The sequence below is a fragment of the Rhinichthys klamathensis genome, unplaced genomic scaffold (genome assembly GCF_029890125.1).
Source record: "Rhinichthys klamathensis goyatoka isolate OS25496 unplaced genomic scaffold, OSU_Roscu_1.1 h1tg000036l_1, whole genome shotgun sequence".
Taxonomy (NCBI): domain Eukaryota; kingdom Metazoa; phylum Chordata; class Actinopteri; order Cypriniformes; family Leuciscidae; genus Rhinichthys; species Rhinichthys klamathensis.
The window spans coordinates 6973202-7111572 of NW_026606584.1; the positions used below are offsets into that span (position 1 = coordinate 6973202).

At 37.8% G+C, this 138371-nt stretch overlaps 2 protein-coding genes across 3 annotated transcripts; one reads left to right on the forward strand and one right to left on the reverse strand.

Annotated features, from left to right (window-relative positions):
• Positions 1 to 475: 475 nt before the first annotated feature.
• On the reverse strand, positions 476 to 73320 carry ntn1a (netrin 1a). Of its 2 annotated transcripts, XM_056246218.1 has the most exons (6): positions 71767 to 73317; positions 26074 to 26262; positions 14428 to 14577; positions 12631 to 12684; positions 6125 to 6199; positions 476 to 1645 (listed from the first exon to the last, which is right to left on the reverse strand). In XM_056246218.1, the coding sequence occupies exons 1-6, from the start codon at positions 72782 to 72784 to the stop codon at positions 1317 to 1319; spliced, it is 1815 nt and encodes a 604-aa protein (XP_056102193.1). In that variant the 5' UTR covers positions 72785 to 73317; the 3' UTR covers positions 476 to 1316. The 2 variants fall into 2 exon arrangements, with proteins under 2 accessions (XP_056102193.1, XP_056102194.1); XM_056246219.1 differs by lacking the exon at positions 14428 to 14577 and having other exon boundaries at positions 71767 to 73320.
• An 18060-nt stretch (positions 73321 to 91380) lies between these two features.
• Positions 91381 to 125091, forward strand: pik3r5 (phosphoinositide-3-kinase, regulatory subunit 5). The gene is made up of 18 exons (XM_056246215.1): positions 91381 to 91615; positions 101748 to 101858; positions 107956 to 108056; positions 109709 to 109777; positions 111361 to 111499; positions 111822 to 111891; positions 112912 to 113086; positions 113522 to 113690; positions 115094 to 115162; positions 115373 to 116232; positions 118321 to 118446; positions 118734 to 118865; positions 119218 to 119311; positions 120749 to 120825; positions 120939 to 121032; positions 121521 to 121603; positions 122152 to 122267; positions 124358 to 125091. The coding sequence occupies exons 2-18, from the start codon at positions 101759 to 101761 to the stop codon at positions 124503 to 124505; spliced, it is 2622 nt and encodes an 873-aa protein (XP_056102190.1). The 5' UTR covers positions 91381 to 91615; positions 101748 to 101758; the 3' UTR covers positions 124506 to 125091.
• The last annotated feature ends 13280 nt before the right edge of the window (positions 125092 to 138371 follow it).

A 138371-nucleotide genomic window follows, 5' to 3' on the forward strand; every position in this document is an offset into this window, starting at 1 on the left:
AAAATAATTGTAAATGCATGCTAATTATTTTAGGGTTTGTACAAGCATGCCATTACATTTTTATAGATCAGTTTTCAACAATTATGAGTACAGATTTTTGTTCTTCTTGTAAATAAGTGAGGCAAGTTCTAGATTTACACATGGCTTAAACGGGCATTGTTTTTTTGTTTTTTTTTAAGAATTTTTTGCGGATAATTCTACCAAATGTAGTCTATATTAGTGGGGACTGTTGAAGAAAATAGGCGCTACTTCTTTTCAGCAATTGTTAGATGATTCTTTAACCGTAAAGTAGTGAACTACGGGCCACCTACGATGAAAAGGCAATCAGAAACATACTTTGAACAGAAACCGTTGATTTGCTTTTGTCGTGCATTTGCTGGGACAGTTTCAGAGTCTGTAGAGTTTGGGAAAACCCAGCAGCACCAGTCTTAAAAAAATGAGTAGTGTTATATGAAATATACATGTTATACTGTACAAAAGTGTTTTTTCTTTTTTTTGATCTGAATTCAATGATAATGTTAAGCCATGCAACTTCATGAAAATTGCAACAACTAATAATGCTGAATGAACTAATTATAAAAAATAATATGCACCAGTATATGCATAATGCAAATGTTTTTCATGCAGTTGTTACAAAGTGAAACTAAAATACTTTTCAGACTTTGAAAAAATAACTTTTTTAAATTGGCTTAAGAAGAGCAAAAGTTGTTTTGATGTCTGTCATATTAAAAATTCCCACCGAAAACAGAATTTTGACATTTCTGAAATGTTGGCATCTCCGCCATTATGCATTATGCATAAGTTAGAGCATATGAATTTTTAAATGCTAAAGCTCATTCGTGAAAATGTTTTATTTATTTGTTTATTTGTGTATTGAAGAGGCTTACTTAAGAACTATTCATTTAAATATTGTTTACTTTTTTTTTTTTTTTTACCTTGAAAATTTTGTTTTAGAATATGAAATACAGCTTAATCTGATTCTCAAAACCGGCCAAAATGGATCTGAAATATGAAGCCATTTAACAAATAATCCAATACCTTTCTTTATAATGGACACAGGTGCAAAATTGGCAAACAGCAAACAAATCTTGAAGGAAACAAATAAGAAATGAAAACTGCATCGTGAACTCCTTCACACATGTTCCTATTTTAAAAACAAAATGTTAATATTGTCTTCATGCCTTTATTCAAAGCAGCGATGTTCAGTTCCTCTTTTTTTCTCTCTCTCTTCCTTTCCCTTATTATCTTTTCATCCACCACTCGTCTGTTGTTTCTCTGTCCAGCTCTGGATGGCCACCTCTTTCCTTTTCCCCTCACTATGCTTTCTTGCATTTTCCTTTCTTCTCGCGCTGCTGAAACTTCCGGAGTCTTCGAGCCCAAGTGTCCCTCCATTGAATGACCAGACTGCCCTTGTCTGCCACCACTCCGCTTTGTCCTGGGGAATCCTCGTCATTGCCCAGAAGTAGGTACTTCTTGCCGGGCTTGATCTTCGGGCACTTGCAGGCCACGTCCTTTGCTCTGACCCACAAAAACTGGTCTCCCCTGCGGATTCGGCTTTCACCCTGTTTGTAGACAGAGATGATGTTGACGGTGAACTTCCACCACTCACCGGCTTTTTCTGCTTTTAAGATGTGGACCTGAACAGCTGTAGAATAACAGAAAAGAAGAAAAAAAAAGAATTATTTTTCCCACTATTAACACAGATGGGTGACATTATTTTGTACGCACTTTCAGCAGTCCCCTGTGGTGTTTTGAAATACTTCGTGATGAAAACATGTCATTTAAAATCATTTCAAACAGTATTAAGAAACTACATGGAATAGTTTTGTACTGTTTAAATTCATGTGTCATTAACAAAATGAAACAGTGAATGTTAACTTGAATGTTAAAGTTGAAGTTTGCCCATTTAAATAACGGACTAGACCACTAGTGAAAAAGTTTCTATTTTCCAATTTAATACAAATATGATGATAGTTCTGCCGCAGATTCAGTCTGGCTCTGATTCTGATTAAGTCGTTTGTATCGTCTCAGTTGCTGAAGCAATGCAGGTCAACCTTCGCTTTAAAGTGCTTTCAAATAAAGCATGTAACTCAAACCCTGCCGCAGTTTGACAATCCTTGCAAGTGTGAATCCCCAAAATCTGCGTAAACTGCCTGTAGACTCATGCTGTTCCCCTTACATTATTAATAGCCTTCAAGGTGCTTTGTAAGGTGACTTCGACAAAAAGGAGCAGCAAAACAGGCAGATTTAATTTCTTCTGCGTAATGCTTTGCAGATTGAGGCAGTATCACACAGGCTTATGGTTGGTGATCTAAGTATCTGTCCAGTTACAGGTTTTTAAGGCTAGAGCCATGCAGAGCGTGCATGTTTTTCCCCCTCTGATATAGAACGTCCAATCCCATTACAAACATTCCGCTTATAAGAATTCACATTTTTCACGAGTTTCATTTAATGCCAAAACAAGTATCCATTTTCACATTTACAGGAATCAATATCTTGCGCCACATTCTCATTCTCGACTTTTGTATCGGGTGCCGGGATGCACAGAGGTCTTTAACTCTTTCCTCACCCGTTGCCAGCCGGTCAGTTTTTCACAAACTTTTCATGGCCCCCGAGATTATTTCGTTTTATGAATATCTGAACATGCAATATATCAAAGAAAGAAAGAACAGAGCCTCTGCTTTAAAAAAAAAAAAAGTTTTATCTTCATGCATTCTTTTTTTTATCAACACTTCAATGTGGGTAAGTTTCATAAAAAAAGCAACATTTTAAACAAAAAACTGAGAAAATCGTGTTTTTGCTAATTTTTGATATGTAATATCATTGCTTGTTTAATGACATTCGGTTTAAATTATGAATACATTGAAATCAATTATAGTTCTAATATTTTGCTCAAAAATAAACATTCTGTTATTATTTACTCATCTTCATGTTGTTCCAAACCTGTATGACTTTGTTTCTTCCGTGGAACAAAGAAAGTGAATTTTTGAAGAATATCCTGGATGTTCTTTAACTTATAATCAAAGTGAATGAAAGTGGTTCATATGACACAAATGAACAATTATTATGTTAACAATATTCCAAATCTTCTGATGCCATTTGATAGCTTTGTGAGAGTTACACAAAAAAATTAAGTTGTTCACAAAAAATCTTGATAGACCAGCTCTCCTTAGCTTGTTCATGAGAGACATAGCAATGCACTATTCATAAACGATTCATTCTTTTGTGTGAAATTCTTAATGCAGTTCACATAACCGGTCTAAAAGTTTTGTTCTGGAATTGCACTGATCTGACTCTCAACTCCCTGCCTCAATGATTCAGGGAATAATGACTAATTTTGGTCTGTTTCCTATACAAAACTCTTGTATGACTTTATAAAATATATGTATTTTTTTAATTTTTGAGTTTAACTGCCTTGGTTCGTATCAAGATATTCTTCAAAAATGTACGTTTTGTGTTCCGCAGAAGAAGAAAAAAATCATCCAGTTTTGGAACAACATAACGGTGAAATGTTTTCATTATACTTTAAGTACACTAGTAGAAAGTGAGAATATCATCACAGATGAAATCCAAAAACCTTTAACTTTATGAAAAAACTGTCACTGTCACCATTTGGAAAGGTGGAAGTCATGTATCCAATGATAACAACGTGTCTGTGGCCCAGCTGTGGTCAGGATTCCTGTGGTGTTTTATGGGTAATGTGCCACTGAGGCATGAGGCTGTAAATATCATGCCACAAAATACCTGATTCCCCTCATAAGTCTTTAGATGACTCCATCTTCAAGTTCAATTCCAATTTTCTAGCCATTTCTCCCCGTGCTGCTGTATAAAGCCCCCCTGATGCTCAAGAAGGCAGAAGGAAAGTGGATTAGGTTTAATGCTCAGAATGTGGGAGTTTATCCTAGATTGTTCACTTTTGAGTAAAGGGGGAGCTGGCGAACTCTCCATAACTGAGGACAACTGTAAATTGAAGTCAGCGGGGGACCATATTATCTGGATAAATTCTTAAACGAGTCTTAAATGAGTAATTGCAGTGTAGAAAGGAGAACATGCAAAGCCGGTCTGCAGGAGGTGATGGCATTGAGTATTCATCATGTAAGATGCTACGACCATTGTGTGCCAGACCTCCTCTGTACGCTGCAGGGATTCCCTGGTTTTTTGTGTGCTTTTTTCTCACCCTGAATAGACCCTGAATCATACATGGGTCTATTGGGCATAAACACTTATCCATCAGATCATGTCTTTGGCTGGAACGCATAAGCTTTTTCAATCATTATTACATTTATCACATGCCATCTTTACAAGTACACAGCAATCGATATTAATAAATTACCTAAACTCTACGCCGTCGGTGTATGAATGAGTGAGTGAATGGGTGAATGTGAGGCAAATTGTAAAGCGCTTTGGTGGCCATTGGGTCTGTGAAAGCGCTATATAAATGCAGTCCATTTACCATTTATAAGTACTTTGTGTAGCTTAATTGTAATGGTATCCAGCTCAATTAAAGTATAAATTTCATTATGGGTCAATTTTAGTCTTAGGTTTTTTTAGAGCATACAAAAAATCATTACAAATTAAATTCACACATACAGTGAATAGAATAAATATATGATAAGCATTTTCTGAATTAAAATGCATTTTGATATTTTGGGGGGCATAAAGTAAAATGCATCAGGCTGATGCAACTTTCCTGATATCCTAATTCATTTATTAATAGAATGGATTTTTAAAAAATAAAACCTTAAGAAGACTGACATACATTTTTATTATTATTTGAAAAAATAAAATAAATCTACTAAAGTGCTTAGTGGTGTATTTTAATGGTTTAAAAAAAATCAATTAAGTCTCTTAAAATATCTGATTTTATAAGAGTAAAGCAAGGTTAGTTTAGTTAGCTTCGTATTTATAATTTAATAATTCACAAAAAATAAGACACTTCTTACATTGAAAAAGATATATAAAAATGTTTAATGATTAATATATTTTCACAGTGCGTGAGGAAAATATGTAAATACTTTTTCTTGATGGTTACACGAGTCATTTAATTTGAACTTTTCTTGAAAATTATTGAAATGTTTTTCAAAACCATATGAAACCAACATTTCTTGTTACAATTAAATATTTATAAATAGGTGTGGATATTGTGGACACTCTAATTTGTCATCAACCCATATAATAATATGGTATTCCACATAGCAATTTTCTAAAATTTTACAATTATACCTATACTTATACCCAAATAATATTTTATTGTGTTTTATTCGACATTAATAAATTGCCTAAACTCTTCAACACTCGCTGTTGTAAATAAAAGATGAAAGTGGGTTACACTTTATTTTAAGGTGTCATTGTTGCAGTGTAATTATATATTTAAGTTCTGAGTAATATTAAGCAACTATACATGTATACTTACTATAAGGTTAGGGTAGGATTAGGATTTGGTTGCGGGTTAGTTGCTTGTAATTATGCATAATTTACTGTAATTACTAGTGTAAGTACATGTAACATAGGCTATGTAACAAGGACACTAAAATAAAGTGTTACCGAAAATTGTTTCAAATGAAATCCTACACTAATTTATTTTCAGCGTATGATGACTGAAATGAATCGAAAGAGCTGTTAAAATGCTCTGTATGTTATTAAACCTGCTAAGCTCTTCAAGTTCCATGGGGTCTCGCTTGACTGACGAAACAGCCCCACCTCTGTAGGGCTGCACATCTGCTCCTTTTCATGGACAAGAGAGGGCCTGCTGCCCCCAGGAATGCAGGACAGGGACATGCGCTTCCCTTAATGAGGATATCTGTGAGCACTCCGGTCCCTTCTGCCCGTCACACTGCCATGGTTTGATCCGCTTTGGGCTTGAAATACCTGCTGGGCTGTCCGTCAACGCAGCCTCCCCTAAACCCCTCACTGATGGCCTTTCCTCCTGTTTGATCCTTTGACTTTCTTCTTGAAAGCCCCAAGTAAGCCATCACTACAATATACCAACACTGAGGGGGCTCGAGGGAATTCGGCTTTGGATAAAGAATAAAGATGTTGTAGTGGGCAAGGATTTGAGCCACCTGCATAAATGTGGGAGTGTGCTGCTTTCGGTATGGTGTTGTGTGCACTTTTTCTCACTCACCGTAGTCTTTCTTGCAGTACTTCTTCATATTGATCTTCAGCTTGCCTTTGGATGCCTTGCAGTAGGATTCACAGTCTAAGTTTTGGAGGTAAAAATAAGAAAGGTGGGGTTGAGACGGGGGAAAAAACAACAACAACAACACACTATTAAAGAATGTAAGAGTCATTGTCAAAAAGAGAGACACTTCTGCAAACTACACATCTATCCTAAAGCCCTGGCCTGTTGTGACACCCATCTGCCCAGTTTAATTGTGAGGCTGTAATAGGGCTTGTGAGGCATTCAGCAAAGTGTCCTTTGCTCCTTAGAAAAGGAAGGAGACAAAAGGTCCCTCTCGTTCTGCTCTCTGGATGTCTGGACCCTCCCCTGCTCTGATGGGAGCCCTCTGAGGCCAAGCGTATTGTGCCACCCAGTGATTTTTTTTTTCTTCAGTTCCATGCTAATTTCTCACCCTTGTCTCCACTGTCAGTGCCATGATGGGCCTGATTAGGGCTTTTTGAATCACGACACCTCCCTCCCGGTGCTGTCAACTCTGTACCCTGTACGTCTATCCTAATGCCTCCTCCCCCACCGCAACCCCTAAAGACCATTTCAACCTTTGGCATTTATTGGTTCGGCACTCAGGGAGGTTGCGGTGAAGGGGGGAGCAAGGGTTGTCCAAGCACAAAGGGAGGTCAGAGGGAAAATTAGCAGCACATAAAGTGTTTAAAAAAGTTTGTTGTATGTAAAAATAAAGAAGAAACCTGGTGTTTTGGGGGGAAAAACCCAAGGGATTCGATTCTGATTGGGCCTCTTCTACAGTTCTTCCCAGATAAAACGAGTTGCGCCTTCAACTCGGAGGACACAGACACGATTAATTCATTAAAAACACCTCTTTCGAGCATGCAGATGTTTAAATGGAGAAGTTTGCTTTCGCCATTCCCCTTACAATTGTCATGGCCTTCTTTTAGTGGATGGATGGAATGGGGAGACGGAGGAGGGAGGGGGGGGGGGGGGGGAGAAAAACCTTTCAGCTCGCCTGCATATTAACAAACTTCATTGTTTCGGCCGACCCTCGCTCCATGCCTGCCTTTTACTTTCTTTTGGACTCTCTATTCTCTCTGTGTGAATGAGGTTGCCCTGGGCAACCCAGGAAACAGAAAAAAATGCCCGTGAAAGTAGTCGCGCCGAAGTGGTTGCGCGAGGGAGTCCGAGGTGGGGTTGGGCGAGTCAAACCGTGCACACTGTAGATTGGAAATGGCAGAGAAACTGTAACCGAAATGAAATTGAGAGTCCATACTGTGGCAGCTTCATTTCCATTTAAATGAAGACTGTAGAGCAACTGCTTTTTTTCCCCTATAACCCTATTTAATGCCATCACGATACTTCCCTTTGATAGTCATCATTTCTCATTAGCTCTCCTTTAAAGAGGTGATGAGCACCCTGAGATTCCTATTCGAACATCTAGTCCCCCGCAGCAAAGACAAATGTACTCATTGTGCCCCCTCTTGAGTTAGGGGAAGTAGGGTTAGCTTGCCGTCCCGTCACGATGCTCCCACAGAGGCCGGTGTCACCTTAATGGATGTTTTTCCTGCCGTCTTTTCAAGCGAAAGCTGTGTGCGAGAGATTTTGGCACCGCGTTCAGTGGCGCTGCTAGCGGTGCCAGTGAGTAAAAGGAAAGCTGCGTGTAAGTTTGAATGTGAGGCTTGTTTGACACTGAAGAATGAGTGGAGGGCACCGGTTACATGCTGACTGTGGGGGACCCCTGTGGGGAAACATTTGTGGACGAATTCTCTCCGTCGCTAGACATTGAGGGAAGTTGTTGGTCTGGAGATTCGGCGGAGAACAGCTAATGAGTCTGCGCTATTCAGCCTCACTCAGCACTTTTTGAAAAAGCCTTGACATCTAACACTGACAATCTAACCTGCTGGGTCTTTTAAAGCTTGAAGACGGCAGACACTGTACTCTGTTGTTAGCAAAAAAGAGCCTGAGGCTGACCTGAGGTCTGTTTCCAGTTGGACCTCTAATGGAACGGACAATGCTATTCATGCGCACATCGCAGATCTGGGAGCTGTAACAATGAGGTGTGAATGAGTGCACAGGGGGAAGGCTTTCTCTGTGCGGAATGAGACTGATTGAGAAACAAATTGCTGCAAATAAAGCATGTAATTAGATTATAGCCAGAGCCCCACTGGGGCAGGGACTCAATGGGCAAGCTGGGTCTATTCCAAAGGGAACTGCTTTTTTTTTTCTCCTTCTCCTCTCAACCTCTCAAAACACCCTTCTCGTTTTCTGCTGTTCTTTCATTACATTCAAGAGTTTGAGAAGAAAATAGCTATCTCTTGAATTCGGACATTGCTTTAAAGAAACAGACCAGAAAGCGTGTGCAGTTGTGATGTTTTGGTCACGCTGGCATCATTCTAATGGGCTGAGAATGGGTAGAAATCAACTTCATTACTGTAAATAAAGCCCAGAGATTTGTGGGGAACATCGCCAACCCTCGAAATCTGACAATGTGATATGGGAGAGAGGTGAAGCCAGCTTTAAAATTAGACGAGAGCTTTGCATTCATGATGAGACACTAATTCAACACCATTCACTCTCTTTCTTTCTGTCTCTCTCTCTCTCTAATTCTCACTTCCCCTCCCTCTATCTCTCACTCCCCCTTATTCGTTCCTTTTATAATCACTAGTACACTGTAAAAAAATTGCTGTAGTTATGCAGCTGTTTGCCAGTAACTTACTGTAGATTTAAATTGATGTATATTTACTGGCAACAGTTTGTTCAAAGTTAAATGAACATTAAACATTAACAAGTCTTTGTCTTTACAGAATAAAATTATAAAATAACAATCTAATGCAAAGCATTCTGGGAACCAGTAATCTTCATCAACCTTTTTCTGTTTTTTTTTTCCTTCAGATTTTGGTTCCCAGAATGCTTTGCATGAGGCTGTTATTTTAGTTTTATTCTGTAAAGATAAAGACTTGTTCATGTTTAATGTTCATTTAACTTTGAAAAAACTGTTGCCAGTAAATAACATCAATTTAAAACTACAGTAAGTTACTGGCAAGCAGCTGCCAGTAATACTGTAATTTCTACAGATTTTTTTACAGTGTAGCCTTGCAGATTTCTATGGGACCATTTGGTCTTACAAGGGTGACAGTGGTAAAGGTATACTTCAACCAAAAATGAAAATTCTGTCATTATTTACTCATCATCATGTAGTCACAAACCTGTATGACTTAATTTCTTTCTTGTCAGAAAAAATCGAGTACAACAACTGTCTCATAGTTACACTTTAAGGTATACCCTTTAGAGGTATATAAGGTACAAAAGCAAGAAGTACCTAAAGGTAGTGACAAGCTGTTGTAAAGGTAAAAAAATATATATATATGTTGTTACATATTTTACTTTTTCTGACCATGTTCTATGGAATACAAAAAGGGCATTTTTTAAGAATTTATTCCATGTCTCAGTAGTTGCATAAGGAACATATGGGAATTAAAGTCATAATTCACTGAAATTTTTCTTTACTAATTTTCAGTCTCACGCAAAACTATTTAATAACAAACATATCACACATAGACATATGGATGACTTTTGATAGCTTTATGTTAGTTTATAGTGCTTTTTGTTGTTTTGGAGCTTGACAGATCCAGTCCATATTCACTTTTCATAGTATGGAAAAGAGCAACCACAATATACTTCAAAAATGTACCTTTTGTGTTTCACTGAAAAATGAATACAGGTTTAAATTGAAACAACATTAGGGTGAGTAAATGCTGACCTATCCTTTGGATCATGTAAAATATTCCTATTATTTAAGAAAATTATTTGGGCAGTCCCCTCCACACGTACAGCCTGCGTAAAACAACACATCATCTACGAAATCCATGCCAATAATGATATTGAATTGATGACTGTAAAGACAACATGCGCTGATCTCCTAATGCAGGTTTGTAGAGACATCTCTGTCAGTCATAGATGAGTGTGCGTCTGAGGGATTATACAGGGGTCTTGGGAGTGGTGACTCACACCATGCATGACCTCGCCACACAATATGTGTTTTGTCTGAGCCGAGCAATTGGAAGTATTCGCGATGCACTCCATGTGGCATTACTGAAGACATATTAACATCCTCCTTCTTCTCTCCTCCCTCGACTTTCCCTCTGTCCTCCTGCCGTTCCCCTATTTCATTCTCATAGACACCTGCTTCACAGCTGTCCGCCCCACCCTTCTACAAGAACGTACAGGTTCTCTCTCTCAATCTGAGTGGGCAACTGCTAAAGAGCAGGGTGGAGGTGCCCTGATAAGAACATCTGTTTGCAATCATCTATTGGATGAGGTCATATTTTTCTGCCGTATTGCACTATCCTGAGGTGAGCTTTGGGCTCGGAGTGAAGGCATAATGTATGCAGTCCCATAGCAGGGTGTGTGGGTGGTCTGGAGCGTCCATTTTGATGGGGGCACTCAAATATGTCTGTCCTGTGCTCCACCTCTCCATCAGCTTGATTTGGAATGCTGCAGTTTCCATGGAGGGCTGCTCCCAAAACCAGATGGGTCAAACATTTTAAGGACTCAAAATCAGCGGTGCCCCCATTGCCTGGATTAAAGGTCATGTCATCTTTGCAAATAAAGTACGATTTTAAAAATGCATTGATTTTGAAATAAAGCTTGCCAAAATCAGAATCCATTAAGTGATTAGAAAGGTAGTATTTCATACATGTTCTGACCTTAGAATTTAATTAATTTTAAAATAATCTTTTTTTCTCCAGAAATTAATTCTAATTTTGTATTTTTTGCATTGTGCCTGTCTTATATTTCTGTAAAAAAATAATAATAAAAAAAAGACAATAAATAAATATATCATTAGGTTACACTTTATTTTAATGTGTCATTGTTGCAGTGTAATTATATATTTACGTACTGAGTAACATTACATGTACTTTCTATAGGGTTAGGGTAGGATTAGGGTTGAGGGTTAGTTGCATGTAATTATGCATAATTTACTGTTACTACTATGGTAAGGACATGTAACATACTGTATGTAACAAGGACACTGTAAAATAGTGTTACCCATTATTTTTATATTACTGTAATATATAAACAAATTATATAGAGAGAAATGCATTTATTTATTTCATTTCTACTAAGACTGACTGGCACAATGCAGTTATCTTACATTTTAGCAATAAATTAAAAAAAGAATCATAATAGCGGCATTGTACCTGTCTTTATTTCTGTAGAAAAGAAACCGCTGAAACATTGGTGACATAAACAAACAAATACATATAATTAATAAATATCAAATTATGTATAGAAAAAAATATTATTTTATATTTGTTCAGCATTGTTTAAACTGTTTCTGTTCTACAAAAAAAATACTAAGACAAGCACGATACAGCAATCCTGCATTTCTTAGGGGTTTTTTCACATGTGCTGCCATATGCTTAAAGGGTCAGGCCATGACAAATGGAAACACATTGTGGTGAATGGGTTAACCTTTTCCCTCTGCTTTGCCTATTTGTTTATTTTGCATGGGTCATAACACCCTCTATCTCAAATCATTGATAGTCCATTAAGGAAAGACAGTTTTCACAATGCAGTTCTGACATTTGGCAATAGCTAAACTACCAGTCATGAAACAGAGAATTGGTTTCAGATGGGATAGAGAGAGTGAGTGGGTATTTTAGGACAAAGGAGGAAGAAATGCAGAGAGAATAAAAGACCGTAGAAGAAAAATGTGGGGGCAGAGAAAATATCCCAGAGAAGAATGAAATGAGGTCCATGAGAGAGAGAGAATACCAGCAGCTCTGCTGTCAATCTTATCTGTCAGTAAAGCATTAGAGGTCTGCGACGATCAACCAACAGCTGCAAAGATTTTTTGCACGCTAGAATTCCTCTGTCCGTGAGAATGACGAATATTTCTTCAACAAATACTTTTTCCATACGGGCAAACTAAAGCATGTTCACTCACTATGTTGAAAATACCAACAAAAAAAAAGGGAAAAAAGTGAGAGAGAAGCTGATAGCTCTGGCAAGACACCTTGGGAAATTAAACATCTGATCAGGAGACACTTAGTCTATAATTGCACAAAATGTTAGGGAAGCGTTTGTATATTTGCAGACAGTGTTTTACTGTCTGATGTTGAATGAAATCATTTGGCAGACACTGCAGTTAAGTCTGACGTTCTGCTTACTTTTAGACATATTTATAAAACATCTGCGGCGAGAGCGAACGTGTCAAGGGACGCAACTGTAAAACTAGATCCCCCTAATAATTTCAGCAGTTCCTCTTCCATAATGGGTTTGGGTAAATCAGATTCCACTTTACGCTCGAAAGCGAAGAAAACCTTCTATCAGCAATTCAATAAGAATGAGCGCCGCATCAGCTCCTCATTCCTTAGTACGGGACACTTACAAGTGGCCTAGCTTTTTAATAGTGATGGATATAGTCTTCGGTAATGACACTTAAACTCACTAAAACAATTCTTCACAATTCTCATTTAAGATTAGTTAGCAGAACTAACCTGAAGGTTCCTCTGTGCTGCTTGCAGTTGTGGTTGGTGGAGCAATGGGAATTTCTGTTCCGAAAAAGAGATGACAGTTAGCAATAATAAATAAATACATACATAATTAAATAAATATTCTCAAAATCAATGTAAACATTGGTTTGAATAAAGAAATAATGAAATAATAATTATAATTTAAGATCAAATATTAGCTTCTGTTCAGACAGTTTCTTGCTGCTTATTTGAACCATGTTAACTCCATAAGAAAATGTTACAGGTTTCACATTATGAACCCAACCTGCTCCATCCGTATCCCTCTTTTGTTGTTATGAAAAACAGCAAGATGCTTGTCCAAGACTTGATTCTTTCATTCCTCCTTCCATTGCCCTTTCATAAACGGAGGGATGTTTACACTCAGTAAAGCCATGCGTGAGGAAAAGACCTTTTCATCGAAGTGATTGAATTCATAAAAGTGGTAAAAAAAGAACAGTATTTCGCTTAATCGGAACATAAATATACAAGAAGAAAAGGCAATTACTGCCATGAGGACAAAACAAGAGGATGACGAACAGCTCAAGAAGTTGATAAGAGAGTGCCCGTGTGCTCTGTGGAGCTGGTGCGCAAGCATGCAACAAAGAGGGGTTTTTTTTAAGGAAGAAAGAATCAAGTCTTCTGGTTAAAAAACAATCTTCGTCGTTTGCTGGGGTCCAAAAAATGTGTATGCTTATGCTGAAATATGTTTCTGTTGCATATATGCATTATGGTGCTTTTGGCCAGTAAACAAGGCTTGATAATAATATTGATTTGTAATGTTACTTATTCAGGATGACATTGCACATTTTAAAGTCATCCAAAAGTATAAGTTTAGTTTAATAAAGAACTCCCAGTAAAAAGGAAAGTAAATTTTGCTGTTGGCATTTTGGCAAGACTATACGGGCACTCTACAACGATATACATTTTCTGTGGTGGTCTTCCTATATCAGCTCTAAACATCGTGGGGAACATGGGAACAAGTTTAATGCCAGATTAAATTACAGTACAAGCCTGTTACAAATATTTAAATAATATTGATTTATGGTCTTCAGAATAAAAGGACATAATGGTATGTGTAGCCAAGACTTCCTTGTGTTAAACTGAGCTTGGCATGGATTGAGAAACTGCTTAAATTTATATGTGCTATTAAAATAAAAACATTATTTCACTATTATGAGAGAAACTAAATATTTTCAGTTCAATTACCGGAGTGTCTATCTTTCACACATTCATGCTTGTGACTTTCCCAAGAAAATCAAAGATATATGATTCCAAAAAGTAATATGTTGAATTCATTCCGCTAAGCTCCCTGCCAACTATTTCTCCTGAGCGTTTTATTTCCAATCGCTTTGTTTAATATCCAAGCGTTGTTTCGTCGACAAAAGCACCAATTAAACAGTTTGATTTCAAATGCAAACACCACTGATGGATAACATGTTTTCTTTATTCCTTTCCATGCAGTGAGGACTCTATTATACTTTTGTAATCTTTAAACAACGATTTTAAGAATCTAAAAAATGTCAATCTCACTGATTTGGGCCATGAAGTAAAGAAAACAGAATTTAAAGAACGGCAGGTGTTAATCCTGTGGAATGACCTTAACAAGACATGGTTCCAAATTCTTTCCACTGTGAAATGCAGATTTTCTTGTTCCGCCATAAGAAATGGATCCTACAGTCCTTTAGAAGAGTTTCATCTCTTTCAATGCATTCCATGGACAAAAACATTTGTGCATTATCGCTCATCGGGGATTGAAATCTTGACATTGAGTGATCCACATACTTATGCAGGGGGCAATGGGTGATCGGCTCTGCTGGTAGCCTTTAGCACAACGGTTGCATGTGATACCCGTCACACCGTCTTTACAGGGGCATTGGCCTGTGGTTTGGTTACAGGTTTTGCCAGCGGCCCCCACAGGATGGCAATCACAGGCTGCGAGGAACAGAAGAAAAGAGATAAAAGAACACACGTGTGGGGAAACGCACATACAACAGTACATACATACAAAAAAGCACAGATAAACAATTAAAGTAGCTTTAAGGGCCCAAGTTTGGGGAAAGGGTGAAGATTGGTGAAGCAGTTGAAAAAGACACTATGTGTGTGTGTGTTTGTGAAAGTGGTGACCAGTCTTTGGTGACAGGAACATGCGCACACACACAAATTCAACACAAAACTTGGGTATGATAGTCAATCATTTTACATAAGGAGTGGCTTGAGAATGTCTTTTTTTCTCAGTATGCATTAAACTTGATCATATCTATGTACTAGAAAATGTAGCATTTTGAATCGCCTGTACACGTGATTCATCAAGACCCTCCGCTGAAACAGGATGACCTAAGAACTGCAGGCTGGTTTGTCGGAAGTGACACTTTGACCGTTGTAAAACTGCTTGAAGTGATTTGTCATCCATAGATATATCACGTCCATGGATGATAGTGATAGTTTGGTCATTTTTAACCCCTGACAAGCCAGTCAGGATGATGGTCGTCATCTTCTGAAATACCCCAGGCACTGAAGCCAATCCGTAAGGAACACAACAAAAACAGTCTGTAGTGAATAATAAAAAATGTGAGGTCACGACTGTCCTCATGCAGCGGCACTTGGTAGTAAATATTAGGTCGATGGTAGAGAAAACAGTGTAACCTTTTAGAGCAGAGAGTAGTTCATTCGTGTATGGCAATGGAAAAGAGTCCACGATCACTGCTTTATTTGGCTCTCTGAGGTCAATGCACATCCTAATTTTACCTGACTTTTTGGTCAGTTGGTGACACCCATGCAGAGGCGTTGATGCGTTCATAACCCTTAGCTGATTGCAAGCAATTTAATTCCTTTTACAGAGCACTGAGAACAGAGTGTGGCAGACGGCAAAAATTGTCATCCAGCTTAATGTGGTGTATAAAGTTTTTAGCATATTGAAACTCAGTTGACTCAGCAACAGTGCACTGAAAGACTGGCACAGGAAGGCCATTAGGAGGCAGAACTTGATTGTTTTCAATCCTCAATCCAGACATTAGGTCCCTCCCCATGAGTGGTGTCCCTTTGTCTACAATGAAGAATTTGACAGGGACTGAATGGTCATGTAGGGAAACGTTCGCGGACAGATATCCAACCACTGGAATTTGGGCTTTTGAATATGTCACAAGCCTGGTTGTAGGTTGCGACAGCACAGCATTACTGAAATGGCATGCATAAGTACTGTACGGCAGGACAGATACAGAAGACCAGGTGTCAACCACCAAATCCACCATATAAGTCTGTGAGTCCAAAGTAGATATAGTCACTGTGTTTGTAATGCTGGGAGTACGAGCTGAATATTCCGTGTACAGTACAGTAATTTCTTGTAATTCAATTTTACGGACCTCGCACGTATTTGATTGCGCTGATCTGTGAAGGTTTACCATTGTTCTGCGTTTTACTGCTTGCTGCTGTAACTTGCCGGGAATTTGAAATGGATTTAGCCTGATCGGCAGCAGATTCAATCTGGCTTGCTGTCATAACAGCTCTGTCGAGTGTAAGATCAGTTTCTAGTAAAAGTCTTTCACGTATTCGTGGGCTGAGCACATTCTCTTCTAACTGATCGAGAATCATTTCATCAGTACTGGCAACGAACACACATGAAACAGCAAGCTCTTGCAAAGCGTCTCGTGATGCGCCTGACAGAGTTTACGGAAGACACGGCGTTCAGATACTATGTTAGCTTTTGGCATGAAGTAGGCTTTCAATGCATCCTCTGCATCCTTATATGTGTTTGGCAATGAGTAGAAAATCCATTGTCCCTGTGTATCGAGGTAGTACAGCAGGACAGCTCTCTGTCTTTCGTCACCTGTAGCATCAATAACTCATAAAAATGTTCAAAGATCCACAGCCATTTGCTGAACGCGATAGCAGCCTCACTAGGGAAAGACAGGGAAAAACTTGGGAAAGGCATGTTAGCAGCCATCTTGATGACCAACGATAACACACAAAAAAAGCTTAATCCTCGTTGCCAATTTGTGGTGTTTGTCAGGGGTTATTAAGAAAAGAATCACACAAGGCAGGAGTAGCAAACTTTATCCATCCTGTTTACTCTTCACAAACATTACGCCATTACACAATAGTTAAGACTTCATATCCAAAATAGTAATCCAGAAGATTTTCATCAAGTTCAAATAGGTATCGCAAAACTTCTTGATTTTGGGCACAATATCTACTTTTTATCATGCGAGGGCCAACAAACTTGTTTTTGTGAACTATTTTGTTTGAAAGGTCTATATTTCTTTACAATAAATGGCACTTTGTTATAGCATATAATGCAACCATTTATATACATTTTTAAATGTACATTTTTTAAATGTCCAAACACAATTTTTGGCCAACTGTGTAACAATAAAAATTCAAATTGGCAAAATATCTTATAATAAAAGTATTTTCTTCAAATATGTTTCTACAACATGTGCTTTCTTTTTTCATCAGAACATGAAAAATGAAACACGTGCCTATGCCAATAATGTCTGTCACATTCCCTTCCTCTTGGGAGGTCTCTCTCTAACATATGGCTCAGCGTCTCTCTACACTTCTTAAACCATGTGAACTGATTGTATTGCCTTTGTGTCAAAACTTCTTTCAAGTACATTTTCTTAAATTCCCACTATGGGTAGTTACATTAAAGTGTTGGGGTTTTTTTTAATCCCAATGCCGTTTACTCAATATTTCCCCCACCAGCACTGTAGAAGTGATACTCTGTCAAATGTTTTGCACATTAAATGAGTAAATTGGCTCATATCTTTTATGAGTAATGCAGCACAGAGAGTTGCGCTTAAACTTTATTTCTTTTAAGCCTATGCTAAGAGCAGTGAAGTAAAGTTCCAGTCCCAAGGCTGGAACTGGACACAGAGACAGCCACTCCCTGCATGTCTGTCTCTTGTCACTTGTCACTTGTCTCGTCATCAAAGCCAAGTTTATGTCTTGTCCTTTGGAGTTGTCATTATGTAGAAAGTAGCCACACTTTGTTACTCGTGACAAATGTGCAGCCTTAAAGACTCAATAAACAGCTCAGCTGACTAATCCATACTAAATGAAACAGCTTCACAGCCTCAAATGTGACGCAGGTCATTTTCAAAATAATATTTCTTTCTTTGTAGAACTGGATGACTTTAAATGGGAGCTCTTAATTATCAGTTCAAGAGTAGAGTAAATACTAAATGGTGAGGTTTCTGCTGCAATATATATTTGAGCCGTTGTGATAATTTATTTAGGGGCCATTACTCATGTGTGTGATCGTGTTCAGTAAAAATGAAGTTTAATCAAAAGCGGGGTTTTTTCTTGGGGTAATATTGATTACCACAAAAATTTGCCACCTATGCCACATATTTCTTTTTTTTTAAAAGAAGAAAAAAAATTGCAACTGTGAAGCACTTACAGTATAATGGAAATGAATGGGGCCAATATGTAAACATTAAATTACTGTTACAGTAGTGTAAGCACAACATATAATAAATGCATGCTAACATGATTATAATGTGACAAAAATGCTTATTAACCCTTTTTGACGGCATGATAATGCAATGCCTTAAACCCTAAAACCCTAAAATGACTGTAAAAAAGATTTAAACCGCTTTACAGCTCAAATAATATACACATATTAACAAAAGTAATGTAAGTATTTTTATAAAGTTATAAGCTTCAATTATAAATTTCAATTATAAATTATAAATGTATGATTTAAATCCTTTAAAAATTGGCCCCATTCACTTCCATCGCAAGTGTCTCACCATACCTTTTTTTTTTTTTTTTTTTTACTTTGTTTTAAATAAAATGAGGGATGACCCAGAATTATTTTATGTGGTAATCAACATCATACAATGTGATAATCAACATTATACAAATGTGTCGAGTGAGCTTAAGTAGTATCAGTCAATAATGACCTGCATGAAGATTCTTCAAAATATATATCCTTTTTTTTTTTTTTTTTGCTCCACGAAACAAAGAAGGTCATACAGGTTTGGATTTGCGTAAGGGTGAGTAAATGTCTGAGCTTGTGAATTTATATACATCTTTGTCAGTTTAGAACAATGGTACTTCAGAAAGAAGGATTCAGGGAGAAGGAGAAAATGCCCAACGACTGTCTAAATCGGATAGTCTGAGCCAACCTGTAAATCAACGTAAAACACATGGGGTGCAGGTGTATGTCTCTCAAACATTTAGCTTCTGCTGCCTGATAACAACCTGTCTGGAGAGTGTTTAAGTGGTTGTCCACTTAGAGTGAAGTGGTGGTACTACACCAGATTCCTGGAGTAGATATGGATCTACTTTTCCCTCTCCTCATCCACTCACTCTCACTTCTGCCATGTCCCATGGTCCGGAAGTACCAAACTGATATACAAGCCTGAATGGGATTATTATTTTTATTTAATTTTTTCTGATTTCCTTGTAGGAACCACCCTCACATCATTCCAAACCTGTATGACTTGCTTTCTTCTGTGAATTTTTAAAGAAAATTGGTCACTACTTTCACTTTTCCACTTTTCCAAACCTATTACATGGCTTCAGAAGACAAAATATATCATGAGTAAATTGAATGTTTTGGGGCGTTTTTTGGAGCATTATATGCATTTACATTTATACTTTCTATATTCCACTGAAGAAAACAACTAAAGAGTAAAAATGGAGTGCTTGATCAGAGCATTTAATCCATTTGAAAGAGATCTGCACACGGCAGCTTTATTAGAGCAGACTGCCCAATGTGAGAAGTTTAGATCCCTGCCAATAGTTTACCATAAAGCTGCTGTTTGAAGTCTGAGCTCCTCTCCTCCATTAAAAGCATCATGTTGAGAGTCGGTGGGGTAATTCGTGTGTTGTTGGAGGTGGGCCAGCTCAGCCCAGGCTCAGTATTGTAGTGATTATAGTTTCTGCATGCTGGCCCACAAAAAAATGTCTGAAGCTAAGAAAAGGAAGAGAAAATGAGAGCAGCTTCATTAAGCACCATTGAGGTTTTTTTTCCCCCTGATATCTTTTGAGTGTCTGTTGTTGCTTAAGTTCATGTTTTATGAGTGTTTTTTTCCTGAGACTTTTTTTTAGGATAATAATTTGATGAAATTATGGATGTTACTCCCAGCACAACAACTGCTTTTTGCCAAACTTGTCATTTTTATGAACATTCTCATCTAATTGAAGCCAGCCACAAAAGAAGTTGTTTTTTATTTTTATCTAATGCGAAAAGTGAGGTAATGTAAAACAATATTTTCAAATTCCCAACAGAAGAGGTTATTTGTGGTTAAAAATAGCACTGGTTTGTGACAATGCAAGACACATGTCGAAATCGAAGGTGTAATAGTGTGACCACAAATACCTCAAAGCTCTCACTGCAAACATAATATCTTCTAGCGTAGTCAATGCTAACTTTTTTTTTAGCTTTTCCCAGAACCCTAATGAGGATGGGGAGAAAATGAGCCTTTTATTTTATGTCTATTTGTATATAAACCCATGGCAACCACACATTAAAGGCACAATTAGATTGACTGGCTAACGTCTTTTCATCCTGGGATCCCATCAGAGGCTGATGTCATTCTCTGTAGCTTGCTCTAAGAGTTAGCAAGCCATATAAACGCAAACATTTCATATAATACTGAACCAAGATTCCAAGCTAACCAAAAATGGATGAACTATTAACAGCCCACCCAATGGGGTGACAATAGTCCAGCGTGGTTGACAGTTTGCAGAGCACCACACACTTATGTGATCTAAGTGTGGTTTACTGTATTAAAACAAAATGGCTCATTTAACAAATCAAATCTAGTTCAAAGGAGTCACTCACTCCAGTGGGCAGGATAAATGATGAAGCAAAAGTTTCCTATGCAGAGTAAAGGAAAATTATGGAGCAAACAACTCAAAGAGAAGAACAAGATGCACCTTGCAAAGCAAAGCTGCCTTCACTTTGTGTGTTTACAGTGTGCTTTATGAAGGATGAAGCCACAAATCAGAGGGCTGAAGTCTCATTAGAAGCTCTAACCTAATACAGATTTTCCTCATCGTTCTTTATAAATATTAAGGGGTATGTTCCAGTTGCCCGTAACAAGTGTATTTCGATATATCAACATCACTTCACAGAAAGTATAAAAATAAATGTAAAGTTTTCATTCAGTTTTCCTAGGGTGATTCGACGCAGTTGTTTCTGGTTTTAAAACACACAATGCGACTGTAACCATGTTGTTATTATTATCATGATCATAGGTTATGCTTAAATAGAAGATGTCTGCATTAAGAAATGTCTCTTTTTTTATTACTATGGAAGTCAATGGTCACTAGGGTTAGGCATCGTTTGAATTTTAATGTTTCTGATTCCGCTTATCGATTCCGATTCTTATCGATTCTGAATTTCGATTCCAATGAGGAAAGAAAAAAAAATGTAGATATCATTCACATTTATTATAAGTCTTATTGCAAAACATTTCATTATGGCTGAATACCATGAACAAAAAACAGCCGGCTGGAGAACACTTACGGAAGGAACTTTTGCCTGGTTTAAAAATACCATTGCAAAAACAACTAGCCTATAACTAATATATATTTCAGGCATTATTAAAGACAAGTAAACACTCAGTAAAAAGAACAAGTAAAAATTAGCAATCACATAAAATAAATACAACTGAACAAAGACACAATTGAAATAAACAGTGTTATAATAAAATCAAGTATTCAGGTACAGAAAAATGTAATTTAGGTAATCAATTGTAAAATAACACTGCACTTTATGAAAAATAAAATACATTACAAATAAAAACGTTATTCAGTCAAGAACAGCGCCTGAATTTTCTCTTTGTCTTTTGCTGTTTGATTAAAGTTTTTATAGAGACGGCAGCAGGAATATTATGCTGCTGTCACTTTAAGAGCTGCATGGACCCAATAAACTGTTACACATGTGTGCGCAGCACAGAAAACAGCATGTCTTATTGCGCCTTGAATGGCTTAAAATCACATTCAAATAACTTTTTCTGTTGGCGCGCTTTGGATGTGCATGCAGCACTGAAAACAGCGCGCGAGTGTTTTGCTCTTTAATGGTTTAAAATCCCATTAAAATGCGGAATCAAAAGGCGATTTCTTATCGAATCACCGGGTTCTTGGACATTTGGAACCTGTTCTAAAATGGAACCGGTTCTCCATATATCATTATATATTTCAAATAAATACCTATTGTTGTATTATAATACTATTATTTTATTATACTGTGGACCTAATTTTGATATGTATTTATAGAATATCCAAAATCTGTGACTCAAACGTCTGTATTTGAAAATGCTTCAAGGTGTTCCAAAATTACAAATGTAGTCAAGTCTACAGAAATGAGTTGTGTAGAAGGCATTGAACACTATAAGCCAAGAGCCCGAATTGAATTAAAGCTCAGTAAAAGAGCAGCACACTGTAAGTGTTTTTCCTGAAGTAAATTGTTAGTATATCGTTGCCACTATTTCACTGCTCTGATTAAGAATGTGTTGACTTGTCAAAAGAAAAGAGAAAATATGTGGTGAACACATTAAATTAATGAGTGTGAGGGGAGTGAGGTGCTTTATATTACAACATACTTACACCTATTTTCATTAACTTGCAATACATCGCTTATTTAGCTTGTGAAAATGTTTTCTTTGGCGGGAATGAAATATCATGCTTCATATCATTTGTCACCTTTCTGTAATTACCACGCATGCTTTTTTTTTTGTACATCTGTTTTGATGTAACTTAATACAGCTGTATAACTTGGACAGTGTTTGATTGTAATTACATTAGGGGCTCTAACTCTGGCAAATTTCAGGATTAAAACGAACAAAATGCCTTAAGTTAAAGATTTTGTAAATCATGATGAAATGTGTTTTCAGAACTATTTAAAATGAAGCAACATTCGATTTGAGGTAGTCAGCTCAGATTAACAGGAGGTCTCCTTCTCATTTGAAAAGTGCCAGTGTGTTCCCGTGTTCAAGACCTCAAGAGTGCGTAATGTAGGAGACCCAGAAGGGAACTGACATAAGTATCCAAACACGTAAAAAATTGAAATACACAATGTGAGAAATGACAAAGAAAAGTATTGAGCGTGTGCCTATAGAGTGGTGCAAGGATGACGTCAAAACCCGGAAGACTAATTCGCCGCTAATTCCTTTGAGATTTTCCTATGGGGTTTTCCAATTTATGAGTGAAATAAGGTCTGTGATAAACACAACGTGACGATTCTTGAGGATTCTACAGTGTAAATGAATGTACAATGTAAATGTAAACTGCACACACACCCCAAACGTCCCTATATAGTTACTTATTAGGAACAAACGTTTTTTAAAACTAAAATACATTTTCGATATGGATGTGTGTGATTTACGTTGCAGACCAAAACGTTCAATTATTGCCACGGTGCGTTTACCTTATTGTACTCATAAATAAATAAAAAAACGTATTATAAAACCCCATAGGAAAATCTCAAGAGAACCAGTGGCGAATTAGTCTTCTGGGTTTTGACGTCATCCCTATGTAAAGATGGTAATAGTGCTGATAAATATTCCTAGCAAAAAATAGCACAAAAGTCTGATGAGGCAGTTGGACCTGAAGATTAATGACCTAAAACAGAACAAATGTGGAGGATTGTTGCGAAAGAACGAAAGCAATGAGAAATGTATAGAGAGAGGCGAGAAATTGCAAACAGACAGCAAACATTCAAGTGAACAAAGCACTGGGAAGTTTCTCTTTACGGTAAAATCGAAAAGTGAAGAAGAATTGCCATCTTCAGCAAATCTCCCTTAATGAAGTATCTGCTTTAGGAAAAGTTCTCAACGGCTGTGGGTCACAATGATGCATTTTTAATCCAGAATTGATTTTCCCATCCAGAAATACATCTTTCATAGTAGTACATGAATATTTTGAATCTATCATTAATAATTCTGTAACAATCTACAGACTATTGCAGCTATTTTTAGTGTGTTATTTAAAAAAAAAAAAAGAGTTTTCCTTGAACCATTAGTGAATTCCACTTGGTTTGTTGACCCTAATTCCAAGTGCCTGGGAAATCCTCCATGGCCTCTGTCTCAAATCTCAGGGAAACAGAAGAGTTCATTAACTTTCCAAGCAAAGCAGATCATTTTAATAAAACTTTGGAGAAAAAAAGGACCAGGGTCATCAGAGACCTGCAGGATTATTCACCCTTGATTTTAATTATGGGAGCCTTGCAAAAGTGGAAGAAATGAAACGGAACGATCAAATGCCAGCTTGACTGAATCCCTTCCAGTGAATCTGTGATGGAGTTTCTATCACAAAACTTTAAAACAACATACTAAGACTTTGGCCTTTTTTAGACTCATCTTTGCCATTTGCACACTATTAGGGAAGTGTGTACAAAATTCTGCAATTAAATGCATCATTTGACAAAGCCAACATATCCCAACAGAGCAAACCTCACCAATGAGAGTAATGGGATGCTGAAAGAATCAAGTCTTGTCCACAGGAGAAAGGAAGTGAAAACAAAAAGAAGTTCTCTTCCCTCAATAAGACACATAGCATGGGGGTTAGCGAAACATGCAGTCGGATGATGAATGTCTGTTTGCATTCCAGGTCGACAGGAGAATCAAACGAGAGCCCAGAGAGGGGTAAATGTCAGTCTGGAGTATGGTAGAATGGATATGTTGGTTAGGTTATGCATTTTTGTAATGCCTTTCCATGCAGAGAATATTATTATATGCTCATTAATCTTTTTCATATTCATCAGGTGTAATGTGAGTCTGAGAACTAAAAACAACACGCTTTTAAATTAATGATTTTTTTTTTTATGAAAACTGTGCCTACTGTAAATCAGATGAATTTATTTATGTGAAAATTCGAAAGTATTATTTTATAATCGGAATATTTAAAAATATGCTGTTTTAAAAAAATACTAGTATATAAAATACACCACAAAAACAGTTCAATTGGTCAAATTTACAAAATGCTTAAATTTCAAAATATAATATGAAAAAATGGTAACACTTTACAATAAGGTTCATTAGTTAACATTAGTTAACATGAACTAAGAATGAACAATACTTCTGCAGCATTTGTTTATCTTAGTTAATATTAATTTCAACATTTACTAATACGTTGTTATTAAAATCAAAGATTGTGTTTGTTAACATTAGTTAATGCACAGTGAGCTAACATGAACAAACAATGAACAGCTGGATTTTTATTGACTAATATTAAAAAAAGATGAATAAATACTGTAACAAATGTATTGCTCATTGTTATTTCATGTTAGTTAATACATTAACCTTATTGAAAACCTTAAGTTACCAAAAAATGTCTTAATATAATATGCCATAAAAATGTATTTACATCCTCAACCTGCAAATAACAGATACACCATAAAAAGTTGAATTTAGTTATATTTATAAAATTCAAAATTCAAAATTTAAATGTAAAAAAAATGAAATAAAATAAAAATTCAAATCTTTTTCTAGCTCTATCAGTTTAAAGCTACATAAAACAACCGCAATTGCCTCTATATGACAGCAGGAATCAGGCTAATTGCGTTGTTGTGTGGATGTTGTAAATGAGGACTCATGATGGTATTGCGGGAAAACAAACACCTTCTGTTCAGCTTTCAAGTATAACATTCTCTCATGATGCAAAAACATTCCCCACAGTCTTGACTGTCAGATTGATGGACGCTTATATTTATTTACCTATTTATCTGTTTGGGGGAAACGGAGTCTTTAACTTCCAGCTAGTTTTACCCACGAGCTAAAGCGGGAAGTAAATGATCCTAAGCCGTCACGGACAGCAGCAGAACGGACCTTGTTATGAGGAGACGCTAAGGTGTGACGGGGGGCTTGTTTGCACAAAGCTTTAGCTCCTTTTGCCCCACGGCAACGTTAGGCAAAAACACCCTGCCTTTTTGTCTCTTTCCTTCTGGACAGCTCCCAGGTAAAGCGTGCTGTCGCCAGCCAGTTGCACACCTGTGGAAAGTTGCTCTTCTCTTCTTGTCCGTCCTCCCCCTAACCTCACTCATCTGACCTGTAACAAGGATCAGTTCACACCTCTGCTCTGTTTGTTTGGCTTGTCCTGTCAAACCATCCCCCCAAATGAATCCCAATAACTCTATGTCAGAAAGATGTAACCCCTCCCCCACCCACATCCCTGTCCTTGGGCTGCATGCTGACAGAGTCTCATGGGGGTGGAGGAGCACAGGAATGTGAGAATTATTCCTTTGGACCTGCTGACTCCCTCATTTGAGGGGTAACACATTAAGAATAGTCACCGGATCATCTAATTGGTTCCTTTGTGGTACTATGTGAATTCCTTTGTGTAGGAAACAGCCAGCTAATCACTTAGCGTTAGCTTTTTCTGCTTTCCTTAGTGATAAGTTGCAGACTTTGGGCCCTTAAGACCAAACCTATAGTCGCCCTTTGCGCCCATGGGGTGTAGATTCAGTACCCTTCATACCTTTGCAGGCCTTTCTGTGAGAGATGGGCTTCGACATGTCTCTGTAGTAGCCCTCTTTGCAGTAGTGGCAGTGGCGACCTGCCGTGTTGTGCCGGCAGTTCAGGCAGACTCCTCCGCTTTTCCTCCCGGAGAGTTTGTAAAGCTCCATGTTGAAACGACAGCGCCTTGCATGGAGGTTACAATTGCAGGCTGCGGAAAAGAAAGAAGTTTAAAGTTTAAACAGCATATCCTTTATCACAGCCAAGTACAATCAAATCAGAAAATCCAAATACAGACTAGTCACAAAAATATGTTCCCTTCTTTTTTTCTATTCGAGTTTGAGTGCAAATTTAAGGACTGTAAGCAACATGCCATAATGCTTAAACAACGGAAATAAGGTGCTGCATGATCAGCATCAGTCCCTTGACTGGCTCTTTTGGAAAGATTTCTGAAAAGCCAATGTAACAGAATAATACAACTTTTAGAAAGGTTACAATGCAGGTGTGTACACTACTGTTAAAAAAGTTTTTTTTTTTTGGAAATGCTCAGCATGGCTGCTTTTATTTGATCAAAAATATAGTACAAACAGTAATATTGCGAAATTATTACAATTTAAAATAACTATTCTAATAACTATTCTATTTGAATATTGCTTAAAATGTCATTTATTCCTGTGATGGTAAAGCTGAATTTTCAGCATCATTACTCTAGTTTTCAGTGTCACATGATCCTTCAGAAATCATTTTTAATATGCTGATTTGGCGCTTAAGTAACATTTCTTATTATTATCAATGTTAAAAACAGTTGTGCTGCTTAATATTTTTGTAAAAACCGTGATTCTTTGATGAATAAAAAAATCAAAAGAACAGAGTTTATTTGGAATTGAAATCTTTTGTAACATTCTTAATGTATTTATTGTTTAATGTACTTTTGATCATTTTAATGCACACATTTAATTTAGATTTACTAGATTTAATTTTACAGCATCACTTGAAGCACATCTTCAGGTTGACATTATGTTCAATGTAAGCTATATAGCCTACTAAAGATTTCGACACCCAAAGCTATATTAAACTTTTTTATAACTATTTTTTTCAGAGTTCGGTTGAGTACCAACTATAGGCACTCCACATGCTTAAAAGTCATTCGATCAGGAATGAACTGAAGTTTTCTAATCATTATACAGGCCTCAGTTTGACAGCTATGTCTTTACCAACTGCAGCAAATGAAGTGCCAGGGAATTAACTTCTGGTAATGAGGTCAGTTTCTGAGCTTTTTCCCTGACCAGGCCTGCTCTTTTCCAATGATGCCAAACAATATCAGACAGGCTCTCCAATTACCATTCCATTCCCAATCCTCACCATGCACAGGAAGCTGTGCTCCTGCTTGTACTAATGAAGAAAGTCGCTGCCACCAAGTTTAATTACTGTCTGATGTTTATTCATGACTGATTTGTGTGCAGACATGTTCTCTTTCATTAGGCCTGGGTGAGACATTGGTGTGGCTCCTCCTCATGTATTATTCAACAATAAATCCCAACCCTCCTACAAAAATGCTTTGGGCTGTTCAAGCACAGACAACTGTTGGCAAGGCATAGCTGATGCACATTCTCCGATCAACATCAACTGTGTTTATTTGCTCTGATGCTAGGAGACTTCAAGACAAAATAAGCATTTTGATGAGAGGGCATACCAACTTACAAAAGTGAACGCAGTAACTACACCAACACTGGAATGGAAAGAAAATGGCTTTAAAGTTGTTGGGTTTTTTTTTTTTGTGATTCAATAGCCTATCATTTTTCACACTTAATTTTCTATGATTGTAGTTGAATAGTTTTTGAAGGACCCCCAAATATGATGATCCCCTTGCAAGGTACCCCCTTCCTAAAATAAAGGCAGCTTTATATTTTTCATGTATAAAAGCCAACCTTATTAAATATTATCTGGAAAATATTTCATTTATATTGATAGTGAAAACTTTCTACCCACTGTTAGAATACAGTTAGATGTACTGTATATTAGAGGAGCATTGGTAGCACTTTATTTTTTTTTTCATCTATATACTATGTGCTTACTATAATAAGGTATTAACCCTAAGGCTAACCGGTAACACTTTATTTTACAGTATCATTGTTATAAATGTTACATGTAGTTACTATAGTAATAATAACTATAAATTATGAATAGTTACATGCATCTAACCCTAAACCAAACCAAACCCTATAATAATTACTCAGCACTTAAATGTGTAATTACAGTGTAATAAAGTCACCTTAAAATAAAGTGACTATTCAAACTATTAACAGAATAAAATAATCACAATTAGGACCAGATTTACTAAACAGAGCAAATTAGCATGAGAGCGCAATTCCATAAAAGCACAGATGGGAGTGGATGACGCAAATACCAGTAAATTGATGAGCGCAAACCTTAGTAAATCGCCTTGCTTGATTCATTTAAATACTTTCCTCCCATAAATTTTGCGTCTGAAAGGGAAACCCCTACATATGCAATAATGTCAGCCTCAAAAATAACTGTGTCCACGTCTTTTCAGCGCTAATTTCTTAATGTCTTCAGTAAATCCTGACAGTAGGGGTTTTTTTACACCAAAAGAGAGTTTGCGCTGGCTCTAGCTGTAAATCTGGCCCTAAATCTCATAATTTCAGTCTTTAGACAAAGTGAAAACAGTTATATTGTAAAATATTAAGTTGGGTCATAACTTGATTTTGACAATATGTGTAGTTACTGCATTTTGCCTGGCAGGGGATTATATTTCAATTCTTGAAATCAAGTTAAAGGAGCAATCCGGTTTTCATTCTTATTTTGACACTTAGTCCGTTTCCTGTTCACTTGAGTACAATGTTGTCAATTTAGTAAAGAGTGATTTTTTTGGGAAAAACTAAAAATACTCTTGGCTCATCTCCACAGATTTTCCACTTGCTGCCAAAAAAAAATGAATACTTGAAATAGGTTTTTCGAGATGCCTGCAGGACATAAAGAACGATAATTCGGCCCGTCCTAGAAGTGTCTCCTCTTCAAACTTACTCCATGCACGGCTTGTTTGCTTTCAAACAGGCATACTGTTGGTATTAATTCTGTGGAAACTGATCCTTCCTACCCTCCAGCTATGGATTATTCACTTTTGCTAACAAGGCAAATGCGGTCCACTATGCAGCCTCCGGCTTCTTTAAATTTCTACAGACTTGCTGAACTTATTGATAAACAGAAAATCCGAGTTGTTTTCTCTGAAAATCAAAATGGCACCACATTTTATTACTTTTCGAAGGCACACAAATACCTTATATTGCTATTGGAGAGGCATAAAACTGAGAAAACTAATCACAACAGCATGTTTTACCAAAGTAATGAGAAAAATCTGTTATTACAATGACATCACCCTAAAACCTTTCAGTTGTATTCTTTCTTCCTTCATAACATGATTTAAAACAATCTGCGGTAAAAGAAGTGATGTTTTATACAGATTGGGCGGCATGCGATTGTAATTTGTTGCAGTTGCTACAGTCAAAAAGTAAATTAAATTAAGGATCATTTTGATTTCATTTATTATTTACTAATAGATTAGGCGTTATCAATTTAATTTGGTTATTATTGTATTATATTATAAATTATTTCTTTTCAATTTCTATGAGGATAACAGCTGTAAAACACTGTTGTAGCATCACCATGCACCTAAAAGAGCTGAAAGGAAATTGCACTGTCAACATGTGAGGCTATTGGTAGTCTTTGGCACACGCCGTTTCCTCTTGCCCTCAGTGATGAAAAAACAACCTCAACACACACAGGGCAGCTGGGGTAAGCCGTTTCAGTGCTCTACCTCATGGTTTCCTCATTCTAGAGATTGCGATTGTTGTGATACGACCCTGTCCGTATGAAAACACGAAGCATACGCTCGGCTCGCACCTGCTCTTTTACAGGCATGCAGGATTCAGGGTGGCTGCCTCTCAATGGGAGCGGATACAAAGCGGCTGTACATTAGGTCGTCCCCCCACGATCAACTCACTGTCAGACTCATTTTGTTTCCCTTTTTCTGCTTCAGGTTTGCTCATTTCGCCCTTCTTTCATTCATTCTGCCCTCTGACACCCACTCTCACACCTTGTTCCCGTACCTTTGAAGTGCTTTCAGACTCACTAATCTAGTCATGTCATCTGCCTTGAAAGCATGATCATAATTTAAACGTTGCCCTGTATGACGGAAAGAAGATTACAGACGCTTTTGGAAGTGGGAGGAAAAGCTCATCCCTATGGTGGTACTTCCTAACCACAGAGTGGAACAGCATCTGTCTTAACAGAATGAAAGAGTAGCTAGAAGTCCAACCTGGCTGGGGAAGCAGAACACTCGCAGTGGATGAAAACCCTCATCAGTGAAGCCGACAAAACAACTTCTCACTTGTAGCTACACATCCACTTAGCCGATAAACCCCGGGCAGAGATAAGCGCGTGAGATGACTCGTCTGATTGACTGGGTTGGGGAGAAAGCCAAACCAGATGCGTTTTGTCTCTTTCCCCTCTTTAGTTTGGCTTAGCTTTCAGAGAGGTTGATAAACACGTACAGCCGTGAGGAAAGAGTGTAAGGTGATAGCTTTCCAGAGAAGCTAATTGGTTTTGTTACCGCGTTAAGAATGTTCTAAGAAGAGAGAATTAGAATCTTGGTTTTGCTTTGCTTGATGTTATTTGTTAGAATCTTTTTTTTTTTTTTTTCACTTTTTATCTGTAGCCGATTTGTATTTTGTTTGATATTTGAACAAAGATCAAAAACAAAATGATAATGAAGATTAATTCACCAACATAAATTTCGGGTTACACTTTACAAGGTTTCATTAGTTAACATTAGTTAACTACTTTCGTGAACATGAACTAAGAATGATCAATACTTCTACAGCATTTATTGATCTTTGTTAATAATAATTTCAACATTTACTAATGCATTTTTCAAATCAAATGTATTTGTTAACATTAGTAAATGCACTATGAACTAACATGAAAAAACAATGAACTGCTGGATATTTATAAACTAATATTAACAAATATTAATACACTGTAACAAATGTATAGCTCATTGTTACTGTAGTTCGTGTTAGTTAATACATTAACTAATCTCAACAAATGACACCTTGTTGTAAAGTGTTACCAAAATTGTGTGTAATAAAACAAATTAATGAATGCCTGTACACACACACACACACACACACACACATATATATATATATATATATATATATATACTATATAAAAATTGTTCATACAAATTTTATGTTGTTGAATGAATTCGAAATAAATTATTAAAAGAAACACTTTTCTCTTTTATTTAAAAAATATATATTTTTCTATAATAGCCTATAATTCTGCATGTTTTTCCTCATTTTTTATTTTTATAGTTGTCTTCTATTTTGCTAGTTCCATGTCTCTTATAGCATTTTGTGGTCTTTTCTTCTTACATAATCACATTATTTCAACTCCAATCGATACGTAATGCCCATTTATTTATTTGTTTGGAATGTAGGACTCTTTGTCGGCGTTTATTTGTCAACAATAACTTCCTCACATTACAATTGAAAGAGCCAGCAGACTCCTCTCTGCTAGTGACCGCTCATTTCCTTCCTCTGCAAACATGAGGATTTCCTCAAACACTCTGTTAGTGTTTGAATTAGTTGACGTAGATTAATGTTTTTTTCCACGCCAATGCATTTGGTTGAAGTTATCAGCATATCACCCCGTTTATTAGGTATGAGTGTATTTAGGATGAGATTTTTGTTAACCACACTTCATCAGAATTAGTTTGGGCAATCTTCTCTTCTCTTCCTGAAAAGACGAAACATACCAATAAGTAAGCGGGGATTAATGCTCGCTCTCTTACACTCTTTGTAAAAGTGTGCTGTATAAACAGTGTCAAACTAGAGGCAATTGGTAATTCTCCTCCGTTATCAGGGATATTAGTCCAGCACTCAACACTATTGGCCTTTTTTTCTCTGAGCCTGTCAGACAGAGGGAAGATAAAAAGACGTCACCTCTTACACATAATTCGGAGATTACAGCTGTTGATTCAGCCATTTGAGTGAGGGGTGTTGAAAGCATCAGATTTTGATGTTTTTCACCTCATATTTTAATACATTTGATGTTAAAGCTGAACATAGGCGTAAAAAAAAAGAAGCAGAAAAGTAGGTGATTACACCTTTGTACACTTTTTTTAATCAATGAAACATTACGCTTGGTGAAGCGTTACCAAAATGGTGGTGCACTGCATCAAATGGGGGTAAAAACAAACCCGCATTCCGTGACTTAGAGCTAAAATCCACTCCCAGCTCATACATCCTTCAGAAGAGAAACATCTCAGGCATGTGATGTCTGTCTGCTCCGACACCATCTCAGGTGTGAGGCTTGACCTTCAGTGTCAAAAAGCACCAGTCATATGTCGTGAACTCTAGGGCGTGAGATCTTTCCTGTACCGGGGGTCGGTACCACCAGCCCGAACTAGACTCAATACCAACACCTAACACCGTCCCATCAGAGAAGGAGTTACGCCGAGGGGTGGAAGAGGACCCATCCATAGCTAGTTTAGTTTTAATCTGTGTGTGCCCTTTTAAGTAATGCGATTAGCCCCTGAGCCATGTAAGACTTAATGAGAAAATATTGGATATCACCACATCAGCCTTGTTTTGGTTTGGTCGTCTTTCAGCGAAGTTAAACATGGGGAGTGTGCTTGGGTGGTTGTATGACATGGAGTGTGTGTGTGTGTGTAAGTGGAATGTAAGAGTTTATGTGTGCCTGCACATGCGTTTTTCGGATGTTGCGTCATTTCAAGGTTTTTTTGCTCTGGGCCTTAAATCAATACTGGCAAAAAAACTTTCCCCACAGTACATATGCATTTTCTTCATCACTGAGACAACGATGAACGTTAGCATGGTGGTTCTGTGGTCAGCCAAAGATATTCAGTGGTTTGGTCGCAGAGACTAAGAGTAATAAATTCAATAAAATAGAAGCTTGTAAACTTCATGCCATATATTTCCTCGGGCAGTGTCAGTCGAACTTTCTTTTTTTTTAATCGTTCATTATTTGCTCACCCAAAATGAAATAAAAATAAAAAGGAATAAAAAGGGGAAATATTTGAAGACTCTACTGATCACTTCTTTTCATGCCATTAAAATGAACTACAGTGCAAAAGGAACTCTAAAAAAAAATACTTTTTCATTAGTTTTTTACTTGTTTTCAATTGATTTTACATTTTTTTCAAAGTAACTTTTTTTGTTTTTTAGAGTTTTAGATATTTTAATTGTAAAATAATGCTAAAATAGTAAGATTAGGATTTTTCAGCTTTTCATAAAAATGCAAAAGCACTGTAAAAAAAAGTTGTATATTTACCTTGTGGGCTATATTTAATTTATACAAATTATAATATAGTTGGTTTGCTTGAGAAACAGTGATATTTAATTAATCCTTCACTGAAAATCTTGATGATAGTCAGTTTCTCACCACGAGCTATCATATGATTTCATTTGATATTGTATGATGAGACTTGCAATAGTTGTTATAGGCCTACAAATTTTTTCTCCTTTTGTGTTTTATCAAATACAGAAAATCATATGCGGTAACAACATGACACTGTGTAAATGGTGACAGAATTTTAATTTTTGTTAAAACTATATTCCTTGAAGGGTACATGGAACTTGCAGTCACTTTATTATAGTCGCACAGGCTAAAATAAAGTGCCTCGGTGACTTTTGATGCCTTTGCAATATGATTGCATCTTTAATTGTTCAATAAACAGAACAGACCATTGCTGTACGCATTACTATTAATACATACAGTAGAACATGAATCAATAAAGTTTCAGATGTCTCTCCTTTTCTGTCTACTATATTTTCCTGTCTTTGGAGGCTCTCTGGCTGACTGCCATATGAATGTGATGTTGACACTACTTGGTGATGGTTAAGCGCTTTGTTTGTGTCGGTTTGATTTGCTGCTCTCGTATTGGAAATATAAAGACCACACTGGAGCCAGTTATCCGATTCACACTTCTTGTTTATAGGGAAATCATCACTTCACTCACATCGTGGTTTTTCTCAAACCAATGAATGTTTTACTTTTAATCTAATAATAATGGAAAACATTGTTTTCATTATTATTGGAGAACACAACAATGAAAGATACACTGTGCTCTCTGTGCTCATATGGAATCTCCTGTCAAATTTGACTTGCTTTTCCAGATTTCATACCACTGATTGTAACAGCATGCTACTCTTGCTGTTTGCTTCAGTTAAAGAGGCTGTTGGAGATCTGGGTTACAATTTATTTTAAGGTGTCCGTGTTACAGTGTAATTATGCATTTAAGTACTGTGTAATAATAATTAACTTGGCCTATGTACTTACTGTAGGGATAGGGTTAGGATTGGGGTTTGGTTTAGGGTTAGTTGCATGTAATTATGCATAACTAGCCTAGTTATTACCACAATAACTACATGTAACATATGTAACAAGAACACTGTAAAATAAAGTGCAGAGCTCTGCTTATCTGTTGATAAAGAAAGTGCTTTCATACATAAAACACTGTTTCAATATGCTTCAAATATATACACAGAAAATGAGTGTATGTATCTATGATCTAATATCTAAATTAATTATTTTGGCAGAAATATTGAGTTATAAATTATAATGTAAAATTATAAAATCATATTACACAATACTTAACATGTGCAAAAAGATATATGTTTTGAAAATACATCAAGTTGAATTAAAAGCAATACTGGAGTTTTCCCAATGCCCTGACATTTTGTCAGTCACGCTGTCATTTTGTCGACAAGAAACATACCTGTCTGAGATTATTTATGCTTTATGTAGACAGCTGTCTGCACCTTTGTGAAGGAAAATGTAAACATTAAAAATTCCTCTTAAAAATATAAACAGCTATTAGCCAAATCATGACTCAAATCTGGAATGCTTTTAATGAGTCCCGGAAAAAAATGAAAAACCTTTACAAATCACATGTTTAGAGAGTGAGGTACCACCTCTCCTCCAATCCCGGAGTGAACCAGTGTTAGATTTCCAAACTATCACCTTGGCATGAAATAAACAAATAAAAGATTAGAGGAGTTGAGGCAGCCAGGAAAAGAACATATTACCATTGGAGTCTTTGATCAGACGAACTGGTGTGGACACACTGGAGAATAACAGCGGGGGGGATCACGTCCCACACGTCAACAGTATATTTCTAACAGGACACACATTTCAGGCAGTGCCTCTCTTCTCCACCCAGCATGCTGAGAGAGCTGAAGAGCGTTGAAGCTTTTGTTTCCACCTGTATGTGAACCCCAGAGTCAAACGGACCTCACTCAAGCCCTTTGAGTCCTAATTCAACACAAATGCGAGTGCTGTCAAACAGAGAATCACTCCACACGGCAAAAACTCTCACATGCGCATGCACCCAAACACGCACAACAACCTGTCTTCGCTTTGTAAGAGCAGCCTTCATCCCCCCCTCCCCCCAAGAAAAAAACAAACATATTTATATGTATGCTGCATGAACTTTAAAAATTGCTCTAATTGGGTTCAGCCTACATGTTTATCAACATAAACTCCCAGATCAGCACACTGACATTTAAATGAATAACTGCAAATGTGTACATTTTTATTGACAACCAAACAGCATAACCTTTTAATGTCATTCCAACTCCTGGGATGATATCTGCTGCATTATTCATCACTGGCTGCAGAATGCTGGGATTATGACTTATGTACCTCCGGTTCTTCATAATTATAAATTCATCCACATGGGAGCCCGAGAGCACTGCTGTGCCTGACTGCTGTTGGTTAGTAATAAAACATGCTCAGTTTTGGCAATGAATTCAAGAATATGTGAATATTGGAGGTTTTGGAGGGACTCCCTCTTTCGAATAGACTTTAATACACTTTCCTGCTTTAATACACTTCCAGCCGCTGGCTTAACATATCATATCAACACACACATTTCATCCTAAAATATTTCCTTCTCAAAACCTTCCAACCTCCGAAAGATGATTGGTGGGTGAGCTGAAATGAGGAAACGTCCCCTCTCTAGGTTTGTATATACAATCATGTTCCGTTTTATCTTATACTTATCAACAAGAAATCAATAGTAAAATTTTGGATTATAGATTATATTATTTTGTTAAGAAAAAGTCACATAAATGTACATATTTGATGTATATTTTGTGTAACTTATTTTTTAATTAGCTTATTGTTTGCCTATTATTTTAGACTATTGTATAGTGAATAATGTTAACCTAAAAATGTATAATGTTTAAATGTTCTCAGGGTATTCAAGTCACAAATATTATTCGAAGCTCACTGTGTCACAGCAACCCGATCTCACGGCAATTCGTACGAATTTTACGAGGTGGTTAATTCGTACGAATGACCTACCCCTGACCCCGCCCCTAAACCTACCCATCACGTGGGTGTAGACAAATCGTACGAGTGAGGTCGTACGAATTAGCCACCTTTTAATCACTCGTACGAATTCAAACGAATTGGTCGTGAGATAGCGTTGGTCACAGGATGGTTAACAAATGCAAGGAGACGAGGATCTATAGTTGCAGCAGTAGAACTTTAAAAAAGAAGCAAAATACTCAGGATAACAGGAAAACACTGGAGAAACAGAAAACAACCATTAACGCAACCAGAACAGACAAAACAGAACTGAAACTGAGGACTATACAGACACAAGGCTAAATGAGGAACCAAACAAGACACATGCGAACGTAATCAATTAACAAATCAGAAACCATAGAAACAAACTAGCAAAGGAAATCAAATTAATAACTATGACAACAAAGGAACTGAAAATACTCAAGCACTGAATCAAGGGGGCTGTTTACACCTGGTACCTTCATGCGTTCTTTCTGATCGGATAGCTAACTGATTTGCTAAAAAAATGGTTCAATTTACACTTGGCCACATAAATATGTCTCCGCAAAACGAATATAAATCCGATCTTCAATTCCAGCGCTATGTGCAAAGTTCAGACCAATGAAATCAATATATGAGCTGCATTTTATTTATCACTAATTTCAAGAAAGAGCGGCATCTGCACTGGTAAGATCATTAAGAATCACTACTTTTAATGAAAGATAATTGTGTGTTGAGCGTCTGCAATTTACTTTTAGTTTCATTTGCGTTAGTTTGCACATTGACTTGCTGAAGAGATAGTTGCATTAGCGCTGTCATATCTGGCTATAACCTGTCATATAGCCTATAACACAATCTCACGTGTTTGTTTTTTAACATTTTGGGAGGAGTAAAATACATATGTAGTTTCAACAACTAGATGCATTTACGCTTGACCAGTTTCATGTGGAATGCGTATTTGAGTGATCGGATTTAAATCCCTCTCAAAAGCGTTTCAGGGTGCATTTACACCTGTTTTTTTTTCACGATCGAATAGCTATCCGATTAGAGAAAACGCATTAAGTGACCCAGTGTAAACAGGCCAAAGGTTGACACTTTATACATTATATGGTTGCAGGCATGAGGTGCACTTTTAATTCATGTTTTAATTCTATTTCAGTTTATTTCAGTTTGTACATTACCAAAAGTGGTTATATCCGAGTGGGTGAGTTATTTACTTTGTAATCAGTCTATACAATTCTATCAGTGTGACACATTCAAGTTGATTTGTGGCACAGTTGTGACAGGATAATCAGCCAATTACAGTGATGCCAAGTGGCACTCCTTCTCTCATGTGAGCTTTTGCATGTTTGGTGCAATTTTCTCACATTCATGCAGGTTTAGACTTAAACGAGTACACCAAGGAAGGAAAAAAAGACACAGCTTTCCTCTGAAATTCGCTGATGTCAGTGTTGGGTCCCACTTTATGTTAGGTAGGCCTATTTTTAACTACTATGTACTAACATTTAAATCAATCATTTGATACAATGCACTTTCATCTTTTTTTTGTACATTATACATGTATTATTATAATTACCTGTATGCATTTACATCTGTAATTAATTTATGTAATTACTGCTCTAATTACACTGTTGACCCTTCCCTTCCCTTTTAACCCACTCTTAAACCTACCCATACCACTAAACCTGTCCGTAACTTTACCCAATTCCCACCTCAATAGCAGCAAAAGCATTTTTCAATACAACATCAACACAATAAGTACATTGTACTAATATTTTTTTATTTAAGTATAGTAGTTTAAGACACCAAATATAAAGTGTGACCCAGTGGTTTGCAGATGTTTTCATATTTTGTTTTTATGTGTTTTGTCTAGTATTTTCTCACACAGTTTTAGATACTTCGTCATGTCCAAGTTGGCGATGCTCAGAATAATTAGTAATTTCATTTTCAGCTGCTCCAGCATGACAGAATTATTTTTTTCCATTTCTGCTGTAAGGACTCTAAGTTTCGGGGGCTCTTTGTTATTTATACATAATGTTCTCTATATCTTTATCTCACTCTTTCTCTTTCTTTCGGTCTGTTCTTTTGTTATGAAGATATTAAGTAGGGCCAGTGTGATAAGAAGGATGGATCTGAATGCTTGGAAACTAATAAGGGTTTCAGGTCAAGAGGCTCCTAAGGGTTTTAGAACCACAACAAAGAAGACTTAATGGCCTCCACTTTCCAGTATTAGCACCCATTTAATGACCAGCTTGCCCCCTCGTTAGGGATGATCAGCTGTTCCAAACCGTGCACCACATAATAGACACATAAAGATGAGAAAAGATCCAGCTTTCGGGCTACGGCAGCACAGAAAGCAGTGTTTACACAACAATACTGCAATTTCACTGCACATATCTGGCAACTAAGCTATTTCCTGGGACGCCTCTCTATAAATCGATGTGCTAAATGAAATTGCAGTATCTGAACCATCATTTGCCATGAAAGCAGTTAGTTTGGATGCTAATGGATGAAGTGTTACACTGAACATGATTCCATCGTCCAAGGCTTATGTTAAAAGGATATTTATTTTATTACCTTGTCTGTCTTGGTTCATTGCTTTAAACATCGTAAAATTCTTCTTGAGCTACGATCATGAGCAACAAGACTAAAGGCAATTCATCACAAGATCTGAGGCATTAAACAAATCAACTTAGCAGCAGTCCTGTTATATTGCCAACAACAATAATACATTTATGCTTCTCTCTGAAATGGTTCTTGTGTAGCCTTAATAGTACCATAGTCCATTGAGTAAAACCTGCCGACTGAGAACCTGCAAACACTGTGAGCCAAAATGGAGTGGTGTCAAAAGGCACCAGGCATTAAGCCTCAGTGTCTGTTTGAGCTTAGTTCTGTGAAACTAAGTGATTGCTCAACTCCTTGTCACAGATATCACATTCATTTGGAATGTTGGCAATCTGAGCTATAGCATGTAGTCATACGTTGCTACCTTGGCACTCAGAGAAGAGAAAAGGGGAACTCTTTATGAAGACATTATCTTGTCAAATTAGTCACTGAAGTCATTGATAATGTTGCAGAGCTGTTGGTGTGGCAGTTTTATGAGAAAATAACCATGTTAGAAAATTACAGTGATAATTCTTTCCCCTCAGGCCAGGGAAAGACCTCCTGAGTCGTATTGTATTGTTACAGTCTCGTATTAATACTGTATGGCAAATCAAAGGCCTAAATGTGCTTTGAAATTGTTTTGGGATGTCTCATGTCTCAAGTAAGAAAACGTAAGAAAAAAAAAACGTTTATTTTTTATTGCATAAAACATACAACACATATATAACATATATAACACATATGCATATGTATATAAGTGTTAAATATATATAGCTATTTAATGTAACAACTGCAGGCAATCTCTTTCAATATATAGTAAAAGACTTCCACATAAACTATGATGGAAACGTCTCAGAGTTACATGTAACCCAGTTCCCAGAGATGGAAACGAGACACTTTGGGAACATTTTCACTCTGAAATGGTGTCTGAAGCATGTGTGAAATCTCTTCAATCCTGTTGGACTACAGAGGTTTATGACCACAAAGACCATAAAAGAGCACATACGTCACGGAATCTCCAGATTCTAATTGTCTGAAGAAGCCGCAAAGGCGTGCTTAAAGTATTGCAATGTGACACTGTGTGTCGTTGACGCTATGGAAACATAATATCCACGCCGCCATACTGAGAGGACGCCTCCACCACAGGTTTTGAAAAGGATACACAAGCACAAAAGGAGGAATCAACCCGAATGAGATCCTGGGCTAGCATTCACATCCACACTATAAATCCAGATGAATCCATTGAATCCATTTCCAAACTGTTGAACCCCATGAATGTATACGAAGAGGATCAGCTAGTGTCTTAGAAGAGGCTACACCCCTAGTGGACTGGGCTAGTGGAATGGTGCCTAGAGGTGGAGCCATACTGCACGCCTCATATACAAAATAAATCACATCAACAATCCATTGCAACAAGCACTGCTTGGTAGCAGGAACAGTTGATCGGATTTACTCCACACTTCCTGAGGTGTCAACGTGAATCCTTAGTGCCCTGACTGGACATACGTGAAGCCTCTCCTGCTCCACAAGTCAAACAGCAGAGGGAAGAAGGCTTGAAGAACGACCGGATGAACAATCGAGAAAGGCATGTTTGGAATGTAACCCGACCTCAGGTGCAATATCATTTTGACCAGTCCAAGGGCACAATCTAACAACAGACAACTGATTGGCCTGCAGATCTCTTAATCTATTAAGCAAAGTAATGCCAGAGACATAGCCACCTTGAGAGTCAGAAACTGCTCAGAGGCTGACTCCAAAGACTCAAAGGGCCCAACACGGCAGTGAACTGGGTCAACGTGATGCTGAGCGCACTATGATACAAGAGACTCCACCTTAAGGCTTAAAGTTTCCTCATGGAGAGAGCTCTAGTTTTTAGGATGGTCTCAACAATCTCAGTTGAGAGACCAGAATCTATGTGCTGGTACCCTACAGAGGCCAGACTCACAGCTTCCAAGTTTTGGGCAGAGAGTGGAGAATGGACGGAAGGAGAGTCTTTCAGGGGACACATTAGGTCCAATAACCAGATTCGGCCGTCCAAAACGGAGCAACTTATAACAGGATAACTCAGTGGGAATGGCTTCTTAATGTCGAATTTTGAGGTGATAATGTCAGGCAGAGAGGATGACTCTATACTAGTGTGCTTTGCCCCTAAAGCAAACCTGCCGAAGTGAGTCATATAACCTCATTCCACAAAGACACAACTGGCAGAAGTTACCACGCTGCCAAGCGTTCTCCGGAAGAAGGAAATGATCCATTCGGTGCCCTGAAACAGCTTGCTGGCAAGGAACAACTGAACATATTGACTGGAGGGACTAGTTGTGAGGGGAGTGGCCTAAACTGTCTAGGGGGGCTGACTGCCCGAACAACCTATAATGTCCCAATACCCTCTGTAAGAGGGGGCGGGTGCCACACTCCAGCAACATTGCTGGGTGGAGACAGGTGAAAACACCTACTGGAGACTGCTGCTCCCTGAAACCCTGAAGTGGCTGGGTGGTGAAACTATCTCATGAGGGCATCAGAAGAGAATGGACACATGACTTTTTTGTTGTGAAACATTCCCACCGCATGGGGTGCACCCTCAACATCCTGCGGTCACTGGTGTCAAGTCTCTTTCAAACAATCTTTAGAGGTTAACCACAGAAACCCCCCTGCAGTGACCATTTCAGCATAGAGCGGCCAATAACACAGGCCATCTACTTGGGGCATGGAGGGCCAGTTCCGTGGCCCAGCGGTAGTATTCCTCTAAACCTCTCAGAGTGAAATCTTATCAGAAGATCAACATGGTATGCCAGAAAAACCACCACGGTGTGCAAGAACATGCTCGGCAACACGAGATCCGGGCTGCACTATATGATGTATGGTGCTCTGGACATTCTGAAATGCTAGTGCCAAAGCCTATCATCAAAAAATCACCAACACACATATGGCATCTGCCACCAATAGCTAGCAAACATGAAGTTTGTCAGAGTGTTTGTGTTTGTTTGTTTGTTCTAAACCTTAATTTGTTCATTTTAAAGTATCCATAAATTCCTTTTGGATTTTTCTATTTTCCCTGGAACTGGCAAAATTGTTTTCTTGAACACATGGTAGGCTATTCCCTAGTGAAAAAACTTATACCAAAATATATTTAAAATGCATTTATTTCATACTAAGTATACTACAAATCCATTAACATATTTACTGACATCGCTTTAGACTGATATACATTTTATAATTAACTTTATTTGGAGTACTTCTTTGTTTCTTTCTTTCTTTCTTTCTTTCTTTCTTTCTTTCTTTCTTTCTTTCTTTCTTTCTTTCTTTCTTTCTTTCTTTCTTTCTTTCTTTCTTTCTTTCTTTCTTTCTTTCTTTCTTTCTTATTTTTTTCTTTATATTAAGCACCTAAATATGTAAATGTATTTGTAGTATGCTTAATATAAAATAAATGTATTTCACATACATTTTGTTATATTTATTTTTCACTAAGGGATATTCAGATTTTTTCACATAAATTAAATTTCCAACTTGAATGGAAACAGGGCTACTGACACATAATGTAAGCTGTATCCACACTAAACCAACTCCCTTTTTTTCCAAACTGCTATACCATATAGGCACTTTGAGACAGAGGCTCTTACACTACAGAAAGGAAAGTCCATCCCCAAAAACAGTGGTGACTCAATCCAAATGCTGTGGAGGAGGAATCGGATCGGTTGTGTTTCCACACCCTCCGGATTCAAGGATGATTCGCAAAGTTTTTAAGACAGATGACGCCCAAGAAATGAAAGCCCATGTAGGAGAAGTCGGCTGTTGTCTTAGGCAGCAACTCTACTCCACAGTCTACATCCAGTTTACCACCTGCTGTGGTATTTGCATTGCAGCGCTAGTTCCCTAAAACTCAAATAACTCTGGCGTTTTCTGTAAATGGCTTTCGGGAAATGGCTTCTGGGATACCACGATTGGTATTGGCACTTTTTAGTTAAGGGTTTAAGTATCTTTATGGCCAGGAAATCACATATGAATGTGTTTAGGACAAAAAGTGATGGTCTTCATTGATAATGCATGGACCACATCTGATTATTACAATGACATTATTACAGACAATTCCTATTGTTTATGGAATACTTCAGTATTTATTATACGGTAAATGATTCATCCATGCACATCATTGGACAAAATCCTGTCCTACATTTTCTTCTGGTTTGAGAAGCCATTTCAATGGGATATTATACATCACAATAGGGAAGAAAAGAGTCCTTTCATGTCGACTTAAAATATTAATGTCAGGTTAAAAATAAAGCTAGACTGTGTAAACTATTTAATAAAAATATATCAAATAAATGAAATGAGAATGATGGGCTGGGAATATTGTTTCTGACTCTATATGGACCCTTTTCACAGACTGTGATGATGCGTTTCCACTGTTTTTTAAATCAAGCAAAGTTTTTATATTTTCATTTAAAAAAAATTATGTACATCTATTACACTATACTTTGTGTTTTATTACTTATACTTAATTATACCCCCTACTTAATTATATATAAAAAAAACAGGTAAACACTGCTGTGTGAGTGTTTCTAATACAACGGCAGAGGGAGTGACAGCAAATTTAACATCTTTCTGCTTTCTAACACATTATGCATCTCTCAATATTATTTTTTTTCCTCCTTTGCAAAGTCATTAAAACACTTTTTTTCTTTTTCTTTTGCTGTTGGGGCAAATAGGAATGCAAAAATTATATTTATTGTAGTTTACACTATAGATGTTTACCAATCGTTGACAACTTCTACTTCTGAGAACCCTGGAAATGTAAAAAGGGTCCATTCAGTGCGATTACCTTTCATGTGACTGACTATCTGTCCTTTTCTCTCTCTATTAGCCTCATTAGCAGCAACAATTTGGCCATCACATCAGGTGTGAGGACTTTAAGCCTCTCTTTTTCATTTACCCCCCACACACTTACATTCTCAAAGTTCATTAGAGTTACAAATGAGTTGCTCTTATCATCCGATCGTGGTTGTATCTCTCTACTAGTGTTACTCAATCTTAGTGCTGCATTTGATACCATTGACCACAACATTCTTTTAAATAGACTCGAAAATTATGTTGGCATTAGTGGAATTGCATTAGCATGGTTTAAATCATACTTATCTGACCGTTATCAGTTTGTAGCAGTAAATGAAGAAATGTCTTATCGATCACAAGTTCAGTATGGAGTACCACAAGGCTCAGTACTAGGACCGTTGCTGTTCACTCTGTACATGCTACCCTTAGGATATATCATTAGGAAGCATGGGACTAGTTTTCACTGTTATGCCGATTATACTCAGCTCTATATCTCTTCGCGCCCCGATGAAACTTGCCAATTCAAGAAATTAACGGAATGCATAGCTGATATAAAAATTTGGATGACTAGTAATTTCCTATTACTTAGTTCTGAAAAAACAGAGTTTCTAATGATTGGACCAAAAACCTCTGCACGTACTAACCTAGAATACTGTCTAACAAGATGGCTGCTCTGTCAAGTCTTCGTCGTCGGTTAGGAACCTGGGTGTTCTCTTTGATACCAATATTTCATTTGAAAGCCACGTTTCTAGCATCTGTAAAACCGCATTTTTCCATCTTAAAAATATATCTAAATTACAGCATATGCTTTCAATGAAAAATGCAGAACAGTTAGTTAATGCATTCATGACCTCAAGGCTAGATTATTGTAATGCTCTAATGGGTGGTTGCCCTGCACACATAATAAACTAACTACAGCTGGTCCAAAACGCAGTAGCTAGAGTTCTTACTAGAACCAGGAAGTATGTCAATATTAGCCCGGTTCTGTCAACACTGTATTGGCTCTCTATTAAACATTGTATACATTTTAAAATATTGCTGATTACTTACAAAGTACTAAATGGTTTAGCTCCCCAGTACTTGAGCGAGCTCTTAACGCATTATAGTCCTTAACGTCTATTGCAATCTCAAAACTCTGGCCAGTTGATAATACCTAGATTATCAAAATCGACTGCTGGCGGTAGATCCTTTTCCTATTTAGCACCTAAACTCTGGAACAGTCTTCCTAACATCATCCGGGAAGCAGACACACTCTGTCAATTTAAATCTATAAACATATCTCTTTAACCTGGCACACACATAGAAAATTATACATTCCTATTATTCAAATCAGTTAAATGATTATTAGGCTGGATAAATTAGGTCAGCCGGAACCAGGAACACTTCCTATAACACCCGATGTACTCATCATGTCCATCATAAGAAGAACGGCATCTACGCTAATGTTAGTCTTTCTGCTTATTCCGAGGTTTACTGTAATCAGCTGGATCCAGGCCGTATCCAGACCAGATGGAGGACCTGCGCCTAGACATGACCACAACGCATGATGTAGTCAGCCGGATCCAGGCCGTATCCAGACCAGATGGAGGACCTGCACCTAGACATGACCACAACGCATCCCTGAAGTGTCAACAGAGATTGTGTCAACTAGACTCTCATTGAAGGCCTCATCGACACGTCAGCCATCAGCTCTGATCCTCAACAAACCCATCTCCATCCCGGTGTGATGACTCTGATCTTAAACCAGATGGAACTGGATAATATTCTGATTGTTTCAAACCAATCTGACTTCTGACCTATAATGCTGTCTGAATCATAATCATACACTGTTCGTTAATTGGCCAGAGGAGAACTGGCCCCACCGACAGAGCCTGGGTTCTCCCAAGGTTTTTTTCTCCATTCTGTCACCTGATGGAGTTTTGGTTCCTTGCCACTGTTGCCTTTTTCCACCTTTGTTGCCATTGGCTTGGCTTGGCTTGCTTAGTTGGGGACATTAAATTTAACATTTAATTTAATATTCAACAATAATATTGATCTGTCTGCATTGACACTATTATACAAGAACTGAACTGAGCTGGACGATGACATCACGGTTTACTCCAGAGCGGCTATATACAGTATATATATAAATGAACTAAATAAATAACTTTTCTTAAAATAAAAATGAAACATCACTGAACTTACTTAAGCTGGACTGTGACGCTATTTTCTTCTGGAAACAAACTTTTTTGCATTATTTTTCTGTTATCTCTGTAAAGCTTTGAAACAATCTGTATTGTAAAAAGTGCTATATAAATAAATGTGACTTGAATTAATTCGCACCAATGTGGTGGGAAGGTCTCAGGGAGATCAGACCTTCTGGAGCAGATGTCATTAGCGCGTGTCACCTCTCCGATTTACCGTCCTCGCTCAACGTTAACAAGCGTTCACGCTGTTTTATTGGAACACAACTCCACTGCACCAGATTTTTCAATAAAATTTATAGAGCATGAAAATGACTTCAGTTGGGCAAGAAGGGACTGCAGTGTAACAGGGGAAAGAAAGGGTATGAAGGGCTGGAAAGACCATGGGAAGTCTGTTGGCCGATCGGAACAGATTGCCTGGAAATGACCCCTGTGTCCATCGGCCAGTGAGAGGGGGAGCACTTCAAACATTTTTCAAGGCTCAGCCCTCTCAGTGCATTGACCTGTGTAAGTGTTTTAACAGGCTGCTAATTAGTAGAAGGAGTCTCATGGGAGATATTACCACAAACCAACAGGCAAAATACAAATATATGTGTAAACTCTGCACTGTAGCCAGCCTTGTTAAGGAGTGTAGCCATGTGTATGAAAATCCGCTTTTTTCTAAACATGCTTATAAAGTGTTCATTCATCAGTGTTAATGGGAAATATTTGATTTGCATGGTCTCTACCTCCAATTGATTTATAAAGATTAAGGTAAAATTTCCATCTAAAGATGATAAATGAACACACAGACCACACATACACACACCCGCTGAGGTCTCGGTGCAATGCCCAGGATAGTAGAAACATATCACAGCCAGAATACAAATATAATGAGACTAACTTGTCTTCCATCCATTTCCATTGTTCTCAGAAGTGCTACTAAACCCCTCGATCGGGCGGTTGTCCAAACCTTCATCAACAGCGGGTTGTGTTTTTTCTCCTCCCTGCCACATGTTCGGCACACCGTCTCTCCCAGTGTGAGCGGGGAGCAGACAGGAAGCCCCTAAAACTGTAAATCTAAAGCCCAGGTTGCCGATTCATCCTGCTATGACATGTTTATTGTTCTTTTTCTAACCGTTGTCCTCACTCCTCCGCCATTTTTGGATGACGCCATTCTCTCCCTACGACTCCAGAATCACTTAGCGGCCTTCTTGAAAAGCTCATTGTGGTGTAATCAGCGTTTTTCACCATGTTAAAGTAATCAGACGCTCAGCATGAGCCTTCAGAGCGCCTAATTGCGTGTGAAGAAAGCACCTCTGTGGCCACCGGCCACGCGTTTCCCTCAAGAGATCTTCCAAAAGACAGATGGTCAAACCAAATCACATAGCTATTAAATCATTTTTATCGCATATTTTATAAGTCTAACAAGGGTAATTTTCTATGATAATTTTCAGTAATTGATAAACAATGTGCCCTATAACCTGCTTCAACTCTTATCGTTGCTGCGGCACAATGACATTCCACAATTAAACATCATTATCTGAAGGGTCCAAGTGTATTTAACTGGGGAAAATTGGGAGCCTGGCAAATGTGAATATGATCGTAATTACTTTCTTTTGGGGAAATTAGTTTATCCAACAATAACAATCGCGAAAGTCCGAAATTTAAACATATTTCATCAGCTGGTTTGTTCCACTTAAATGACTTCAGACAATGATTGAATTTAGTTATTGTTTCTGTAAAGGTTCCATAACCGTAATTACCACAATAAAATGCCCATTATACTGTCCCAGTTCCAACTGGCATTGCAGTATATATGGTGGAAAACCACTTGCTCTGTTACCTTGAAATACTTATAATAACTTAAGAAGAAAAAAAGAAAAAAACTTCTTTCCACCTGTTGTCAAACTTAGAAATACTAGACACATTCTGTCCAGATATCCACCTGCTGAGAGTCATTAGCAAAGCCAAACTGTGAGCTGTAGAGGCAGGTGCAGGTTTTGTGGTCTGGCAAAGGATTGGGTAAATGCAGATGCCTCTCGCTGATAATAGCAGAAGGTGCAGGCAGTGACACTGTAACTGTCATTAAATAATAATTACTGCGCCACAAGGCTTAATGAGATTTTAATGTATCTTGAACAGACACCAACTGGGAAAAAAGGTAGCCTTAAGCAATGTGAGCTACCTAAAATGAAATGATGTTCAGGAACATACAATTTGATGACTTGCTTCATACGAAAAGTTTCACAAAAACATAAATGGTTTCAGTTGCGTTTCTTGATTCGGTTTCCTATACGTCTATTACTTCATTAGCCCAGACACGAATGAGGTCAAAGGTAAGCTCATGCTATCTCTGTAGGTAAGCTCTGTTAGTCTCCTGTGCTGTAGATAAGCAAGAGAGAGATGAGATAACGTCACTTCAGATGTACCGCACGATTTGTGATGTTCACAGTTAATGCTAAACGCGTAGTGTTTTTTAGGAAAATCATTTAACATCAGTGGTCTAATTTTGTCAGAGATTTTTGTTTCGCTTCAATGTAGTGCATCATGCAATAATCAAATAGTCAACATTAAAAGTTAACACGCAAGATGGATTATATTAAAACTTCAAGAACTCACACTGACTAAAGTCCTATACTCTTCTCATAACTCCCCTTGTAAAAAAGAAGTGTGCTTAATTGTATTGAATGTGCACTTGTAGTGTAATTCAAATAAAAATAAAAATAAACTTGCTGATAATATGAATGAAATAAAAGGCCGCTTAAGTGTACTTAATGAGAGAATGTTTTTTTACACACTTAAGTACACTTTTAAAAGTGCACTTTATAATAACGTTATATTATAAAGTGCTTTTTAAATAAACCTTTAGAATAAAGTTATACTTTAAGGTTAAATAATTAAGTTTTATTAATATTTTGTCATACTTTAAAGAAGTACTTGAAATAATACTTTATTCTTATCAAGTGAAGATGTGGAACTGCAATGTCAATAGTAAATGCTTAGTAAAAGTTCAGTAAATGCTTCAACTGTGTGTGTTCAGAAGATTCTGGTGAAAAATACATTTTTGATGAGTGATTAAAGGTTAGATAACGGGGGGGGGGAAACACATAATGTCAGAGCAAACATTTGATTTTTTTTTTGATTTTTTTACTTTACTGAAACAGAAAGGGTCACCTGAAGTTTAAATTTCTTACTCTTATCTTACTAAAACGTATATAACAGAAACAAACACAAAAGATGTAAATTAAAGAAATCCGGTCCAACAGAACAGATGTAAGCATTGGATTTACTCAATGTCTAGGGATGATGCACTAGTACGATAAAAATCTCTGTAGGCATAATAAAAGTTCATAAGTGTGACATATCATTATGTGTGTCCAGTTAGGTTGACCAATAAAAATAAAGCTGAGGTGCAATTTCCGACCAACTGTCTACACCAGGCCCATCAAAACCTGCAAACACGGCTGCTGTTACCATTCTCCTTTAATCTAACTCCACTCTTCTTTTTAGTCCTCACTCTGTTTGTTTTTGGGGCTCAGCGATCTCTCTATTTCCCACCCATCACTATAGAAACCAGATACTGTATCTCAGCCAGGGCTATCCTGTGGAAACAGAGCTCACTTTCTCAGATAAATAAACGGTTACCGTGAGGCCGCGGGAGGATTGCAGAGAAAGGGAGATCAGGGAGGAGGCAGCGCGGCAGGGTCAGGGAGCTGTGAAAAGCGGCAGGCGCGCTGATCCTTATCACACTCTCAAAATGCATCTGTGCCCCGGGAAGTAAACACTCTACCAAACTTGACCGCAAGGAAAAGAGATACTGTAGAGGTCATTTCCTAAAGAGTTGCTGTTTTTTATTGAGTTTGTTCATTTGATTTAACACGGCACACTTTATCAACATGACTACCACCTGAGAACTAGTTGTTGTTGTGTTTTTATTTCTATACTATTATAGTATTTATTGATATTTTGAATTAGCTTTTTATTTTTCGGTTTTCATTTTATATATATATATATATAAATATATATTAAAATTATATTTTAGTATATAATATAATGAATTATATTTTAGCTTTAATATATTTTTTTTATTTTGGTTTTATTTTTAGTAAATTTTAACAACTTTAACTTATTTTATTTCAGTTAGTTTCCAGGGCAACAAATCTTTCTTCATCTAATCTTTATATTTTATTTCAGCTTTATTTCATTTAATGAAAACCATTAATTGTTTTAGTTTTAGTTAACAATAACTTCGAATCACACTCAGGGCGGGTCGAGGAGAGGTTACATTTGGTGCCGTGACCCGGGTGGGAGTAAGGTTTAGGGTTTGAATCCTGCTCGGAGCGGGTATATATAATAATAGTGGATTTTAAAATGTATGTTTTTAATGTAACCTTCTCCCTTTTACACATTTTGGTTAGTTCAATAATAATGTATGCAATTGTATGTTGTTGTTTTTTGGAAGTCTTTAGAAGTTTCATGTCTATCCTTGTATTGTTCAACTGGTCGCGGTTGCTTTATAAAGTAATTAGTAATATGTAATTCAACACTTTTTAGAGAGAGTAATTAGTACAGTAATCTAATTACATCTTCTATTCACTGTTGAAGATGTAATTACATTTTGGCATTCTTCAAAGAAATCAAGAGAAGTCAATACTTTTTTTTCCGCCTCCATTTGATCTTAACTTGTACTAAACCCAGAATAATTCTTTAAGTACTGGTCTCACTTTGGATTAACCACTACAATTTACATGCAAAACAAACAAACAAACAAACAAACAAACAAACCAAACTCTGAAAATAATGTTTTATGTTGCAGAGTGTTGTAACCATATGTTGTAACCCGTATACCCGTATACCCGTTACACATATCAAACTAGCTTATAAAAATTCAGAGGAATGTTTGAAGCAGTCTCGTTGAGCTTACGGTTAGACACTCTCTCATGCTGCTGGACTCCCTCCAGCCCTTAACACACAGGAGGAAATAAATAAAGAGGGCCATCGGATTGATCATCCAAAACATGTCTTTTATCCCAAGCCAGAGCCCTGTCCACCGGACAGCATAACATATGGAGCCTCAGTGAAAATATCTGGAAAAGAAGCTAAGATGAACTGAACTGGGTGCCCAGAGATATCTTCTGTGAGTGGCAGCTGCCTGTGTCAGGAGCCCCATAGTCTGGTAGGAAAAGCATGACTGCTCTGGCCTTGTCTAACCACTGTCCTATTTGTTCACTCCAAGCAATGCATGGTGGTCTTTAAAAAAAAACAGTAATCAGCAGTTGAGAATGACCTCTACACAATTTAATTTCCAGCCAGAAATAGTACCTTGGGGTATCATGTCATAACACAAACAGACTTAAGTGATTTAAACCTCAATTTCCTTATCAGCAAGAAAATTATTGGTCTTGGTATATTTGCTTTTCCACATTTTAATGAAGAACAATAATATAAGTGGTTGTGCTTGAGCAAAAATGAGTGTATCACCCCACGTCAGATTCCTTCTCACATTTCTTCATTTCATCAAACATTATGTTGTATATTTAGAACGGTGTTGGGAAAGTTACTTTGGAACTATTGCTCAAGCTGGAAGCTACTCATAATTTAAAGTAACCCAGCTACTGTCAGGCAGCTGAAATAGCAGTTGGTTACATTTCAATTTACAAACGACATTAAAACAATTTGCTCATTTATATTTTGCTAATAGATTTTGCTATATTTTATGTAATTTAGCTAAATATTATATATTCTATTTGGCTGAATTCTAAACTGTTCAATTAACCTTGAACTAACCTAGAATTAGTAAATGTTTATGGGCACTAAACTATAATATACGAGTCATAACTTTATTTTAAATATCCACTGTAACTGAAAGTGTATTTTATCTGTGCATAACCGTATGAGATAACACCCAGTTGCAATGCCAAGCGCACATTTTTTTGAGCAAGGAGAAAAGAGAATTCTTTACAATCCTTGATTTATTATTTTTAAATAAATCAATATATACAGATGGCAAGAGTAACAGTCCATAAGAGCAGTCCATCATGAAAATTAATGCGTAAAATTAATAAAATATAGCAAAATATGCAGAGCAAGCAGAACACAGCTGAATGCTTTTTGTGTGTGTGTGTGTTATTCAGAATATCATTAGAAATATTCCAATCATTTCCATTCCAATCGTACATTCTATAGGGCATGAAAACCTTTTTCTGGAATTAAAATGTAATGAGTATAGAATCAATGAATAATCAATGAATTAATTTAAGCAAATGACCTCAACAAATTGAATCTATTATTGATTATGAAAATTCATCTTTTTTGAGTTGAACACATACATACAGGCAGAAACCAGGAAATAAGATACTCATGGCTGCACTTTTTATAGGACCTTTCCAGCTGCTCAATGGCATGGACATTCATTATGAATGAACTATAGAGCATTTGCTTTAACTGCATTCTGTCTCACCATTTAATGGTGTTTTTGCACATTATTTTGAGTTGGTCCATGCAAGTCCATGCGTTTATTGATTTGCAATTTAGTGCAATATAGCATTTTTCCAGGAAAATATTCTATATTCTTATTTAGGATCATCATACACATGTCTTTAAAAGCAAAGCCCAATATCTGCACCATACTTCCACCACCATGTTTGTGTTTGTACTGTACATGGCAAACTCATTACCACATCCCTGGATTTTTACTTTCTCACAGCCTGGTGTTCAAGGAGGTCAGGGGGCAGATGCACTTTCTGACCACAGCTTGGCCTTTTTCACAGACTTTGGGAATCCTGGATTAAGTAGGATCAAGTCTGGTTAATTCAGATGACCTGGCAAACCTCCCCTCTTTAACTGGCAGTCTGGTTATTTCTTTATTAAATTGTGCTCATTAACATTCCTAAAAATACATCCATTGAAATTCATCAAAATTCATTATATTGAATACCTAAATATGTATTTGCTTTATTGTATTTTAAGTTTCCAGCTAAAATGATCACTAGTGGCAGTAAAACAACAACAAATTGTGATCACAGAAGGCAGATTATCGATTTATAAATACTTATTTTGAATACTATGTTATGACATCAAAACACTTTTTTATCCTAGATCATGATTTGTAAACTATTAGATTTCCCTATTTGCATCACATAACAAGCTCCATATGTATGTAAACTTGCTCAGTAGCTCACCTAATACAGCATTGTACTTGCAATGTGGAGTGAGTGCAAGTCCTAGCTGTGAAAAAAAGACTTGTAGAAGCATGCTAAAATGGCACAAAAACAAAACAAAAATCTCACATTTGTTTTTGTTTACACTATCAGTTAGGTTTAGGTACCTTATAATAGTAACCTTCTAGTACTATTCACTGGACATTTCCTTCCCAAACCGCCACGATATGTACCACAACCAGCATAATAAAATGTTTCCCGATTCACGGATAAAGTCGGATTAAACCGAACAAGCTTTTAGTGCCTCTAACTGGACATTTCTCTTTGAAATTGTCACGGAACATGCGAAAAGCAATGTAATAATATCATTTTTCAAAAATGTTGCCACAGGCAGGTTTTTCCAAAGCCTGTGTTGGTATTTTATGTAGTATTGGCCTGAATACTTAGCTTTGTCCAAAAAACAGATTCTTTCTGTTTGCTGGGATTTTCTTCAATCTTATCTAAACTAACCCATCAACCTTGTTTTAGCATTCTGATGCCAGTACATACATTCATAGTGTCGAGTATTAATCTAAGTCAATACCCCAAAGCCATGGCTCTGTGTATAGTTGAATCTTGAACAAGCCTCTGCAGTTCCAAACCACGAACAGTTACGAATCAAAACATGGTCATGTTCAAATACCACAGTTTGGGTAAATAAAGACAAATTCGCTTTAAATGAGGCAAGAAGAGCTCGGTTTACCTCAAACCAAGACTCACCATCTCACAAAAGAGGGTCAGCAGGCTTTTGGCTCCTTACCACTGTAGAAATGCAAATAGAGTTATCTAATTTATCAAACGTGCACAGTGCCGACATCTTCCAGTCTCCCCTGCGCTATCTCAATATTTGCCAGAGCACCTTATAAAACCTGTCATTAGTTAGGGTTCACCTTAAATCCTGTAGTATATTTACACTACTACATCCTTCAGGACATACTTCATAACTTTCCTCTGAGGTAGGGCAAAAGCTCTGCTGGGGTGTGTGAGGGGGTCCGGGACAAAGTGTATAGTTAAACACACGTAATTTCATACAGCCATTAATCACAGAGAGGCGGTTGCCGCGGGAACTGCTGCCTCGGGGACGATGCGCTCATGCTCACCACTGGTGGTCCTGTCGACAGGTCTACCGGACTCATCGAACCTCAAGTGCCAGGGGTCACACCTCAGGTGGTAACCCAGAAACAAGGAGCGGGAGAGATGCGGATCTGTTTTTTCATTGATGTTGTTTCTGCACTGAGAGGAAGAAGTCTGCGGGCAATGCTGTACGCCGCCAGCTCTGTGCTGTTCTATGACTACTACTAAACTGAACTTAATCTACAAACGTCAGTTCTGAAATATTGCTTTTGGAACAATTATCATTTGTCGAGCAAAATAAACTGGCTATATTTTGTGCTCAATATTCACTTACAATTAGTTTATAGAACTACCGTAAGTCTGAAATATATAATATGGAACTAATATACCCCCCCCCCCCCCACAAAAAGCACATGATAATGATGTTGCACAAAAAGCAACATCATTATAAAGAATAATAATAATAACCTTTCTAAAACAGGGCATACGTGCTTAGAGCTTCAAAACACAAAGTGTCAATAACAATCTGCTTACTACTGATTAAGGAAAATATTAAAATAATTTGAAAAGAAGATAAGCCAAATTTCAAAAGTAATATTATTATTTTTACAAAATAATAGCACTGTTGAGACCTCAAATGTTAAAATAAATATGTAAACATAATTTCAACTAAACATGGGGTTTAATTGAATCATAGTTGCATTATGAGCTGTGTCAGAGTATATGTTTTTTTTTTAAACGTCACATTAGAACTGTACCACATTTGAACAAGCCCTTCCCTCTCTATCTGGCTCAGCTCATTTCCTTTTTGTCTTCACTATATGTTTGGTTTGGCTAAGAATCCAGCCCAAACACTTGCCCTCCACCCTAAGCGGAGGTCATCAATTCAGAACCTATACCCGGGCAACGGTGTTTAAGAGAATACATGTCAGGAGAAACGGTCGTGCCGAGCAGTGCACATGGTATGTGTCAGTGTTTCTGCACTGTTTACAGCTCTGTTTATGATCTCTGTTAACAGTGTACTGACACTTTAACTGGCTTCAAAACAGCCGCCAGCACGAGGGCCATGAATCTAGAACGGCAGCAGACCTGCGTTTCACCTCATAAGGAAAGACTATAGGGAATATCTTCTTCCAGACGCTGTCATCTATGCAGTTGTTTGTAAAAAAAAAAAAAGAATTACTTATTTTTATTTTATGCTCTCATTCCTGTTCTCTTTTCTCTTATGCTTTATGGTTTTTTTGTTATAGTTGATTTTGTCTAAGAGATCCCAATGGTGAATGAGTAAAATAATAATAGTGATAGTTTCACGTTATACGTTATAACGATTTCCACAAAACATTAATGCAGCACAACTGTTTTCAACATTGAGTGTATAATAAAGTGTAGCATTAGTTCTGGCAGGTCACGTCAGTCAAGCTCGCATCAGCTGACTCTCGGCTAATCTACGTCTACCTATAGGTATACAACGCCTATCACAGCATTAATATAAGGCCCATTCAGTGTTATCAGCAGCTTTATCAGGTTGCTCAGGAGCTAATTAACTTCCTCCATCCCCAGCTCCTCCTCTCGTCCTGTCAGGATTTGGCCTTCTGATATTCCTCTTCGAATCAGACACATTTTTCTTGAATTATGTTAAATTATTAAACATCAAATTATTGAGCATTAATAATATCTGCTATACATTTATGTTGGTTCTATTCTGTTTACCCTATAAGGTAGGTTATTCCTGCACTCCCTGCTCATGCTAGGAGTTCTCGCCCAGAACCATATCGCCAATCCTAACTGTTTACTAATTGTCAATCATCTTTGACGATAGTGGTCCTGGCAGAATTTTTCTTTTTTTTTTTCTTGAGCATCATATTAGAATGATTTCTGAAGGACCATGTGACACTGAAGACTGGAGTAATGTCTGCTGAAAATTATTTTTCAAAATCCTGTATTTGCTGATACAGGAATAAATTACATTTGAAAATATATTAAAATAGACAACAATTACAGCCCCAAAACTTTTTTATAGTTGCGTATATATTTTCAGGCTATTAAAATTGCATTTGTCAAACAGAACATGAGCAGATGAACAGGGTTTCCTCAGTAAAGCACATTCTCTTTGCTAAATTTACAGTATACACAAGAATTTGGTTTCAGACATTGAGGTACAGATGTTTGTCATAAGCTCGTCACTCTGACTCTATTCAACTGTTTCATCCCTGACTGTAATCTTAGCAGTACGTTCTCCTGGCAGACTAAATGGAAAATATCCGGCTGATGTTTATTCTGGCAGAGTGTGGCGATAGAGCTGAGGAACTCTTTCTTGTGTGTACATGTTACCTGTTAGAAACTGTCATTGATTTTGTTCTACTGAGTGACAGGTCTATTGTGACAGAGTGTGAAGTATATATATATATATATATATATAATACAATATACAAACTAAATAAGTAAAAAATAATTACTTTGAAAACAACTGCCAGCAAATGTGTAATAAAATAATTTGCAATAACGATGAAACACAAAATGTTGCAGTCTCCGTCTGTAAAAAAGTAAAACACTAAGTATTACTTTGTGCCAAAAAGAAACATTTCTCAATTTCTCACAATCATCTGTCTCACTGAATCTTCATAACATCCCTCATTTATTCCTGTGCTTTCCCAAACCACAGCTGAGAGAGGTTGACACAAGCTTTCACTATGGAATAAAAGGCTCAATTAATTCATTTCGTTGTTTCTTCGCCTCGAGGGCCAGACATCAATAGGCGAGCAGACAATCCTCTTCTGTGCCTACTATAAACAATGCCGGCTGGCGCTGACAGAGGAAACAGGTATCAACAAGGGTGAGTCTGAACAGCACTGCAGCACTGTGATTTAAGAGAGGTGTTAATGCCATCAAGAGTGAAGTCAACTGTGTCTTACCCTAAAGGCTCACGCAGAAACAGCCAATAAATTACACAATTGTATGATATATGAGCTATCCTTATAGTGCTAAAATTCGCAGCCAATGAGCAGGTCTGTGAACTTGTAACAATAAGCTAGAAATGAACAAGACACACCAATGACAAAAACATGCAATGGTTGCAATTATGTTATTGAATGAAAACTGTAAAAAGGTGGTTGTTGGGAAGTGGCCTATAGCGGTTAGCGCGTAATTCCCACATGTTTGATGCTCAAGCAGGTACTACAAGGTATATTCTCCATCTTATTCTCATCTGCTCACCCAAAAATATAAATTTGGCAAAAAGACCAAAAATTATATTTTAAAAATTGTTGAGGTCCCCAATACTCAAATTTTACTAAAGTCACCATGAAATGACTATTTTAAATTCTTTATGGAATATTGCACTATTTATTATAAATGATTTATTCATGCACATCAATATCTTTTCAAAATTAATGTACCCTCATAAGGGTACCTATTATGCCCTTTTTCAAAGTCTTCATTTTTGTTTTGGGGATCTACTAGAATAGATTGTCATGTTTGAAAGCTCGAATACACATAATTTATATATACACTCACCGGCCACTGTATTAGGTACCCCATGCTAGTAACGGGTTGGACCCCCTTTTGCCTTCAGAACTGCCTCAATTCTTCGTGGCATAGATTCAACAAGGTGCTGGAAGCATTCCTCAGGGAGTTTGGTCCATATTGACATGATGGCATCACACAGTTGCCGCAGATTTGTCGGCTGCACATCCATGATGCGAATCTCCCGTTCCACCACATCCCAAAGATGCTCTATTGGGTTGAGATCTGGTGACTGTGGAGGCCATTTTAGTACAGTGAACTCATTATCATGTTCAAGAAACCAATTTGAAATGATTAGAGCTTTGTGACATGGTGGAAGTAGCCATCAGAGGATGGGTACATGGTGGCCATAAAGGGATGGACATGGTCAGAAACAATGCTCAGGTAGGCCGTGGCATTTAAACGATGCCCAATTGGCACTAAGGGGCCTAAAGTGTGCCAGGAAAACATCCCCCACACCATTACACCACCACCACCAGCCTGCACAGTGGTAACAAGGCATGATGGTTCCATGTTCTCATTCTGTTTACGCCAAATTCTGACTCTAACATCTGAATGTCTCAACAGAAATCGAGACTCATCAGACCAGGCAACATTTTTCCAGTCTTCAACTGTTCAATTTTGGTGAGCTCTTGCAAATTGTAGCCTCTTTTTCCTATTTGTAGTGGAGATGAGTGGTACCCGGTGGAGTCTTCTGCTGTTGTAGCCCATCCGCCTCAAGGTTGTGCGTGTTGTGGCTTCACAAATGCTTTGCTGCATACCTCGGTTGTAACGAGTGGTTATTTCAGTCACTGTTGCCCTTCTATCAGCTCGAACCAGTCTGGCCATTCTCCTCTGACCTCTGGCATCAACAAGGCATTTCCGCCCACAGAACTGCCGCTCACTGGATGTTTTTTCTTTTTCGGACCATTCTCTGTAAACCCTAGAGATGGTTGTGCGTGAAAATCCCAGTAGATTAGCAGTTTCTGAAATACTCAGACCAGCCCTTCTGGCACCAACAATCATGCCACGTTCAAAGTCACTCAAATCAACTTTCTTCCCCATACTGATGCTCGGTTTGAACTGCAGGAGATTGTCTTGATCATGTCTACATGCCTAAATGCACTGAGTTGCCGCCATGTGATTGGCTGCTTAGAAATTAAGTGTTAACGAGCAGTTGGACAGGTGTAACTAATAAAGTGGCCGGTGAGTGTATATATATACATGCTCTTGAACCATTCAAACATGACAATCTATTCTAGTAGATGTAGATCCCCAAAAAAAATGAATTACATTATTACATTATTCCAGCACCTCTCTTTCCAGTCTGTCTGTAACAGTCTGATAAATCTCTGTGAAGCCCCTCCGATTCAGTGTGTTGTGATTGGTCAACTGCTTCAAGCTTGTTTTGGATATGTCACAGCCTTTACCGCAAGTTTCAACCACTGTCTATGGTTTCAACACACTACTAACTTCCAAAGTCGTAGAGCATGTAGCCCATGGCGCATGATCCTTACGACCCTGGAGGGATGGTTCAGAGGACGGAATCCACTGCTCTTGAACCAGAACTGGCATGGTCTTATGGCTCGTTTCCACTGAGCGGTACGGTACGGTACAGTTCGGTATGGTACGCAATTATTTCCGTTTCCACTGTCAAAAGTTGTGAATGGTACCAAAAAGCCGAACCGTACCGTACCACTTTTTGGGTACCCTTCTGTTGGGGTACCTAGCACAGTGGTACGGTACTAAAAGGTGGAGCTAGACTCACTGCAGAACGGTGATTGGTTGACAGAGTATCGTCACTTGCGCGTGCTACAGGGGCATTAGAAGCGTCATTTTTTAATATACAGTTGAAAAATAATACTACTGTTATTGTGTCACGAAATGTAGTTTTAAGGGTTTTTCAGGCGAGAATGTAGTTTTTTAAAGCTCAAATATGTGGTTTATTTATAGATTTATGATAATTTGACTGAGATCCATTCCAAGCAATCACCGGGCGCTCGGCGCTCAAGTACCCCGCCTGGAACAGCCTTTCTGCCGTTCTGATGTTTGCCGCTGACTCTGACGTCTCTGTAGTGGTTAAACATGAGATAAAATTCGTCTTGTACAGACCTAACAGGCGATCTTTGGTCTCGTGAATCTATAATTCGTTCCCTGGCCAATAGTTTTGGCAGAAGGCTAAGTGAAGTTTCACATATTTGAGCGCTAAATTTGTATATTTGACTGAATTTTTTGCTTTATGCTATTAAAGCTTTACTGTATAGCTTTTTGTACCTTTTACTTATACTTTTATAATGGCTATTATTGATAAAACTGAAATTTAACAAAAAGAGATAGGGTTGAGTTTTGTCATTTTTTATTTTATTACAAGACCATCTGTAATGTTGTTTATTGCAACATTTGTACCAATGCACATATTGCCTGGAATATGTTTAATATTTTTACATTTAAACGAAAAGAGGCAGGGTTGTGTTTTATATTTAGTTTTGTTATAAATATAGGCTACATACATGCAGTGAATATAATCAATAGGCTATGCGTTGCCTGAACCACATTTGTGTGCTTATAATCAATAGGCTATGCGTTGCATGAACTACATTTGTGTCCTTATAATGTTTAAAATGTATTTAAATGAAATCGAAAAGAAGCAAAGTGGTGTTTTATAACATATTTTGTTTTATTGTTGCCTAAAATGTACATACAGAGATAACCGGAGTAGCAGAGCGAGCTGAGTGGTGCTTTCAAGAACGCGCTGTTCCATTAGCAGAATTACTGGACTCGCGTCCTCGGGAGTCATTTTCCTGAGTCGGACTTTGCGTAGGCTACTTGGTATTGTGAAACGCCTAATGTCGCCGCTTGTTTCTTGTGACAAACATGCCGAGAAGCAAGAACAAGATCTGCAGTATGTCATCCATTGTTGTTTACTGTCACTTTCTTCTTCGCGCGAAAATGACGTCGATCTCTTCTTTCCGGCAAACACCACACCTATCAAGTAAGGGTACTGTTGGTGGTGGAAACGCTAGCCGGATCATGGTTTACCGACCCGAACCATACTGTACTGTACCGTACCGTACCGCTCAGTGGAAACGAGCCATTATGTGCAGTAGGCCTAGTGGAATGATGTTGGCCGCTGCTGTCATGAGACCTAACAGCATCTACATTTGTAAGACTGAGAGTTCCTAACCTAGCTTTATATCTTTCATAGCACTTAGGATTGATTCTACACATGCAAGAGACAGACGTGCCTGCATCGTGGTTGAATCACAAACCACCACAAGAAAAGTGGTTCTCTGAGCTGGAGAAAGTGCTTCTTATTGCAGTTCAAACTAATCCCCACCTTCTTCATGTGGGTGAGCACAACATCTCAATGTTGCGCCGCCAACTCTTCTGAGCCAGTATCAGCCAATTGTCAATGTAGTTCAGTTCTCGGATGCCGTGGAGTCGCAAAGCAGCCAGAGCATCATCCATGCACTTGGTTAATGTGTGTGGGGATAGAACTAGGCCGAAGGGAAGAACTCAATATTGGTATGCTTGCCCCCGAAAGTGAACCTGAGAAACTTCCTGTGTTCTGGCAGAATATTGATGTGAAAGTATGAGTCGTTTAGATCTATTGTCACAAACCAGTCCTTGAACTGGATTTCCGACACGATTAACTTTAGGGTAAGCATCTTGAACCTCTGTGTCTGAAGAGAATGGTTCAGGCCTCTTAAATCTAAAATCGGATGCAGCCCACCGTCCTTTCTGGGAGGGGTAAACTTTCTATGGCTCTTTTCGCCAAGAGAGACTGTAGTTCTTGGCTTGGCAGTAGCTGCCAAGCTGGAAAAAGTCTAACACAGGGACCATTTTTTCGATAGCACTGACCTGATTAAGCAAACTGGCAGAGACTGACCGGGAAGACCAAATAGGAAAATCGCTTTTGAACAAAGATGGGGCAAATAGCCCGTGTGGTGCCTCTACCCAACGAATCACCGCTAGTGGTGGGGTAAGCGGAAACGCCTGCCGAGGACCCAGAGGAAGGTCAGGCACACAATGTTTTTGGGGTACACGGATCTCCCTCTGGAGGAGATGCCCTCAGGGCCAGGGCCCATGATGGTCAGGACATTTAGTTTGCCATCATGGAGGAGATAACAGATCTGAGATCCTGTCTTCCCTTAGACGGCGGAGCCTGGGTGCTCTACCCGGCCCCCATATATTTGTGGGGGGGAAGACAGGCTGCATATTGGCCTTCTGCTCTTCTCTCCTATCACCGGGCCCTGGCCTCGAGCGGCTGTGAATGGTGCCGGCTCCTAGATACTGCAAAGGATTAATTTTCTGAACAGGCTAGTTTAACTGCCTCCGAGGGTAATCCCTCGCCATAATTCAATTCTTTAAGCAGGTCAGCCTGGTAGGCCTGCAAGACCACCATGGTGTGCAGGGACACAGCAGCCTGACCTGCTGCCAAGTAAGCCTTACCCACAAAGACCGAAGTGGCCCTACAAGGCTTGGTGGGTAAGGCGTGTTTCCTCTACGACGATGCACTTGAGAGCGAGAGTGCAAGCGTCTCTTCCACCCTCGGCACCGCCCCAAACCAGAGCTCTCGCATACGAACACCATAGAGTATGTTGAGGTGGCCTGCGTATACACTCATGCAGTACGGATTCCTCTAAGACCTAGACACCTTGGTGTGAAGGTCAGGGAGGAACAAAGTTGGAGGTGTGGAGGTTGCTCTTGGCTAGATGTTAGATAGCGGTCATCGAGTTCGACCTTGTGACCTGTCTCTTTTCATCAGGCCACTCCAATTTCAACTGGCCACAGGGCGAGTAACAACCTCGAGCAGCTCTTCGCCTGTCTGTCTGCATCCAACTCCTCAGTTCCTCGTTCTCGTCCAAATACTCAAGTAATTGTAGAGCGAGCTTCAAGATCCAGAATGGGGTCCACAGAGTATGTGGACAGGGTGAGAAAAAGGGCTTGATCGCCTGTCTTGCACTCCTTGTCTGCCAACTCTACCTGTGAGCCCTATGTTGAATCAGATCGAATGCATTAATATTATGAACAGCAGCTACGCTAATTATTTCCCATCTGCTTTTCTGCTGTTATCTCGGGACGCTAGTCCCGAGGTAAATAGCGTTCGTCAGCTCCAGTTTGTATCCAGCCTCTCACGGAGACTTCAGATGCCCCAACACCTGCGATGAGACGACTCGACGCCTGTGAAGAGACGACTCAACGCCGGCGATATGTTATGCCCTAAATTAATACATGATGATTAACTAACTATATTCTTGTACATTTCTGAAATGCACTTTCTGTAAAGCTGCTTTGAAACAATATGTATTGTGAAAAGCGCTATACAAATAAATTTGAATTGAATTGAATTGAATTGAATTGAATTGAATTGAATTGAATTGAATTGAATTGAATATGACTGAAGTCACCGAAGGTGCCTCGGCTGCCATGGGACCCGAGCCATGGGGTGCAGGGCCTTGGCTCTTATCTTTTTCAAAGAGAGTAGGACCGGAGCTTGGGGAGATAGAACTTGTCAAAATGAACACACATCTCCTGTACTGTTTTCCTGGCATGGTGGAATCTAACTCCTACCTTTATCAAACACATACACAAGGCAGCAAACACACACTCAAACACACGGCTTCTGAAGACAAACAAGCTAGCAACACGCTTATATGGCGACTATTTATGGTGTCATGGACATACTAGGCTACGTCGCTGTGTTGTGCTTTAGACACGGCTCACCAAATCAATATTACTATATAAACAGCAATATTACGAATTAAAGATGTAAATGTAAAAAAAACAAAAACATAATTGGACCTTTAATCAAAATAACTTCCCCTCCTCTTGCAACAACATCTCTCCACTTCTCTGCTGACGTTTTTACTTTAAAGGCGGGAACAAACTGTTACTCACACGAGATCACAGCAGAAGCCAACCACAATGATCCACCCAACATTTTTTCTTGTTTGAGAAGCCGTTTCATTTCTCACAATAGGGAAGAAAAGACTATTGCAACTTCTGCTTCATGCAGACTTTAAAAATTTTTTTTTTTATAATTTTAATGAATAAAAATGTAATATTATATATATACTGTATATTACTTTTATTAAACAAATCCGAGTTGGTATCATTTACTCTGTGTGAACGAACGCTATCAGACTTCTGGACAGGAGACACTATGTTTGTGTTGTGAGAGTCAGCCAATTTATCCTCAGCTGGTTCCCGTCAGTGATGTGGAGACTGCTTTATTTCTGTATCACACTAACAATGCAGACAATGAAGGATGACATTCTCCAGCATGTTCCTAAGAAACAACTTTGAATCTGTGAAGTGATAACATGAACCTGCCTGAAATTATAAAATGTAGTCATAATAAGTCATGATAAGTTGTAGAGTGTGTAGGAGAAGAAGTTTGGAGGAGAAGCAACCCAGCTTCCACCAAAACACTCAAAAGAACTCGTCTTCATCTTGAAACTTTCACATTCTCCTTCTTTCAGAAGCAAGCTCAAGGTTTCCTCTTCATGGGCTTGTAATGGGAATCTGTGTTCCATTATGTATCAAACAAGTAATATCAAACAAAAGCCTCAAAAATGAATGTTTTGCCTTAGGGAGGCAGAGAAAATCCACTGAGATGCCAATATAAAGTCTTAACCATGCCGTTTTGTCTTGTATATGAATGTGTTCTATGCAGTGATAATTTTAAAAATGTTGTCCCTTTTCATGCCATATGTTTGTGGGATTAAGCAGTGGCAATATTGTTCGAGACACAGGAAAAAAAATTAAAAACTCAGTTGTTTGGTTCATGACTCTGAATCTGACTCTGAATCTCTGAATGACCTTGATTTTATTTACTTTTTAAAATGTAGCAAAATACTGTCACATTTTGGTATCAGATTTGTGTTATAAATGTATTTTATGACAAACTGTAAGGCTTATGTATAATTTCCCAATCTTTGAATCTCAGAAATACAAGCTGTGTAAAAAATACAACCAAATATATATATATATATATATATATATTAATCCAAAACACACCCTGGATGGATGGCCATTCCATTGCAGATTCCAATTAATATTGTAAGGTTATTCAACATAGATACAATTGGATATTAAAGCGGGAAGTGAAAAATAACTTTTTAAAAGTCACAAACATAACATGATTAAATAAAATATCTCAGGCAAAATATCCCCGCATGTAAAAAAAAAAGTGTGTCAGATCACTGCTGATCTTATACACATTCGGTGAGTATTATCAGGTGTTCATAATTAAACAATCAACAAATTCCAACTGAACTCCATCGTAAAATAACAGCAATAGAAATAATAACACATCAGACACAATGCTCCTCAGAGTTGGAATTGAGTCATGAAAAAAATACTTTAAATGCCAGCTTAGCAGGCTTCAGCTCTTGAAACAATTCTCTCTTCATGAGCCATCGTTCTCCCTGAGATACAGTACTTCTATCCTGTTGATATACACTTTCATACATTGGCCTGCAGCTGTCAATGTGTCCTTGCATTGCAAGCCACGATCATTGTATTTAAAAAAAAAAATGTTTAAGTGCTCCGACCATGTACTTGTGGTAAGATGGGAAGACAGCAATTTGGACATTGTTAAACATTGTCAAACTGATGAATAAATTGTTTTGACTTTGACACCATTTATAATCAGCCTTGGTGTCCAGTTCCCTCAAAACTTGACAATTACAGCAATCTAAAGCTAAATCCTAGAAAATGACATCAGATATACTTAATAGTATTCTCTCACAAACTGGGCACAATAATGCTCCATCACTTATGAGCATCCAAATGGCATTGCCCTTGAATTCAATCTAATTTGAAATCAAAACTATCCACTAGTACAAAGAGAAGCAGCATTATCATATTTTTACACATACCATCCTGTGTGCGCGTGATATGTGTGCTAACCCTTACGTTTCCGAGCCTGTGTGTGTGTGTGTGTGTGTGTGTGTGTGTGTGTGGTGGCGTCTAGGTAAACGAGATGCAGATGGCTGGTTTGGGCCTTGTGTGCTGCAGCCTGGCAGGCATCAGGTTGAGTTTGCTGCAGAGTGTTCGGCCCTAGAGCCAGGCTCTCTTCTGGAAATATACTCACCCCCCTACAGCAGAGCCTCAGCGTGGGCTTTCCGCCAGCACTGATCTCGCCAGGAGGTCTGGGCCTTCTCAAAAACACGCAGCCTGCCTGCCCCACAGCCAGTTCAATACACCCTTATATCTCTGGTTCTCCTGAAGAGGCTGGGCTTGTGCATCATAGTCTTGACTCCAAATTCTCAACAAAAAAAAATTGTTTTTGATCACCTTTCCTGTCAAAAAATCTGGCAGCCTGTGTGGAGTAACATGAAAGAGCTAATGAGCTTTCTCACTTGCTAGTGGAAAACATTCATGTTCATTGTTACAATCACAAACAGGTGGTTCATAACTTCTAGGTGATTGCTGTATTTGTTTGATGCATTTGCAGTGGATGAATACACTTTTTTAAATTCCTCCACAAGAATCATGTGCATGAGAAGGTTTTGTTAACCTGTGCTTTACCAAACAAGCCGGACACCAGTAAACACTGATAAGCATTCTGGGAAATGTGGTCACTGGTTAGAGAAATGAACTGCTACATGTCTATGATGGTAATTCATCCCCTTTGAACAGTAGTGAGGTACAATAGTGATGCAGCAGAGCAAAGTGCAAAAGTTCTGTCAGGTTTCTCATCTCACATCTCACCCTATTTTGCTTGATAGGTGGGACTATTTGATCCATCGGCAGCTTTGAAGATTAGAGATGTTGATTTCTAAAAGCCATGTGGCAGCTAAAACATTAACTAGAGCCTTTTAGTTTTACTGGCATAGACAAAAACACAAACACAAAGATTACTGATGGCTGATTGTCTAAGAAATCTGACAAACATTTAACACCCTGCTGTATTACTGAACTAAAGGAATTATATATTTAAATCAAGTTTTAAAAAGTTGTTTAGCTTTTTGTTAAAAGAAAGTTTCACCCAAAAAAAGAAAGTTGTGTCATAATTTACATTACATTTGTCATTACAAACTTAAAGTTTTGTCCATACAATGAAAGTCAATGGGGTCCAAAACTTTCAAGCGCCATACAGCTCCAGCGATTTAAACCAAGTCTGAGTCCAAACCAAATGTTGATGTGTCATTGACAATAAACATCAATGGAACTTGCATGTCACCTGACTTATCATAATAGTACAACCACCAATGAGGTTTGATGCTATATTGACATGTTGCCATGCTATTTGATTTGGGCATACATGAGTTGATCAATGATTTGATTTGACTTGAGAGTAAATCACTACTTAAAGGGATAGTTTACCCCAAAATTCTTACATCATTTACTCACCCTCATGTCGTTCCAAACCCGATTTTCGTTCATTTCAATACGCGTGTTTGAGCTTCCATTTACCATATTCAATGTGTTCTGTGTGCGTCAATCAGTTTTTATATGTTTAAATGCAGAGTTAAATTAAGTCTATTCGTCATATAAAGCCATCATGTCTCTTCAGGGGACTTGGATTAAACTGCTCAATACATATGGATTTGGTTTGGAATATGGAATGGACATATGGAATGGACATTCAATGGAGGGATAGAAATCTCTTACATTCATTAAATATGTTTCATTTGAGTTTTGAAGAAGAAGAAAAGCATTATGAGTTTGGAATGACATGAGGGTGAGTAAATGATGATGGAATTTTCATTTTTGCGTGAACTAACCCTTTATATTTCTGGCTTTTCAACATACGAAGTGTATTAAACCACTGGAGTTGTATGGATTGCTTTTATGCTACCTTTATGTCCGTTTTAGAACCTAAAACTGCTGGACCCCATTGAAGACATTATAATTGTATTCTTTTGTTTTCCGCAGAAGAAAAAAAATCATACAAGTTTGAAACAATATGAGGATGAGTAAATGATGACAGAATTTAACTTTTTGAGTGAACTATTCCTTTACATTTGAGAAGACCAAATTGGGGGTACTTTGTTTCCTCTAAAAAAACGTGAATAAAATGTCCTTGGAGATTAGCCTGATGGGTCCCCCTAATTCATGCCTTCAGCATATCAACCTGCACTGCCAGTCAAGAATTTCAGAATCAGGCCCAAGAGAGCTTTAAACCACTTCCAAGTGTGTAGTTACTGTTCAAGGAGATCATGTGGTAACTATGTGAGACAATCTGTTCAAACTGGCAGAGTCATGTTGTGGTTTGGCATGTGACAGAGATGCTAGGGAGTTAAACTTAACTTTGTGACAGAGTAACAAGCACATGCGGGAAATACAAGAGAAACGATTTGTATCCTGACAGCGATATGCTTTATCCAACAATAGAGGACAGAGAAACATCCCTCATTCGTCTAAAACCAGTCTGAGATTAAACACGAACTCTTCTGTCATCAAGATTACATTCCTTTTAAACATTTCCTTCTCTTAGCTAAAACATTCACTTTTTTGCTGCCTCATCTGGTCAAGTCCAGGGAGCGAAGCTTAAAAGACAATCCTCTTCTAAATGTATGCTTGCAAATGTGACTGAAATGAAGTGTGAACTGAATTGAATCAACACTGAACAAAAATATGTCTTCTGTAGATGCTTTACAGCTGAAATAAAAAATGTCAGAATTGATTGATTTTATAACATTAACACTGTTATTTTACTGTGAAGCTGCTTTGAAACAACATGTGTAAAGACTATATACATAAATATGACTTGATTTGAAAATGATTTGTATGTAACAATAATTTGAATGATTTTTCCCAAGCATGGAGTGGCATTCCTATTTCATAGAATGGCCGTCTTCTCTTTATTTTGTATTCTTGACAGGCTTCAGACTATCCCTCAATGCATTAAGGAATTATGCTTCTCAATGGCATTAGCTGATCAATACCCTAAGGCCACATTAACGGGTCACTCAGGGGGTTATACGGCTCCTTTTCCAATCAGTTAAGTGCAGTTTAAATGAAACGGTCTCTTTGCAGTCCTAGTCATTGATCGCTATCTTTTAAACACTCTCTCTCAACACTATATCTTGTCCTATGTTTCACTCACTTTAAAACCTCCCTAGTGTTCTCAAATCATTCTATCCAATATCTATATTCTTATGATATTTAGTAAATGGAATTCATAGCATCCCGGTTCAACTCGAGCTCCTTTCCTTTCAGTAAGGGTTCAATCTAGTACATGAACACATATTAGGACCAACAAAGAGTTACACTGAAATAATTCCCAGAATGCTGGAATGTTTCTCTCACATACAGAAGTGATGAAAGAGGACCAAACCCTCAGTCAGATCATTTACAACATACGTTCCATATTTAGGCTTGGGTTATGAATGAGAGGTTGCCATAGTGTTTCTATAGGTGTTTGATTGCATTTTGCCCTCCCTCACACACAAAGGTTTTCCCTTGGGCTCTGCCCTCGCTCAGAGGTGTCTCTTCTCCTGTTTAAGTTCTGTTTGCTTTAACGTTGCCCACCCCTTCACTCCTTTTCATTCTCTTGCACTCTCTTTTCATTTCGGCACTGGATCTGATGGCACTGCGCTCAGGAAAAACACAGCCGAGGAATGTTCGGCAAAAGCGTCGGCTCGCTGACAGCAAGATGGATGCTGTGAGTGACGTTCTTTTGTGCCCCATGCAAGACACACTCATGAAGGCCCGGTAAAAATAAACTGTCAAGGATACAGGGGAGCAATTCATGTCTCCTGTGTGACAGTGGCGTCTAAACTGGTTTGTTTACATTTCTAGTGCATATACATATAGGACTTACTTAGAGAAAGGAGAATAAGAACAAGCTCTTCTCTTAAGATGAGTCAAAACAGTCATTGAAAAATGCAAAATTTGCTTCCGAAATGTGTGATGGATGACGATTATCAGGCTCTTTTCATTATGATTCAGATTTGTTTATGTAGGACCAGGCATTATTTGCATGTCGAATTGACAGTGCACACAGACTGCTTAAGTCATTCTGATATTGAACGGAATTTTTCACATTGACAGAAAATCAGCAATGAAAGCTATATCTGCTAAATACATAGACTCATTAAATAGATGTAATGTATTCAAATATTATTATTATTCTTCATCATGTTTTAAGATGCAGACAGTTTTATCCAAAGAGGTACAGCTTTTTTTCTTCCTGATATTCTATTTAACAGTAGCCTATAGGCAAAGTGAAATCACCGAAATACAAAAAGGCCATTGTCAGTATTAATCCTATTATTTAAAGGGATGTTTTAATCTACAGGTATTATATGTATCTGCTGGACCCATATGCACTTTTAATAACCCAAAGAGTTATCTTATCTTTCAAGCTGCTGATAAAGAGACTGCTTTAATGGGGCTTCAGCTTGGTGTAGGCCGGCTTACGAGTGGCCAGACAATTCAGGGCGAATTATGACTTTTGGTTTAGTTTATTTATAAATGATGTTCTTCATTCATTAAATTAAGCGTTATTGTTTAATTTCTTTATTTTTGTGGCCTTAGCAATAGGCTAAATATCCATATTCCCCAGCTAGTTTATCATACAATGGTAATGTGTATTACAAATATCTGTGCATACAAAATATATTTTTACAAATGCTTAATAAAATATCAGTAACAACACTCGGTACCCTTTAAGAAGGTTATAATATGTTCCATTTAGGTACTAATATGTATATTTTTGGTACTATTTAGATACTAATACTAATACTAATATGCACTTAGGGATAGGCTATAAAGGTTTAGCTTTTGAAAGGGTACCGTTCCAGTGATAGTTTTTGTACCTTTTTTTTATTCCTGAGAGTGAATAATGTTAATATGTAAATAAATAGTTAGGAACCTAACCAGCGCTGCTGATATAACTTAATTCGATAGTTTTTTAGCCTTTTATCTGTATTTTGTTTGTGATATAACTCTAAATAAAATCATTTAATTTAAGCCTATGAAAGTGATATGTCTGAAAATGTATTTTAATGACAGTGATAAAAGTGAGTGCATGCACGGGCCAAAACACGAGGCGGCTCGTTGGCAGACTTTTATCACATTGCTCTTTAGACGACAAAATGCTGTGTTTGGTTTTAAGACACCTGTTCACCTTTTTCTTTCTTTTTCTTTTTTTACAAATTGATTTTTTTTTCTATTATGCGTGTTGATGCTGGATATACGATTTTTTCTCCGAAACTAATAATAAACAGAATATTATTTAAACATTATTATTATTTAAACTGTATTGAAATATCTTGTTTGTAATGCTTATGATATAAACATTAAAACGCATCTTAACAAGCTATACTGGACAAATGACAAACTTGTCTTTTTCCTCATTTTTTCTTCTTTTAAAAAATATAGGCTATATTTAACGCATATTTTTTTATCCGTACATTTAGGCCCAGTGTAAGCGAACTTAAGTTTCCAAAATTCCCATTTGTTTTATTTTAGTATAGTATAAACTCTTATTTAATAGTAGCCTAGGCCTACATTACCAAAATTACAAAATTACACTACAAAATTAAGTTGAACATTCAGTAATTATTTTCCTACATTTATTCAAACCTCAAGATGTTCGATGCCGCGAGGTTAATAAAAATCGGCTATAAGATCAAGATAGACTGTAATAATTTATATTCGTTTAACTCAGGACTGACAACAGTATCTTTAAACCATATTTCAAGTCTTGTAAAAATGAGAGATTTTGATTATCTTCCTTCCTCATAAATCTGTCGCCTATTATTGCTACTGTAGCTAATGGTCCTGAAAGTTCCCTTCACTAGATGCGAAATGCTTGAATTTAAAAAGAAAACACCCGCACATTTTACTAGGCAGTCATGGCTGGTTTCGAACTCATCTCAAACAAATTGTAGCCTACGTGCGCCGAAAGATCAACGACTTATCTTTGGTGATATGTTCTCGCCGTAGGCGCTTTCCAGAGATGACACAGAAATAAAGAGTTGGACCTACCGACACATTCGTTGGCTTCTCTGGCGGTTGCGCGCTGCCAGGGTCGGTCATAGTGAAACGGTTTGCATCTGTCACACTCTGGTCCGGCTGTATTGTGCTTGCACTCGCACACTAGGTTTCCATCCCGGTCTTTGACGCACCGTGACGCGTGTCCATTACACTTACATCTGCCTCCGACCTGCAGGTCTGACACGGCGTAAAAATAGGAATCTCTGGCCAGCTCCGAGTCATCCTCATTTTCGTCTCCGAAAGTGTGCAGTCGGCTGAAAGTAACCTTAATGTCAGTGGCAGTCACCCAGTCCTGAAGTACGGGTGAATTGTCAAAGTCGTGCGCGGAAGGTCGCCCGTCCAGGGTGCTGAACGCGATCAAGCCGCCAGAGAGTGGGTGCATGTCGGTGTGAGAATCTGTGCAGATAGCCTCTTGCTCGTTTTGCTTAGTGATCGTGGCTTTGCTGGGCTTGTTGAACATCTTTCTACACTGGGTCGAGTAATACTGGAAAGGCACCCAGGACTTGCCGTAGTCCATTGATTTAAAGATACCCATAGACTCTGGTCGGGGTGAGCAGAACTGCAAACTCACGTAGGTCACTTCGAATTTCTTGTTTAGGGATAATGTTAAAGTGACGTTTTGAGGATATTGGATGTAATTGTCCGACTGCCAGCAGGTGAGATTATGAGGATTGTTCAGGTCGGTTAGGTAAGCAGGTGGGTGATATTTCTTTGGGTCTGACGCCTCGCACGTGTGGCAGTTTCTGTGCCTTTCATCCCCCTTCTCGGTCACCACACAGTACCGACTCGGTGTTTTGCCGCAGGTGCTGGACGCGCGCACTTCCTTCCCGAACGCCGCGTTCACGAAATCGGGGATGCATCTTCTGGGGTGACCGTTCTCGTCGTAACACGGATCCGGTGGAGAGGTCTGAGCGGCGAACATGCTCATGCCGTATCCACCGACAGTCCCGTTGAACACACAGTAGAGAGTCACCAAAGTGACCAAAGCATCCGAGACTCTCAACATCATCACGCGCCTTCCTCAGTCTCTCTGAGCTGAAACACAGCCGTGTCCTAATGAGAAGATGCGTTCTCTGTTAGCAGATGTAACGGGGGGAAATCAGTTGACAATCTGAGCGAGATCAATCCACAGCCGCTATGACACCACGATCAAACCGGTGCCAAATAACAAACTAATGTGAATCTGAATCTGACTCCACCACATGGGCAAACTCCTGGATACCTGATCTAAACCACTGCGGGAAAACCGGCAATATTTAGCCTACACTTTCGCAATTAAAGAAAATCGCAGAGGAAATCTCCACACAGTTTCACTGTACCTCCGTCAAACAGTTCAGCAAAAGCAGAAAGTCACAAAGCAATCTGAGTTCGTGCTGGCTCTCTTTTTCCCGGAGTAATGGACTCGCGCTTTCACTTGTCTGGTTCTTGAATCTCTGTGCATGTAGAGGATAGGCTATAAGAATATCCCGTTAGTTTGAGCTCTAGTGAGATAGGAGAAACTCACGTTGCCCCGTTCTCTCTCTCTCTCTCTCTCTCTCTCTCTCTCTCTCTCTCTCTCTCTCTCTCTCTCTCTCTCTCTCTCTCTCTCTCTCTCTCTCTCTCACACACACACACACACACACACACACACTATGTATCTGCTCTATGGAGACAGCGTTGGACGCGTCTTTTACGCAGAGCTTTGAGCTCATTCATCTAGCAGTGACACTCGAGAGAACAACGACATCCACTGGTAGATTATCAATAAAACCAGAGCAGACGAGGAATAGAAATAAGGAGAATAGAAGTTTAATTTGTAATTTAGTTACAGTAATAAATATGAAATGCATTTGCTCTATAATTGTGGCGAATATTTAATTCATAAAAACTATAGAGCAGAGACATATAAACATATTAATGCTATTTTTGTATAGGCTATATATTTTTCTGAGCCTCATTGTGGCGTGCATTGGGAAATTATTATTATTTTATTTTTTTCTGATAACAAAAAATTCCGATTGGTGCCTTTTTATTTTATATAGCAGCTAAAGTTAATGACTTCCTTTGCATTTGAATGCTGTTCTGATTAACCAGTGCATATTCGGATAATGCTCTTATTAAAAGCAAACCCCGACTTTAAACCTGGTAACTTATGGTTATGCATGAGCTAATTAAACAGATTTTGCACGAGGTCTTCACATTTGTAACACTTTTTAGATCAGGTGTAGAATTGATGAAACCCACTGAGCAAGCGACGTCTGTGGACATACAAAACAGGTTGATATCACGTCCGTCCGTCCAGGCCATAATCTGAACGTCCATTGACATCCAGAATTAGTTGATTAATGACAATGAGAAATTATGTCCAATCTGGCTATAATCTAAACGTCCACTGACAGCCAGAACTAGTTGAGAAAAGACGTTCATACTGGCTATAATCTGGACGTCCGGTGACATCCAGAATTAGTCGATGAATGACTTAAAAAACTATGTCCAATCTGGCCATAATCTAAACGTCCACTGACAGCCAGAACTAGTTGAGAAAAGACGTTCATACTGACTATAATCTGGACGTCCGTTGACATCCAGAAATAGTCCATAAATGACGTGAATAAAGATATCCAATCTGGCCATTATCTTAACGTCCACTGACAGCCAGAACTAGTTGAGAAAAGACGTTCATACTGACTATAATCTGGACGTCCGTTGACATCCAGAAATGGTCCATAAATGACGTGAATAAAGATGTCCAATCTGGCCATTATCTAAACGTCCACTGACAGCCAGAACTAGTTGAGAAAAGACATTCATACTGACTATAATCTGGACGTCCGTTGACATCCAGAAATGGTCCATAAATGACGTGAATAAAGATGTCCAATCTGGCCATTATCTAAACGTCCACTGACAGCCAGAACTAGTTGAGAAAAGACGTTCATACTGACTATAATCTGGACGTCCGTTGACATCCAGAAATGGTCCATAAATGACGTGAATAAAGATGTCCAATCTGGCCATTATCTAAACGTCCACTGACAGCCAGAACTAGTTGAGAAAAGACATTCATACTGACTATAATCTGGACGTCCGTTGACATCCAGAAATGGTCCATAAATGACGTGAATAAAGATGTCCAATCTGGCCATTATCTAAACGTCCACTGACAGCCAGAACTAGTTGAGAAAAGACGTTCATACTGACTATAATCTGGACGTCCGTTGACATCCAGAAATAGTCCATAAATGACGTGAATAAAGATGTCCAATCTGGCCATTATCTAAACGTCCACTGACAGCCAGAACTAGTTGAGAAAAGACGTTCATACTGACTATAATCTGGACGTCCGTTGACATCCAGAAATGGTCCATAAATGACGTGAATAAAGATGTCCAATCTGGCCATTATCTTAACGTCCACTGACAGCCAGAACTAGTTGAGAAAAGACGTTCATACTGACTATAATCTGGACGTCCGTTGACATCCAGAAATGGTCCATAAATGACGTGAATAAAGATGTCCAATCTGGCCATTATCTAAACGTCCACTGACAGCCAGAACTAGTTGAGAAAAGACGTTCATACTGACTATAATCTGGACGTCCGTTGACATCCAGAAATGGTCCATAAATGACGTGAATAAAGATGTCCAATCTGGCCATTATCTTAACGTCCACTGACAGCCAGAACTAGTTGAGAAAAGACATTCATACTGACTATAATCTGGACGTCCGTTGACATCCAGAAATGGTCCATAAATGACGTGAATAAAGATGTCCAATCTGGCCATTATCTATACATCCACTGACAGCCAGAACTAGTTGAGAAAAGACGTTCATACTGACTATAATCTGGACGTCCGTTGACATCCAGAAACAGTCAATAAATTACGTAAATAAAAGATGTCCAATCTGGCCATTATCTAAACGTCCACTGACAGCCAGAACTAGTTCAGAACAGATGTTCATACTGCACTGTAAAAAAAATATCCTAATTTTACAGTAAATAACTTCCTATTTTCATCATTGTGGTGGCGTTCATGTGTGTTCAATTCATAAATACGATCTTTATGACATGTCTTGAATGCATCAATAGCTCTATTTTAGGGACAATCCTTACAAACAATCATTGCTAAAATACATTACAGACTGTCACAGTGAGAAGATCTTTGTCCTTTATCAATGCTAAAGACCTAACCACTGCAGTCAACACCTTGGACAGTGTTGGGGAAGCTACTTTGAAACTGTAGTTTGACAAGCTACAAGCTACTCGTTAGTTAAAGTAGTTAAACTACAGTCAAGCTACCCTTTTGGAAAAGTAGTTAGATACACTACAAGTTACGATCAAAAAGTAGCTAGCTACATTGAAACTACTTTTGCTTTTTTTAACAACATATATTATAAATAACTGAATAAGTGTCTGAGGAATGTTTTAAGAAAAATATTTAGTGTTTAAAACAATGCAATACAATTATGATTTTTATTGTTTTATTACACACAACACTCAAATATCTCAGACTGTTTGTCAAAAGTGCAAAATTGCAACAAATACAACATTGCAAGAACAAAATATACATCCAACGTAAATTGCATGTATAGACTTTTTCTAAAAAATACCGATTGTGAGATGGTTGCATTTTGGCAAGCAAATACATTGAACAACCGCTCACATGTGGCACTGATAATGCACGTTAAACTCGCTCACATGCAGTGATGGAGCTTGCAGAATTTACTGTGAAAGAAGAACCTGAATCACAAGCTGCTTGTGAGCACAGTTCGGTTCGCTCCGGATCCAGTCACAACACATCTATACACCAATTTAATTAGATCAAAGCCTTTGTCGTGCGATAAACAAACTAAGATTACATTTTTTGTTCAACTGAAACACGATGGCGCAAACTTTAGTTTAGTGGTCTTTTATGTTCATTACCAAACTGGCGGACAGATCATGGCGGTTCATTGTAATTAAATCAGAAATAGAAATTTGATGTAACATAGAGAGCAATAAAGCAGGATAATTAATACATTTAAAGTGTCCATTAATCACCTGTATGTGCGTCCTTAAATTTGTGCTTGAGGTCTTCTGTACGTCAGTGAACCGTTAGCCGCAAGATGCGTGAATAAACAACAGGTGGCGGTAATGGCAAAACAAATTAGTTTGTAATCTAACAAGAAGAAGAATATCCTTGCATCGCGCTGATTCGCGCAGGCTCAACAAAAGAAAATGTAGCTTTTGCTCGCGCTACACCGCTACTTGCTGCAAAAAGTAGTTAGCTACTGGAAAAGCTACACTGTTTAAAAAGCAACTGAGCTACTGCCAAGCTACTGAAAAATGTAGTTAAGTTAGTAGCGTCGCTACTTGTAGTTAACTACTCCCCAACACTGACCTTGGAGTATCCATGCTGTTAAATAAAAGTCTGTAGACAAGGGTTAAGGTTAGGGTTAACCCCTTAATTTCTAACCCCCGGTTTCACAGACAGGGTTTAGATATAAAGCCAGGATTAGGCCTTAGTTAAATTTGGGCATTCAATTATAGCTTTTAAAAATGTACCTTAGAAGAAAAAAACATTACTGGTGTGCATCTTGAGACAAAACAATGGCACTGACATAAGATATGTCAGTATAGCCTACAAGTTGCTTTCAGGTAATACAGCTCAAACGTGCATTTTAGTCTGGACTACAGGCTTAAAGGAGAACTCCGGCGCAAAATGAACCTCGGGTGTAATAACACATTGGTACAGACTAAATCGTTCCCTGAGATTTGTTTTCATAATAATCGAATGTAAAGAGTTTTATCTCTAAAAACAGTTTAGCTTATAACGCTAGTATATTGGGCATCGAGTAAGCAAAAAGAGATCGCTAGTTAATACCATTAACAAGGCTCAAATTAGCCCCACACTAACATGGCAGCATAATGAGTGTCCTTACATGCAAACCGAAGCATTGAGAACTTTGTAAGTGTATAGACAGTTTAATAAGAAGATACTTTACACAGACAGTACAGTTAGCGCATACAGACAGCAGCCATCTTGGAAAACAGTCTCGATTAGTCAAACCACGAACACGGTGATACGTGAGCTGAACTGTGACTTGGAATCTCATATGGTCCGTTGTTTCCGGAAGAAAGCACTGAGCGCATAAGAGAAGCACTTAACGCAACAGAGAAAATAAAAAAATAAATATAATTTATCTTATCTTCAATATCTACACGTACTGTTCGCTCACCCTCGTGGTTCGATTGGTCGAGACTGTTTTCCAAGATGGCTCCTGTCTGTATGCGCTAACTGTACTGTCTGTGTAAAGTATCTTCTTATTAAACTGTCTAAACTGTCTACACACTTACAAAGTTCTCAATGCTTCGGTTTGCATGTAAGGACACTCATTATGCTGCCGTGTTAGTGTGGGGCTAATTTGAGCCTTGTTAGTGGTATTAACTAGCGATCTCTTTTTGCTTACTCTATGCCAATATACTAGCGTTATAAGCTAAACTGTTTTTAGAGATAAAACTCTTTACATTCGATTATCATGAAAACAAATCTCAGGGAACGATTTAGTCTGTACCAATGTGTTATTACACCCGACCCGAGGTTCATTTTGCACCGGAGTTCTCCTTGCCTGTGAAACCCAGGATATTATGTTGTAACTTAATTATGCCAATGTTAGCAAGTGTTGCGTTGGACAGAGGGATTAACCCTAAACCAACATGTTGTGTAATAGTACCACAAAGCATGTTGACATTTATTAGGCATTAGAGTGTTTCTAAAGGAAAGGTCAAGAATTTGTGAAAGTGCAAAAGGGTCATTATGGGTCACATGAATGTAACTCTAATGTCACCACCATGATACCAATCCATTAGTTTTTCACATACGTCATACAGAATTGTATATGAATAGATATGCAGTGTTTGCTCTGTTTAATTATACTGTTTGCTCTATTAAATTGCTGTTTATCAGAACAGTGATAAATAAATGTTATTATATATGGTATACAAGTTACTGTTTAATCTTTCATTTTTTATCTTTCATTTTTTATCTTTCATTTTTAATCATGCACTGCAATGAAAACACATTTAAACAATTGATTAAATATAACAGCCAGCCTACAAATACAACTAAATAGCACGTGTATATTTTTTTCCTATTCTTTCTTTTAAAACATTTCATATTGTCCTGTTATTGCAATGTTTTCACACTATTGGCTGTCTCTCCGAGTTGTTTTGAGCATGATTGGTTATTCTGACTGTCATCCAGGAATCTGGCCAATGACAACTATGCGCGCCTTTACCAGTCAAGTTTGAATACGTCAGTTGAAGTGAGTGGGTGTGTGTGCTGCTGCTCGGGACCTACTTCGGTTTTGTGGCTTTTACATTGTTTAAAACATGGATTATTTTACATCGGACTGCTAAATGTTTATTTTGAGCGAGTTGCGGGATGTAAATGAAGAACAAACAAGGAATATGGACAACGAACAATGGACATATTGCAATCTACGGAAGGTAACGTAAATAACTTTTTATTTTATACAAATTCTAATACATCAAAATATAGTGTATTAAATTGAGAATCTAAACGCGATTAGAGAAATATTGATATTAGTACGGTATTCCAATGTATTAGGCTAATTATGTGCTGAGCTAGCATGTGTATTGTCAGCTAACTTAGTTTATGATAAAAAATAAAATAAAACTCAGCATTGGAGCTTTACAATGAGTGAACTGAGAACATTGTCTCTTTAGACAGAAGAACTCGAACCACACTCCTTTACTCGAGTCTAGAAGAATCTGCAAAGTAGGCTTTTAAATTGTTGATCGCGGGATTTAACGTTAAAGTTAGGCCTAACGTTATTGTCTTGGAGCTGGTGAGTCAATTTTGCAAGCTTTTGCAAATGTCTCTGTTAGTAGCCTAAGTAAAAACAAATAGCTAATATTGCTGTGTGTGTTTCCTTCATGATCCAGGCATTTTGGGAGTAACGTTAAATATTATCCAGCCACACGATCTTCAGATGGTGAGTATTGTCATAAAATACACGTGAAATAGAGGCAGAACATGTACAGTCTGCTCAAAGGCACACTGGTTCAAACCCTCCAGACAATGTTTTATCTTCTATCTTCTTGAGTTTATACAGGCCTAGCTGACCCAAAAATAAATGTCTAACTTACTTTTGTGAAACACAAGAATGTTGGGAATAAAACAACTGTATGAGAAAAACAAAAACAAATAAGGCATTTCTCAAGATATCTTAATTATGGTTCTACATAAGAAACTCATACAGTTTCAACATGAGGGTGAGTAGGCTAAATAATGAGAGAACTTTTCTTTTTTTTTGGATGAGCTGTTCTTTTAAGGACATTTGCTAAATTAACCATGGTTTTTATTATAGTAAAGGTGTAGAAACCATGTTTTTTTATGGTGGATTGATTACAATAATTTATTACCATTTGGTTAGTGTCACAAAACATTGTTAATTTTAGTAAGGGTTCTCCAGATTTATATAACACATAACCTGTATAATTTATTTAAGGAACACATTCAAAATGGTCCTATGTCACCCAGATCAATAATATATTAACGCACTTTTTAACTTTTTTTTTTTTAGATCAAGCATTGGAACAATGTTTACGGAGCAGAACAGGCACCAACAGAGAAACAAGTCCATCACTAGTAAGTATCCATTGCAGTATCTAAAACCGTAGTCAATTTTAAAGGCACAGTGCACTCCAAAATAAATAAAAATCTCTTTTTTCCCGTGCCATTCCAGATGTATATGACTTTCTTTCCACAAAGATTTTTTGAAAAATTATCCATTATTGTAAGCCAATATAATGCAAGTGCATGCACCAGAAACTTCATACAGTACAGCCTGCTGTGTTGTTCACACAAGATGTTTTCTGCATTTATCATGTGAGCTTTACAATGCTCTTGGACTTTTTCGACCTTCCGCATTTTGGTGTCAATTCACTTGCAGTATTTAACACAAACACAAGAGATGGATAATTTTTCTAAAAGTCTAGTTTATTTTTTCTAAAATGTGTTCATCTGAAGAAAGAAAATCACATACCCTTTCGGACGGCATAAGGTAGAGAAAATAAAGGGGGTATCAGTTTACTCTCCTTTAGCTACTATTTATAAACCTTACATGTGATTTAATAAATTTACAATTAAAGGGGTGTTCCAAGCAAACAGCTATGTGTGTTTATATTAGGGGTGTACGATTCAGAAAATGTCACGATTCCGATTTTTAGGCTCAAGATTCGATTCAATAGCGATTTTCGATGCAAAAACGATTCTCGATTTAAAAAAACGATTCACGGTATGTAAATGTAGTTACTTTTCCTATGTAGGTATTAGGGATGTGCATCTCCATAACTGAGGCCGATGCGATACGCATGTCGATGCATAGCCAAAGATACGATACATTAAAGATAGGCTACATATAAGCAGCTACCGATGCAATGCAATGCGATTCACTATTATTACGATGCGGTGCGATTTGATTTCAACTCAACGCGATGCGATTCAATGTAATACGATGCAATGGAGAAAAATATGATGCTATGCAATTCAATATTCAATTCTTTTATTTATTTTGTTCATATTTTGTGCCATCTGACTTTTAACGCATGGCTCTTTCACATACAAAAGATTTGGTTTTCAAAACAAAAAAAAACATAGCGTTGCGACGTTCGTCTGTTATAGGACAACTTAGTTTGAATAAACGAGCAGACACTGCTACTTGCTCTACGTTTATTTAGAATTAACAGCCAGACAACTAGCAGTGACTTGAGCTTTCCATTAAATGAATCACACACAGTAAACAAATCCTTAAAGACCCACTCCGATGAAAATAATGTTTTTCTAGGTGTTAACATGTTCTTGTGGCATTTTTCTGATGTTAGAGGACATATCTTGAGAAAAATAAGCTCAAAGTTGTATTTCTGAGTATTTCTACATTCAAATGGCTGTGAATCAGTAGCAGACGCTAAAATGCCGGCTAAAATAGACTGGAGTTGTGACGTAGCAACTCCACTGGGCGTCTCCACACGCGATGTCTTGGAGTGAAATAATGATTGGTGATCGGTGATAACTTTGATTAACTTCGGATAATAATAATTAACGTGTATATAATACTGTTGCCCCACCGGTATTGGGGGTGTAAGCTAGCGGGAGAGACAGAGCTCTCAGCAACGGGCAGGGGGAGGGTCGTCTCCGTGCCAACGGCTCCCCCCACAACGCAGAGGCGAATTGCTAATGAGCTACTGCCGCTCTGCGAAGTGAAGTCCCAGTATACGGCACAGGTTTTGTGATTTTGGCTAAAAATGGCATAATCATAATTTAAAGACCACTGGGAATGTTTAAAAATAGCTCAAAATATGATCGGAGTGGGACTTTAACAAAAAAAAATCAAACAGGCCTATTCTGGTGGGTGCGGTGATGCGGTGGTGTAACATGTAAGGCTGGTGCTGCCAATAAGCACCTAAAATCTGTCACAAAGAACCGGCAAAAGTAATGATTATGAATATGTAAAATATAGCAATGAGATATTTTAATTGTTTATTAATAAACAAGTGTTTTCTTTGCCAGTGTCGGCTGCAAAGATGAAGTTGACGATGCTGACTCACGATCTTCGCAGTAGTCAACGCGCCAGAGAGAAATACACAATTCATACGGATTATCTGCTTATTACATAAGCAGAGAGCAGTCTGTAGTCTGTTTTCTTACGTTTTGAATTGTTCTGTTTAAAAGTAGACCTGTCTGTGAGGCAAGTAGGCTACCTTATATGCTGAGTTTCGGTTCATTTATGAGACGAGCTCCAGTTCACGCGCCGGCGCCTCCGTGTTTATCGTCTTATTTATTAAATCCAGGCAATTGGTTGATGAAACATTGATTAAAATTAAGATACAATTAATACAAAACTAAATGCACTTTAAAGAAAGGTTTTGTGCTTTCTGTTTGGTGTGTCTGTGAAATTTTTAAAGCATCTTTTAGTGCCGCGTTCAGAGCGCTCATGTCCGTAACATTGTTTTTTCCTCATAAATGCAAACACAATTTTTTTTTTTTACAATTTTTTTTGTTCTGTGGAGACTACAGTTAGGCCTACTCATAATTTGTATTCTGAATACGTAACGCTGGTATATGTATTCCGTTACTCCCCAACACTGATATTAGTATAACCTTATCTGCAATATATTTTAATAACACGGTTTTGGCGGTTATAGAGTTCTAATGACGGTGTTCAACTATAACCATCGGTCTCACGGTTATATAATAACCGTCACACCCCTAGTTTTAACATAAACAATAATAAAAATAAAAAACCTTTCACAAACAGGTCTTTGATAACTCTATTCAAATGTAAATAAATATATATGTTAGGGGTGTGACGGTTCACAAAATTCACGGTTCGGTACGTTTTTGATACAGCAAAAAGAAAGAAAAGCCAGAGAAATTTCCTTGATTTAATTTTTTTAATAATTTTTCATCAAAGTATGATAATTTTTTACTTTGAGCAGTGATGGAGCTACACTTGACTCTTCTTAGGAGCATATAAAACAAAAACAGCTCCTTGCTCCTTGAAAAAAATTAATTGTAATATTGTAGTAGTTATAAACAAAGGTTTATTTTATTTCAGATTAACATTTGAGGGCAGCAATTTTATTCATAATGTCGAAATAAAATCGACGTAACGTTACTTGAAAGCATTATAGCCTACTATTCCTGCCAAACTTCCATGGTTACAGTTAGTAGTGTTACTACAGTAAACTCATGGTGAATGTTGCTGAGGCCATGCTTAAAAATATTCTTGTTTGCCGTAACCCGACCGACCCTGTCAAATTAGGACCGACCCAATTATTTATTTTTTTCCCCTTTTAGTCCGACCGACTTGCCGGTTGTAAACTTGCATTAAGACCGACCGATTTTTTTTTTACTCTTCAAACAACTAATACAAATGCAATAAAATAATATACATTTATTATAGTAAGTATTGTGAATATAAATTGCGTAGGCTACGTTCTTTCTTTTAAATAAAAACCCGTGGCGTCATCTATTATGATTATGTTTACACCATTGGTTTACGCATGTCACACTTTGGCCTGTGCGTTCGCTTCGTTTCATTCACTGTCAATGGTTCGCGCTCGGTGATGATGGCTGCGGCGCGGCTGCTTGTGAAATACGTCTGTATGAGCCTACATTTAGTCGCTCATTATTCGAAATTCCTAATGGTCAAATAGGGAATCGATGTTAACGGCCTTTTCTCGGAGCCCGTCCAGCTCGTCATGACATGCCCACCGCGAACGCGCGTCACACAGCAACTGCAGGCTCTGACAAACAAACACACATAAGTGTGGGAAGCCAAACACACCGAAAGGGGGACGAAACGGCGCGGTGTGTTACAGAGTTCGCGCTGCGCTGACTTGTAATCTGCGTGGCTCAATGGACCGAGACGCGCGAGCGCGACAGACTCGACAGCGCAGGAGAAGTGTTTGCTTGCGCCAGCCGGTCAGAGCGGCGCGAATTAATCTCACCAGCGCCGCGCTGACCAATAAAACAGCACATCCCATACCGAAATGTACTAAATTGCACAAAAGAAAATCGACCATTCCATAATATGTCAGGACTACTTAATCGGCCTATAGTTTCCTACAATGCGCCTAGCTATTTGACCACACTGATTTCCGTTAATAATAGCAGATGTTTATGGGTCAAATCTCTCACTCTCTCCCTGCAACTTTTTGTTACCCTCCTTTCCTGCCCCTAGACCAGAAAGGGGGCTTGTAACAGTATGGGTCAAATGTAAACGAATGGTGCCAAACGCGCTGTTTTATTGGTCGGCGCGGCGCTGGTGAGATTAGTCATTTTAATTTATTTGTTTCCCTCTGAAAATCCACTTTCATTGAAATCTAGTGGCTCCTTTTTTTCTTTTGATTCTGCCTATTTTTTTCCAAATGAATGCAGCTGGAATTAATGCAATAAATATGTTTTTTTTTTTACAAAGATTTCAAATTGTTTATGGTCTATAACCTGTATCAGAATGAGGTTCGCAATGGTGCGCCCGAAGGCATGGGGGTTGAAGACCCAGTCAGTGACGTCACGATATGCAAATTTGTTTAAATTCATACCGACCTAATCACCATGACCAAAATTATCCTTTTTTTTTTACATTGAATCTTGAAAAAAAAATATATAGACCTACCTACCGACCCTTTTTTTTTTTTTTTTTGCTGTTACTGCAAACCAAAATATTTTTAAGGATGGCCTGATCTGTGGGCACTGGATAGTTCATTCATGGCACAATGTTTATTCCTGTTTTCCACGTCAGCGCTGTTTGATCCGTTAATAACGGAGAAATGTGAATGTTTCTCACTAGATCTCGCTGCGATATTATTACTTCAGTGGCAAATTCAACTGCTTTCTTTACTGGATCTCTTAGTGCTGTGTAGTAACAGTGTCGCTTGATCAAGACACTGGATTGGTCCAAACTGATAAACGATCCGTCAACCACACAATAACGAGTAGCGCAGCTGCAGTTTCGTTCCGCTTACATTACGTTTGCTATTTGATGTTGGGCAATGTTGTGGTCGCGGCAGCATCTCTTACATTATGAGCACGCTTGCCACGCCCCTACATTTTAAATAACGAAATTTTGGTCAGCAGGAAAAATGGTCCAACAAACCGTTCGGTTTGTAATGCACACTGAACCGAAAGCCTCGTACCGAACGGTTCAATACGAATACGAATATATATATGTATATGTGTGTGTGTATATATATGTATGTGTGTGTGGAATGCTTTATATCAGGCTTGATGTAATTTTACTTGATTTGTGATTTAATAACTGTTTCATTTCATTGATTCGAGTACTAAAATTTTCTATGCATCTCTGCTGCAAGCTAAACCACAACAGTGGCGTTTGTATTTATTTATTTTACATGTGTATTTTTTTGCTTTGATTGTAGCTGCTGTCATGAAATGGGACCCAGCTGCAACAGAGGCCCAAATAAAGTCTGCAGCCGATCATCTGAAACATGCCCCCGGGAGAGTCGGGGCTTGCCGCTATAAATGAAGCTTGTGAAGCTTATAGCAGCCACATTTTGTTAATTGATATGTTATACTGTTTTAACAACATTTTATAGATTATTTAAAGGGAAATTGTGTTAATTTATAACTTTACTGTTCTGGCTTTTAAGTTTTGGTCCAGTAGAACAAAATAGTAATAAAATATATATTTTGAGATTTAAATAGTTGATTTCTTGGAGTGATCAGTTTGGTTTACAGGCAAATGGTAAGCAGTTTATTACAATTATATTGATAAGATATACAAATGCAAGACTTGTATATACACTACACAGTTCCCGTATTCAATTGAGTATTCAATATTATCAAAATTCTTTCAAATCTTATTTAGGTCTATGGTCTGTGTGTCTGCAGTTTCATGACACGACAACCATTAACAATGAGTAACTGGGTTTTTCTCAGTGAGAACTAACTCACTGCCACTGTTTTGAAGTAAAGATTTTTTAAAGTTGGATCCTTGCAAAATGCACAAATGGGATTTCCGTTTCAATATGGGTCTTTAACAGTCTTCTTTGACATTTATACTACAGAAAACGTGACTAATACAACTTTTATTCTGGCTGCCTTTAGATGTCTAACAATTACGTCTGTAGCATGTCTTTAATTGACGTCTAAACAATGTCCAAATTTTTTTTATAAAAAACGTTCATTCTGGCTCCTGTGAAGACGTCTTCTGGATGTCTAACAATTACGTCTGTAGCACGTCTTTAATTTACGTCTAAACAATGTCCTGAAAAGACGTATAAAAACCTTTCATTCTGGCTCCTGTGAAGACGTCTTCTGGATGTCTAACAATTACGTCTGTAGCACGTCTTTAATTTACGTCTAAACAACGTCCAGAAAAGACGTATAAAAACCTTGCATTCTGGCTCCTGTGAAGACGTCTTCTGGATGTCTAACAATTACGTCTGTAGCACGTCTTTAATTTACGTCTATACAATGTCCAGAAAAGACGTATAAAAAACTTTCATTCTGGCTCCTGTAAAGACGTCTTCTGGATGTCTAGCAATTACGTCTGTAGCACGTCTTTAATTTACGTCTATACAATGTCCAGAAAAGACGTATAAAAAACTTTCATTCTGGCTCCTGTAAAGACGTCTTCTGGATGTCTAACAATTACGTCTGTAGCACGTCTTTAATTTACGTCTATACAATGTCCAGAAAAGACGTATAAAAAACTTTCATTCTGGCTCCTGTGAGGACGTCTTCTGGATGTTTAAAAATTACGTCTGTAGCACGTCTTTAATTGACGTCTAAACAACGTCCAGAAAAGACGTATAAAAAACTTTCATTCTGGCTCCTGTGAGGACGTCTTCTGGATGTCTAACAATTACGTCTGTAGCACGTCTTTAATTGACGTCTAAACAACGTCCTGAAAAGACGTATAAAAAACTTTCATTCTGGCTCCTGTGAGGACGTCTTCTGGATGTCTAACAATTACGTCTGTAGCACGTCTTTAATTTACGTCTAAACAACGTCCAGAAAAGACGTATAAAAACCTTTCATTCTGGCTCCTGTGAAGACGTCTTCTGGATGTCTAACAATTACGTCTGTAGCACGTCTTTAATTTACGTCTATACAATGTCCAGAAAAGACGTATAAAAAACTTTCATTCTGGCTCCTGTAAAGACGTCTTCTGGATGTCTAACAATTACGTCCGTAGCACGTCTTTAATTTACGTCTATACAATGTCCAGAAAAGACTTATAAAAAACTTTCATTCTGGCTCCTGTAAAGACGTCTTCTGGATGTCTAACAATTACGTCTGTAGCACGTCTTTAATTTACGTCTATACAATGTCCAGAAAAGACGTATAAAAAACTTTCATTCTGGCTCCTGTGATGACGTCTTCTTGATGTTTAAAAATTACGTCTGTAGCACGTCTTTAATTGACGTCTAAACAACGTCCAGAAAAGACGTATAAAAAACTTTCATTCTGGCTCCTGTGAGGACGTCTTCTGGATGTCTAACAATTACGTCTGTAGCACGTCTTTAATTGACGTCTAAACAACGTCCTTAAAAGACGTATAAAAAACTTTCATTCTGGCTCCTGTGAGGACGTCTTTTGGATGTCTAACAATTACGTCTTTTAGACGTATTATAGACGACTGTTTGCTCGCTGGGAATCCTTTCTCACTCAATACACACACGCTTAAGGAGGAAAGCCAATGCCATAAGATTACCATAAAACATTGCTTTTACTAAATACATTCTAATTATACAGACCCATATGGTCTTTGTTGCATTATTTAGCCTACTGTATTTGTGATTTTTTTTACAGCGCATATATTTTATAAGCATATTTGTGTGACATATTGGCTACATTATCCAGTGTTTTAAAAAAATATTGTCGCAATTGACCTATGCAAATTTCCTACCTATGCAAATTTTATATCTCTGAAAATAAAATAAAAGAAAAGACACAATAATATTTTCGATGTAGCTGCTACTCATCCTGAATGGATAAGCTACACATCCAATGAAAAGCACACGAGCGGTCTGCCGTTGCTATAGTAACCTCAACAGGATGTGGTGCCAGATAACTCCGCGATATAGCTTACCTATAACTTCGATACATCGAAATAATGTTCTGAATCCTCTACAATGTGCAGGCAATAGGTTATGCAAATACAATAGGCCTACCCTCCTATTTTATGTTTTTTCTTGGTTTACTTGTTTGTTTGTTTTTTTGAGTGGGATTATGACCTCTTAAAAATAAAGGTTCCAAAAGGGGCTTTTCGCAGTGATGCCATAGAAGAACCAATTTTGGTTCCCTAAAGAACCTTTCAGAGAAAAGTTCCGAAAATAACTATTTTTTATTTGCGTAAAGAATATAATTTCCAGTATAAAGAAACTTTTGTGCAACATAAAGGTTCCATGGATGTTTAAGGGTTTTCATGGAATTACACAGTAGGCTAAATAACCGTTATTTTTTAAGAATGTTGAATAGAACTGCTTTTAGGCTGGACTATAGGCCCTAGCAAGGGCGCAGATGGCACTGGGGACGGGGGGGACATGACCCCCCCAGATTTATAGTGACCCGATCCGTCCCCCCCTCACTATCCCTACAAAAGGTGACAAAAATCGGTAAAACAGAGGATTAACCAATGTTTTCGCTATATGTACATTAGCCAAAGTAGAGTGTCCCGGCCCGCCGCTGCTTCAGAATCGGGTCGGGGCAGACGCAGGCTGATCTACACCGGTCACCATTACTTTGTACCCACGTTCTCACTACATGCTGTTCTGTTGTCAATAAACACACGATGCCTTCATGCCACCGACGTTTACACTCTTTCTCTGTGTGTGTGTGTGCTACGACTCCTCCTGAGTGACGTCGCCAGGGTCCTATGAGGAGCTAGTAGCTGCCTTATAGCAGGAAATCATGTTTTTTTTTATTGTACGGAGCAACGGAGGAAATAGATTCTTAAATTATGGGCTATGAAAAACATTTCTTAATATCATACATCATTTGAAAGATATTTCTAATCTATAAATTGTAACAAAATTGTAATTAACACTTAAATTTAATTTTTTTAGTTATTCTTAGACATTTTGGAAATAGTAGTTTTAGCCATTAATTCTCAGGAATATATTGTATTTCACATTGATATTCACATTCTATAGAGGTATAGAGGGTTAACTGAAATTATAAGATTTAAACTGTTGTCCTCCTGGCCTGCAGGCGATTTCTGATGACAGTAAGGCAGGCCCTAGTCAGTCAAGTGAGGATCTGCAGGAGGGCAGCCAGTAGAAAATATGTTGTTTTTATTTTATTTGTATTTTTTGCACATAGGTTCTTTGCTTTTTTGTTCATAATGATAGACTTTGTATGCTGAGATAAGCAAATGTTTAAATAAAACATACTTTGCTGAAGACATGAAGATTTGGTGGTTGATTGGCATACTATCAGGCCTTTGTTTACCTTTGTTCATTGTTGTTTATCCATGATTTCAAACAGGAACCCCCCAATGGCTTTTTAGTTCAAATCATTAGCCCAAATTACATAAAGAAAAGAAACTACTTGAGCACTAGTTAAAGCCCAAATTACGCAAAATAACGAATTGAGTTTAAATCATTTGTTGACAGCTTGGTCCCCCCCAGTTAAAAAATCCTATCTGCGCCACTGGGCCCTAGGCCTACTCTTTGTTGGGTTAGAAAGATCACTCTGAGCCACTTTCTAGGCTGATTGCAGTAGGCTATAATGAATTGATTATTTTAAATAAAAGTTGTCTCAATTGTATCAAGGGCACAGGTTAAATGCTCCAACTAGCGGCTCGAAACATTTCAGGAATAACAATGTTCAGCTCTATGATCAATGAAATCAAACGGGCATTCAAATTCACTTGTTATCTCTATTAGCGACGTCAGTCAAGCTTCGCCTGAATTTGGATGGTTGATTCGAGATGGGAACTGAACAGTGCTGCGTTTCTCAAAAGCATCGTGAACTAAATTGGTAACATGCCATTTGGCGGCAAGACGCATGCGCAAATAGCATATGGGTGTCAATGCGTTTAAAGTCTGAAAATTCATATCGATTATACATGTGAATGTGAATAAGACCAGAGATCATATTATCAGAGTTATTTTAAAGTGATTTATATTATTAAACAGCTGACTTAAACACTCCTTTAAGTCGTTTACAAATAGGCCTTCGTTCATTTAATAGGCTACAAACGAATAGGCCTACAGACTTTTCCGTATAGGCCTATATGCTACGTAGCCTAGGCTATAGGCTATTTCTGGCTTTCATTTGAGGAAGTTCACAGAATGTCTTACGGGTTTTTGATAATTTACAAATAACCACTAGATGGCAGTATTTCATTTTCCACCTAGCCAAGCTCATCCATTCCTAACCTATCTCCCATTAAACAAGTGTCACAGGCCTATATTTTGCTATTGTGGATTTCATTGCATATTCTAACTTAGAATTCTAAGGTTCCTGTCATGATCCTTCTGATTGGAAGGGTTATAGTTCCTTCTTTAGAACAACCACGCACTATTCAATGTGTTCCAATGAGTGCTGTGTGATTTTTGAGAAGGGAAGAGACAGAGAGTGACTGAGACATTCTTACTGTATAAAATGCAAATGTTGCCCTCGGGGGAAGTTAAGATTTGATCTTACTCTGAGTATAGAGGCTGAGTCGGCAGTTAGACTTTAGAGAAAAGTCTGGAAAAAAAACACACCATGCCATTTTATTATTCAAATGTTATTCAGACAATACAACTAGTAACAAGTCATGAAGAAGAACCTAAGTTACCTTTTTAACGTTAAATTTGAAAAAGAAAACAAATTATTTTGATATTGTGGGTAGGCCTATACTCTTATGTTTGAGAACATTTTAAACATATCTACATGCCAGTTTAAAATTATTTTTCTGTATTCTCAACAAAAGCTGTCATTTCTAAGATCAGCTTGCCATTTACGGCAAATTGCCATCCATGGCATTAATAAAAACGAAGGCATCTGTCAAAGAACAAAAGCCGTGTGTGTGTAAGTTAAACCTCCTCCCACTCATGAACACATGTAGCCCATGTCTTCCTCTTTGAGTTCTTCTGCACCTTCTCTCTCTGAGTTCCTGTTTAGTTTCAGTAAAGCGCCACAGTCGTGCTGAAGACTGCTCCTGTTGTTGCTGCCATCATTTCAGCGTCTATGTAGGCTGATGCTGAAGGATGTGGTTACATTTCCATCTCTTTTCATCTTAAGTGCTGGATTACGCTTCGAGGACACTGGTTCCATCTCACCCCGCATGCTGACAAGAGGCAAAGAAATCATGGGTAGAGGCTAACAACTCCAGGTAAGCGATTCCTGTGGTGCATTCCCATATCATGATGGTTAAATCTGAGCTCAATATAGCATATAGGAAAAGAATAAAACTCAGGATAAGTTCAAGTCATTGATCATGACGGTGTGCAGGTGAATTCAAGCTTGCTCATGATTTACTTTAGCCAGCCCAGGATCTTTGCATGTACCAGCTCAAATGTTCACAAGTGAAGACCCGCATTGATCCAAGACCCTTTAAATTTAGTTTTTTAAAGACAGAGGATGCTCAGCTGAGGATGTCAGATGGAAACTTTACTATTCACTGATTCTGTGCACTGGGGCATGCAGGACAGCTGTTCTGAACCGTATACTGTTGAATGATATTCATCTACCTGTATGCAACACAATAATGCAGCCATGTAGGGATATGACAACATTGCTGTCCTGTTGTGTTACTTTACGTGATTCTATTACTCAAACAATGCAGAATTTTAGCGCTTAAAGCAATCTTTTTCTGTCTTCCTCTGTGGTGAACGGTCAGATGTAAAAACAGCAGCTATACGTCTGAGATCTTATCACATTCATGCAACAGACTAAAAGAAGTCGTTCTACTTCTCACAGAAGATTCATTAAGATTATGTGGGGGGTGTATATGACATTGAATAACAACATTTGAAAATATTTGCATTCATACATATGTGCAGTATATCGATTGGTTGTAAGATGTAGACAAACCCACAAGTACAGCTGATGTTTTAGCTCTGTAGATTAATGTGCTTTGGATTCTGTTAGAGACTGATTGCACTGAAGAACTCATAGTATTTGATGCATTCATGTGATGCACTGCACACATATTTTCAAAAAACGATGGAGGAAAAGCCTCTAAGTTCAAGGGTCTGATATGTATACATGCAGCTGAAAAAGGGGATATGTATGTACTTTACTTGTGAAATCATTTTACTTGCAAATTAGTTTTCTATTTAATACTGTCTATAATATTCAAATGATATATTTATTTTCATTGGTGCCAAAGCACTCAGAAAGAAAGTACAAAGTCACTCTGCAAGAGGCCTTCAGTGTTTTGGTTGAGTACAGTTTTCAAAGTAGTGAGATACTTCTCCTTTTCATGCATAAACAGCATCCGACAGAAACTCTAATAATACATAGCCTACATAAGGACGTTTTTTTAGGCATTCATGTGCTTGTCCATCAGCAACTTAAGAGACAGGAATGTCAAAATATGTTACTGTTCACTGGGAAGGTGGGTTTGGTTCATTTCAACTAACAGATAAATTGATTTAGCATATTTGTAAATGTTTCATTACAGTACAACAGAAATGAATACAAAAAAAAAAAAGTAATTTCTTGTGACAAACATCCACTTCAGTAAAATAACAGGTTCTTCACTAACAGATCATTGGCCAAGCTTAAATTCCAGTTAAAGGGATAGTTCCCAAAAATTAAAATTGTGTCATCATTTACTCACCCTCAAGTTGTTCCAAACATGTAGGAATTTCTTTCTTCTGCTGAACATAAAATAATATATTTTGAAGAATATACTTTGGAAGTCAATGGGGTCCATCAACTGTTTGGTTACTGACATTCTTCAAAATATCTTATTTTGTGTTCAGCAGAACACAGGTTTGGAACAACAATGATGACAGAACTTTCATCTTTGGGTGAACTGTCCCTTTAATCTAAAGTCTGCTGGAGGGCCAAAGATTGTGCAACTAGACTGTGGAAATGAAACTGGATGAAAGTTTCAGTGGTGACGATCATCAGTGTGTGTATCATTGCTTTTAAACACTGTGGTCAGCCTGTAAAATGTCACTGGACAAAAACATATCTGTGCTCAGACTGTATGGAAGTTATAGAGTAATGTATTGTTCTAAAGCAGATTCCCGAAAGCCATATTCAGGCACAGCGATTATATACATGCAATTTTTACATTAAACTTGTCTCTGTTTAAATGGCTGCCATAATACATGTTTTTGTCAGCCAGATCCTCTATGTTCAGAATTCGTTAATTTTGAGTCATAATTTGGAGTGAAAGTAACTCCTTCATTATCAGACATAGGCGTTGGTTATGTCTGACATGAAAGACATGCTAAAGTTGTTTTGTGTTAAACCTCTTCCTGTTTGTATATGACAGCAGGGTTCATATCTTTTCTATCAATTTCATATTCCTCACTGTTTTTACCTGTGAACTCGCACACCTGGCATGGACAAAATGTGATCCTTTCCAAATATAGAATGTGCTTTATTTATTCTACATATATTTATATTCCACTGGCACACTTAATTATCCACATCCTATACACGACTAGAATCAAATACGCAAGCTGCTTATGACTGAATCATATCGGTTATTCATGATAAAAGAAACTCAGAACACAGAAATTCTGTTCAAACAGACTGGATACAGAACAATAATAGAGTGTAAATTCGAAATATGTACACAGTATTACATCTTTAGACGGGCACTTGTAAATTTCACAATATGGGGATGTCCATAATTTTACTTGGTAAAAATAACATCCATATGAATAAATAGGTATTCAGATCTTTCTAAAGTTATTTTTCATCATCTTTCTGTAAAAATAATATATATATATAATTAAAAGAAAAGATATTAAACATCATATACAGTACACATTAGACATACAGTAGTGGCCAAAAGTGATGTCCAGCCTAAGAAAATTGACATCCTCACCCTTTATTCAAATTTATTAAAAATGTGTTAGAGAATTTGTAAGCATATTGCATTTTTTTGTTGTTGTTGTTGTTGTGCTGACATAATTTTTGTCCAGGCTGTCATACAAAAAGATTATGAACACATGCAAAAAAAAGAGCAATTTTAAAACCTGATTATGTTGTTGTCAATGTATACTTTTTTTTTTTTTTTCATAGAAAAATAAAACCTGTAACTGTAATTTACCCCCTTTTTTCTCAAATAATTCTGTCAGATAAATACATTTATATATTTATATTTTATGTGGGAAGAACAATATATATAAATATTATATTTTCCTCGTATTTTGAAGGTTTTATCAAACTTGTAGGGTCATTAAAAAAACAACCCCAAAACAATGCCCGTCACTTTTGCCCACTACTGTGCACAAAATGTATACAAAATATTCAAAGGGTTTAATATGCAAAGCAGCAAAAACTAAACAATGTAGAAAATGTTATTACTAAGCAAAATTCTATTTTAATTGACAAATTTAGACACGTTTTTTTTTCCCCCCACAATGAATTTGCTTGTTTCCTTGTTTTATACAGCACACTAACCCCTCAGTTCACTGTTGTTCACAATACAACATGCTCTCAAACTGAGGTGAGTGTAAAGTTCCCACAGGTACCAATAGAGGCTAAAAAGGAAAGAATAGAGTTCCTCATTTCCGCCTAGACAGGAGCAAATCAGCATCCTGGTTCTGGTAAATATTGCTCTGCGATAGATCCCCTGCATCCTACTGTATCTGCTCAACCGGGCCACTGTGTCGGCGGCAGCATATAAAAAGGAAGCACTTACCGTTGAATGTTGTCACCATTGTTCGACTGCTGTTATTTCCTAAAACGATCACAGCGGGGGGAGTTTGGCCTTATTGTTGTGGGAGGGAGGGATGTGGATGAGAAGACTCTAGGCTCACAGGAGAAGGCGCATTGGGGATATTGGTCCCCATCAATCAGAGACTCCACACAATGAGCGTCGACCCCCTCGCGGTGTGGGAGTCTATCACAGTGGCCGATCGCACCACAACAATGGAGAAACACCTGTTTCCTCGGCAAAGCTCGGGAGCAACCTTCCTGTACAGGGCTGTTGGAAATATGATCAGGAGAAGGAGCTACAGTAGCTGAGATGAACCTTCATGCTAGGTCACAGTGGGAACGTGAATCAGCTGAGATGAATGGAGCATCCCATCAGACATGCTGTTAGGATTTGAGGTTATCTTAAATATGGAATTTAGTGTCCAGTGTTCGTACTGTCCCCGTTTCATAATGCATCTGTTTAAAAGTCTCAAAAAGTTGTAATGTGGTATATTGTGCTGTTTTGTTCACTCAAATAATGCTGGGTACAATGGCTAAAACTGAATTTCATGCTTGTTTTTTAGAATCAAAACATCCACATTTTGAACACTTTGCTGATAATGTACTTCAGGCAAAGGCCCTGGTTGCATTTCACTTATTCGGTTCATAGTCTGCGCACCTCAAATGGCTCTTTGCTTCACATAGGAAGTTTGCTGGGATTGTGTTTGTGTTGCCCAGATGAAATCATCCTCTCACATAAGAGGATGTGAACACATCCTTTTACGTGTCAACAAGGTCACTTCCACATTTTCAGAGGTTGCAAAACGAACAAAGGGCCATAGGCATCTGACTGACTGACGGCTGCTGGTCATTTGTTTGCACCAGTTTGATCTTTTATTATGCCACTAATGATCATCTAAAATGATCTAGAAAAGTGCTTCTCAACCTGGGGGCCCTCAGCAAACTAACAAAGGGGCTGCATGATTAATATACATCAATAAATGATTATTAATATATTAAATAGTTTAACTTATCCCAAATAATATAGGTTATTTTACAATAAGGTTTCATTTGTTAACATTATTTAATGTATTAACTACCACAAACTAACCGTGAGCAATAGCCTACATCTGTCACTGTATTTGCTCATCTTTGTTTACATTAGCTAATACAAATCCAGCTGTTCATTTTTTGTTCATGTTACTTCACAGTGCATTAACTAATGTTAACAAATACAACTTTCGATTCTAATAATGTATGAGTAAATGCTGAAATGAACATTAACAAAGATTAATAAATGCTGTAGAAGTGCAGTTCATTATGTTAACTAATGTAGTTAACTAATGTTATATATGAAAGCTTATTCTAAAGTGTTACCATAACTCATATAATCTGAATTAAAAATGCTAAAAACTGATAAAATCAAGATGTAAACTGATATCATGTTTCTTCTTTCCTCTCAGTAACTTGTTTCTAGTGAGAACAGTTTTTGAAACTTCTGAAGCCACAGAATGAATCATACACTCTAAAAGATGTGTTGGCTCAACAACAACAAAAAATTAACGCAACAGTTTATATAATTTTTTTGGAGTTATGACAGCTTTGAGTAAATTTACATTCAACCAACAATCTACATTGAGACCAGAGTTGGAACCAATTAATCTTATCTATTTCAGTTCAACTTATTAACCGAACTATAGGAGCCCCTAAAGGGACCTTTTCAAACATAAAAAATAAACAGACTTTCACATACTCATGAGAAACTATCGTGGGCTCGCATGCTGATTTTTTTATTTAGTAGAAACCATGGAAACAGCAAAGACGCTTTAATAGGCTATATTATGTATTTTATTAGACAGATGAGCAACTGTTTGGATACAGTACATCCATCATCAGAAAACTAATCATTGTTGGTCTTTTGTTTAAATCTTGTTTTCTTGATTTACCGCGAGTACCATTTTTACCACCTAATATCAATCTAGCTCTCTACAGTGTGCAACAAGTGTCTCATAGTCGGCGCCGAGCGAACACACAGAGTAGCATTATAACAACTTTCAACACACTCAAATGTATCTAATATGACAAAACAGCGCTGTGTTACCCCACATACGCATGACCTGAAGAAGCGGAAGCGGTCTGCGGCATAATAAAAGCTCAACTTCCATGATTCCGCGAAATCAATGCGTCATCAAGCTACCTTTGTTTTGAACAAGCGACCCCTAGCTTCGAAAAATTACATAGCGTGCCTTTAAGTTCTTGTTGTAATGATCAAGATTATTATGTCAACATAACGCTACAAAATAATGTTTGCAACTTAAAATGTTTAATTAAAACAATAAATTCGATAAACCATGCATTTATTTAAGTTGTGGTAACAGGTCCCCTGAATTACTTTTTAAAGTTATACTTTTAATAAATCAATACTACCACTTTCTGTTCATAAAAAAAGTTTGAAAACAAGCGGCTTTGTTTTAATTACAGCAGAAATAACAATATTTTAGCCTATAATAGTGGAGAATCTTTGAGTCAAAAAGACTGAGAACCACTGAAATAGGGGAAAAACATGTTGAAGACATGTTCTTAAAAGTCCCCACATAACTGTGGGAACTTTTAAGTATCTAGGCACGGTTCTTGACAACCATCTGAGTTTTACAGATAACACAGACTATATTTTTAAGAAATGCTCACTCCTCAGAAGACTGAACTGCCTGGGCATCAGTGCTCAGATTATTGAGCTAGTGTACAACACACATTGAAAGCGTTTTAACCTTTCATCTCTCTGCTTGGTTTGGCCATTTAAACTGCAAACTTAATAACAAGCTTAACAGGATAGTGTTAATGGCTAGTAAAATAGTAGGAAAACCCCCAAAACACCTGACCCAAACACTGACAGAATTTCTGGATATGGAGGTCAATGGCTACCGTCAACTGTCTGGTTACCAATATCTTCCTTTGTGTTCAGCAAAAGAAAGAAATTCATACAGGTCTGAAACGAGACCTCGAGTGTGAGTAAATTATGTCAGAATTTTCATTTTTGGGTGAACTATCCCTTTAAAGTTTTGTCAGTCAAAAATGCAATGGAGCCCGTCCTTTCAAATTCTAGCCTTGTGTTTGACTTCATCTAGTCGAGTCTAAGTCAAGGCTGAGTCAAGTGTGTAACAGAATGTGTAACAAGATCAAATACGTTTTAACAGGGTGGGTTTAGAAATTAGACATTAGAAATTATTTGATACAGGAATTAAATTTCTATCATACATGACCTGCACTATATGTCTCTGTGTACAAATATAAATGATTTACAACAATTAGTAAATCAAATCAATTCAATCAATCAAATCAATCAAAATCAATTGGAAAAATCCACATTTCACATCTGGGTTGTAATTTAATTTGCACCTGTTAAACTTTCTGTAAAATTAGTCAATGAAATATAAATCAAATGCAAACAAAGCTTTTTGTTCACCGTTATAATGGAAATGGCAATCATAAGTTCAGTGATGAATTAGTTCCTTCCAGGCAATCTGGTAAGGCTGTAATAGAGCTCCATAAGGTCATTAAGGCCATATCAAGCTGTTCCCGCTATTGCTCGCAGGCCTATTGTTGTGCTTGACAACAAGTGACTTGTAACAATAACAGATTGCCTTAAATAACCTTAAATCAGAGACCAGTTTCTATAACTGCTTTAGGTTTCGTTTTTTCATCCTGGTAACTTGCTATATGCGTGGTATTGGAGTTCTCTTAAGTTTTCTTAAGTTGCTTAATGACTGACAAACCAACATGTGGGTTTTAAACTCTTGATTTCTCTTGAGCTAACACCAGCAAATTCCCCCCAGCAGTGACCACAATTTTTTTTTATATTTTTGGATTTCTGTTGCATAATGATTGAATTTTGCCGTTATGGACAAACTCAACATCTACATCCGGTGTTTTATTAGATCAGAAAAAGTCCCTGACATCAGATAGGAAATCAGCTTAATCTATTTTCAACACTGGTCTGCTTTTCTTAAATTGACAGATAGCCTACTATATGTGATGGTTTGACATTCAGAAGTTTTAACACAGACTGCATATGGAGTTATTAAACCTTAAATTAAAATTAGCTATTTGAATATATATACATATATATATATATATATATATATATATATATATATATATATATATATATATATATATATATATATATATGTATATATATTCAAATTCATTTGTATAAAATATTTAAAAAAAATATATAAAAAACATTTAATAGGCCTAGTTTATATATATATATATATATATATATATATATATATTACATTTTCGAAAAGCAATCATATGAAATCACATTTACAACTCGTAAAACATTTTATCCATCAACTGATTTAAATCCATCATAGTTTAACCGCCAAATAAAACAAACATTACGATTATGTATCGTGAAGCATTGTCTAAAATAATCTCACTATTTCATAATGTTATTTATTTTAGACGGCTCCCTTGTAAAATAGTTTGTATCACAACAAACTTTTGCTCATAGCCCGTGGGCTATATTGTGCGGCGAGCTTCTCGGTTTATGCAAATCCACTTTATGACGCATGACGCTCAATGGGCCACACCACACCACACGCTTAGCGTGTTAATGCAAGCAACGTGAATGATGTTTGGTGAGTGATGAGTCTTGTATGCGTTAGACAAGTGTTTACAAGCAGCTAAGTGAAGCACTCTAGTTTATCGTCTAAAAATATTGGTGCTTTGAGTTTAATGACTCAGATAGTTAATATCTCTTTGAATGTTTGCCTATGGTTTGGGGGATTTTTTTGTTTTGACATTGGGGAAGTTTACTCTGAAGTAAAAATACAGTTTCTAATATGAGCCAGAACCACACTTACCGGTACATTACATTCAATGACCTAAAAACCTTAATTTGTATATTAAAAACGATCCACAGAAACGTATGCAACAACTCGAGTCCGTTCACACACAACGCGTTTTTTGCGTTTAAAAACAGGAGAATAAGAAGTAGAATGAAAAAAAAAAGGAAGTTTATTTAAGTTTAACTTGAGAGCTCGTTTATACGCGAAAGCAAAAGTCCAACACGTGCGTGTAGCTAGTGTTTGTTTACATAGAGACAGTGGGAAAGCAGCGCAGTGGAATGGATAAAGGGATAGCCTAGTTCTGTCATACTCATCCTCAGGTTGTTCCAAACCAAATGTATTTGTTCTGTTGTACACAAAAGGAAGATATTTATAAGAATGTGGGAGACTGAACAGTTCTCGGGCACAATTGACTTCCATAGTATTGTTGTTCCTACTATGGGAGTCAATGGTGCCCCAAAGCGGCCTGGTTACAAACTTTCTTCAAAATATCCTCTTTTGTGTTCAGCAGAACAAAGACATTTATATAGGTTAATAAATTAAATATACAGGTTTGGAACAACTTGAGGGTGAGTAAATGTTGATGGAATTTTTGGGTGAACTATCTCTGTAATATTTGTAAGGATTCTATCTACAGTATCGGCGATATCTCTGTCACAGCTGCACTTTAAAAACTGCCAATGTCAGCCAAAGTTTAAACATTTACCTGAACTAGTCAAGTTATTGCGAATTTTAAACGTTCATTGGTCACTGACTCACTGGGAGAGAAAAAATTCACCATATGCGGTTCTTTGCATTTAGGGAAATTAGTCTGGTGGAAGAGAAATATATTTGTCATGGTTTAATGTCATTGCTTCACTCCTCTACTTTAGCTCTATTGGGGAATTGTTTCTCTCATAAAAGGATTATTTTGATTTTTAAAACTTGCTGTAGCCTATATCTGTGCATGATCTGTATTTCAATCTGAGGTTTTTCTATTATTTTTGAACTCAGCATTGTTTATTATCCTGTGGCCAGTTGCTTCTAAGACTTGTCTTACAAGTTAGTCATCTATTTTTTTTTTCTTCAAGACTGGTACGTTTTTTTTAAGGCCGTTACACAAAAAGGTAGATTGGTCTCATTAGAATCTGAAAAAGTAGGAGCCCTAATTAATTGCTAGTTGGTCAGACTAGTTCTTAACACGGTCTTAACTTAGTGGCTATGCTTATGCAACTGGTCCCTGTGGTTGTCTGTTCCCAGGCAACATACTAGTGTTGTTTATTGCTAGATGGCAGGTGCCATACCTCTAACAGTAAATGTAAACTTTAAATGTTATCAGGAAGAAAAACAAACAGTAGGCAATCCCCGTAATAATCCCTAAACACGATAGTTCTCTTGAAATTCTCTGACACCGGGTAGAACATTTTCCTAAACCTCAATATAATTTATTAACATGCAAAGGATGCTGTGTGTTTACTTCCCTGAAAAAGACACATGCGTGTGTTTGTCTATGCAGATATGATTATCTGGAATGATAGACATTTTATTACACATGCTGCTACTTCTTTCAGGTTAGACAAGCTGTGTTATTGGATGTACAGTAGAGCCAGATTGAAACCTCAAGCATAAAAGCGTAAAAAAAATTCTTTGACTGATCTGATTGAAATTCTTCCATGGACATATAAGGAACCTGTTCAACTGTATTATGTAATATTTTCTTGGTATTGTATTTACAGATCAGAGATAGGAGGCAATGTTTTGCAGCTTTCTTTATATGACTTTAGTTCTTATGTTTCCTTATAGTAACAGTCAAGATGCAGCACACCTCGTGCACAGAGGACCGGATCCAGCACGCTCTGGAGAGATGCCTGGATGGACTCCGGCCATCAGAAAGCCTGGCACAATCCTGGAACGGTAGAGCCACCTCACTTACCCTCCTCTGCTGCTGCTGATGATGGGTCACTGTTGGTTGACATCACTGTTTTTCATTTCTTTTTTTTTACTTCTGTTTTGTGGAATTTACATGTGTGTTCTTCCTTTCTCATTTTTTCTCATTGGGTTTCAATTGAGCTTATTTCACTGATAGGGATATAGGCATGATGTGGCATTTGGGTTGGCCTGCTGGCTAATTGTAAATTGGCTTCTCAGTGTTAATTCATGCAAATAATGCAGTGACACAACAATCTTCTTTTTTTTGTCTTCACCTAATAATTTTTGGGGGGAACATAGAGTACAAAAAACAGTTAGATATACTCATACGATTATCCTGATATTATAATGAAAGAAAAAAAGCCTCATTAAAATAATGGAATTCTTGAAAAGAAAAAACGTATTAAGCAGTTGGGCAAAATCATATATACAATGACCACGTCATTGCTTATTCATATTTTTTCCATCAAATCGGTGGTGCAAAAAAAGTAATGTGATGCAGCCAACATTCAGAAACAAAACTAAACAGGAAATAATATTATAGAGAGAGGACCCCTGCAGATCATCATGACTTTGTGTCAAGAAGTCTTTTAAAATATCATATAAATAACATACACTCACCTAATGCCGAGTTCAGACTGCACGATTTTCAAAATAATCGGGTCACTGTTGTTTTCACACTGCATGACTATCTGTGGTAACATTCAGTTGCTGCTGTGTTCACACTGCACGATGGATCGGCGACAGGAGGTTTCACACTGCATGACTTTACAAAAGAAAGAATCACCGACAACTTCTGCCTGGTCCGCAAACTACGTTTCACAACCAAACAAACGCGAGAAGTGATAGGAAATAACGGAAGATCACGCGTGCGTGAGACCGGAGTTCTCGCGCGACACTGAATTTGTTATTAAAAAAGATAGCCTACAAATTGTCTGTGCACTGATTTGTAGCGAAAATGAAAAAAAAAAACAGTTTATGCAAGAAATGGTTGGGAAGACGAGGGGAGCAAGGACTGTGTTTTGCAAAGAGAGTTGGGGGTAAATAAATAATTTTGCAAATGTCCTGCTGTTGCTTCTGGTCACGCAAATGTTTGTGCTTTGTTTCTGTTTGATATAATTGTAAATACAGGCCTATCTATTACAATACTGATATTCTGGTCTATAACTCCTCCTCCTCCTCCTCCTCCTCCCTGTATCTTGCTCTCTCGTTGGCTGTCGGTCATCGCCGATGTAGTTTTCAGTCAGAACACATTCACACAGCAGGATTGTGAATCGCCGACAGGTCCAGATATTTATCATGCCAAATATCTCACGGGCGTCGGCGACTCGTCGGCGATTCTCTCAGATCGCGTCTTTGCTCATTCACACTGCGTGATTGTCACTCGCGTGAACGAGCACCGATTTGCCTGTGATTTCGGGCATTTGTCGGCGATTTCTCAAAACCTGTCGGCGAGCCAAAATCGGGGCTAAAATCGTGCAGTCTGAACTAGGCATAAAGGATTATTAGGAGCACCATACTAATACTGTGTTTGACCCCCTTTCGCCTTCAGAACTGCCTTAATTCTACGTGGCATTGATTCAACAAGGTGCTGAAAGCATTCTTTAGAAATGTTGGCCCATATTGATAGGATAGCATCTTGCCATTGATGGAGATTTGTGGGATGCACATCCAGGGCACGAAGCTCCCGTTCCACTCCACCACATCCCAAAGATGGTCTATTGGGTTGAGATCTGGTGACTGTGGGGGCCATTTTAGTACAGTGAACTCATTGTCATGTTCAAGAAACCAATTTGAAATGATTCGAGCTTTGTGACATGGTGCATTATCCTACTGGAAGTAGCCATCAGAGGATGGGTACATGGTGGCCATAAAGGGATGGACATGGTCAGAAACAATGCTCAGGTAGGCCGTGGCATTTAAACGATGCCCAATTGGCACTAAGGGGCCTAAAGTGTGCCAAGAAAACATCCCCCACACCATTACACCACCACCACCAGCCTGCACAGTGGTAACAAGGCATGATGGATCCATGATCTCATTCTGTTTACGCCAAATTCTGACTCTACCATCTGAATGACTCAACAGATATCGAGACTCATCAGACCAGACAACATTTTTCCAGTCTTCAACTGTCCAATTTTGGTGAGCTCTTGCAAATTGTAGCCTCTTTTTCCTATTTGTAGTGGAGATGAGCGGTACCCAGTGGGGTCTTCTGCTGTTGTAGCCCATCCGCCTCAAGGTTGTGAGTGTTGTGGCTTCACAAATGCTTTGCCGCATACCTCGGTTGTAACGAGTGGTTATTTCAGTCAAAGTTGCTCTTCTATCAGCTTGAATCAGTCGGCCCATTCTCCTCTGACCTCTAGCATCAACAAGGCATTTTCACCCACAGGACTGCCGCATGCTGGATGTTTTTCCCTTTTCACACCATTCTTTGTAAACCCTAGAAATGGTTGTGTGTGAAAATCCCAGTAACTGAGCAGATTGTGAAATACTCAGACGTCTGGCACCAACAACCATGCCACGCTCAAAATTGCTTAAATCACCTTTCTTTCCCATTCTGACATTCAGTTTGGAGTTCAGGAGATTGTCTTGACCAGGACCACACCCCTAAATGCATTGAAGCAACTGCCATGTGATTGGTTGATTAGATAATTGCATTAATGAGAAATTGAACGGGTGTTTCTAATAATCCTTTAGGTGAGTGTATATGATAACATATTTTCCTTGCTTTATCATGAAAGGGTCCACTTTTATAGCCTGACTACGTCAGACTTCCTACTTCCGCTAATTTCATTTCGCTCCTGTAGTCAGTCTGAGATAGCAGCCTATCTTTCTGTTTTCCACCGGCCTGAAAACAGCCTGGCCAATCAACGAACAGAGGGCGGGCTGAAAGCCGTGACGTAGTCGGTAAGCGCCGTGTTTAAGATTAGGTCAGGGAAATCGAAAACGACCGCTGATATGGAGACGCGGATGCAATTCGCTCTGTTGTGGAGAATATTCCCGGCATTAGCAAACTGAAGCCCGAACACGAAGAGTGTGTATTAAACATTTTGAATGGAGGTGATGTTGTGGCCCTACTCCCTTTGGGAAAAGTTTAATTTATCAACTATTACCGATCGTCAGCGAGAAACTGGGGAGCCTTTTGACAGGTCAGTGTCTCTTTTCTTTTCCAGGTCTTAAATACCGTAAAACTTCAAATAATAGCCCGGGCTTTTATTTGCCCAAATCGTCGAACTGGGCCGGCTTGTACTTGAGATAGGCGTCTAACTTATATGAGACAGGCCTTTATAGTTGAGATGTTGTTCATTGAGATGTTGTTCCTAGAGTCTATAATCTCTAAAAATCTCCAAATGCTCCACGTGAAACCGCGGTCTTCCGACCTCTTACTATCTTGTCGATTGATTTTTATGAATATGCGCGAGGGAGAGAGAGCAAGACAGCGCTCGTGTTGTTTGTAGACGTGGGAGTGCGCGCGCGCGGCCGGGGCTCTCTCTCTCTCTCTCTCTCTCTCTGCTCGTTTGTGCCCTGTCAAGCGCAGCAGTCATTCTATTACATCACTCACAGATCAAAAAAGTCGTTTACAGCCAGGGACGGACTGGGACTAAAAAACGGCCCTGGACTTTGACTAGGCCCGGCCCAAAGCAATCGGTGCGCGGAAACTCGACAACAACAACAATAACGCCTGCCATGAGTGTCACTTTAACTGTGGCTCATCATACTATACCATCCAAATTATAGCTAACAGCGTATTATACAATCTATTCCATGCTGTCTTAAAATTAATTTATTACTTAATAATCTTAATTAGTTTATGCAGTAATTAATCTTAGCTTCTGCACAAATAATAATACCACATCTAAATTAAAATACACCATTACAAATGTAACTTCTGTATTCAAAATCTTCGAAGTTTGTAAGCATTAACTGTAACATTACCAACATTTTTAAAAGTAAAAGCACAACATATTTCTTAATATTAGCAACTGCATGTGGCATTTTACAGCTAAAATGTTGAAGTTTAGCTGTTTTAACTACTGTAATCATTAAAAATGTAGCAAGCTGAATATCACTTCCTAACATCATCCCTAGCAAGTAACTTGCAAAGTAATTTCTGATTAATTCGGTTCCGGGAGTAGTAGAGATAAAAGCCCGCCCGCACTGACAATTGATTGGTTGGGTCCTTACATGCGCTTCGTGAGGCACACGCCCACACACGCGCACACTAGCACACACACGCAATCTCTCGCTCCCTCTCTCTCTGCCGTGCACGCGCTACGCATGCGCGCTCTTGCTCGCTCTAGATTCCGGGAGATTTTAACTAATTTGCGGACATCAGGGAGCCACTATCAATATGCGGGAGACTTGGGATGTGTGTGGCGGCTGGTGGGCCGGCCCGCCGGCCGTCCTGGAGTACCGGCCGTTCTGTGATTCTCCAGATCACACAGATGGCCAGTCCGCCCCTGTTTACAGCCATGTTCACTCGGGTATTTCGCTCGCATCATCAAGTGTTTACAGTGGAAGTTCGATCATAGATTTGAGTTCGATGCATGATGTCTGTGGTTCGATGCGGCTGTGTCGGCGCATAACATACGTCATAAACAAACTTATCTGATTGGCTTACGGGTAACCAATGATTTTAAACTTCAGTACGCGCCCCCTAGCGAGAGAGAAAACACTTCTCTATTATGCTATCCCAGACTCTGTGTACGAAGCAAAGTGAAGTAGCAGAGTCTGGTATTACCAGGCTACCACTTTTATGATAAAGCAAGGAAAATATGTTACTTCCCGCACCTGCACCTGATTGTAGCATTTAATTGTGTGAACAAAACAAAACGCTACTTTTCCACTATAAAAGCAGTTTTTAACTAAATGGCCTCAAAGATGGCATAATACACAGCTGTGATATACTAACATTGGGAGAGTTGAATTAGGACTGATTTGTTTTTATTTCTCTGTTTTGCAAAGGGCATGAATAGAATCTTTATTAGTTGTGTATTTGCCTTGGAAGGTGTTTTTATATACCAGGAAACTGGTTTTTGTATTAGGACAAAAAAAGATAACACCCATCACATTTACTGATAAATGTTGTGATAATTTTGTTTGTGTCAAATGTTCTGCGTAGTGTGACACTGTTGATTGATTCAGAAAAAATATGTTATTCTCAGAGTCTGTTCTAAAGGAAATGTATTATTTTACACCTTCAGCAGTTTTTAACTAAATGGCCTCAAAGATGGCTTGACACATAGCTGTGATATACTAACATATTGGGAGAGTTGAATTAGGCCTGATTTGTTTTTATTTCTCTGTTTTGCAAAGGGCATGAATAGAATCTTTGTTAGTTTTGTATTTGCCTTGGTTGGTGTTTTTATAAACCAGGAAACTCGTTTTTGTATTAAGACAAAAAAGATCACACCCGTCACATTTACTGATAAACGTTGTTATCATGTTGTTTGTGTCAAATGTTCTGTATAGTGTGACACTGTTGATGGATTCAGAAAAAAATAGATGTTATTCTCAGTCTTGTAAAGGAAATGTATTATTTGACACCTTCATTTGGGCAGGAAGCTGAGATGCATTTTGTCCTTCGAATAAAGTACAATTGGTATCAGTCACTGCAGATCTTTAGGAAAGCTTTGAGTATTTAGCTCTGCATCGTTCATGTTCTAAATATATGAGGTTCTGAGGTTACACACAGTTCTATCACTAAACCAGTATGATCTGTTTACGCTGCTGCTCTCAATTTGTACACCGCAGTGAGTATGTTCTTCTCAGAATTTCTAACCAAATCTGCACATCACTGTTTAGAGCAGGGAACCCGTTGACCCTAAACAGCGTAGATTTCAGGGCAATACTCAGTATCGTGTAATTAACCAGTCCTTTCCTGTCTGATGTGTGTGTTCTTTATGTGTTCTTGACTCATTTGGTGCTGTTCGGGTTGTGTAGTGCCTGTGGTTACATGCATGCTATGGGGGACTTGTTTACTAATATCATCTTTATCTGAAGTATAAGGCACACATTTGTGCCTGTTTCATAATTAGGGTTCTTATGTGTGCATATCTATGTTTGTGTGTTTGTGCAGCTGGTTGGTGTATGAACCGCTGGAGTCTAGAAGAGCTGTTAAAGAGAGACCCAGAGAACTTTCTCATTCTACTGCAGCAAATTCTCAGAAAAGCCAGAGAGGTGAGTACGCATGTAAACACACAGCTAACTGAACAGAATACTACACCCGCGTAGAGGTGATAGTTTCTGTCACGTTTGTGTACTGTCTATCTATGCCCTCTGTGTTGAGATCTCTATGCCCCCTTGTGGGCTCTGCAGGATGTGACAGATAAGATCTAATCTATGCAAAGAAATTGGTGTTGTTTATAATTAAATTAAAGGTACACTATGTAACTTTTTTTCTTTTCTTTTTTTTTTTAAATGAACAACAATTAAATAAGGAATCAGTACATTATCAGTCCTTATTCCAAAATATATTTTTGTCTTACCCTGATTCACTGTGGTAAGCCTATTATAAGTGTTTATTTTTTAGACCCGACGGGACAGTTTTCACAGGAAATTGCGTACATACAGTACGTCACGCACCTGCGCGTGTCTCGTCATATCTGTAAATAGAGAAAAGATGCTCCGGCTACTTCGACGTGTATACGGTGTGGGAGTGTCATAGGTTAGTTGTCACAATGAGCGAGAAGGTTGACATGGAGCACGCTAAATCTCGAACCTCCAGGTTTTCGGAATCACCCGAAAAACGCAGACAAGAGGAAAGTCTGCTTGCAAAAAGAGAATACGTCAGAGCTCGCAATAAAACGACAATCAACAATGGCTTAGCTTTTTGAAGATGGCGAGAACTGAGGGATATTAAAGGGATTGTTCACCCAAAAATGAAAATTAGCCAATGATTTACTCACCCTCAAGTCATCCTAGGTGTATATGACATTCTTCTTTAAGACGAATACAATCGGAGTTATAATTAAAAAATGTCCTGGCTCCTCAAAGCTGTATAATGGCAGTGAATGGCCGTTTCTGTTGCATCTATCCGTCATAAAAGTGCTCCACACGGCTTTTGGGGTTAATAAAGGCCTTCTGAAGCGAAGTGAAAAGTTTGTGTAAGTAAAATATATATATTTAAAACTTTATAAACGTACTGCTGATATTTACACCACGCCACGACGCACTACGCTACTTCCGACGTCATAAGTTGCGTAAGTTGAGCTTTAGGTGTAAGTAGACTCAGAATGTACGTTTGGCCGAAAGCTAGAATTTTACTTTGTAACGTGTTAAATATGAATATTTTTCTTACACAAACTCATCGTTTCACTTCAGAAGGCCTTTATTAAAGCCCCGGAGACATGTGGAGCACTTTTATGATGTATAGATGCACTTTTATGGATATAACTCTGATTGTATTCATCTGAAAGAAGAATGTCATATACACCTAGGATGACTTGAGGGTGAGTAAATCATGGGCTAATTTTCATTTTTGTGTGAACTATCCCTTTAAATGTTGTAAAAGCGAGGATAATGTGTTTTTATTACTCAACAGGTGAGTAAGATATTTTATTGAACAGATAAATCGCCAAGTGCAGAGTTCATTGTAAAGCATTATATATTGTGAAGGGTCATATTTACCCGTACAGTCATGCAGAGCTGAAGCACGACCAAAACAATGTTCTTCCGCAAAATGCATGCAGTTTTGGGTTTTAAACAAAGAGTGTACCTTTTAAGTTTAGCAAAATGAATTTATTTTAGATGTGATCAAGAATACAGAGTAAGTTTGTCTGTAGGTGGTATGTAAAGGTGGTGATGCTGTATATCTTTCTCTGCTGTTTTAGATTCAACAGGACTGTCATTACGAGCTTGTGGCCCCCTTGGCTCTCATGTTTGAGTCCACACTCCTGCAGGTAAAGTCTCCTGCACACTGAGTTGATCATTCTTGAACAAATTTACCAAAGCCTTGTAATCAGAAACTACTTTTATAAATTGACTACTGTTAATTCACACAAATAATGCATACACATACAACTCAGTGACACAACACTCATCTTTTGTCTGCATAATATATAAAAAAATATATACATATAAAAGCAATTCATACATACAGTGACTTAAAAAACACATCTCCTATGATGTGGATGTTCTTTAAAAAAAATTGGGGGGGGATGGGTGATACAACTATCCTAATAGTCTAATAATAGAAAAAAACTTTAAACTTATTGTATTCTCATCTTGGTTGTTTCAAACCTGTATGAATTTATTTCACACAAAATATGATATTTTGAAGAATATCAGTAACCAGACAGTTGATGTACTTACATAGTAGGAAATAAAATACTATGGAAGTCAATGGGGCCCATCAACTGTTTGGTTACCAACATTCTTCCAAATATCTTCTTTTGTGTTCAGCAGTAGAAAGAAATTCATACAGGTTTGAAACAACTTGAGGGTGAGTAACTTATGACAGAATTGTCATTTTTAAGTGAGCTATTTCTTTAAGTAATTTGGCATAATCTTTTATTATTATATTTTATGCTTCACTGCTTATTAATACTATAATTTTTCAAAGTCAATTAAGAATTATCTAATTAAAAATAAATTGTGATATTAAATTGTGTGAATCTTATTTTTTTGTTATTTATGAAAACCAAGTTTAAGGAGTTTAAAAATATATATGAAATAAACCTTAATGACGAAATATTTACTATTCAGTTTTGCAGCATCACTAATCAAACAATATGAAATTTATGTACACTACCGTTCAAAAGTTTGGGGTCGGTGCGATTTTAAATACTTTTAAAAGAATTCTCTTCTGCTAACCATGGCTGCGCTTATTTGATTAAAAATACAACAAAAATCAGTTATAGTAATAAATATTATTCCAGTGTAAATCAGCTGTTTTCTGTGTGAATATATAGTAAAGTGTAATTTATTCCTGTGATCAAAGCTGAATTTTCAGCATCACCAGTGTCAGTGTCTTCAGTGTCAAATGATCCTTCACAAATCAGTATAATATGAGGATTTGATGCTCAAGAAACATTTATTATTATTATCAATGTTGAAACAGTTGTTGGTCTGTCAGTTGTACAGTTTTTTTTTTTTTTTTTTTTTTGGATTCTTTGATGAATAGGAAGTTCAAAAGAACAGCATTTGTTTGAAATAGAATCTTTTGTAACATTATAAATGTCTTTACTGTCCTTGATAAATAAAAGTATTGATTTCTTTCCTCCAAAAAATAAAAATAAAATTCTCACTGACCCCAAACTTTTGAACGGTAGTGTACATTTTTCAGCTTTTCATTCAAAGTTTTCTGCTAATAATGTGATTTGTAGTAATTCAGTATTAAATCAGAAAAATGAAAAGAAGCAGCATTTTCAATCAGACTTTTGGACTCCACTTTGTAACAAAAATTGCTCTCAGATTGGGCTTTATCTTATTTACCCAGAAGCTGATTTTAGTGAAATCACATATGTCTTTTTTCTCTTTGCAGGTGCCTTTTTGTCCATCTAATGGAGAGATTCTGACAGAAGCTTGTGAAGTGTTTCATGGCTTCCTAGCGTGGCCTGAACCCTACTGCAGTGTGTGTCGTAGCCTGCTCTCCACCTTACATCAAGAGCTTAGAGTTCCAGGTAGCACATTGACATGAATACACACAAGATAACCGACTGCCTTAGTAAGGACCAGCTAGTTAACCTTGTCCCAATCTGCTAATTCATAATTTTAATCAAGAAAAGTGAAGTAACATACTGCCCCTCAGTGGTTTCAAGAAGCATTGCAATTATTTTCAAAATAAGTACTACACTTGTTTTTCTGTTTTAAGAGCACTAGTAGTACCTTAAAGATGACTTAACGCACACTCTAACGTCGGTGCATTCACTAAGAAGTTGATTTGTTACATAATGTTAAAATCTGATGAAATAATGTGTACTTGTGTGTGTTTGCTTGAATCAGGAATTTCGTACCACAGACTGGTAAGAGAGGAACAAGGCCTTGCCGTCTCCAGTCAGCGTTCTAAGATCATGTGAGTGTGTTTCCACAGAAGCAGGAGGAAATCCTGTTGTGTCAGTTATTGCTCAGCCCTTTGTGGTTGCACACTTCACCTCTCGCTTCCGGTGTCAGTTCTTGGATATCCAGAATTTAATTGTCATATTATACGTCTGTTTTAGCATGACGTTAGGACATTGGCCAAAATATCGCAAAGAATTGCCCTGCTAACAGTAAGATTCGTTATGAGTATCTTAACAAATCCTTTTCTGTGTGAAATTGAATCTTTGTGTTCACTGAAAAAAATGTGCACCATGTTTTTTGGACAGGGCAGCATGGTAATACCATGATTTTTTTTTTAAGTACCCTGTAAATACCATGGTATATAAATATGGTAATTATTCAGTACCATGGTATAATTCAATGGTTCTCAACTGGTAGGTCATGTGTCGTATGTCTGTTTCGAAAACAATACTTAATGCAAGTAATGAAATTTTAAATAAGATAAGATGAGAATCTTACATAAAGTGAATTTTTACCTTTTGCAAGCAAAAGTATTATAACATGTCACTTTGTAAAAAAAACAGTACGGCCTGTAGACTTAACACTTAATACACACGTACGTGATGTCACCGTTTTCACAAATTCGAGTTTTTGTATTTTACACGGAGACTATACTTTTTTCCAAAACTTGCACTTTTAACCCCGTTTTCAAACATTTTCAGGCCCCCAAAACGCCATTGTCATGTAAATGGATGGCCAAAATGCATAAAACGTTTTCAGTTTTTAGCTGAAAACGGTGTCGTGTAAACGGCCCCATAAAAAAAAAACACATTCACCCCAAACTTTTGTACGGTAGTGTAGCTAGGGCAAGTGTCTAGCCACAATGTGTTTATATCATACAAAATGGCTTTAATTTAAACATGTTTTTTGTTACACTCAAATCAAATCAAATACACTAGAAAATAACGATTGTAAAGCTTATCTGTGGACACGACTGCTGTGTTTGCTCAGTGTTTCTGCTTCACTACAGTGATGGGTTTTTTTTCTGTTGCAGTACGGTGTTGTTGATGAACCCGGCTGAGGTGCCTGCTGAGTTCCTGTCTGTGGCGGAGCAGCTCAGTGGAGCGGAGGTCTCACAGAGAGAGAGTAGCGTTACACTCATTAAACACAGCTTCCAGGCAGTGCTGGGAACTAAATACCCACTACAGTCCATCAGCGGTGCTCTGCAGGTACACCTCACATGACAAGATGTTTGCTGTTTTAATGCACTCCAAAAGACTTGAGTTGATACAGAGTGAATGTGTGCATCAGATTATGAGTGAGAGTGTGTACAAAGTGTGGGCGTATCACTCTGTGGGAGTCAGGACATGTGTGATCTACTGGGGCTGGGGGTTGATATGGATGTGTGACCAAATGACTCATATGTGGGTTGGTAGGTGGCTAATGGAGAATAAATAGACGGGTTGAGTGGGAGTAATGGAGGGGAAAAGCTTGTTATAATAGTTTTACTTGCAAAAGGTGAAATTCACTTCATGTGAGATTACTTGGATGTTAGAAATCAGGGGTGACTTCATTTGAAACACGTCTAAACATTTATCAAATTCTGACTTTGAATGACTTGCAACAACATAAGAGGATATATGACTAAGTTGATTCCTTTTCAGTGCCTTGGTGACGATGAGTTGGCACAGGTCCTGTCCTCAGTGAGTGACCTTCTAGAGTCTGCAGCGGCCATGACAGATATAGCTAAAGCTCGAGAACATGTGGAGAGTGGCCTGGAGACGCTGCGAGAAAAACTTGACATACCAGCCTTCAATGGCACGATGTCAGATGGTACAATCTTACTTCCTACTTCTAGCCCACCTCACAAACCATAAAGAGACAGTGAAATGTGCTTTGAATTGCTACCAGACTTGAGTCCAATATAATATTAATTAAGCGTGAGGATTATGAAATTTTAATATTTTTTAAATTACATTTTTCTTTCTAAATCAGTGGTTCTCAAACAGGTGACAGGGCGCACTAGGGGGCCTTAGCAAACTTCCATGGGGCCAACAAGTTTTAAAATTATTTAAAGGAGCTGTATGTAAGATTGTGGCCAAAACTGGTACTGCAATCACTTTCAAATTACTGTAGAGTGGTGTATCCCCTCCCCCTCCCCCCTGACTCAAGGTTGCCAGATAGGCTGCAGGATCCAGCAGGAACGTGACGAGCTGCAGCTGTGGTAACTAGAACAGAGCTGGCAACCCGGTTGCCGCAACACTACTGACTTCGTGATTGGTAGATAGGTGGAGGGTGGAGCATCAGACCAAAACACAACATGACAACATCAACATCAGTTGAGGGCTGCAACTGCACTTTTGAAATGACAATATCCTGGCCGGACTACTGTTGTCAGTGATATAAGTATTTGAAATGTACATGATTTCTTAATGTCTAGTGACATATCAGGGCCATTTTATGATTAATTGAAATACATTTCTTACATACAGCTCCTTTAAATTTAGTATTATTAACATAATCTTAATTTAAATGCTTTCATTAATATGAATGAAGAAAAATATACTGTATAATACACACATAGATTATGCTGCATCATAGACTATCTGGCCAAAGTATGTGGACACCCTCTATTTAAAGCATGTGGCTATTTCAGCCAACATCTCAACAAACATTTTAGTAGAATAGCCCCTTTTTTGTTGCAGAATGACATTCCGCCTGTTCATAGAGCGAGGTTCATATTGAAACGATTTACGGAGTATGATGGGGAAGAACATGACTGGCTTGCGCAAAGACCAATCCCACTGACCACCTGTGAGATGAATTGGAACCTCAGCTGCTAACCACGCATAATCACCTTATATTCTGTTGACTGAATAGGATCAAATCCTTGTAGCCATGTTTCCCAGAAGAATGGAAACTGTTATAGCAAACTCCCTATTAAAGCCAATGGTTTTGAAATATTTGGGCATCCACGTACTTTTAGCCATTTGAATTTGTGGTCTACATCCTATAGGGTTTCATGGTTGTTGCTTGGTGACATACTACTCTATTTGTCTGGGCAGCAGTAGTACATATTACCTGGCACCAACTCTTAGAAACTTAACCAAGATGGATGGCCAACATGAAGCAATAAAGCTGATGGCATGATTTTTCGGCTTGGGAAACAGTGGTGTGTTGGGTTTGGAGTGGGCTGGTGATTAATGAGAAAGACTTTGTTGTGTTTGTGTCACTAGGGGTTCTTCAGACGCTCAGCCTTCCAGCAGCCAAGTGCTACACCTTCCATTGGGACAAGGATAATTTTGGTAGGACACAGAATTCAAGCCAGTCCCATTTTTTTTTCTGCTTATTCAAACATTTGTTTGGCTGTTTTGGAATTATGAACATTATAAGATTGATTTCCAGTCGCTTTGGTTTAGTTTAAAATATCATTAAGGGGGTTTATGAATTGGAAATGAATCCTCCAGCTAATAATGACCCTCTGAATCATGATTTTCCATCTTGTTTTTTGCTAGATGTCCTAAACGACCTTCTAGACATAGAGTCTGAATTGACCTTATCTCAAACATCTGAGGGCATGGAGGAGGATGATGTAGACAATGTTGACGTGGAAGATGATGAATATGATGTCTTGGAGGAAGGGTTTGTATCAAACGGTTGCGTTGACTATCGTGCCTCAACATTCTCCACTGTCTCCTCCCTTTCCACTGCCTCCAAAGACTCCATGTTCTCCACGGTGTCGGTCGCTTCCTCCGAATACTCTCCCCTCTCCACGCTTTCATACTCATCTCAAGCTTCGGGTACAGACAGTGACTTCTGTGAGGACGCAGAGGAGGACAGTCTGAGCACAGCAAATGTGTCCAAGACCAAAACCACCGCACGACTTTCCAAGTGCCTCTCGCGACTCTTCAAACCTCGCAGCAGCAACTCTCTCTGTCGAGCCAAGAGCCTGGGCACCCCTGAGGCTAAAGAATTAGTGATCGTCCGCTCTAAGAGATCCAATTCTCTGCCACAGCAGGTGCGGCTACGGAACTCTGATTTCGGGTTACCAGTGCCCCCCCTCTCGCAGCTGCAATATGTTTGCTACAGGAGAAGACCCATTCTGAGTAGCGATGATGAGGAAGGGCCAACAGGGGCCACTACGCTCAGAGTGGTGGTGTTTGGGGCAGATCATGTGGCAGGGAGGGTTGCCCGTGCCTATGGCAGTCTAAGGAAAAGAGAAAGAGACTGTCCGCACCTCACCAAAGCTTTCAGGATGAAGTTTTTCTTTGTGCCTGTACGGAGGGATACAACTCCAGCCAACTCTTCTTTGAGGAACTCGGGTTCTTCTCTGCAGCTCTCAGCAAGTCCACTGAAATCAGCCATCTCTAGCATTGTGAGTGAAATTACAACACTGATGCTTTGTTTTTTTCATGTACACTTAGGTATGCGTATAGTGACGTGTAGGGCTGGGTATCGAGTTTGAGACGTTCGATACCATTGAGTTTAAAAAAAAAATTCTTTACCTAAGGGGTCAATCTCTTTAACATCAGTGAGCCAATAAGCATGCATCATGATTGGCTGTGGCGAGGCATCAAGGAATAACACTAGTTTGCTCCGGTTACGCCCAGAGACTACTTGCCTCACAGACATGAGAAATGTGGATGAGGCATATAGAAAGCTTGAAATGTCTACTTTTAAACGATCCAATTCAAATCAAAAACAAATACTCTCTGATTACGTAATCCAAATGAAAGGTGCATTTCTTCCTATAGGCACGCGTGCATACACTATACTGCAGAGATGTGGAGTCAGCAACGTCAACTTCATCTTTGCAGCCACACTGACTCAGAAAACACTAGTTTATTAATAAACAATTAAAATGTCCCCCCCCAATCATTGGGCTACTTTTACCAGTGCTTTGCGGCAAGCTTTATGCATGCGCTTGAGCACAAGGCATACATTCCAGCATAAATTAGTCTTTGAGTCTGTAAAAAAATAAAACCAAAGTTTTTTTTAGGTAATATGTAATGTCATTTTGTTAAAACAGATTTCATAAAATTGGTATTGAAAAAAGTTTCGTTCAGTAACCGGTATCGAAGTCAAGGTACCGGTATCGAAAACTTTTTAACGATACCCAGCCCTAGTGAAGTGTGTAAAATAATTGTGTCATCAGCATAATATACATTTTGCATTCATTAGCTGGTCCACACAGTTGCAACACTGGCCCAGCGTGGTGTTTCAAGTCCAAAAGCAATTAAAGAGACAGAACTTTAGCAAACGACTGGAGACGCCACAACAATAAACTCCCACATTGATGAGCAATTGCAATTCTAGTTAAAAAAATAAAAATAAAAAATGTCATCATTCAAAAAATCTGGAGAGAAATAGTGCAGACATTGGGCAAAGATAAAACTAATACGCTTGTGTCTACCACCTGTGTTCGCGCACATTATCAAATGGTGTGAAAGGCTATGCTTTCAGCTATGTTCAGAAGTTTTTGCTTCAAAACTGAAGTATACTTTGGGCTTTAGGTTTTATTCATCAGGCTTAAGAAGTGACTGACTGCAAAAATCTCATCAATTTGGACAGGCGCATACACACTTCAGCCAAATTTTCACTTCTCTTCTCAAGTGCTAATTCCTATTCGGTATACAGAATTTTACTGGCATGACAACACATTCAATCACCAAATTCACTTATGAAAAATTAGGTAGTGACATCTGAATTTGCTTAAAATCTGCAAAGTGTGTACAGAACCAGTTTTTTAAATGAAAAGTACATCAGAGACGTGTGCCTCTCTTCTCCAATTCAGTTGTGCTTTGACTCTTTTTGTCCCAGCTGCGTTGCTCACCTCTGTAACTCTCACCAGCCCTGCAGTAAATGCAACTACTGAATTTCCTATGATGAAAAGTTGCAAACACCAAACTGCTTATAGTGTTGCCATTTGTGTTTCTTGCTTGCCATGGCTGTAATTATCACTGCGTCAATCATTACAGTTTCACATGTGGTTCCTGTATTCCAGACACACTTGAATCACCAATTTAGGAGATCTACTCCCACATTTAAGTGTGGTTATCTCTCTCAGATCTTTTAGTGTGTATGGGCCACATTGCTTATTTGGATAGCAAACCACATCTCTGATGGTGTTAATCTGGTCTAGATGGTATTCCATCCTGGCTAAAATATTCTGGTTTCTCTTGATGGTTTTAGTGGGGATTTTTCCTCCCAGTAGGTCATGCTGGGACCATTTAAAGACAAACTTAGCCAGGTTTGAAGACAGCTAGACTTAAACTAACTCAAGGTTTCATCAGGCATATGGATGTAGATGTTTGCTCATAGTCTAAGCTAAGCTAATAAAGTCCAACACTACTTGTACACACTTTGAAGTTAAAACAAATGATTTTGTTTTCATTCAATTGTTAGTCCAGACATCCACATGTAAGATTTTGATACAGAAACATTGGTATTAATTTATCAACAGGATCTCAGTGTGAATGGGACGGAGGACAGCACCAATGACATAGCTAATCTGCTGGGAATGCTGGATCCCTGGTATGAGCGTAACACTCTGAGCCTGCTGGACCTGCCCGTTAATGTGTTGTGCCAGGTGATACTCTGACGTCTACACACTCATTCACATGAACAGAGAATGCATTCATATTCAAATAATCAGCAAGAAGAACAAACATCAGTAAACCTTTCATTATATGGCAAGCAGTTTTCGGCAGGGTCACACACGCACACAAAAAAAACCCACATCCCATAAAGCCATTCATATGAGGAACTTGCGTGTGTGAAAGTGTGTTTTGTATTGTTTTGATTATCACCATGCCCCCCCCCCCATCAAATGACTGATGAACAATGTATTTACATCAAATGTTCTTGCCTTAACAGCAAACATCAAAGATTGACTCAGATTTGTCCGAGGGCGCTGCTGAGGGGCGTTTACCGATATTTGCTGACCTGGTGCTCCATTACTGCCGCCATGCCGCCCGCCCTGCCCTCATTCAACTCTATCAAGCAGAGGTGAATAAAAACATTCCATTTCCTCATTCTGTGGCAGTTCCAGTCAAAAACTTTAAAATTGTACCATAAAAAGTTAATAAATAGATATACTTTTAAGTTATAAATCTTTATAAAGTTTTTTGTTTTTAATAAACTACATTCATTCAAATTTGTTAGTTTCACTGCAAAAATTGCACTGCAAGACATGCTCTATGACATCTACATACATTTTTAGGTGTTTCTTGGTGTTAACTATTGACTACAGTATTTCATTAATCTTTTCTGGCCTATTTTGTAACTTGTCTTGCATCTTTTATGACCATAATGCAATCCAATAGTTTCACAAAAGTTGTATTCCTATTCTTGACTATAGTTGACACTAGCTGGAGGAGAGAGACGGACTGAAGTGTTTATTCATTCTCTGGAGCTGGGCCACACAGCTGGTACAAGAGCCATCAAGGCCATGGGTGAGTGTAAACAAACATCAAGATATAATTTCAGATCTTTGTTTCTATCCATGGCCAATTTCACATCATTTGATGTTTGCCTAGTATACTTTTCTTTCAGAAACTTATTTTTTTCCATGGGTATATTAAAGCAATCACTAGGACAATGTTCCTTTCTAAGCATATATACACAAATGAGCCAAAACATTATGACCACCTGCCTAATATGCTATCGGTAGACTCTAAAAGACCCCCTGAAGGTGTCCTGTGGTATCTGGCACCAAGATGTTACCAGGAGATACTTCAAGTCCTATAGGTTGCGAGGAGGAGCCGCCGTGGATTGAACTTGTTGGCCAGCACATCCCTCAGATGCTCAATTGGATTGAGATTTGGGGAATTTGGAGGCCATTGCAACACTTTGAACACCCTTTTAAAGGGGTGTACCTGGTCTGCAACAATGTTTCAATAGGTGACGTGTCAAGCGGCTCAAACGTCCATGTGATGTAAAAGAAAACGGACCAGACCACCTTCTTCAACTGCTCCACGGTCCAGTTCTGCAGCCCTATACACAGAGTGTGATGCACTGTGTGTTGTGACAGATTCCTCCCAGTGCCATCATCAAAATTTTGTGCGACTGGTGCTACAGTAGACCTTCTGTTGGCTCAGACCAGACGGGATAGCCTGCGTTGCCCTCATGCATCGGTGAGCCTTGGGGGTTGTCTGTTTATGGTTTGTCAATCCTCGGACCACTGTTGGTAAATTCTCTCCACTGTTGACCGGGAGCGACCACAAGCCTTGCCGTTTCAGAGATATTCTGATCCAGTCAACTTTCCCCCCTTGTCAAAGTCGCTCAGATCTTTATTCCTGCAATTTCCTCCTGCATTCAACAGATTGATTACGAGAACTGATTTGTTTGCTTACCATCTCTAATCTACCCAGTCCTTATTATGTGACCTTGCAAATAATATCATTGGTCATCTCCTAGCATCACCTGTGACTGGTCATAATGTTTTTGGCATGTACGTGCTCACTGTTTACACTGTTTACTTCTGTTTCTTTGCTATCTTGCAACCCTGTACAATCACCCTTCCATAACTCTGCCAGCATTTGGAGGTCAAAACGGCACATGATGACAGTGTATTGAATCTCTGACACGAGTCATGCGAAAGGGCTTTTAGTGTGTGTATTGCTCTTTACGTTGTCATTGTGCAGCATGCTGTTGTCTCCATAATTAACTGAAATTTTATTTTTGGGTAGTAGCAGAACTTCACTTCTCAGAAGATATTTTTGAGCAATGGAAGCAGTTTTAAATTCAGACTAATCAAAAATATTTATACATCATAAAAAAAGGAAGAACTTTTCGTATCCTGTTATAATAGCTGTATTGTGTTTTGCTGTAGTTAAGGTGACTAACTTGACTTCCTTTCTAAAGAATCAAATCTTTTTATTATTTTGCAGGTGCTGCCAGTAAGAGATTTGGCATTGATGGAGACCGTGAGGCTGTTCCTTTGTCCCTGGAAGTGACTTACAACAGAGTAAGACGAACCATTCCAGTGTTTTGATTAGATTTAAATGACGATCCATTTTCATTTTAATCCAAGTAATCCCATTTTCATTTATCCTCTCTCTTTTTTGCCTTTACTTTCAGATACATGTCAGTGGCAGAAGTCAGAAGACGATGTCAGAAAAGTCCTGCACCTCCATAAACCTGTTAAAAGCCTGCAGGAATCCTGAGGAACTAGGTAGAAAATAACATTGACCTCAGTAGACAGAACTTTTTAAAACATATTTTAATTAGGAATGGTAATTGTTTCAGTTTAAATTTAATGAAATGATGAATGAAATGAATTGATATGCTTATGAACTGTAAAATCAGTTTATACACTGTATATACACAGTAAAAATCCCATTCATTTTCACCATAGGGGAATTCACTTTTAATGATAACTTTAAAGACAGACCTACTGTGAGCTACACGGTTTTTAATCAATTGTATATGCTTTTGTTGAAGCCATCAATTATTTTAACTTATTTATTAAATAATCGTGTTTAACTGTGGACTGGAGTATACACATAGTGTACACGTTTCCAATAGTTATGAATATGAATAATTGCTTGTTCTGCACTCAAATGCTGCAAAAATGATTTTTTTTGTGCAATTTTGATTGTTAGTGCATGTAAATCCAAATCAACCAAATCACAAGTGCTTCATTTATTTCTTTTTCTTTAGATTCTAAAATGGAGTGCCTTCATTTGACAATGACAGAAGTGTTGAAGAGACAAAACTCTAAATCAAAGAAAGGCTACAATCAGGTGAGCAGGAAGGAAGTATGGGAGAAAACTAAGCTGCGGTTTAAACAGCCCCAAACAAACTTAGTGCAAACACCTACAGTTACTCTCTCATGTGGTTTCTGCAGCAATGTGTAGCAGCCGACAAACAACATTTTTTTTACCAAGAGCAAACATTTTGGGTTTTATTTACCTGTTTCTATACCGGTTGACACGACATGGCTGTTGTTTTTACATCTTTGTGTTTTTGGTGTCAGTTGTACTTTCATTTTTACAGTGCCAGTGGTTACTCTTTGGTTCAGTTACACCACACACTGACTGTACTCCATCTTGTTTTGTTATCGATTGAATAAAAAATATGCAGTTTGTTACAAATGTTTGAAATAAATAAATGAATACTGAGTATGAAAATACACATATCTCCTTTTGCAAGTCTAATGTAAACACCATTCACAAAGCTCTTTTATTCTTGCATAGATTAAGTTAAAATGTTTATGAATGTTAAAGTTATTTGGGAGATTCAAGTTACAGTATTTTAATGTTTTATTCAGATAATGTTGTTTGTATTCCAGCAACTGACCACAACACAAGTAAAAGTGGACAAGGTTCAGGTTAGCGGAACTTGCAACACCACCTTTGCAGTTTGTCTGGACCAAGATGAGAAGAAAATTTTGCAGAGTGTGACCAGGTACAGTTTGTTTTTGTTGGCTTTTTATGCTAAAGTTTGGCTAAAAAGAAAATATATTTATATTCTTCCCAGCAGTGGTAGATAGACACGTGTTTACACCAGTTCCCTGTGTATCAAACCCATGAGTTTGGCATTGGTTTCAGATCACCATTGATCTGTAAAAAGTACGTTTATACTTTTACATATTTATACTTTTACTGGAGTAATCTACTTTAATTACTGCGTCCAGTATGTATGTATATTAGTGCTGTCAAATTAATGCGTTTAACTCATGCGATTTAATTTCAGTTTAACATGTTAAAAATATTTAAAACAAATTCCTGTCATCCTTTGGCTTACAATATCATCACGCTCTTATTCATGCAAATGCTTTTAAACCATTCAAGCACAATAAGACACAAAAGAGAACGCAGTGCTGTACTGATCCTGCGAATCTCCTGTCTGTGTAACACACACGACTCGTGCGCACAGATAGCCGCTTCAGACATCGCTTGAATGGACAAAAACATTTAAAATAATGCAAAAATGCCAGTTTTGTCGAGTATCCTCGCAACCACAGTTAAATGAGTTAAATGAAGTCTTAAATGAACGTAAAAAGTTGTGGGAAAATGTGTGTCAGCTCTGCGTCATGTGCTACAGGTCTTAAAGTGACGGCAGCCTAATTAACCTGCTGCTGTTTGTCATTAAGGATAATCAAAGAACAAAATAAAAAGACTGAATAACATTTGTATCTTTAATCTATATTTAATTCTATAATTATTATATTTAATTTATAATTTATGCAGTGAAGACTGTGAAGTGTTTAATATCTTTATTCAATTTCTGCATATATCCTACGTTGTCAATGACCTACCTGAAAATCTTAAAGCACTGCTTACAAGGTTACATGGGTCAAAAACATTTTGCATTTTGACAGGGCAAGCAAAAATCTGAACTTGTCTAACAAGGCCAATAGAAAAAATGTTGCCCTGATATATATTGAAGGGTACAGGTAAATATGACATTTATTATAATGGGCTTATGTAAAGATTGTTTTAAGGTCACGTAAATTAAAAGTTGTTATATTTTTTTAAAGCCTAATAAATGTTAAAATTGGTAGCTTTCAATTATACTGTAATGTTGAATGGCTATAATTAATGACTAAAATTAAGAAAAAATCGATTTCATAGAGACATCAGTTGCAATATTGGTATAAATATTTATAATAAAGACTTTCTACAAGTTAATGACTTCTACATTAATTTGGAGATCAAATTTAAAATGATTACAATATAAAAATACATATAATAATAAACTTTAATGTTTGGTGCGATTAATCGCAATTAATTACAGAAAAATGTGCATTAAAAATGTCTTTAACCGTTTTAACAAATCGAATGAATGAATGAGAGTAATGCGATTAATTACTCGGCACATCATGTAATTAATTAGATTAAATATAATTTAAAAAATCAGCAAGGATGCATTAAAGGGATTAAAAATGGCAGTTAAACCTGTACATTGTTAAACAAAATCTATTTAAAATGTAAAAATAATCAAATTAAAGAATACTGCTAAACAATGTATCATGGTTTAAACAAAAAATATTAAGCAGCACAACCTTTTTCAACATTAAGCACCAAATCAAATCAGCATATTAGAATGATGAATTTCTGAAGGATCATGTGACATTGAAGACTGGAGTAATGGCTGCTGAATATTCAGCTTTGCCATCTTAAATTACATTTAAGAAAAGTTATTTTAAATTGTAATAATATTTTGTTTCAGCATTTTTTGCATTAAGCCAGCAAAACGAAAAACAATTATAAAATAAGGAACAAAATCATTAAAAATGTTCATGTTTTACTTTGAGATGGAAACTAGCTTGTGTCACTGAAAGTGAGTCAGTGGCCATCACTGTTTGTCACAAAGAAAAAACTGTTACCATAGAGACACAAAAAATATCTGTTAAAACTAGTTTTGTGGCCAACCACCGGTAAACTTGTTCAATGTACCAGCCATCGGCAAATACTTTTTGGACCCTGTATATTAGTATTTGAATGTAAACTTCTACAATGCCAAACAACCCAAAATGATTTCTTTCTTTGCAGGTGTGAGGTATCAGTTTGTTATAAGCCAGATAGTTCGACTGATTGGACGAAAGGAAGGGTGTTCACATCTCAGACCCAGTCTCTGCAGCCAACCTTCTGCTCTCTTCTTTGCCTCCCTATTGCCACTTTCAGTGGACCTCAGCCTTAAACCCAGAGATCAGGCTTTAACTCAGACCTCCAGCCTATAAGAAGCCTTAAGTCTGGTTAAAACATTCATACCAGTTTTTCACTTTCAGTTTCAAACTACAACTTTGCATATCGACTCTCAGGACAAAAGCTAAGATACACTTTTGGGTCAAAGTTCCCTTTTATTACATTATATGAGCATCATGTCTATGTACATGTGGGGTTGTTTGCTTCAAACTTCTGAGATTAGGATAATCGGATCAGAAGTTGTTGTTTTTCTAAGGGTACATCCTACTGAATATAATTCGGTGGGCAAACTGAGACAATTTTTGTGGACTTATGACTAACATCTAAATCTGGTTATGAGCCAAAATCTGAATCATCCTTAACTAAGGTTTGGTATGAATGGGATGTTATTACTGGATTTATTTGGAACAAGGCCTGTCCTGGTTCTTATTCAACTGGCATGGATTTCTAACTACTAGAATACTCTTGTTAATGTACATATTAACCAGCATCCAAATAAGCACTCTGGACAACTTAATAATTTGTTTGTATATATGATGTAATTATTTTATGTAGCTATCATTAGAATTCTCAGGAAATATATATATGTTCATTCACAGTCTTTCCTTTTTTAATTGTTTATTTAATCCCATTTCGGTCTGACCAGAGAATTGAGACAGTGGAGCCTCAGATTATAGTCCTTAAAATCTAATGTATTCAGTGATTGTTTTTGTATATATTTGTATATCCTCTCTGTGGTTTTATTTTTGGTGTTATGACTTTAAAACCATTTGAAACCTGTCTGGTTTAAATACCACTTCTTGTAGTTTGGTCGGTTGCCCAATAGAGGTCCTTATAAAGCAGTTGTTGAGTTCTACCCATGTGGACGCTGGAGGCTGAATGCTAGTGAATAAAAAACCAAGACAGTTCAGTCAGTACACTGTGTAATACTGGTGCAGTTTGTAAGTGAAACAAACTGAAATCTTTCTTTCTCTCTTTCTTTCTTTCAAAGCATATGTGTATATTTATAATCTAAAATAATCAGTATAACTGTCAAAACCATAATTTTTTCTCCTGATTATTTTACAAACACTTAACTTGTATATATTTTAGCAAGCTTATCAAGCAACGGTGTTCAATGTACATATGTATGTTTTTATTAAAAAATAAAATTGAGCAAATTGAGGGATTTTACTCACTCTCAGGGCAGACTGTTTTTAAATAATATTTGTTTATTAAAAATTGTAGACCTGTATATTCCATACTACATTTCATTTTGGTGTGATAACATGTTGGAAAGAGTGTTGTGGGTACAGATTAATGACCAGTGCTACTGAAATGTACACTGTTATGCAAAATGTCTTTTTATTATTATTATTTTGTGGTCCTAGCATCCCAGAGAACTAAATCGGTACTTTGCATGTGACATGTATATTCATGAGGTGCATTCATTGTTTTTATATTTGTACACTGTAACGTCAAATTAAAAAAATATATATTAAATAAAGTCCCATTCAAATTAAATTACTACTCACAAGTTTGTGTATATGGTTACATAATGACTATTATATTATTGGCATTTGGCAATTGTCAGGACAGGAGTCTGCCCTAGTCACATTGTAATAAACCAATGTTTTACGCATTACATGGAGGGGATTTTAATGCGACTTTTCATCACATATTACATAGACTTTAAATGCTTGCTTTTGGTTTTTCCACTGTGCCCTGCAGTTTTTAGAGGCATTCTTATGATCAAATGTCAGGTTAATAACAAAAAAATGACACACCTGTCTGCTAAAACAACAGTCTTTCATGTCCCTTGTTTTGCTCAGGCCAGGGTGTTTATGAACTTTTAGCCTGTTCAATGTTATTAGAAATAATAATTAAAAAAATGTCACAAGATAATTCATTACATTTATATAGCGCTTTTCTTGGCTCTCAAAGCGCTTTAAGGGGCAATCTCCTCAACCACCACCAATGTGCAGCATCCACCTGGATGATATTGATATACAGGCATATTGCGCCAGAACGCCCACCACACACCAGCTTATTGGTGGAGAGGAGAAAGAGTTATGAAGCCAATCGGTATATACACTGAACAAAATTATAAACTCAACACTTTTGTTTTTGCCCCCATTTTTCATGAGCTGAACTCAAAGATCTAAGACTTTTTCTATGTAGGCTACACAAAGGGGCTATTTCTTTCAAATATTGTTCACAAATCTGTCTAAAAGGGAGGAATAAGGAATAAGATTTTCCTTAAAGAATGTATGCTTTTTGGTTTTGTTTCAATGTTTTCATGTCTTTTATTTAGAAATGATCATTGTTCCTGTTTGTCATGTGATTCCTTGCCCTAATGTGATCATGTCTTGTGCTTTCTTAAGGGTATGTTTTCACACAACAACGAAATGCTTAAAACTGAGAAGTTTTTCCTTTGAGTTTTCCGCGTATAGACGACACCATTGTCAAAACGATCCCCATTCACACGGTTAGCGAAAACAACTAAAAAACGCTATAGGCCAGGCCATTAGATGGGATCAGAGCCATAGAGAGAAAGAGTTGCGACACGCTTTGATGTCGCCGCGACGGCTGTCACGTGGTTCATGTAAGCCCCAATAGTTCCAAAACATACGCGGGCTGTCATGTTCTTCTATGGACAGACAGCAGCGATTGCAGTGAACGGTAAATATAAAATAAAACACACACCCAGGTACTTTTTAAGCTGTTATTGCATTTTGTTAATGTCAGTTTTGCATTTGGAGAGGCAGGGTGACAACTTAGGCCTTGTCCACACGGACACGGGTATTTTTATAACCAGAGTTTTTCCTACAGCATTTAAAAAAAAAATCCCGTCCACACATGCTCGGTCTCCGTCTACATGAAAACGCAAAAACACGCTATCAAGCGCGGTCAAGAGCATGCCACGCCAGCAGGCGGCGATATAAACCTTAACCGTAAAGCCACGTTGGCCAATCAGAAGCGCAAATCTGACGTCAAACACAGCGGATAACGGCGCACACTCTGACGTTGCAAGGCAAAAACCCCGGTTTCACTGTCAACACGACAACACTGTAACCGGCGTTTCTGAAAATCCTCACCCTGGCAGGGGTTTTAAAAAATGTTCGGTTTCAGTGCGTTTTCGTGTGGACGAACGGCCGAACCGCGTAAAAAAAGTCACGGTTATAAAAATACCCGTGTCCGTGTGGACAGGGCCTTAGATAAGTTTTAGGTACCCGTGTCCGCTGTGTCCATTTCTTTTACTGTCAATGCTTCAACGGAGAAAAGTGAAGTCAAATAGAAGAACTCACTTCCTGATTGCCAAGCGCACTGCGCATGCTCAAACTGAGCTTGAAGACGTAGTTGTGACGTGAGCAACCTGACTGACAGTTGTACGTCTTCTAGTAGCTGTGCCAAAGGAATCTGAATCATTCCCTTCTGAATCTTGCAGAGCCGGAGATCGTGAGTATTAGCTGTTCATGAGCTCGCAGCAGGAGCAACTTTATGACTCTTTATGGGCTTCTCCCTTGACTTTATGCCTCCACGTCCCCCGATTGCGTGTGAGCTTCTACATCTGTCTTTATGGTCATTTCTCTTCTATGCGCCAGAGAGTCGCGTGTTATGACGCAATCGTTAGCCTATTTTTACAAAAACTGCTTCTACGGGGCCACAACGTAAGATACAAGGTAATGGAGCATTTTATACATTGTCGTGTTTGTTTAGAAATAAATAATGGACAAATGGAGTCTTTAAACGTCTCAGATGTAAAGTTATTCGCTGTCAAAGTGACGCAAAATGAATGGGAGTCAATGGAATGCTAACAGCAGGTGAAGGCTTGTTAGCCAATGGCGGCGCCCGGGGAGACTTCAGTTTCCGGCTGGTGGATTACCCCCTGGGTTTCTATGAAGACCCTTATTCTGATAAGTGCAATGTGCTCTCATCGGTCAAATGTCACGCCTCTTACTATAACTGTGTTAGATCTAGGGTGGAAAAAACAATGGGCCGTATTCCCCGTATTCTCAAAACAGCAAACACAAATCCATAACGTCTCACCCAATTCCCCAAACATCCTATTTTCAGGTCAAAATGAAGCTCTACACTCAAAACCATTCACTCTTGCTGAAAAAACAAACTTTGCCCTCAGACAGGACACACAAGCCCTCAAAAATACACACACTGCAACATAGTCTTACACACTGGTGCTATAAATTCAAAACAACATTTCCAAAACTGGTAAGTCATGTTGCTTGTGGTCCCACTCTTACGTAAGATGTGTGTGAGCATCACATGACAGTAAAAGAGCACACACAAACCTTATTCAAATATGGTTCAAAGTATTGGAATGGTAAAGAGTGTTGGTACATGCCTCCACTCAAGGATACAATATGATGAACAAGTCTAAGAATGTTCCACATATGGTTGAAATACCATCATTGACCTAGAAAGATAACATTCTGGGAGTCAAGACTATAAAGGAGAAAGGATGCCCTCCCTTCACTGTCACACTCTGCAGCCACTCTGTGTGACTGTACGACTGCTGGCCTTTTCTTGCAAGAACATAAACCTCATCAAAGACAATTGGAAATGTTTGTCTCTTATTCAGTGATATAAATCTGTTTGCCACCACACCTCCCTGAAGGTTCTGATGATGGAGGCGACGGTGAAGCGACTCAAATTGGTCTGTACTCATTGCCCAGCCTCCCTCATAGTCATACCATGGACAAGGACATGGCCAACTAAAGTGGCTTGAAATTTCATCCGAGACTGCTTGTCTTCTTGCCCTTCCTCCTCCTCTTCCTCTCCCTCCTCCTCCTCCTCTTCCTCCTCCTCCTCATCTTCCTCTCCCTCCTCCTTCTGCTCTTCCTCCTCCTCTTCCTCCTCCTCCTCCTCTACCTCTTCCTGCTCTTCCTCCTCCTCTTCCTCTCCCTCCTCCTCCTGCTCTTCCTCCTCCTCCTCTTACTCTTACTCCTCCTCCTCCTCTTCCTCTCACTCCTCGACATATTGCTTAATTTCTCTGTGGATCCATTGTTCCAAAACTCAGTAAACTGATTTTATCTTTTATTAAAGATTGTATAACCTTTTATCTATCCATTGAAGAATCTGACTGATGTGTGTTCAATTTTGACTCTTAGTGTTTTCACCTGGGTAATAGTGCTGAAGCTGAGCTGACTTGAGTGAACAATATTGAATGCTAGTGCTTTCTAAATGACCACGTGGTGTAGGCAATGAGAAATGAAGGGATTTGTGTGTAGAGTTTTGCTGTGACAGTTCAACAAATCTGACTAATGTGTCAAAACAGGGGAATAGTGTTCATAGTTCAGTGAAATGGGTGTGCTTTTTGATAAATGGCATTATGGTTTTGAAATTTTAGTTCAAAAGCCTGGTTATAGTGTTTAAGCAATCGAGAAAAACTGTAAGAAAGTGAAACAGAAAAAAAGTAATAGAAGTTTGAGTTTATGAAAATGTAAAAATTTAATTATTCATATTTTATATAAAATATATTTTTTCAAAACCTGGTTGGACTCTAAAACTGCAAGAAAATCAAAGCCAAAACTCGGAACAAGTTGTGTTTCAAATTTTAGGTTGATATCTCAAAAAATGAGTAAGACTCCAACCAGACTCCATTACTGCCCATATAAGGGCCCCTCCATTTTCATATGTGTTTTGAGTGATCTGAACCATTATTTCCACAATTTTCATACAATTTATGAAGTAGGCCTCCTATTCAGAAGTAGTAAGGGAAGTTTGGCATATTTTGATATGAATTCAACCTCAATAATCACATATAAATAACACGCATGTGCGTTATAGTTCGCTGCCACATCACAAATGGTGAATCTATAATTTTGTTCTTTATATTTAAAAAACTTTCAGACCTTTTTTTCTACAAAAAAATTAATGGATGTTATCTTTTGAACTATTGGGATGAAAACAGATGTTATACAAACTGAGGTTTCTACCATTCTTTCATGATTTTCATGTTCATATTTCAAAATCTTAATCAAAATCAAGGTTTTGCGCAAATGCGCAAAAAACAAATAAAAATAACGACTTTATTCAACTATTCATTTCCTTCGCTGTACGGCCGTGATATTTCACGTAGTGAAACTACGCAAAGCTTCTAGGTTGTACGTCACACGCATCACACACATGATCAGCGTCGGCCAACAGTGAGCCTACGTGTGACGTGAGCCCGTTCTCATCCTTTGGCGTCATATAGGTGACGCCATATGACAAAACGGCGAAATACTACGCACATGGCACCCTTTAGCGTGAATATAACACGCAAACCCAAGGCGTCATAAAGTTGGCTGGCATCCTTTAGCGTGAATTTGAGACGCAGACCCTACCCCACACCTAAACCTACCCATCACAGTGCGTGTTATATTCACGCTAAAGGGTGCCATGTGCGTAGTATTTCGCCGTTTTGTCATATGGCGTCACCTATATGACGCCAAAGGATGAGAATGCGTTGGTGACGTACAACACAGAACCGTTGCGCAGTTCCACTACATGATGTTTTATTAACAAAGTTCGGGAGGAGCACGTTCAGATAATTAAACCTAATTAAACACACGTGGAGCACATTCAGATAATCAAACCTAATTAGACACGAGTGGTGCTTAATCAACGAGTTAAGCGCTGTGTATATATACAGCAAACTTACCTCCGTTCATTGACAGTTTAACAGCATCCCTCCACCACCCCATCTCCTCACTTATAGTCCTAATACTCTTACAACAACGGGGGGAGTACTCTGGGTTCGGGCAAAATTCCGAGCTCGGAGCCCTCCCCCCGGACAGCACGCCAAATACGCATAATCTTTACTCTGTTTAATTGATGTAAGTGTGAACTCGTGAAGTGAAATTTTGAGGCCAACAGAGAAGGAAATGAATAGTTGAATAAAGTCGTTTATTTTTGTTGTTGTTTTTTTTTCGCACAAAAAGTATTCTCGTCGCTTGATAAACTTAAGATTGAGCCACTGTAGTCACTCGGACTATTTTAACGATGTCTTTAATAACTTTTGGGCCGGCCAGTTTCGATCCCTTAAGAAGCCTATGGAGGAGTGATCCAGCTCTCAGATTTAATCAAAAATATCTTAATTTGTGTCCCGAAGATGAACGAAAGTCTTACGGGGTTGGAACAACATGAGGGTGAGTAATTACTGACAGAATTTTCATTTTGTGGTTAAATGCGCGTTTTTGGTCCCCAGAGGGTTAAATGCACACTGTTCTGATTCTGATTGGCAATACACTTTAAAATAACATTTAAAATGTCTGTGCAGTCCCTTTCTTACAATCAAAGTTTAATTGTGGTACTTCTAATTACAATTGTGATAGAAATATTTTATGTAATGGGTATTTTCAACATTAAATGTACAGAGAAATGCAGACTAACGATGCTTAAGGTCAAAGGCCATATATACTTAACCAAAAAGTGCTTAACACAGTAGCACTAACAGTCATATGATTAGCTTAGATCATTACGAACAAATCACAGTGAGGAAGACTTGAGTGACATTGATTTTTACTCAACTGTATGATATAAATGTACATGTATCTTTCTATTCAGGAGACTCACTTGGTTGTTGTGGCCAGTGATCTCCTGGCCGTGACTAAAACTTAATTTCTACAAAGAACAACTTGGAATTCGTGTCAGGTATATGCTGCGCAGCTGAGAAATAGATTCTTCGCTCAAAAGACAACAACAGAACATCTATGTGTGATTGAGGTAGTGATAGTAGCTTCTTGATGGGAATGGGATGCCGTCACCTTACTTCCGGGAAGTATTGTATTGTATTGTAAGTATTCAGGTTATTCAGGAAATTACCTTGAGATACTGTAGTTATTATTTTAACAACTGCAAGTTGTTTAAATTGTCTGTGGTGAAGTCAGATTAAGATTGTATACATTGTATATATTAAGAATTTCCATGACACGATAAAAAGCAGTTGCACCATTTTAGAAAATACACACATCTCTGCATCAATAAAATCTCCAACACTTTGTTTTACAACCAATTTCACCTTTTTCATTTATTTGTATAGTGCTTTTCACCACACATCGTTTCAAAGCAGCTTTACAGAAAAGGCAGAAAAATGCTGGGTTGTTTCAATTATAAAAAAATGGTGTTATATGATCATATTTTCTTGACCTGGTAACAACTCAAGCTATAATTAGTCCAAAATGCAGCTGCTAGTTTATTGAGGATGCATGCAGGACTATCACCTAGTGATGGATTACAGTAACCTAGTCTACAGGTCATGAATGCATGAACTAGGTTTTCTGCATCAGAAACAGATAGCATGTTCCGTAGCTTATATCTTCTGTAGCGATGTTTCGGGAAGAAGGCTGTATTTGTAACATATAAAAATATGACGTTCGAAAGACAGGTTGATGTCAGATAGAGGATGAAGGAACAGTACATCCTTCAAGATGCTAATTGTATTCTAAGAGGTTTTTGGTCCAATAAGTAATACCTCAGTCTTGTACGATTTTAATAGATGTCATCCAAAATTTTATATCTTTAACACACTCTGTCAACTTGGATAATTTAGAGATTTCATCTGGTCGTGATGAAGTACATTAATGTGTTGGCATAACAGTGGAAACTAATTCCATGTTGTCTAATAATATTACCGAGGGGCAGCATGTATATTGAAAATAGCAGAGGGCCTAACACAGACCCTTGTGGCACTTTAATTACTGACGTTCATTTGGATAATTCCCTGTTTAAATAAACACAATGGCAAAGTTAAATGTCATATCTAATTAATCCAAAATCGGGGCATGAAAGTTTCTGAATGTGAAGAATGACGATGCTTAGCCTCAAATACCGCTCTGAAGCGGTATTAGAAATAGTGTGGATTTAATGTACTGTGTACTGTGCTTTGGCCTTTTTCAGACCTGGGACAGTATTGAGCACTTAATTCCTGTCGCGTGAATGTGCTCTCAAGTGGCCAAGACCGCAAGTGTGGGTATTGGGACAGGCCCAGAGTCTCATGGTGACAGTACACTACCAACACAACCAGGACTCGCACCCTTTATTTTGTGTATGTATTGGGAATATTGTGACGTGTACGTTTCTGGAAGAAAACTTAAGACTCTACAATTAAGGCATTTCAGTGAGTTCAAAACAGTGCACTGCTTACTGATATAGAGGATAACACCCTTTAGACTTTGTGCTTTGCAACTTTGTAGACCTTTTTCATGCTCAAACAGCAACATACACAATAAAAGAAAGTTGAAAATGTAAAAAAGCATAACAGGTCCTCTTTAAAATGTACCTTAAAACAAACTTGAGTGTTTGAATTCATACATTTTTGTCTGTTAATGAGCAGGAAGGCTCTTTCATGAATGCATTTGACTGGAATGGGGAACCTAGACTAATTTACTTGCAGGAAGTTACACAGTGGTCTCATTCCTGCAGATGCAACACACACCCCTCTTCAGGAAAAAAATATATTTACATGTAGGTTTTTTTTTTCTCTGTGTGGTCAAATAATAACAATAACATTGATGCTAGAAATAGATCCAATAGTCTCCTCCCATTTTTTCAGCCAGCGTTTCCGGGCCTGTATTACTGGTGCGGAAGGTGGTAGTAAATAGTTAAAAAAGCAGGATAGGGAGGATACAATATCTAGGCCTTTACAATGTTCCATAAAATAAAAACCACAACTTTAAAGATTTTTTTTAAAGATTTTAAATCTCTCAATGGCATTTTTGCCAAAGCCCTGGGTAATTTGGGTGTGAAGTTATGATGATAAACGTATGGTATCAGATAACATCAAATGCTATTATTTATGCTTCTAATCACAGCTTAAGATACTGGTAGAACAGAATTAGTGGAGGAAGACTGAAAAATGAAGCCTGTTGTTTTTGTGATTTATAATTGACCTACTTCATTCCAGCTGCTTGCCTGTGGTTTTTCGCTTTTCAGTTCAGGTATGTCAGTGTCAAAGTTTCAGTCTGCCCAAAGGCATCTTTTTTGCTAGAAGAAACCAACTTCTCTTTAAGCATGTTTATTATATATAGAAATAGATTTTGATACGTCACAGAGTCCTTGTTAAACCTGATACATCATGGAATATCTCAGTAGTCGAGTACTTTTAGTGCTTAATTATTTGTTGAAATGCATATTATTGTGCAAAAAAACCTGTATGCTTAACTGCATAAACTGTCCAGTTTACTGATATTGTAATAGTCAGGCAACTGTGATTCATATATCCTTTCTGATACAAGCTGCTATTCATCCACGGTGAGTTTTCAATGTTGCTTCAGTTATTTGATCTCTACCAAAATTAGCTTAAAGGCAAGCTGAATGGATGCATTTTATGCAGATTTTTGAGAAATGTTACAGTGTTGTTGTTTTTTTCTCCAGGCTTTTATTTCTTCATATGAACAATGAACAATGCAAAGAGCACATAAAATATGGTAAAGGGAAGGCAATCAAGTATTTCACAAGTTCACTTACAAATAATCAGAGTAAAAGAAGTATGAGTATTTGGTGTGCTGTCCGAGGGGAGGGCTCCGAGTCCGGAATTTGGCCCGGACCCAGAACACTCCCGCTGTATTCCTGGCTGGGATTAGGAACCAGACAATAGTTAGGAGTATGGGTGGTGGAGTGATGCAGAAAACTCTTAAGGAACATAGGCGAGTCGGCTATATATAGTCCTTCTCTCGTGCTGATTGGATGTGTTCCTCCCAAACTTTGTTAATAAAACATCATGTTGAGCCATTTTTACAATGTCTTTTTGTACTTATTGATGTGTGAAGGTTTTGGTTGAGTGGATTAGTCTAAACAATGGACATGGTGATAAACATTCTTACCAGACAACAAGAATAAAAAAATGTATAAGGTCATTTTGTAAAAGCAACTTCCATGTCACTGTCCTCTACTATATGATCTCAGACAATAGGTGACTTTAATATTGGGCGACTGACCCACTTCACACTTCCCTCGGCAGACTCGCCTAGTCTTTTGGCAGGTTTGCTAAATGTTCATGTCAGTGTGCATACATCTGCCTTTGGCTCCATTGCATTTGGCCAAGATCATTTTAGGTAGCCCTCCCTTCCCCTACACAAACTCATTTCCCAAGCCCAGAGAAGTAGGCCGCTGATGTTGGCGGTAGGCACTGATCACTGTACACTGCTTCCTTATATTGTCTAGCAGTGAATACAGGATGTCTGAGTAATTAATACTCCATAACTGTAAAACGGCTTTTAAGGGCCAGTTCATTTTAATATAATATATGGCTTTGTTTGACATTCAATACTAATAATATGTTGACTAAAGTAGGCTATATATCTGTTCACCCTCATGTCATTCCAAACCTATACACATAACAATAATAGTTATCTACATTAGGTAACATAAACTAACAATGAAAATGTTTCTAATAAATACTAAAGCATTTATTCTTCTTAGTTAATGTTAATTTCAACATTTACTAATATATTATTAAAATTAACTAAAGTTAACTAATGGGATCTTGTTGTAAAGTGTTACCCCCTAATTAATTTTTGTTCCATAGAGTCTAAAAAAGATATTTTGAAGAACGTAACCCCCAAAAAGCACAGAGACATTGTTCAAGATATATTCTTTTGTGTTCCACAGAATAAGTAGGGTCATACAGGTTTGGAAAAACAAAAGGGGTGAGTAAATGATGACCAAATATTCATTTTTGTGTGAACTTTCCTGCTAGCTTAGGTAATTGGTTCAGTCAATTCTTGCTGTAATAGAAAGATTGTCCACTGAGGCGCGTGCAGACTGGAAGGGGTCTTCCTCTATGTGAGGGTGAAGTGTGCTGCCACTGTCCTAGTGTGGGGATTTCCACAGCTCTGCAGGCTGTCTTCCCATCTGAAGGTGTGTTTCAGAGAGATATCCTGTTTTGGGAGACGTTTGTAGTGGAGACGCAAAAACGGAACAGAAGTCCCTGTTTTCTTTCCTACTGTTTTTTTTTTTTTTTTTTTTTTTTTTAAGTACAGTAAGCTTTAGTATTTTAAAAGATTGTGCACTGTTTCTATAGGTCTCCAATAAAATAAACTTGTGTTTAAACAAATTAGTGACGATGACCATGTAAATTCCACAGACATCGGATTTCCTTGTTTTCATTGAAACGTGCTTTGGAACATTGTCAAATCATGGATAACATGATCATCAGGTTTTACACAAATGGTGTTGTCAGTTCATGCTGCCGTGTAAAGAGCAAAACATTCCGATATTCATGTTAATCCTTCAATTTCTCATTTCAGTCATATTTTTTTTGCTGGCAATAGAAAACAATTAGCCTATATTAAATTAGAAAAATGCTAAATCAAAGCATTTTTACATTTATCAAGTGCATAAGTTATCTGAGGTAGTACAAAGTTCTCAGAGGAAATGCAAACTCATGCAGCACAAGTTCACCTGGTGGTGTTTAAGTTCATCACAAGGTTTAGCTTTTTTTTACCTGCCACTGACTGAATAATTTAATTTTTTAGCCAAAATCTTTAAGCATGCCACAAGCATTTTTTCTTTAAAATAATAGACACTAAAAATGTAATGAAATGAAATGTAAACTATATTTTTTACTTTGCTTAACATTACACTGCATACACAGCTGGGCATAGCAGCTAAAAATAGCATGCAGAGGAAGTGGTTGTTGTTCCTGTAACTGAACTTAGAACTCTAGTGTCTAGCCCAGATGAGCCCACTCTTTGAACAGGACTGTATGCATGCGTCCAAATTAAAACGTTACAGGCACTTGCTAAAAAAGATTCTATTCAGATGCAGGGCTGTGAGTTACGTCAGATTTCATCTCCTGAGACACTGGAAAGTCTGCAGCACCGAGGCTTGAATGAGTGGGGGCAGTGATATACAGGTAGGCTACTGCACACACACCAACAAGGAACAAGGTCTTGCATAAACCTGTTATCCATTCCTTCTCCATCTCACTAACATACGGCACGCACACGCATTAAGCCACTGCATCCTCCCACATTTTTTCGTATGTCTTCATTTTTATCTTGTAGCAGTCAATCGTCATCTTGTGTGTAGTTAGTTGATACTACACAGAGTTGTTTTTTCAAATGTTTTTGCATGTTGTTTATTTATTAGACCTACTGTTTGCACATATTTGTCTGCATGTATTTATGCTTTTTCTTTGCTGTATTTGAATCATGTTGGCCGTTTTTTCTGTCTATGAATAATGTGGGCCATTTTCATGACACTCATTTTTGGGTATGAACTAACAACGAGCAATATATTTGTTACAGTATTTATTAATATTCGTTGTTAGTTAATAAAAATACAGCTGTTCATTGTTTGTTCATGTTAGTTCACAGTGCATTAACTAATGTTAACAAATAGGCCTACAACCTTTTATTTTAATAACGTACTAGGCTAGTAAACATTGAAATTAATATTAATGCTGAAGAATATTGTTCATTCTTAGTTCATGTTAACTAAGGTAGTTAATTAATGTTAACTAACGAACCTTATTGTAAATGTTACCCTTGTTGTCAGTATAATTTAGCCACAAATACATTCAAATTTAAATTCATGTATACAATGACTTAAACACAGCTTTTAAGAATGTTTTTGTAATGGGCCTTATTATAGGTCAGTATTGCTACTGCCTTTTATTTGTCATTGACCCTCATCCCCACACCTTAAGGTTATTATATGTTTAAAGAGAGTTCTTATCTTAAGTAAGACTGAACACGAAAAAGTAAAGTAAAAGTGTAACTTTTTTTTCCTCCTGGCTGGTACTAAATATATCTTAGCCGTGTGTGTTGTCCGCCCCCACATTTATGGGGGCAGGATGTGTGTCAGGTCCTGTCATAGACTGTCTCTCTGAGAGTGAGGGCCAAGTGAGCGACAGGAAGCCTGTGGTTCAGCGAGC

Bases quoted from the DNA above. Each gene is read 5' to 3' on its own strand.
- ntn1a (XM_056246218.1), bottom strand. From the start codon at position 72,784: ATGATGTTGAGAGTCTCGGATGCTTTGGTCACTTTGGTGACTCTCTAC. The intron at 26,263-71,766 runs GTAGGTCCAACT...TCTTTTCCGCAG, and splicing joins AGAAGCCAACGAATGTGTCG to CCTGCAATTGTAACCTCCAT. The intron at 1,646-6,124 runs GTGAGTGAGAAA...GTTATTCTACAG, and splicing joins GTACTGCAAGAAAGACTACG to CTGTTCAGGTCCACATCTTA.
- pik3r5 (XM_056246215.1), top strand. From the start codon at position 101,759: ATGCAGCACACCTCGTGCACAGAGGACCGGATCCAGCACGCTCTGGAG. The intron at 118,866-119,217 runs GTGAATAAAAAC...TCTTGACTATAG, and splicing joins TTCAACTCTATCAAGCAGAG to TTGACACTAGCTGGAGGAGA. The intron at 121,033-121,520 runs GTAGAAAATAAC...CTTTTTCTTTAG, and splicing joins CAGGAATCCTGAGGAACTAG to ATTCTAAAATGGAGTGCCTT.